The following is a 144,179-nucleotide window of genomic DNA, read 5'->3' as shown; positions in this document are numbered from 1 at the left end:
CCTTTTGGGGTGATGAAAATGTTCTGGAATAGGTGATGATGATGGCTGGTCAGCAATGCAAATGTACCAAATGTCTCTGAACTGTACATGTCAAAGTGGTTATGATGAAGAATTTTATGTTCTGTGTATTTATCTGCAATTAAAAAAATAAGTGAAAACATAGTGTCTGGGTTCATTTTAGGTCATGTTTCTCCAAATACAATTTAAAAATTTTTTTAACGTTTATTTATTTTTGAGAGAGAGAGAGAGGCAGACTGTAAGCAGGGGAGGGGCAGAGAGAGAGAGAGAGAGAGACACAGAATCAGAAGCAGGCTCCAGGCTCTGAGCTTTCAGGACAGAGCCCAACGCGGGACTCAAACCCATGAACTGTGAGATCATGACCTGAGCTGAAGTTGGACCTTTAACCGACTCCAAATACAATTTTTAAATAAACCTGTCAATATCCTTGATATCTGTACATAGTAAATCTTTCAACTGATTAACTATTAACATAGTATAGCTCTCTAAGTTGTCTTTACACCTTTTACTTACTTTAGTTTTAATTTTCTCTCTTTAAAGACGTTGCTTTCTTTGTTAGATTTTTTCCTAGACATGTTACATTTTACAATAATGTTTTTGTAAAATTTCATATATAGGAAAGAGTATAACTCATAATGCGTGGCTTGATGAATTAACACAGAATACACAGAGAATACTAACCAAATCAAGAAATAGAACATTACCAGCACACCCCTGGCAGAAGCTTCCTTTGTATTTCTCCCCAGTCACCAACTCCCACCCTCGGCCCCAAACGAGCCACACTTTTCACTTCTAATTTAATGTAGTTTGATTTTTCAATGCTTCCGTTGCAATGAGTGCTTTTTGTTTCCTATTCAAGAAATCTTCCCCCTCAAGTTTACTAAACTCTTCTTTCATGTTATTACATTTCAGATAGTTCCATTGTGACTTCTTTTTTGACTCATAATTTATGTAAATGTATTTGCTTAATCTTCAAAAATCTGGGCTATTTTCTAATTTCCTCTTTTTTTTTTATTATTGATTTCTGGTTTAATCTCACCATGATCAAAGAGCATATTCTCTGTTTTCAATCCTGTCAAATTTGTAGAGACGTGCTTTATGCCCCAGCATAAAGGTTTATTCCACACACATCCAGAAAGATGTGAATTCTTTCCCTGTTGGGCTGAGTATTCTATGTATGCTATGGACGTCATTCAGGTCAAATCTGTTAATCCTATTACTTAAATCTCTACATTTAATGAGTGTTTTAATCTTTCCTTCCTTCTTTTCCTTTTTTCTTTCTTTTTTCCTTTCTTTCTTTGTAAGAATGCTTGATGCCTACTCAGCAAATTTCAAGTATATGCTACAATATTGCTAACAATAGTCACTGTGCTATATATTAGACGTTTGGAACTCATTCACCTTATAACTGAAAGTTTGTGTTCTTCGACCTACATCTCCCCTCTTCCCCACTGCCAGTCCCTGGAAACCAGCTTCTTCTCTGTCTCTGTCTCTGTTTAATTTTTTAGATTCCACCTGTAAGTGATACCATATAGTATTTGTCTTTCTCTGGCTTATTTTACTTAGCAAAATGCCCTCCAGTTTCATCCACATTGTTGCAAATGGTAGAATTTCTTTCTTTCTCATGGCTGAATAGGATTGCATTGTATATACATATCAAATCCTCTTTATCCATTCATCTATCCATGGACCTTAGGTTGCTTTCGTATCTCGGCTATTGTGAGTAATCCTGCAGTAAATATGGGAGTACAGATATCTCTTGAGATACTGATTTCATTTCCTCTGAATATATACCCAGGAGAAGGATTGTTGGATCATATGGTAGCTCTATTTTTAATTTTTCGAGGAACTGTTTTCCATAACGGGTGTACCAATTTACATTTTCACCAACATTCTACAGGGATGAATTTTTGACTGCTTGTTTTACCACTCAGTGAAAGAAGTATGTAAATTTTCTCATTATCCTTGTGGACTTGCATATTCCTCTTTTTAGGTCTGTAAGTATTGTTTTATATATTTAAGAGACATATTGCCAAATGCAATATACAGATCTTGTTTCTACTCTGATTGAAAAAATATATTTTAAGACACCAGGGACATTGGAATACAGGCTATATGTTGGATGATATTAAGAAATCATTGTTAAATTTGTTGGATGTGGTAATATCTACTAGATATACCGACTAAAGGGTTTATGGGTTAAATTTTATAACATTTTATAGAATTTCTCATAGAGTAAATCGTGAAGACTGAGAAATATATTTCCTTTAAGATTTTTATACCAAGACCTCTACTTACAAAGGTATGATGAAGACATGATTGGCGAAGATATGATTTATCACATGATAAATAAATCAAGTTGCTTGACATGGAGAGCTGGCCTCTGACAAGAGGCCTTAGACAAACATAAACAAAACCTGCATTTTTTTAAAAAAAACACTAATAGATAGTTTTTCTTTTTATTTTTACACACACTAACAAACATTTTGGGAAAAAAATAATCCAGTATATATACTTGTGGATGGGTGGAAACATTTTCAGAGTAAACTAAAAAAATCCATGTAATGGTTAATTTTATGTGTCAACTTAACTGGCCTAAGGGTTACCCAGATAGCTGATAAAACATTATTTCTGAGTGTATCTGTGAGGGTGTTTCTGGAAGAGATGAGCATTTGATTCAGTAGACTGAGCAAAGAAGATCCACCTGCACCAACGTGGGCAAGCATCATCCGATCCATTGAAGGCCCAAATACAACAAAAAGGAGGAGGATGGATGATGTCCCTCCTCCCTTCTTGAGCGTGGACATCCGTATTTCCTGCCATCAGACATCAGAGCTCCTGGTCCTTAGACCTTCCGACTCTGGAACTCACACCAGTGGCCCTCTGGTTTTGAAGCCTTTGACTCCAAACTGGGAGTTACACCATTGGCTCCCCTCATTCTCAGGCCTCTGACTTGGGCTAAATTACACCACTGACTTCCCTCCTTCTCCAGCTTGCAGGCAGCAGACTGTGGGAGTTCTTGGCCTCTATAACTGTATGAGCCAATTCTTATAATAAATCTCTTATACATATTCATATATATTCTGCTGGTCCTATTTCTCTAGAGAACCCCGACTAATAAAACCCATAAGAAAATTTTTGTTTATTTATTTAAAAAAAAAACCCCACAAAACACACGATCTGACTGAGGTGAGATTTCTGACTAAAATAAGTTTGCTAAGATGTAAGCTGTCATCAGTGCCCAGGGATGTGAGCCAGCAGCTTCAACACAGGAATCAGCTAACAAGGCTGTGAGCCACACAATATAAGAAGAAAATGCCATTGGAAGGACATTTAACTAGATGTGGCTTTTGGAGACTGACCATGTGATGGATGAAATGTAAACTAATATTTTCCCTCTATTTCATGAGTTTGAAACCACTCCCAAGCAGTATTTAGGACATTAGGGCAGAGATACTAAAAGTATCATTTTCCAATTGCCTGAGCCCACCTCTTTATAGCCCATATAATAAGTACTAACTTTTCCTGTTTTCAGATGTGGAAACAAGAGTTGAGACTTTAAGACATTACAGCCTGGGAACAACCCTTAACTGGGGAAATACTGGCAAGCAGAATGCCAAGTATTCTATCAACATAATTGTAAGGAATGTATGATTACATCCATTAGACAGATGTAAAAACTGAGTTTGTGCAAGCTTAAGTGACCTGCCTAAAGCTAAACTCTAAGTGCTGGGTAGCTGGGATTTAGTTTGGCTTCAAACTCTACATTCTTTCTTCTATATAATAAAGTCATCAATTGCACGCGCTTCAGATTAAAATGATCTTTTAACCACATTCATATGGGATTGCTTTAGGGCACATTATCTTTAAAATGCTCTTTTTTGTTTTCTTTGCTAATTGTTTTATTTCTTTGCCGTTAAATTCGTTTTTAGAAACTAAAAAAGTAATGTTTGGGTGCCTGGGTGGCTCAGTCGGTTAAGCATCCAACTTCGGCTCAGGTCATGATCTCATGGTTCCTGAGTTCAAGCCCCATGTCGGGCTCTGTGCTGACAGCTCGGAGCCTGGGGCCCCCTTCAAATTCTCTGTATCCCTGTCTCTCTGCCCCCCCCCCCACTTGTGCACTCTCCCGCGCATGTTCTCTCTCTCCCCAAAATAAATAAATAAACATTAGTAAAGCAATGCTTGCTTGTATTGCTTTAAAAAAGATCAAATACTAAGAAAAATATAATTAAAAATAAAACTCCCCCAAACCCTTTGTAGAGGTGACCATTGTTAAATTTCTCACATAGTCCATTGCAGAAAATTTCTGCCTGTATTCAAATATACACGCATAGATTTTTTTTACTTCGATGAACCATATTTTGCATACTGTTCTGCATCTTTCTTTTTTCACTTAACATAACTTGCACATCTTTCCATACAAGTATGTACGTCTACATTTTCGTTTTAATGGTCACGTACATTGGCATTCCATTTATGGGTGTATATCATTCAGGCGACCAATCCTGATTAGAGCTGTTTCCCCCTTTTTATTGCTAACAATACTGCAATGATCAGTCCTGTACCAATATCTGTGCATACTTACATGAATTTAAACTGAATTATAATCAAGGATTACCCTATAAGTCAGTCCTAATTTTGGTTATAATAAATAATGGGACATAAATTTCAGAGACCCAAGAGACTCAACAGTGAGTTAAAAAAGAGTTACTATATGACATCTTTATTTTCCACTCAAAGCAACATATTCAACATTCAGATATTTCTACATCGGCTTCAGTCTGCTTGGGTGAGCAGAATTCTTTCAAACATCTGAGCTATCTGGACTCACCATGTTTTACCAAGATGATCACGGAAGGTTTTGTCTATAGGCGAATGGTACCTTCCAAGGGCAAGTAGGTTTTCATTCTTCTAATTACCTTCCTAAGGTCAGAATCATTGGGGTGTCCCAAGTCCCACATGATAATTTGTTAAAGTTATATTAAACAGCATGCTGGATTAGTTTCTTGAACAGAGATTTTCCATGAACTCTATAATCATTGAATGTTCAATTTGTGGCAAACATGTGAAGTTCTTTCTAAGAAGGAAGCATGGCCTCTCCTAATATGACTTACTTGCAAACAGTTCTTATCTCACAACTCGATATTTCTTTTTTCTCAAGAGACAAAAAGATCATTAAATACAGGGAGTGTGCTAAAAGGGGAATTTGGATGGACGTAGAGGACATAATGCTAAGTAAAATAAGTCAGAGAAAGACAAATACCATATGATTTTACTCACATGTGGAGTTTAAGAAACAAAGCAAATGAACAAACAAAGAAAAATAAAAATGTACTCTTAAATACAGAAGGGGAGGTGGAGGATGATGGATAAAATACATAAAGGGGATTAAGAATACACTTAATCTTGATGAGCACCGAGAAATGTATAGAATTGTTGAATCACTGGGGCACCTGGGTGGCTCTGTCCGTTAGGTCACTTCAGCTTAGGTCATGATCTCAGGGTTCACGAGTTAGAGCCCCACGTCAGGCTCTGTGCTGACAGCCCAGAGCCTGGAGCCTGGAGACTGCTTCAGATTCTGTGTCTCCCTCTCTCTGCCCCTTGCTCGCTCCCACCCCCCCCACCCCCCCCCACACTCCCTCTCTCTCTCAAAAATAAATAAACATTAAAAAATTAAAAAAAATTTGCTGAATCATTATATTGTAGACCTGAAACTGATATAACACTGTATGTTAATTATACTTAAATTAAAAAATTAAAACTAATTGGAATGAGGATAAAATTCCTCTAAGTGGAAGTGCTGACTTAAGTAATATGCCTTTCAAGTTTTGATAATATTGTCAAAATGCTGTCTAAAAAGTTGTTTAAATGTATATTCCCACAAGCTTATAGTGCCCTGAGTCCCATCCCTTTCCACACATAAATTCTCATCCTGAAAGTTACTAACTACAGACAATGTAATTCATAAAATATATTGTTTTTCAGTTGCATCCTTAAATTATGAATGGGTTTTAGCATCACATATTTCCTTTACTTATGAATTGGCCATTTTAAGAACTTCTTTTAAGCACCTCCAAGCAAAGTGGGGAAGTCATCTCATGATGTGTAAATATGAAGAGAGACAAGTCCCAATTGCCTTTGCAAGACAGCTTCTTTTCTGCAGGACTGCTCAGATTTTTTAGCACACTCATGTGCACCATGACTCTCTAGGAGACCAGGTGGAAGAGGGGTTTGAAGGAAAATCTTCATTCCATACCCCTCTTCCACAGCAGTTTATAATGGCTCCACCTCTGGGTCCTAGATGCTGTGGAAATATTATTTATGACTATATATTACTGGGTAAAATCTGTAAGGTAAAAGTTTATCTATTGTTATTCATTGTACAGTTGTGTTCTATATTTATCCTCAAGAACTTTCTTATGTGAGGACCAGAAAGGGGGTTAGATAATGTAGTAGATTGTCTGCAAAGATAACTGTCCCTCCCACCAAGCACTTAAGACTGTTTTACTTTTCCTTGCCTCCAGTTGATCTTGGGACTTCTGTAACCTACAGAATGCATTGGGAGTGTTAGGCAGGAAGCCAGGCATTAAAGGCAGGAGGATGGACCTTGGACACTCTTAAAGGGAGCCCCAACCTAGGACCACCCAGGGAGCATCCCATTCCACCCATCTACCAGTCGGTCCGGTCCGTGGTTACAGCATTCTGGCAGCGGAAGAGTTAAGTTTGTTGTGCACGTTGCACTGGTGCAGAAAGCAGCCGCTTGTCCTTACCTGACCTCTGCCTCTAGAATAGAAATAATGTTGCGGTTTCCTACCCCTGCAGGCATTTCGAATACGTCTTGGGAAAGGACATGCGTAGTTGGTTAATTATTATATAATCCAGGCCTGTCACTCAAATGTTGCAACCCAAGGACCCACCCAAAAGAAAAAAGTGACTCAAGCCCACATCCTGGACTTTCTGGGGCCTTTGTCTCTTTTGGAGACCTGCTCCTCCCTTGAAGCGTACTTTAATAACACTTTGGTCTGCTTTGTTTTCGTTTCACCGTCCTGCGATTCTTTACTGTGGCAGTGAAAAGAACCTTGGCTTTTTTTCTTTTTCCATTTCACTCCTGGTAAAGGAAGCGACGTTGGGCAAGTTCTAGTGCCAGCCCCTAAGCGCTCTGGAAGTTTCTGCCTTCCCTTGTTTATCAGATGAAATAAGAGTTGAACCACAATGTAAAAGAGAGAGAGAGAGACGACCCAGTCTGCTCCTGGCCATGCTGGCCACCTAGCTGAGGTGCCTGGCTTGTTGTAGGCAAAGCCATTTTGGACACCCCAGGTCACATACAGCTTCCAGCTGACCGCAGTCACAGGAGGGATCCTAGTTAATGCCAAGTGAAAAGAACCACCAGCTGAGCTCAGCTAACTCTCAGAATCATTAAAATTAAATAGATAATTGAAACCACAGTAGAGACTAAAAGAGAACCTGGATAGAGAAAATCGTGTGAAATACAAAATGAAAACCAATTGTCAGGACAAGGGTGCTGGGAATAGATGGATGGGGAAGGCCCCAGGCCAATAGGAGAGTACAAAACTCCTATCCTGAGTCCTATCCTGAGTTACGGTTCAATTGCTAGGACTGTATATTGCAGATGGAAACATTGATTTGTGGCTATAGGGCACCTGAAATATGGCTAGTACTGGGGTGCCTGGGTGGCTCAGTCAGTTAAGCATCTGACTTCAGCTCAAGTAACAATCTCAAGGTCTGTGAGTTCCAGCCCCACAATGGGCTCTACCCTGACAGCTCAGAGCCTGGAACATGCTTCGAATGCTGTGTCTCCCTCTCTCTCTGCTCCCTCCTACCCCACTCATGCTCGTTCTCTCTCTCCTGTCTCTCTCAAAAATAAACATAAAAAAATATGGCTAGTGGAGCTGGGTTTTAAATTCTGTGTAATTTTAATAAATTGTATTCAAATTTAAAAAGCCCTATATGGCTAGTGACTACCATACTATAGTGCAGCTACTGTATCACACGTCAAACTTTACCCTGATGAAGGGGTGAAAATCAATAACTTGCCCCCAAATTGTGCCTTTTCATCTGCTTCTTTTTCAGAATTCTGATAGGAACCTAATTACTTACACTGTGATCTGCTTGAGTCCCAGAGAACTGCTTAGAATGACCACATAATCTGTCAACATTTCCATTTGCAGAACAAGAATCAGAAGTGGGTTCCCCCTTGTAGTGGTTTCTGAGTGAGCAGAGAGGAGACTGGGAATAACAACTTTAAAAAAAATCTGTCTATGTTTATAAGTAGTCTTGAGGTGAAAGTACCTATTATGAAGGACATTTCTAAGAACTTTAAGGTATTGAAATTCAAACCCATACACACACACACACACACACACACACACACGGCTGTGTTTCCCAAACTTCTTTTAATATAGAAATATTTTGTGTGTATGCCTTCCATTAACCTTTTACAGCAGCAATAGGACACATTTTGGGAATGCTTTTTTAGAAAATGGCAGAATTTTTATTAAACTGGGCTAAATGTCATTATGAAATATTGAACCCTTCAACCATGAATACTACATGATAACTTTCCAAAATCAATTCCATTTCCTTAATTAGAAAATTAATCATTTGAGATTATTAAACAAATATGAGGCAAGATTAAAATGATGATTTTCATTTCCTTATGGGTTAATTTTTAAATATTTAACAAAAATAGGATAATATCCTTCTCAGGGAAGGCAAGATTTTAGCTGAGATTTAGTTTAATTATATGGTAACTAGACTCCAAAATTTTAAAACACTGTCTTTAACATTCCTACCTCCTGAAGGCAATATTGACATTCACATGAACAAAATCGTCTTTCTTTTATACCCACCACTTGGCAATAGGCCATGATTTTCCAAGGAGCCAAGGACAAACGATTATTTCAAGGACAGTTTTTGCTAGAGAAAAATTCTTGCTTTCTTAAAGAGAGAATAGAATTTGTTCTGCTTCACTGTCTGATTTAACACCCCTGAAATTGAAAATGTATTATTTCTACTTCTGTGAGTCCTCAAAAGACTCTCCTACCCTCTGGAGCTTGTCCTAACTGGATTGTCAAGTTAAGGTACTCCTCCCTAAATTCCTATTCATGTGAATTTTATTGTTGGTAGCAGTCCTCAAAGATCATCTTCCTTGATGGTTCTCACGTTAGCTGCATATTGGGGGGGGCGGCTTTAAAAATATGGATTTCTGTGCCCTACTTCAGACTAATCTCAGTGGGGAGTTGGGGAGGGTGTGGGGAGCCAGCATAGACATCCTTAAAGCCACTTGGGAGATTTAATGATAATTACACTATTGAGCTAGTCCATCCTGTTCACCTAACAGACGTGGGGACTGAGGACTAGCCACCTAAGTGAGATGTCGCCATTTTGTTTCTTATTTATGAGCTATTAGGACTGAAGCAGCCTGAACAAGCATTGGCTTCCAGCTTGTGCACAAGTTACCAGGGTTACAACTGGGTATCTCTAGGGCCACCTTGGGGGTAAAAGGGGACAGTGAGGGAAGGGGAGACTCTGATCTCCCACCAGAACATCTCTCTTAGCTGCTTGTTCATATTTTGTTTGAAGAGACGGTTCCACTGCTAAAGTATGCCCAGTCTGAAAAATCACCCCTCAAAAAATGTGAACATTGTGTGTTCATTTCTGAGATTTTTATCAAAATATCTTCGGAGCCAGACACCAGTTCAACTATTAATGAAATGTAAAAACACTTAACAAAACAGAGGACTGTTTATTCTTAAGTCACATTTCCCCCCAAGTGTTTGATGAGCAATAAAGGGGCTGTCTAAGCTCAAATATTTGCATCCATGAAAAATATGTGTACCAGGTAAGAATGTCAGGACACAAGTGCAAATTTTTAAAATGCATTTCATTTTTTTGCAACTAATTTAATTTCTATTTTATGTCCTATTACTTTGATACCTGATGCAGCCTGCTCCTGCCTGTGGTTGTGTCTAATCCAGGGGATGTCAGGAATTCCAAAGCCTCATGGAAGAGGTCTGGTCCCTGCTCCTCTTCTGTCCTGGATGGCATCCTCTGAAATATACTCTTTTCTATCTGGCCTCAGGTCATGGGTACATGTGGTTTCTATTTACTCCTCACCACAAAGTCACTTGCATCCGGCTCTATCAACAGCCTTTGTCCATACGTGGTCTCTCAGGAAAGCATTCTGTTGCTCCCCCAGTCCTCCTGGGTTTGGAGAACCATGTCAGCAAGTCTCAGGCTCCTCTATGCAAGACCCCTCCCCCACATCTACTCCATCGCTTCCCCCATCATGATGCTGAAAGGGAACCCATGAATCTTGCTGCGTTTCCTTGCTTCAGGAGGAGCTGTCCCAGCAGTGGGGACCAAGGCACAGGGTCAGTGTCCTGAAAACAAATGTCTAAGTGTGCTCTGATTCCTCTTTCTTATGGATACTGTGGTTGAAAGGATGGGAACATTGTCTTGAACTGAGAACACTTTCTTCTGAAACCATTATTCTGTACTAAAGCCTTCAGAATCCAGGCTCTGGCAACTCAAAACACCTTTCCTTCAAGACTGTTATTTCTGCTATCATTCCAAAGGTCTATTTTAATACTCAAGCACAGAGAATCGCCTACTTATTCTTCCTTTCTCTTGTGTCATCTCGTCCAAGAAGCCGCCCCTGTGGTGGTGAGGAGAGTCACAAGAGGCAAAGGAGGATGGTGGGGGTGGGCATGGGGGGGAGGGGCACACACACACACACACACACACACACACACACCAGTTAATACACCAATATCATATCTTTCTACATATGCGTAAGGGGGAAATATTGATCAGGTTTTGATCAATTTCTTGACCTCCCTTCAATGCTCATCACCATTTCATTCTTTTCCCCTTGTTCCCTATATTTTCTAATGCTTAGTAATAGGGATTCATAATATAAATTTCAGAATTTCCATATAATGGACAACTATGTAGTTATTTATAAACATATTAAGTTGATATTAAATTGCACGAAAAAACTGCCATGATTCTGGACATTGGAAATGTTAGTGTGCCCGCCCTGACCACACCCAGTAGTAAGGGAAACAGCCCCACCCTCTCCTCTGACAGCAGGGAGTGGGAGGGGAGCTTGTTTGACCACGTGGTCTTCCTTCCAGTGTCTCTGATTGGCTAAGGAGTGAGTAACAGATGCAAGGAGTAACCAAACAGTAAACTTACCAACAACACAGTCTCTGTGCAGACATGACGGAAAAATGAGCAGGGCAGAATTTGAAATTTGTACTAAAACCCCAGAAAATCATGAGGCAATGAGGGTGAGGGCTCAGTTAAAAGGTCATAAGGTAAAATGGACACTAGAGGAGACAATGTGAGAAGTAGGAAGCTGAAAGTATGGGGGAGCAGACATGAAGAACGAGTAGAGAGAGTGGTTGAGAGAGTGAGCGGTTGAAAGCAGAGCGAAAAAGACAGAGATGGAGGGCAGCCACTAAACTCCAGCTCCCAGGGCTGAGGTCTTGGCAGCTGCTTGGGGTACAGAACTTTACTCCAGCTCGTTCCACATGGGACGTGCCCTAACCCGACCCCAGCTCTTAGATTTCCGAGACAATGTCCTCGGCATTCTTTGTAAATCATTTCAGTAAGCCCTTTACGTGGTCTATGCTCAGTGGGTCCCTAGCTTGCAACTGTTACAAGAGTATATAAACTATGAGCCCAAGTATATATCTTTAATGTGTGCTTACAAGTATGTGTGGATATGAAGCAGAGTCACAAACTTACTAACAATATTCTTAGATGTACCAAGATATGTGGCTCCTTTATTTCTTCATTAACTAATTTGATCACCTAAAAGGTGATAATCACTGGGTGCATCTCGGCAATATTCCAGTATTCTGTGGCACAATGTCTCCATCCAGTTTACATATTCATTTAAAGTTCAATTACCTAGGTTTTTGTTAAAGATATATCTCATGCAGACAAAAATGACATATTTACAAGGTCATTCATTGCACTACTGTTTGTAATAGCAAAATTTTATCTATGTCCATCCATAAGGAAAGAGTTGAATAAGTTATGAAGCATCCTTACAATGGAAGACTTTCCAAAAAGCAGTGACTACATTATATACCATACAGATATGAAAATACCACTGATGTATTTTAAATGAGAAAAAAATAGTTATGTTCCCATTGATTTAAGAAAATGAAAAACAAGATTAAGACTATATATTCACATTTGCTAGTAATAGCATAAACTCTGGAAAGATATATCAGAAGCCAATTAAAATAATGCACTTCGGAAGGAGTGCTCTTGGGGGACTAGGAATAGGGTGGAGGGAAGCAGGTCTTTTTCCTGTAAGTCTCCATACAATTGTATCAGTTTATGGACCATGTAAATTACACTGTTATAAAAATGAGGCCTGTTTTGGGGCACCTGGGTGGCTCAGTGGGCTAAGCGTTTAACTCTTGGTTTTGGCTCAGGTCCTGATCTCATAGTTCATGGGATCAAGCCAAGCCCTGTGTTGGGCTCTGCGCTGACAGCATGGAGCCTGCTTGGGCTTCTCTGTCTCCCTCTCTCTCTCCGCCCCTCATCCCTCTCAAAAATAAATCAATAAAATTTAAAAAATAAAAATAAAAATGAAGCATATTTTAAAAAGCAATTAACATCCAACCTATGAAAGTGATTTAAATAGTATCTTTGTGTGACTCTGGGTAAGAAGACTGGTTCCCTCAGACTTACCCTAATTCTCTGATTAGGCATAAATGAAGTCATCTCCCCGGGGTGGAGTGAGGGGAACTTGGATCCCTGCGGGTGATCTCTCTTTTCTGCCTGGTCATGCTTTCCTTGCTGGCATCTGCAGCTGAAGTTGGCATTTGCTGTCCTCTACTGTCTGTACTTTCTTAATGGGTCTGGCTGAGTGGTGCTACCAGGTTGACTTGGTCTTATCTTAGCACTTGCTGGTGCTCAAGACTTCCCGGGCCTCCCCCATATCCTCCCTCTGGCTCTACTTGAGTCTGATCCCACAGCCTCTCCCATAAGACCATCCTGCCCAGGCCTGCCGACTTCTGTGGAGCAATCTTCATATTTGACCCCTATCCCCCTACCGCATTCCCCACCTTCACGTTCAGGAAACCCTGGGCCCAATCAGTGGCGCACAGGAACTGGAAGAGTTCTGGAAAGCTATACTTCTGTTCTCTCTGTATCTACCATGGAGAGAACTTCCCAATTGACATTGATGTGGCCTACTCCCAGGTTGGTATGTGGAAAACTTGCAAAACTATGTCCCCCAGGGACCCAAATGTGAACCTGGGCAAGAGCAGCTGCCTTAGTATTCCCTTCCACTTTTCTTACACAATTGGCTTTGGCCCAGAGAGGGATTTTGTTTTATAATTTTCATTTTGAAAATGTTTTTAAATGTTAATTTTCTGTTATTATTGGAGAGAACATGAGAACTTAATGTATTATCCTTTGTACTCTCCTGAATTTGTTTTCTTCTTCTTCTTCCTCTTCTTCTTCTTCTTCTTCTTCTTCTTCTTCTTTAATTTGAAGACAAAATATTCATTTGAGCCCTAGGTTTAATGATGTTTGGGAATCATGTTTAGAGCTATTTCTTGGGAGATAAGCTAGGATTTGATTTAGCATAATGACTGGTTTGTGAACTGCACAGGTGAGATGGGGAGGGATTTAGAAAATTAAAATGGAAGATAACACGCCCCCCCCCACCACAACATACACACACACAAAATACATCAGTCGTTGTTGTTGTTATTGTAGTTGCTGTTTTACTATCCAGAAAATTGTCTCAAATCACTAGTTACTTGACTAATTCAAATGCAGCCTAGGAAACAGATAAGGCAAGATCACTCACATGGCTCTTCCATAACTATCTTTTCTCAGGTCTCAAAATGTGGTGTTTGAAGTCCATCTGTTTGGTCAAGAGAATGCTGACTGTGTTCCTTAGTAATAGCAGGTTTTATTTAAGGTAAAAATGTACTCAGAAAAACACTACCTCTTTCGAAATCTTGGCAAGTCTGCCTTCAGATTTCTTTAATGTAGAAAATAACTCTTGTGTTTTTAAGCCACTGCAGTTGGGTTTCTTTTAATACCAACCCAACTTAATGCCTAACTGAAACAATCATGGGTAGGAATTTGTTCATTCCTTTATTAATTTATTCAACAGATTATAATTGAGCATCCAGATTCCAGGTACTGTGTTAAGTATTGGGTATTCTGTTACCAGATACGGGAATAATGGAGATTTAAAAAGAATAATGGTAACAATTAACAATATTATGTTGAGTCGCTTTTCTATTTGCCCCTCCAAATCCATTCTTCATGCAGCCTGCATTGTGCCCCTGGGGCAGGGGTGGCTGACCCATGTGGATGTTGTCAGTGGACTCCCTAACTCTTTGGCTCTAGTTGGATTATTTTCCCCCAGCTCCCTCCGTGTGGGATTTTCATAAACTGGCTTCATCTCTCTCCTGAAAGTCACAGCTCCTGTCAGGCAGGCCTCTCCAACTATTTCGTCTTCAGGTTCTGACGACTGTCCTTTTCTTGTTAATTTAGGCCTCAGGTGGTCATACTGTCCTGTTATACCCAGCTTGCAGTCTCACTGCATTCTTCCCACGCCTTTATAAAGAGCTCCTTTCCAAACCTCTTCTCAAATCAATCAATAGGAATGTCTGTTTCTTTTTGGGAACTTAATAACACAGCCCTCATTTATCAAGAACTCCTTGTGTGCTACACACTACTAGGTAAGCCGTTTCGTTGAATCTTGTCCACACTTTATCATGGTAGGCTGACAAATAGAGGTTCAGTTAACAATGACCAAGTTGTTGGCTAGATTCTTTTATTTTCCTAATCAGGACACTTGCAGACATAGGCTCACCCTTATATGAAACAGTATAATCAACAGTCAGCATGGGTGAACCCCTCCGTCTTGTTCCCCACCCCAGCTCCTCTTTCTGTGTCTCTTGCTCACAGTATCGTGTGCTCCCTCTTGGGATTCATTTTTGTGGTGTCTCTCTCTGGTCTGTCACATTGGCAATTCTCCTTGCTCCGACCACAGTTACCTTCCCTGCGGAAGGAGTGGCAGATAATTATTATTACCTCTCTGGGTTGGGAGGGGAGGGTAGCAAGAAGCTTAGTTGACCCATTACCTTAATTTAAACAAAGGGCTTAAACTGTACTGGTAGTTTTAGAGACCGCTGTGATGATTTAAAGACACATTTTTTAAAAAAAAATTTTTTTTTTCAACATTTATTTATTTTTGGGACAGAGAGAGACAGAGCATGAACGGGGGAGGGGCAGAGAGAGAGGGAGACACAGAATCGGAAACAGGCTCCAGGCTCTGAGCCATCAGTCCAGAGCCCGATGCGGGGCTCGAACTCCCGGACCGCGAGATCGTGACCTGGCTGAAGTCGGACGCTTAACCGACTGCGCCACCCAGGCGCCCCTAAAGACACATTTTGATGGTTATGTTCTGATTGGCTGCAGACCCAGGAGTACAAGGGGGTCTTATGAGAAGACACTAGAAAAACTCTCATATTTGGTTTTGTGAAAAAATTCTGTGGCAAATCTCCATGAAAGTAACTTGATTCCTGAAATTGTCTTCCCATATGTGTCTTCAGAAATTCTGAGTTACATATTCTACATTAGGGGAGGAATTCTCCAGGCAACATGTGGATTAACAGAGGTAAAAAAGAAAATCATTTTTGGTGGTGGAACGATACTCCCTGTTACCTTTAATTTGTGTAGAAAAAGCCCAGCCAAGTCCATTTATTGTTATCAAGGACAATAAGTAATTTCACTTCCGAAACACTTTCACATTCTCTTTCCGCAATTGTAATACAATTTTTAAAAAGAGCTTGTCCAAAAGTACATTCAATATGTTTCCCCAGACAACGTACATTCTATAGTTTCAACTTATTTCTTTCTAGTATTACTGGGAGGCAGAGGGGAAAAATCCAAATGGTTTGAATTGCATAACAAAACCTACAGGCTGAGAACTCTTTGAGTCACAATTCCAAAAGCAGCCCTCCAAATATATATGTCATGTTTCCATTATCCAAACAATTTTTGAGTGGTTTAGTGTATCCTAACTACAGAAGACTTGTTTGTAAAGAATGATAGTGATGGCAAAGAATTCTGCCAAAAACATTCTGTAGCACAGGTATGAGGCTTGCCTGGAACATAGAACTCAAGAAACCCAGTAGTCATTGGTGAAGTTTGGAACATTTAATCCCAATATAAAATTTTCAAGGATACATGGAATCCCTTGCCATATTCTCTTCTTATAACAGTGGAGAGAAATGTACTACTCACTCCTACTTTTCCTTGACGACTGCAGTAACAAGACAGATACTGAAGAGCAGAAAGGCTTCGGCAGTTTTAAGACATGGCTGCAAATTCTTTGACACTCCCATTGAGAGATGGGAGCTCAGCCCTTCCCCTTGAATTTGAAAAGCTTGTGACACTTTTGACCAAGAGAGTATGGCAGAAGGAATGTTATGTGATTTAGAAGTCTGGATCATAAAAGGCCATGCGAGGAAGCCTTCTTTGCTGGAACATTCTTCTTAGAGCCGTGAGTCACCATGTAAGAATCAGACTGCCTTGAGTCTGTCATGCTGGGAAAGTTGGAGTAGGCATTCCAGTTGACTGAGTCCAGGCTGCCAGCCTATGCATCCCTGCTAAGGACACCTGAATGAAGCTGACTTGGACCCTCCAGACCAGCCCACATTTTCTAGCCGAATACCATCAAGCAAACAGAAATTTCCCTAGACAAGTTCTGCCTGAAATCCTGAACCACAAAATTATGAGATGATATTTTGACCACCAAAATTTTGGGAAGTTTGTTTTATAGCAATAGATAACTAAATTATCTAGTCGCTGGTCAGCACACCTATATTTAGTAGAATAGTAGAATATCTACTATAGTAGTATAGTAGAATATCTCATAGGCAAAAATCTGAACCACAATGTCACAGAGTGCCGCAGGGCTGGCACATCATTTCAGTGATTCCTGAGAACTGTGTGTTCTTCCTTCACTATGGCATCTCTTCATGTTGGTTATAAAATTTTCAAAGTAGAATATTAAAAACAATTAAGTCCATTGGCTTTCAAATTGTGTTTTCTGGAGCCTTAGTGTTCCAATAAAGGTGACTCAAGGATAGAATTGCCAAGAAAGGGAGGTTCTGGCTCTATTTCAAACCAGATTTACTCTGCTTTTAGTAGCTGTATAAAACATACTCATATTCCACTTAAGAGATCTTTAAAAAATGTTTCATTGCTAAAACTATCAAACGAAAAAGTTTTCAGAGTAGTGATCTCATCTGAAATTCTCACTTTACAATTAAAAAGCCAAGTCTTGGGGCGCCTGGGTGGCTTAGTCGGTTAAGTGACCGACTTCAGCTCAGGTCATGATCTCGCAGATCGTGGGTTCGAGCCCCACATCGGGCTTTGTGCTGACAGCACAGAGCCTGGAGCTTGCTTTGGATTCTGTGTCTCCCTCTCTCTCTGCCCCTACCCCACTTGCACTCTGTCTCTCTCTCCCTCAAAAACTAAACATTAAAAAAAAAAAGCCAAGTCTTGTGATTACACTTATCGTGGTGAACACTGAGTAATGTATGGAATTGTTGAATCAATATGTTGTATGCTTGAAACTAATATAACATTGTACGTTAGTTATACTTCAATAAAATAATAAAAAGGCATATCCTGAGAAACAAATATTTTATTCAGTATTATATCTAGTTATGGGCTAGTCAAATTCTTATTCCTATCATAGTGATTTTACCATGATTATACAATTAGCCTATGTCATGAATATTAGCAAGACCAAAAATTAAGATGGGTTCATTTATCCAATTAATATTTAACTGAACACTTGTCAGGTACCAGCTCCCATACCAGGTGGAGATGAGGTGTTGAACGTGATGGGTGTGGTTATTGCTCAGAATGGGGTTACCACTTGACAGGATAGAATTATCAACCAGTAATCCATGAGCTTCTTTTCTGTAAATGGCTTTGGTTTCTGTCACCATCTTACTCATAACAAGAGACAGCAATAGGGAAATGTTAAAAGTTGTAGCATTTAGTATCTTGCTGAGGAAAAATGCCGAGTTGTGAGAGAAAGAAAAGGAAGGATGCAGGGAACTATAATAATCCAGAAAGAGTAATAATTGGGTCCCAATTAAGCAGAGAGGGCCATGTGTATAAGAGTACAAGGCAGGGGCGCCTGGGTGGCGCAGTCGGTTAAGCGTCCGACTTCAGCCAGGTCATGATCTCGTGGTCCGGGAGTTTGAGCCCCGCGTCGGGCTCTGGGCTGATGGCTCAGAGCCTGGTGCCTGTTTCCGATTCTGTGTCTCCCTCTCTCTCTGCCCCTCCCCCATTCATGCTCTGTCTCTCTCTGTCCCCCCAAAAATAAATAAACGTTGAAAAAAAAATTAAAAAAAAAAAGAGTACAAGGCAGTCTGGAATTTTTAAATCATTATAAAGTTACCAAAATGAATTTTCAAGAAGTGTTACCCACTTCATTGAGTTGTTTATTCAATTTTGTTTGAGAATATGTCCTTAATTGTTCCAAGAATTTTTTTTAAGTACTACATGATTCAGGTAGCATTTACATAGCCTGCTCTATAAAGATTAAACTAAACTTAAGTAGGAATGTGAGACGGCTTTGAAAAAGGAATAGGCCACTTGAGAGGTATGTGAACGTCGGTAACTTCTGAGCCGCTCCAGGTACAGAGATAACATATCAAAATATCTTGTTAATTGAGTGATAAAAATTCAATCTCTTTAGGCAAACCCATTATAGAACTTATGAACCAAGTAACTCTTAATGACTAAGTTAACACCATGGACTCTTCATTTTTAAAGGTGCAAAAGAGATATTTTAAACTTTGTATTTTAATTTTAATTTTAATTTTAATTTAAATAGGCAAGGGCTCTGGTTGAACTCTTGAGAAAATCTAGTTGTAGGAACAATCTTTCCAACACATTTTCTTCTTTAAAGACTCCAATTTTGGCAAAATCACCTTCACTTCATCCACAAATCTTTTACTTTGCATAACCCACAACTTAAACTGAAAGTATTTTCCCTTTATAATAGAAAAAGTTCATTTTTTTGGCATCATCAACACTTCATTTTTCTGGCATCATCAACATCATAGTGTGTTACTGCAAACTAAAATTCCAGAGAGTGATTTTTTTTAGTTTATATAAATTATTGGTTTTCATATTTATAAAATAGAAACAAAAATATCTCACGCAAATGTATTTTTTCTTTTTAAAAATTGCTATTTTATTTGTTTTTATTGGTGTATAATTGACATATAACAGTACATTAGTTTCAGGTGTACAACATAATGATTTGACATTTGTATACATTAAGAAATGATCATTACAAGAAGTCTAATTAACATCTGTCTACCGTATATAGTTACAAAAATTTTGTCTTTTTTTTCTTTATGGTGAGGACTTTTAAGATCTACTTTCTTAGCAACTTTCAACTCTGCAATACAGTCTTATTAAATATAGTCACTATGCAGTACATTACATGACCATCAACTCATTTATTTTATAGCTGAAAGTTTGTACCCTTTCACCACCATCACCCATTTTGTTCTTCCCCTCCCTCATCCTGGCAACCACCAATCTGTTTTCTGTATCTATCATCTTGTTTTTTTTTTTTAATTTGTTTGTTTTGTTTATTAGAATCCACCTATAAGCAAGGTAATACAGTATCTGCTTTTCTTTGTCTGACTTATTTCACTTAGCATAATGCCCTCAAATTCTATCCATATTGTCACAAATGGCAACATTTCATTATTTTTTATGGCTGAATAGTATTACAATACATTCCTCTGTGTATAAATATCACATCTTCTTTACTCATTCATCCATATATGGACACTTAGGTTGTTTTCATATCTTAGGTATTATAAATAATGCTTCAGTGAACAGAGGCGTGCATATATCTTTTTGAATTAGTATTTTCTTTTTCTTTAAATAAATATCCCAAAGTGGAATTGCTGGATATGGTAGTTCTATTTTTATTTTTTTAAGGAACCTCCACACTGTTTTCCATAGTGGCTACACCAGTTTGCAATCCCAGCCAGCAATACACGATGGTTCCCTTTTCTCCATACCCTTGCCAACACTTGCTATCTCTTGTCTTTTTGATAACAGCCATTTTAACAGGTGTGAGGTGATAACTCACTGTGGTTTTGATTTGCATTTCCCTGATGATTAAGGATGTTGAGCATCTTTTCATGTACCTGTTAACCACTCGTATGTCTTCTTTGGAAAAATGTCTACTCAGATCTTCTGCCCATTTTTAATTGAATTTCTTAGTTTTCTGCTAGGAGTAGTATAAATTCTTTCTATGTTTTGAATATTAACGCTTTATCATATATATGATTTGCAAATATCTTCTTCTATTCAGTAGATTGAATTTTAATTTCATTGATGATATCCTTTGCTATGAAGAAACCTTTGAGTTTAATGTAGTTCTGCTTGTTTAATTTTGCTTTTTCTGCATTTTCTTGTGCAGTCAGATCCAAAAAAATCGTCACTAAGACTCATGTCAAGGACCTTATGCCTGTGTTTTCTTCTAGGAGTTTTATATTCAAGTCTTCCAGTTTTGAGTTCATTTTTGTGTATGGTGTAAGGCAATAGTCTAGTTTCATTCTTTTGCATGTGCTGTTCATCTTTTCCAACACCATTTATTGAAGAAGCTGTCCTTTCCCCATTACACATTCTTGATTTCCTCATTGTAAATTAATTGACCATATGTGCATGGGCTTCTCACACAAATTTATTCTGATGATTATTTAATAATTGATGATTCACATGGCACAACAAAAATTAAGCCTCAGTATCACATTGCAAACATTTATTCTCACTGTTTATGATAATGTAAATGATGACCAATATCAAGCCGGGTCTCTAGTAACGCATGAGTAAAACTTTGAAAAGGCCTTTAAAATAAATCTTGTATGTGAGCTTTTTACCTCCATTTGTTTAAAAAGCATCCCTAAAAATAAAAAAATAAACGTCAAACACATACACAAACACATACATAGTTACATATATTTACCTATCTCCCTGAATCAGAGGGAGATTTTTGACTACAGCCTTTTTTCTTGAAGCTTTATATATCATGCTGTTAATACAGAAGCCCATCCCAAAGACAGTACTCAATAAATGTTTGTTGACAGAATAGATAATAAATAGTACTTTCCAGCATCTCACTTACATTGATTAATTTTGTTTTGTTTTTCGCAGCAACATTATGACAAAAGAAGGTCAACACAAAAAATGAGGCTTAGAATGTTTGTCACTTTTACAGTCATAGTATTATTATGTGGTGGAACCAGAAGTAGACTTTCCCGACAGAATCCTATCTCCTTTCCATCCCTGGATACTAGTTTCTCTTGTAGAAGGAAGAAATAAAAACTTTCCGCTTTTTAATTATTTTTTATTTTTTATTATTTTTAATTTTTATTTATTTTTGAGACAGAGCATGAATGGGGGAGGGTCAGAGAGAGGGGGAGACACAGAATCCCAAACAGGCTACAGGCTCTGAGCTGTCAGCACAGAGCCCGATGCGGGACTCGAACTCACGAACTGTAAGATCATGACCTGAGCCGACGTCGGACGCTTAACCGACTGAGCCACCCAGGCGCCCCTCAGGTTTTTAATTGTTATTGTTGTTATTCCAGAAAAATGAATGTGTTAGTTCATTCATTCATTCGTTCTCTAGCACTGTGCTTTTCTCATTTGTTTCACCGCACTTACACAATTTGTAATTCTCTATATGAGTGTGTATTTGCTTGTTTATTGCCTGTCTCTCCTACTAAACTAAGTTCCACAAGAGCAGGAAGAGGGTGGTTTTCATTACCCAGAGCCCAGCCCAATGCGTTTTGCATAGCAGGCATACAAAACACACATAGGCATTCCAAAGACACTTGCTGACTGTTCAAAGTTACAGAATTGTTTCCATTCTGTCTTGAATCCCTAACTACAACGGCGTTAGGAAGCACGTTTCGGGTAGGTGGCAGGTGGCACTGAGGAAATGACGGCACAGCCAGCACGAGAACCAAGCACTTACGATCCCATCTTTGTGAACGGGTCACACTCTCAGAGCTGAGTAACTGACATTTATTCTCAAATATTAGCTTTTTGTCTCATTAGATGTCGATTCCAATAGAATCTGACATTGTTGTCTGAGATTTATTTCCTACATAGGAAAAAAAGTTCAGAACCCTTATAACTTGGTAAGTACCTCCTGTAAATGTTGTAAGCTTTTTAAATTTTGAAAGTAAAACACACACTAGATACAAAATTCAAACAAATAATATATTAAAAATAACTCTTCCACAAAACCTGGTGCCATTTCCAGAGAATACTTCCTGTGTAGTTCCTTAGGTTTGATTAATTTACTCCTGTAAAGCATGTGGGGACATGCTTGTAAGTGTGTATGTGTGTGATTTTACAGTTTATCCACATCAGGACACTTTTTAGGGTGAAAGAAGGTGCTGTTAATAATTATGTAGGGGCAGCAAGCATAAACCAAGATTGTCCTTAGCAAACGTTGACATGTGGTCACCCGACCTTGACGTGTTACCCAAACCTTGGTAGTGTGCAACAAGGTCATGGCTGGTTCAGGGCCTGGTTTGCTGAGCTGTCCAGCTCTTCTGCCCCTTTGCTTTAGAGCTTAGCCTGTGATGAAGATTTCACTGGTCCATAGGGAAGAAAGCAGAATTAAAATCCAGTTCTTAGATTTTCTTTATAAGGCTAAAGTGATTGAATTTAAAAATTTATATCCTATTCTGAGATGATGCTCTTCCCACTCTTTTTTGGTACTTAAATGTCATTTTTTGGTACTTTTTTTTTGGTACTTTTTCGTACTTAAATGTCATTTCAAGTGTGTGTAACGGTTGTCTCTTTCTTTCTTTCTTTCTTTCTTTCTTTCTTTCTTTCTCTCCTTTATTCTTTCTTTTTTTCAATGTCAATTCCAGCTTGGAATTCAATTGCAAGAAACAATAACCCATTAAAATAGGTGTAACAAAAGTTTGGAGGTAGGTAGTCACGAGCTACTATAGAGGATCAGTGGTGTCACCAAAGACCCAGGCCCCTTCTATATCTCTGCTCCACCATCCTTACCAGGAAACCTCCTCATTCATGGTAGTAAGGCAGCCGCTGTATTTCCAGGCATCACATTCAAATTCCAGGCAGAAAAAATAAAGGGAAGGGCTTTCTGCTCATAATGCTTAGCTTATTAAAAATTTGGCAATAGATGCCTAGTAGTTGTTCCTTAACACCCTTTAGATGAGTCACTGACCATCAACACAGCTAGAGAAGGGACATCAGGGGACATCAAGACAGCTAGAGAGCTGTGTAAAAGCAAATCCCAGATCATGTGATGCCACTGCTCAAACCTCCAGTGGACTCCCCATTGTGCTCAGGGTAAAAGTCAAAGTCTACCTGACCCTATGCTGTCTGACTTTCACCGCTATATTCCCTCTCTGGTCTTTTCCCTCACCCATTCTGTTCCAAATGCCCTGGCCTTTTTGCTGTTCTTTGACATCCAGCATGTCTCCTCAGGGCTGCCACGCTTGCAGTGTCTCTGCCTCAGATGCCAGTACGACTCGCTCCCCTTTCACCGAGGCTACCATCCTCCACCTCAACCTATCACGTCTTTTCTCATCTTGCTCAATTTTTCTCCCTAGCCCACCATTTCACGTACTGTATTTGCTTATGTATTTAGTAGCTGTGTCTCCTCCCACTACAATAGAAGTTCCTTGAGGGTAGGAGCTTTGTTTTGTTCACTGCTGTATGCCTAATGCTTAGGACTGTGCCTGGTTCATAGTAGGTGTTCGACGACACATTGAATCAATGGGTGAATGAATGACCACATGGTCTACAGTCTCATTATTCACCCTTAGGCCTGAAGGTGAGGCCTACCTTTCCTAATGTCAAGAGATCTCCCTCTCTAACTGAACAGGTGTGACTTAAACAGGGAAGAAAATGCTGCTGAGAAGGTAACAGGCAGTGTCTGCTACAAGGCTCTTACTTAGGGAACTGAAACATTGAAAACCATCTTTGGTTCCACCCAATTAAAAAAAACCCCAAAATTATAGTATCTAGAAACCTTCCTGGGCACTGACACTATTGCCTCGCTGGCTCATCTTTGCACTGCCCTATCTACAGTGCTGGTGACCTTGGTCCTTCCCTTTCGGAGTTGGATGACACTTCTGGGACCCTTCTTAACTGTTGGCCTTCTCTGCCTTGAACCCTGACGGTCTCCAGTTCCCAGGGCTGCCCTGTGAGTAGCTCCTTTTCTGCACTCCGATCTGTTGAAACTGGGACCCAAACAAACAAACCACTCTTCTTTTTGTCTTAAACATAAATTCCTAAGAAGCAAACCAACAATAAACCCTAAAAACTATATTAGTTAAAACTGAAACAAAATCTATTAGATACATTGAAACGAAATATATTAGAAGGCACAGGCAATAAAACATTTAGTAGTGAAATAATTTCAAAATTATTTAAGTTGAATTTCTGAAAGATACACTCTCATGCTCTTTGTTACGGATCCAAATCAAGATTTTAGTCCTTGGTCATTGATTGACATTGGAAATGTAATTAGATTCAAAATAACACGTTCCAAATTGTTGTTTTAACCCTCACAAATTGTTTTCTGGCTCTAAACTTTACCCCTCAGCCTCCACTCCTCCCCCCTTCCCCCCCCCCCCAGGCTGTACTAACTTGTGTGAACAAATCACCTCTATTATTAGTCTAAAATTGTTTTTTAGTAAAATGATGATCAAATGTCAAGAAATTGGTGGCATTCTGCTTAATACCGTATTGCAAAATTTGGAGAGAGGATGTATCTACGATGTGGACAATAGCCAGTGGGGTTGTGGGTGGGAGATAAGAAAAAGGAGGGCAGATTTCCCCCCATCCCTAGAGTGCACAGAACATCTGTTCCTTTATGTTAAATGGAAAATCAGGCTCACCACAGCATGATAAACCAACTTCGGAGGTATAATTGGGTATTTAATATTCAAAAGAAATAGTGTGCTCTATAAAAACAATTTTCTCTTGGCAAGTAGGACTTTACTTTTGAAATTTCATGTAAGATGAAACGAGCCTTTATCACCATTTCAACACTGGATTTCAAAACAAACCTAAAAGTGTTTTGTACTCATTTGGTCTTAAGATGATAAACAGATTGATGGCCCCATTGAGGAGAAACAATGTGTATCTTCTCATAGAATAAGGTGATGGCACCATTCAGTTGAATGTCTCCAACCCCTTGCTTTGTTCCCTGGGTGCACATGTGTATGTATGGGCACTTGTGGGGGACGTACATTCCGTTTGGTTAAATATCTACATATTCGAACAATGGCAAAGAACTGATTGGAGCAAAATTTATGCACTGACCAGTCTTAACAGAGCTTCCCTTAATGGTGTGGAATTCAGAGGATGGGAGATCCCTTTTGTTCAGAGTAGGAAATTATGGTGAGTTCTTTTATCCCAATATTTATTAAATTGTAGTATTTTTTCTCTGTCTTGGGTGCTCCGCAAGCTGAATATCCAGTTAGCTCCATACAACCTAAGAACACTGTGTCTTAATTTTTTTTAAGTTTATTTATTTATTTATTTTGAGAGAGAGACAGAGAGAGAGAGAGAGAGAGAGAGAGAGAGAGAGAGAGAGAGAGAATTCCAAGCAGGTTCTGCACTCACGAAACTGTGAGATCATGACCTGCGCTGAAATCAAGAGTTGGATGCTTAACTGACTGAGCCACCCAGGTTCCCTGAGAACACTGTTTTCTAAAATAATTACTTGGGTTCATATACAAAAGGTTGAAGCTTTCCAATAAAAGCAAATATGAAGACATGGTTTAGGTAAGCTAGGTGTGCCCTCCCATAGTTTTCTATGTCAAACTCACAGAGAAAAGCCCATTATTCCTCCAAATGAGTTTTCTGATTACTTAAACAAATAGAGCATTCTGTTACTCTCATTACTTGTCATAAAGAATTTTTTCAAGCTAATGTACCACAAGGTGAATATGTATGACATTGTTGTTTTCTTACAGATTTGCTGTTAAACTTTGAAATAAACAGGTCTATAGTCACAAGATAGATCTATACGGTTTCAAATATTTTCAAGGCTCATTTCTGGTCCTTCTATTCTAATGTCAGAATAACAGAAGCATAATAAGTGCTTCCTTTCTTGAATAGAACTTCATGAATCTAGTGAGAAATATAGGACGCTAAAAATGCTAAGCCTCACGTCTGGAATCTTCCGATATTTGTTAACAGATACTAGCTTCTCTCTCATGTTCAGAAGTTGGCTTTCACAGATAGAATTTTCTATTGCTGTTGATGTGGTTTAGAGAAGTGAGATGGAGAGGGAAAAGAGTTGAGGATCTTCTTCATTTCTGTAGGAGAAGATGCTTTCTAAGATGAAGTTCAAGATGTATATAAATGTAGGTCCATTTCAAGTTAATATGGACATTAGGACACATTTTAGGATTATGTAAGTTTAAAAGGGGAAGATTTATTTTGATAGATAAAGTCAAAAGTCAAGGAGAATAAGTATGTATTTATTAAACAAAAGACCAGAAGATATTAAGAAATAAAGTGGTGCCTTTTTTTTTTTAAGAATAGGTGTCAAGTTCAGGATGATCAGTAATCTGACTCCGATTTTCTTACACTCTTATCATAGGACCTGTCCCACGAAAAATTTTCTTTTCTCAATTTTACCCTCCCTAGGTAATTTCTGTTCCCTTACTTTCTCCTTTTCATTTTCAGAACTGTACTATACTGTTCAGTGGGGTGCAATGGGGGTTTAGTAATTCAGATTTTCACAGTAATTACATGTGAAAAATGTGTGTGAATGGGTCTTTGAAGCCTCAAAGGAGGCCAAGAGAACTCCAACCTAAAAAGAAATAAGTATTGGGGCACCTGGGTGGCCCAGTTGATTGAGCCTCTGACTCTTGATTTTGCCTCAGGTCATGATCCCGGGGTTGTGGGATCGAGCCCTATGTCAGAGCCTGCTTGAGATTATCTGTCTCCCTCTGCCCCTCTCCCTAGCTTGTGCATGCACACACACTCTGTCTCTCTGTCTCTTTGTCTCTCTCTCTGTCTCTCTCTGTCTCTCTCTCTCTCTCTATATATATATATAAGAAAAAAGAAAAAAGAAAAAAGAAAAAAAAAGAAATGAATAGCGACAAAACAAAACAACTCAGGAAATGAACACCAAATGAACACCAAATACAAGAAAAAAGAAAAAAAAAAAAAAGAAAAAAGAGATGAATAGTAACAAAACAAAACAACTCAGGAAAGCACCAAATAAGCTTTTAACTTTAAAAAGAGCTTTGTTGGTGAACTCATTGAAAGAAAAAAGTTAAATGTATCCCTAGAAAGTGGGTTGTTAACTATAAGGCAGTTAATTTTAGGGGAACATTTTCCAAACATGATGACTTTGGTTATCTGTTACTCAGTATTAAACTAAAGCCTTTTTCTGCCTGTAATTAGAAAACTGGGTCAGTTGTCAATTTCATGATGGATCAAAATTAAAAACTGTTTTTAGGCTTTTTTCACATCCACAGAGATATTTGTAACAAGACAGAATAATCATATTTTATGTCTGTAAAGAATCATGGGAAAGTCCTCCCCTATCCTCTCTTTCCCTACTTCTCAACGCACTTTCTGCTTATTTACTGATGAGAAAACATAGAGGCCAGAAAACTTGTGGAAGGCCACCAGCAGAGTTGGAAATAGCCTGGAATCAACCACAGGCAGCACAGAAGTTCAGGAAGTTCCTGATTTTGCTCAGGAAGTTCTCACCATCTCAACTTTCTAAAACTCGGCTGCCGGGGCGCCTGGGTGGCGCAGTCGGTTAAGCGTCCGACTTCAGCCAGGTCACGATCTCGCGGTCCGTGAGTTCGAGCCCCGCATCAGGCTCTGGGCTGATGGCTCGGAGCCTGGAGCCTGTTTCCGATTCTGTGTCTCCCTCTCTCTCTGCCCCTCGCCCGTTCATGCTCTGTCTCTCTCTGTCCCAAAAAATAAATAAACGTTGAAAAAAAAAAAAATTAAAAAAAAAAAAAAACTCGGCTGCCATCTTATGAACTCTTGGAAAGTCTTATGGAAACCTTCACCTCACCCTTCCTCTGACATTCCTGGGCAAAACCATGACGCACAGTACACGGCATCCATCTGCTATTTTGTAATCACTGATTTCCCTCCATCTCCTTCATTAGACTGTGAGGACAGATATTGTGTGTCTGACTTTCTGTATGGTCATATATTAGGATATATTAGGAGCTTAATGATCTATGTATTTAAAAGATTCAATCAGTAGAATTATAGTCTCCTTATTTCTAAGGCTACCTTTTTCTCTATACATTCTATACTTAGGTAATGTAAACATTTATTTTTATTATTGCACCAAACATTTGGATTTTTTGTTGCTTATCTGTTTTGTCTACATAGCATCCATTTCCATTTTTCAGTTAGCAATATTGGGAAATAGCTCATTCTATGTGTGGTTGGGTAGGATGGACCTCAGCTCCAGGGGTCTCAGGAGACCTGATCACTATGTTTTATGTCTTTGGCTAGAGAAATTGTTCCATGGAAGAGTACGGAACTCAAGCCACATGGATCTCACTAAATCCTAGGATGCTTTGGGAACTCTTTTGGAGGAAATTCTCCTTAAGCTAAAACTGATTATCAGTTTTAACCACCTGGGGCCACTACCTGGAGCCTGACAATGAAGCCAACAGTGAGGAAAAAACAGTTGTGAGAAAAACAGATAAAGATTTGATAATATCCTTTAAGCTTTTGAACCTAACCGTACCAGAAATCAGTAGTAGCAGTTACAATGGCTTTAGCTGCAAATAACAAAACATTCCATTAGATGTGAGCATTTCATTTCATATAACAAAACATTTACGGGTAGATTGTTCCAGCACTGATTTGGTAGACCAAATTAGAGCTTTGGCCCCACACTTCATCTAACCACTACAGCACCACATCTCACACAACCATGACTAAAGACAGGAAAGAAAATTCTTTTATGAGGGTTCCCAGTTGACTTCTTCTTATATCTCATTGGCCAGGATTAGGTCACAGGCCAAACTCTAGCTACAAGGAAAGCTTGCAGATCTGTTTTTTCTCACTTCCACAGAGACAGGCCTTTCCGGAAAGGAAAAAAGTATGGGGTGGGGGATGGGGGAAGACAGCCACTACTAGTTGGGTCCACCATATTGATTTTCCATGGGATTTTCAAGTATCTGAGGAAAGATAGTTTATTTATTTAAGTTACTTTGAATCAGTTTCTGTCCTTTGCAACCAATCATGTTTCATTTCAATATATCATTTAAAAATTTTATCTTTTTGCTATAAATTTTAAAATATTTAAGAAAATTTCTTATAAATTAGTACAATATTACCAAAGAAATAAAAAATTATAAAGGTTATTTCTTTTTAGAATATGGGTTTGCCATCCATATTTTCAGACAGATGACCCAAACATTCATGTGTATTAAGTAGACCACTCATGCACTCACTGAGAAGATAGCTGAGTCATTATCTCACAAGTAGAGCTTTGGTAAAATTTCAACATAAAATCAGTATTTCATAGGGTTCTTCATCTTTATCTTGTTTTCAATCTCTGAGATAAAAATGTTTTCAGAGGTTAAGATTACCGTGTTCTTTTATCTACCACACATTCTGTAAATGTCTGTCATTCCATTGTTCACTGCTTACAATTTTTTTTATAGAAAAAGACCAGAGAGCATAAAAACATAAAAGCTTAACTCAGACGACTGGCAGAATTGGACCTCAAAAATTTTCTTCTCTTCACACACGCAAACAAACAAACAAACAAAACCCAAAAAACAACCAAAAGCAAAACGAGGCTACTTCCAGTGAAAATTTTATTTCTTTAGTGCATTTTTTGGTGATTAACTTTTAAAGACTTGAATCATAGTAAATTAGATATTCTTTTCAATTTTTTTTCTAAGTGATGTTGCTTTATTTTTTTCAAAAGCCAGGACCAGATGGCTTGTTTATTTTCAAATTCAATTATAGCTATACATAGGGGAAACAAAATTGTTACTGCCTTTTGTATTAATTTTCTCAAAAAATTTTGGACAATTTAGGAAATACTAAATTTCCTCAGTTTTCATAATGGGTCTGGAAAATAGATATCATGTCAGCAGGGCAGCTGGACTAATTTGGAATGACTATTGTAAGTAAAAACGAATGGGGTGTTAGAGTGGCTTGGTCAGTTAAGCGTCTGACTTTAGTTCAGGTCATGATCTCATGATTCTTGAGTTGGAACCCCAGGCTCTGTGATGATGGTGTGGAGCCTGCTTGGGATTCTCTCTCTCCCTCTTTCTCTGCCCCTCCCCAGCTCTCTCTCTCTCTTTCTCTCAAAAAGCAAATAAACTTAAAAAAATCAGCTTTGTACCCCAACTACAATTGTAGTGAGATATCAAACTCTTCTGAATATAACTATAGATTAGTGAATAAAACTATAATCTGATGAGGGAACCAAAATGAATGCTAATCCTAACTGTAGTTTAGAACTCTCTCTAAAGTCATTCTGATTTTTTTTAACTTATGGTATATTTCAACTTATGTGTTAGAAATAATTACTATTTATTTAGTGCAAACCATTAGTACCTAAAAGATGAAGATGATAAAAATAGACACACTGAGAAAAGTTGGGGATAAAAATCAAACTTGAATGTGACCTTGCCTCTAGAGTTTCTCAACCTTGGCACTATTGACAGGTGAGCCAGATAATCCTTGTTGGGGGAAAGGGGCTGTCCCATGTGCTGGAGGATGTTTAGCAGCATCCCTGGCCTCTTCCCCTTAGATTAGTACCCCCATTCACTATGACAACCAAAAATGTCTCCAGACATTGACAAATGTCCTCTGGGGTCAAAACCGCCTGGATGGAGAACTGCTACTCTAGATCCTACTACAAATTTGCAAGAATCTCAGAGGGCAGAGATACAGGACATGCAGTCAATAAAGCCTACAGTATGGGAAATTATAAAGATCAAATGACCTGGATTTTTCTACAAATAAATAGTAAGAAAGAGAAAAAAAAAAGGATTAGAAGAGACTTAAGAGGCATATCAACCAAATGCTATGTATGGATCATATTTTGACCCTGATTCATACAAAAAAAGTATAAAAATGTTAGGCAATGGTAATAGAACTATGAACACACTGGCTGGATATTTGATGACAGTAAGGAATTGTTTAAATTATGGGACTGCAGTTATGTTCCTAGAAAGAGATCTTGTCTTTTAGAGAGCCTCCTGAAATACTTTCAGAAGAAGTGAGATGCATATTGATATTTGCTTCCAGTAAATCAGGGCTGGGGCTGGAAGGAGGGGAGCAACTTAAATAAAGCAAGATTGACTATGATTTGATATTGTTGGACCCAAGTGATGGGTTCATGAGAATTCATGAAATTACTCCTCTCTCTTAGGATTATGTTTAATATGTGTCATAACAAAGAATTTAAAAACATAAGGGCGCCAGGGTGGCTCAGTCAGTTAAGCAACAGACCTTAGCTCAGGTCATGATCTCACAGTTCGTGGGTTTGAGCCCCACGGTGGGCTCTGTGCTGACAGCTCAGAGCCTGGAGCCTGCTTGGGATTCTGTGTCTCCCTCTCTCTCTGCCCCTCTCCCATTCACGCTCTGTTTCTCTCTCTTTCAAAAGTTAATAAACATTAAAAAAATTATAAATAAACCAAAACATTCATGACTAAATTAATATATATATGTGTGTATATATATATATGTGTGTATATATATATATGTGTGTGTGTGTGTATATATATATATGTATATATATATATATATATATATATATATAGACATCTTTTTAAAAGAGTTTTAGCCTCATACACTATCCTTGTACTAGAAGCTGAATTTTTTTGCTCAGTGATTTAAGTTATTAATTACTAAGTGAATTGCCAAGAGAAAAACACAGTGCATTTGCTTTAATCTAAATTTTTGGCTCAATTGATCAGCTTAAGTATTGCTAAGTCACTCTCTTATCTTAAATAGAGCAAAATCTGACACAAGGCCCAGTAGGGTAGTTTTCAGGTGGTGCCCTTCATCAGTCCTGGGTTTCTACAGAAGTACTTCCAGAAAGACTTGATTCAAATTTCACCGTTTAAACATTTCCAAGTTTGTTTGTTTGTTTGTTTGTTTGTTTATTTATTTATAATTTCTTTTTAATATATATATTTTTTATTTAGTTTTGAGAGAAGAGAGAGAGAATGTGAGCAGGGAAGGGGCAGACAGAGAAGGGGACAGAGGATATGAAGCAGGCTGTGTGCTGACAGCAGAACCCTGATGCGGGGCTCAAACTCATGAACCGTGAGATCATGACCTGAGCCAAAGTGAGATGCTTAACCAACTGAGTCATCCAGGTGCCTCTCCAATTATTTTTAAAAACTGTCATTAAAAAAATCTCAGTAGGGAGATCTATCTATCTGTTAACATGTGAGCACGTTAATTCAATTTTTCTAAGGCCAAGAGCAAAGTTACTTCTGCCATCACTGTTTTATTGAATGAAGAACACCCTAAGAGTACAAGGTGAGTGTTTGAAAAGTAGTATAATTTCCATTACTGTTTGTGTGATTCCAAGTTTTTTCAGTGTTTTGTAACCTGCCTCCAAAATGTGAATGTTTAAAATACTTTATGACTACAACTTGCAATCATAATACCCAATATTAACATTTTGTTTATTGTTATTTTTAATCAATGTACTATTATAGAAATGTTTGTATATATAATAAAACAATTTTATGCTAATCAAGTCCTGAGTTGTTTCTATGTTTGAAAAAATGGTTGTGCTACAGCAAGAAGTTTGAATATCAATGTCCATGTGGAAAGAAAGCAGGGCACCTGATGAAGCCTTGGGCATCAGCTTTGAACATTCCAGGTACACCTGAGGCAGGACCACATCTTGAGAAATGAAGCCTTATACGTTAGAAAATTCATTCCATCTAGAATCCCTGTTGGGTCAAGAATCCTATCTGGTTTATTCACAACCATATGCCCAGACTATTACTAAGGTTGTGGCATATGAAAGCTTTAGTTCCTGCCTGAATCTCTATTAGTTCTCACCAAGACACTGAACTCAAAATTTTAAATATATCAGTCAGGATACCTGGAGGGAAGAGAATTCAACTCAGAAGATTCAAGAGTTTCTGATGAAGGACTGAGTGAAGGGATGTGAGCTGAGTGAAGGGAAACAAGGCATGGTGAGGTACCTAGGGTCCAGGAACCAGGGAGGCCATTGATGCTTCTGTGCCTAAAATGGTAAACAGAGGAAGTGATACATACCCCTGAAACACAATGGCAGCTGGAGCCGTGAAGTAGAGGCAAAGCCTGGGAAGACATACAGCCACTACTCAAAGCAGGAGGGAATGAGGAAGAAACACAGACCCCTCCCTCTCTTCCCCCATCCTTCAACCACTGCCAGTGCCTCCCACTGGCTGAACCAACCAGAAACCAGTAGCAAAGGAGACTGGAGATGCGGGTCGCAGGGGTCAGGCTCCACAGCACAACCCAGGGCAAACGCAGTGTGAATGGATGATGGCCGTGGACGAACAGAGAATTATCAGAAACCATCTCCCTCCCCACAAAACTGGCAAAATGAATATTTAAAATCCTCAGGCTGATGATGTCATGTATTAAATAACAAAAGAATGAAATCAAGTAAATTCTTCCATGTAGGGTGACACTTGGGTGACCAGTGGGGATTAATGGCTGTCCTTGTTTCAGCTTCTAAAGATTTCGTTTATGTCGACAGGGTCTACGTATTTCTAATATGTTCAAAAATTTCTTTTTGTGGTGATCTGTCAATTGAGCGTTGTTCTCTCCCTGGTGTGACAATCTTGTATGGTGTGACTGCCTCTGCGAGGGGTTCCTGGAGCCAGCAACTTCTACCCTCAGTGACATCTGCTGATGCGGCGCCTGCCTTGCTTTCTCCTTAATTGGAGGTCCACTAGCTGCTGAGATGTGCCTTCACTGCAAGGTCCTTTCAGGTTCAGTTCTCTCTGCAATGTCAGTGCCCCTCTCAAAATGTTCAGGGATCTGCCTGCTGCTCCCAAGCTATGCCGGGCTCTGGGAGGGCTGTCAAAAACCTTTTCCCCTGGGTGTGGGAACACTTCTCTGTTCCAACAAAGAGGCAAGGGAAACTTTGGAGCCTCTTTCCAGGGCATCTACCTACCTAGACACCTCACAAATCTTCCTCCTTTGAGGCCTCACTGCTTCTCCAGTCTCTATCCAGGAATGAGGCCACATCCTCTTTATCTTGGACCCCCATCCTGTCTTGGGTGTCTCTTTTCCAGGGACACACAGTTTCTAAGCTCTCTTAACTTCTCATACTTTTCTTTCTTTCTTTCTTCCTCCCTTCCTTTCTTTCTCCCTTTTTCTTTCTTTCTTTCTTTCTTTCTTTCTTTCTTTCTTTCTTTCTTTCTTTCTTCTTTTAATTTTAGAGACAGAGAAAGAGGGGGAGAGAGGGAGAGGGGCAGAGAGCTAGATAATCCTAACATGGATGCGAGGCTTGATCCTACAGCCATGAGATGATGACCTGAGCTGAGACTGAGTGGGATGTTTCACCAACTAAGCCACCCAGGTGCCCCAGCTTCTCCTCATACTTTTCACCTCCCCTAACCAGTTGAATCTTACCAAGTTTGAGAGTGGTTTCTATGGTAGAAACCAGAGTCTTGACTTTTTTTTTTTTTTTTAACAGCAGAAAACATATGGTTCTAACCCTATCAGATCCAGGCTCTCCTATTATACTGTATTCTATTCTATTCTATTCTATTCTATTCTATTCTATTCTATTGCAAGTAGAAAGGTAGTGTAGTAGGCTCTAAAATCAAACAGATCTGGTTTAAGTCCCAACCAGGTGGCCACTTATTGTGTGAATTAAGCAAGTTACTTAATCTGTGACTCTTCCTCCCTTCTCCTGTGTTCACCTTCCTCAGGCAGTGAGGATTTAATAAGATAACATATAAAGCACCAAGTATCATCACTACAGAACAAAAATACCAAGTAAATATTAGCTACTGCTGCTGTTATTATCATGTGTAAAATCTCCAATTCATACTTATCATGGGGCTACTGAAAGGATTAAGTTAGTATCTAAGCAAACAGACTGCAAACCCATTTTTAAATAGGGAGAATATTTGGAAGGCACAGAAAACAGTCAGGAAAATGGAATGCTTTCCTAAGTACATCACTTAGTTAGCATACTAAAGTCCATAGAAGTAATTTAAGAGTAGGTATGTATGCTATGAAATTAAAGCCATTAGGAAAATATATACTACTATCCAGTAATGTAGGTAAGAAAGGAACTGACCCCAATTAAGTTAAATCATAAGCTTAACATTAAGAATAATTGGTTAGTAGGACTGTCAAGAATTGTGTTTTCTGGATAGTGATTCTGCTTATCTTTATTCTGCAGTTATTTTTACATTTTTTCCATTTTAATATTCATCTATAATTCAGCAATTGCTAAATGAAGTGGTAAATTCTATGGATACATAGAGGGAATGACCTTTCTCAAATATAATAATCATAGAAGAGCTTAACCTTTGTCAGAAACCCAGCATCTCTTCAACCTGCCCAAGATTCAAAGATTTAATTCCTACTCAACATTTCAGATCTGTATTCTTTACCATAACTTGCTAGGTAATTCTTGCTAATGTATCTTTTGCTAAAAGATAAGTCACAGTTAAATTCTTAACCTCTTGGGTTTTAGCTTAAATTAATAAGAGATTTGTGTAACATAGAGTCACAAAAATCCAAACCAGGGTACAAAATAATTGAAAAAACGAAAGCTGTTAATGTACCCTTTTATACCTTTAGCTAAACACCTTGAAAATAATTTTATCCTGATCAATAGTGTAAAAATGAGAGGAAGGTTTGTACTGTGAAGTCAAATATAATTAATTATAGAACAAATCAATTTTTACAAAATGTATTAGAAGTAGAACTAATAAAATTACTACAGTAGTACCACATTAATATACAATAATTAAAGAGAAAATGAGCACATTAAATTTAAGGGATGAAAACATGATTTATAATATCCATAAGGATTAATAACTTGCAAGAGAATTACTTATTTCTGTAAACAGTTTTTTTTTTTTTTTTTTTTTTTTAAATTTTTTTTTTTTTTCAACGTTTATTTATTTTTGGGACAGAGAGAGACAGAGCATGAACGGGGGAGGGGCAGAGAGAGAGGGAGACACAGAATCGGAAACAGGCTCCAGGCTCTGAGCCATCAGCCCAGAGCCTGACGTGGGGCTCGAACTCCCGGACCGCGAGATCGTGACCTGGCTGAAGTCGGACGCCTAACCGACTGCGCCACCCAGGCGCCCCTAAACAGTTTTGGTTTAGTAAAAAATAGAAGTGTGAAATGACTAAGACTCATTGCAAACTGACCTATTTTAGAAAAAAAGCAAGTTGATTATTAGGAAAGCAATTGAGAGCCAAGAGAAATAATCTATCCTAATTGATCATTAATTAATTTTGCCTGGTTATTCTTGCTAGACATTTGTATGAAATTATTAATATTGAAAGTACTTCAATAATTTAGCCAAGTATTTGACATAAGTTATTTTAATGATACATGAAAGATATCTTGTTAACATTCTGGAATGAGTAACTTTATTCATACCATCATAAATATGATGATCATAATAATAGATTCAAATTTGTAGTCTCATTTTTTTAATTAATTACTATGGCATCAGACTGACATTTTACCTAGTATTGTATAAACTTTTGATATTAATCTTGTTAATTTGAGGTTTGATATGTAGCCACAGAAATAAATAATAATGATCCTGAAGAATTATTTAATGTTACAAAGTATATGAGAATAACGAGGCTGAGGGTGGAGGTGGCAAGGCTCTTTGTTGTATTTTTCATCTGAAAAATTAAAGACTTAATATTCAACAGATGAAATCCTATGTTTGGTTATACTTCCAACTATAACTTTTATCCAATAAAAACTGTAAATAAATTTAACATTGAGGCTTACTCTGGCTTTAGAACCCTATCTTAAAAGCTAGATTTTGTTTTATATTTGAAGAGAAAAATTGCTGCTACTACAAGGAAGAAAGAAAATGAATTTCTCAGTGGACGAATGACTGTATTTATTCTGTGGCGGGTGCAGCTGTACCAGAATGCAATCAAGGAAGGATTTTATTTAAAAGACATTGCAACTGTCATGGCCATTGAGCTCTTGGATGATTAATGTCATGTCTGATATAAACTATGCCAACTGGATCTGGAAGCCAGGAAAACAAGTATCATGGCAGGCTCTTCAGTGGTGGGCATCTTTTCTTTCTCATTCTCTCTCTTTCTCTCCAGTTAACTGTCACATCCAACAGCCCTTACAGCTCTTTAGGCTCACAGCTGGAAAGACAAGCCATAGCAGGAGACTTGCACATATTACTTTAGTCCTGGGGAGGTGAACATAAGGAGATGGCCCTTGGGGAAATCATGTATCGCTACCTAGGTGAAACACTTGCAAATACTGTAAGCAGTCATTTTTAAAAGATGGAAAAAGTATTGTGGTAGTTTATCATTAACAACCAATTCATGTCCTTAAGTAAATGTTGTCACAGAAAAGACCATCTCAGAAAACCACTCTGTGAAATGTCTTTTTTAATCATATATTGAAATTGTACCTCATGCCATATAATATATATCAATGTTTATATAAATACATAATAAATTAAAGCTGGCAATTTATCATATTGCTAAGATATTTTGGAAGAGCTTGCCAAGATGCCCAGTGGTATATTAAAGGTATTTAATAAGTAGTACATTTTTTCATTATTTTTATAATGTTTTATAATGATTACATTATTTCTACTTTCTTCTGCAAAATTATAGAATAGAGCTGGATAGATACCCTCTAAAGCCCGTTCTAACTTCTAAAATTCTATAATTGAATCTTTACTCTGAAAATCCTATGATACATTTTGCCAATAGTTATAAAAATTCTGACCTGATTAAGCTATAAAGAATTGACATCAACCCAAATCTTTTTGTGCTAACATTGTTACATGATAGATTTTATTCTGTACCTTAGAAAACCATAGCATAGCATTTGCCTCATACACGTGGTGATAATTACCAAACCATTCTCATATTTAAAATACATATTTATTTAACATATCTAACCAGTCTTTCTATTAAAATGAATTTTCTGGAACAACCAAAATTTTTTTCAGGAGATAATATCTTTTTTTGAATAATAAAAGGTGGTTAATGCTTAATCAATAATTTATTTCCTCTAATAATGAATTAAGATATACAAAAATTCAATAAGATACACAAAGGACTTTTAACTATTTTTTGCTCATCTCCACAGACATTTTCAACTTACAAAACTCATGTTTGTTAATGCATTATATTAAAAAGTAATTTATGATAATCCAGATTTCCATAGTCTTTCTTTTTATTTTATTAATTTTATGAATTTGAAGCACAGTTAATAGAGGCAAATTTAGTTTGAGTAAATAAGTAATGTCCAAAGTTGAAACAAATTTCACTTTAAATAACAAAATACAAATAATTTTGTATGTAATTCCTATAATTCGCTTGAACATAAGAAACCATTAAGCAAAGAAGCAAAGTACAGTTCATCAGGGCACAACAATATTTTTATTTTAATGTTCATTTATTTTTGAAAGAGAGAGGGAAAGAGCAAGAGGGAGGAGGGCAGAGAGAGAGGGAGACATAGAACCCAAAGCAGGCTCCAGGCTCTGAGCTGTCAGCATAGAGCTCAACGCAGAGCCCAAACCCATGAACCATGAGACCATGACCTGAGCTGAAGTCAGATGATCAACAGACTAAGCCACCCCAGGCATCCCTCTGGGCACAACAGTATTTTGAAAGAATATTTTGGTTAGACACTTTTCAAATATGAATCCAGTGTTATGATTAGTATATAGAATTCTTGAAGGTATTTAGAGTTACACATTGAGGAAGACACATTACACCTACAGATAAAGTTTCAGATTTTATTTATACCATGCTAGGAATAAAAAGTGACATTGTTATAACAACATCTACAAAGCAAAGGAATGAAAATCCAAAAGATGAAGATATTATTAGGACATAAATAATTTAGATGTATATCTGATGACTGTATTCTGTAACATACACAAATGTCCTTTCAAGAAGTCAGAGCCACATTATTTGAGTCACAAGTGACAAAAAGTTTCTTATTGATACTATATACTATCTTGCACTTTATTTACTTCAACTAAAGAATTTAGTGCATGTTTTATAAATGAATGATTTCTGGGGCACCTGGGTGGCTCAGTCAGTTAAGTGTCCAACTTAGGCTCAGGTCATGATCTCATAGTTTGTGAGTTCAAGCCTCACGTTGGGCTCTGTGTTGACGGCTCAAAGTCTGGAGACTGCTTCGGATTCCTTGTCTCCCTCTGTCTCTGCCCCTTCCCTGCTTGTGCTCTGTCTCTCTCTCCATCAAAATAAATAAATATTAAAAAAATAAAATTCATAAATGAATGACTTCTGTAACTAATAAAGAAATGGTTTGAAGAAATGAAATTATTTTCATGGCAGAGTTAACAAATGGAAAAAAATTAGAGCAGTGATCAGCAAAAAGCAAGCTTTCATTTAGCATTAGCTATTATCTAACATTTAATTTGAGCACAATTAATCAGTTAAGCTTATACAGCTCGAAGTGAAACCTAAATCTTTAAGATTTCCCATTGCAAAACTAGAAAGGACAGAGATAAATAATCCAATCCAGGTGTCTTATAAAAGAGAAAGAGCTCAGATTTTCATATATAATTACTCATCACACATCATCATCATTACTGTGATAGCACCAGTCAACATAGCACTTTACAGAATTAACATGGAGCCTGCCCTACCTGCCTGGCCATTCATAACAGCAAATGTCAAGCCAAAACTAACAATCCTGGAGACCGAAAGTTCCTGCTCATGGACAGCTTTAGTGTTCAGTTTATGGTCTTTGTTAACCAGTGCAGAACTGTTAAACAGGCTGACACATTCTGGAAGGTGGTCATAGGACTTTTTCCTGTTTCCTGTGCTGCCTTTACATTTTCAGACAATGATAGAAAGGGCATTTCTTATAAGACTCTGACATTCTTTCTAGTGTGGTGATCTCAATGGAAGACAGGGGTCAACTACTGAGAACTCAGAATTTTGTGGTGAAAAAAAGGCTGATTAAATTTGAAAACAAAGCAGTTTCATAAACTTGGCTCTGGAATTCATGGTAAGCAAGCGAACTCAATGCTCACCTTGATATCACACATGCACAAAACCTCATTTTTAAGGCCAAAACAACTTTCTTCCTTCCAAAATTACCTTTGGTTTTATTTTTTTCAGTTATAACTCTTTGACTCACAATAACATTTCAAAAGTATTTAAGACTCTTTAAAGAAGTGCATGTTTACAAAAGAAGGTGTGTGTAATTATTTAGATATTTTAGATGGATGTATCGCTGCTTCATGCTGAAATTATCAAGTCATTCATTACACCATTATCTGATTTAAGTCTCAAGTTTTCATAACCTCCTTAATGCTTTCTTCTTGGGACTGGCATTATATAGATGGGAATAGACCAATTCAATGCTGTTAATGATACTACTGGTACATATTTGTGCCTCCTTGACATTTTTCAAACACCTTTACAACTGCTGGGTGCCAAAACCAAGCCAGTGAAGCAGACAGGGGAAGAATTATTAGTCCCACTTCACAGGTGAAGAAACTTGGGTTCAGAGACACCAACTGACTTGGCAGGTGGATACTAGGTGGCAGGGCTAAGACCACACTTTAAGTCCTGCCTCTCACTTTTGTACTTGCATCAGTCAGGATGGCCTACGTGATGCTGTAGCGACAAGCAATCTCCAGATCCAGAGGCTCAAAACAGCAAAGATATATTTCTTGCTCTTTTTAAAAATTTATTTATTTAAAAAAAATTTTTTTTTTCAACGTTTATTTATTTTTGGGACAGAGAGAGACAGAGCATGAACGGGGGAGGGGCAGAGAGAGAGGGAGACACAGAATCGGAAACAGGCTCCAGGCTCTGAGCCATCAGCCCAGAGCCCGACGCGGGGCTCGAACTCCCGGACCATGAGATCGTGACCTGGCTGAAGTCGGACGCTTAACCGACTGCGCCACCCAGGCGCCCCTAAAAATTTATTTATTATTTTTTAAATTTTATTTTTTAAAATTTACATCCAAATTAGTTAGCATATAGTGCAACAATGATTTCAGGAGTAGATTCCTTAGTGTCTCTTACCCATTTAGCCCATTCCCCTTCCCACAACCCCTCTAGTAACCCTCAGTTTGTTCTCCATATTTATGAGTCTCTTTTGTTTTGTCCCCCTCCCTGTTTTTATATTTTTGTTTCCCTTGCCTTATGTTCATCTGTTTTGTCTCTTAAAGTCCTCATATGAGTGAAGTCATATGATCTTTCTTTCTCTGACTAATTTCACTTAGCATAATACCCTCCAGTTCCATCCATGTAGTTGCAAATGGCAAGATTTCATTCTTTTTGATTGCCGAGTAATACTCCCTTGTATATATATACCACATCTTCTTTATCCATTCATCCATTGATGGAAATTTGGGTTCTTTCCATACTTTGGCTATCGTTGATAGTGCTGCTATAAACATGGGGGTGCATGTGTCCCTTCGAAGCACCATGCCTGTATCCCTTGGATAAATGCCTAGTAGTGCAATTGCTGGGTTGTAGGGTAGTCCTAGTTTTAATTTTTTGAGGAACCTCCATACTGTTTTCCAGAGTGCCTGCACCAGCTTGCATTCCCACCAACAATGCAAAAGATATCCTCTTTCTCCGCACCCTTGCCAACATCTGTTGTTGCTGAGTTGTTAATGTTAGCCATTTTGACAGGTGTAAGGTGGTATCTCATTGTGGTTTTGATTTGTATTTCCCTGATGATGAGTGATGTTGAGCATTTTTTCATGTGTTGCTTGGCCATCTGGATGTCTTCGTTGGAGAAGTGTCTATTCATGTCTTTTGCCCATTTCTTCACTGGATTATTTGTTTTTTGGGTGTTGAGTTTGATAAGTTCTTTATAGATTTTGGATACTAACCCTTTATCAGATATGTCATTTGCAAATACCTTCTCCCATTCTGTCGGTTGCCTTTTAGTTTTGCTGATTGTTTCCTTCACTGTGCAGAAGCTTTTTATCTTGATGAGGTCCCAGTAGTTCATTTTTACTTTTGTTTCCCTTGCCTCCAGAGATGTGTTGAGTAAGAAGTTGCTGCGGCCAAGATCAAAGAGGGTTTTGCCTGCTTTTTCCTCGAGGATTTTGATGGCTTCCTGTCTTACATTGAGATCTTTCATCCATTTTGAGTTTATTTTTGTGTATGGTGTAAGAAAGTGGTCCAGGTTCATTCTTCTGCATGTCGCTGTTCAGTTTTCCCAGCAACACTTGCTGAAGAGACTGTCTTTATTTCATCGGATATTCTTTCCTGCTTTGTCAAATATTAGCTGGCCATATGTTTGTGGGTCCATTTCTGGGTTCTCTATTCTGTTCCATTGATCTGAGTGTTTTTGTGTCAGTACCATACTGTCTTCATGATTACAGCTTTGTAATTCATCTTGAAGTCCGGGATTGTGATGCCTCCTGCTTTGGTTTTCTTTTTCAAGATTGCTTTGGCTATTTGGGGTATTTCTGTTTCCATACAAATTTTAGGATTATTTGTTCTAGCTCCGTGAAGAATGCTGATGTTATTTAGCTAGGGATTGCATTGAATATGTAGATTGCTTTGGGTAGTATCGACATTTTACCAATATTTGTTCTCCCTATCCAGGAGCATGGACTCTTTTTCCATTTTTTTGTGTCTTCTTCAATTTCTTTCATAAGCTTTCTATAGTTTTCAGCATATAGATTTTTCACCTCTTTGGTTAGATTTATTCCTAGGTATTTTATGGGTTTTGGTGCAACTGTAAATAGGATCTATTCCTTGATTTCTCTTTCTGCTGCTTCATTGTTGGTGTATAGGAATGCAACCAATTTCTGTGCATTGATTTTATATCCTGCAACTTTGCTGAATTCATGAATCAATTCTAGCAGTTTTTTGGTGGAATCTTTTGGGTTTTCCATATAGAGTATCATGTCATCTGCGAACAGTGAAAGTTTGACCTCCTCCTGGCCGATTTGGATGCCTTTTATTTCTTTGTGTTTGATTGCAGAGGCTAAGACTTCCAATACTATGTTGAATAACACTGGTGAGAGTGGACATCCCTGCCTTGTTCCTGACCTTAGGGGAAAAGCTGTCAGGTTTTCCCCATTGAGGATGATATTAGCATTGGGTCATTCATATATGGCTTTTATGATCTCGAGGTATGCTCCTTCTATCCCTACTTTCTTGAGAGTTTTTATCAAGAAAGGATGCCGTATTTTGTCAAAGGCTTTCTCTGCATCTATAGAGAGGATCATATGGTTCTTGTCCTTTCTTTAATTGATGTGATGAATCACGTTAATTGTTTTGCGGATATTGAACCCTGCATACTGAGTATAAATCCCATTTGGTCATGGTGGATAATTTTTTTTAATGTATTGTTGGATCCGTTTGGCTAATATCTTGTTGAGGGTTTTTGCATCCATGTTCATCAGGGAAATTGGTCTATAGTTCTCCTTTTTAGTGGGGTTTGTGTCTGGTTTTGGAATCAAGGTAATGCTGGCTTCATAGAAAGAGTTTGGAAGTTTTCCTTCCATTTCTATTTTTTGGAACAGCTTCAAGAGAATAGGTGTTAACTCTTACTCAAATGTTTGGTGGAATTCCCCTGGAAATCCATCTGGGTCTGGACTCTTGTTTTTTAGCAGATTTTTGATTACTAATTCGATTTCCTTACTGGTTATGGTTCTGTTCAAATTTTTTATTTCTTCCTGTTTCAGTTTTGGTAATGTATATGTTTCTAGGAATTTGTCCATTTCTTCCAGATTGCCCATTTTATTGGCATAGAATTGCTCATAATATTCTCTTATTTTTTTTTTATTTCTGCTGTGTTGGTTGTGATCTCTCCTCTTTCATTCTTGATTTTATTTATTTGGGTCCTTTCCTATTTCTTTTTGATCAAACTGGCTAGTGGTTTATCAATTGTGTTAATTCTTTCAATGAACCAGCTTCTGATTTCATTGATTTATTCTTTTTTTTTTTTTTTTTGGTTTCAATAGCATTAATTTCCGCTTTAATCTTATTTCCTGCCATCTGCTGGCTTTGGGTTTTATTTGCTGCTCTTTTTCCAGCTCTTTAAGGCGTAAGGTTAGGTTGTGTATCTGAGATCCTTTTTCCTTCTTTAGGAAGGCCTGGATTGCTATATACTTTCCTCTTATGACCGCCTTTGCTGCATCCCAGAGGTTTTGGGTTGTGGTATTATCATTTTCATTGACTTCCATATACATTTTAATTTCCTCTAACTTCTTGGTTAGCCCATTCATTCTTTAGTAGGATGTTCCTCAGTCTGTAAGTATTTATTACCTTTCCAAATTTTTTCTTGTGGTTGATTTCGAGTTTCATAGCACTGTGGTCTGAAAATATGCATGGTATGATCTCGGTCTTTTTGTACTTACTTAGGGGTGGTTTGTGTCCCACTATATGGTCTATTCTGGAGAACGTTCCATATGCACTGGAGAAGAATGTATATTCTGCTGCTTTAGGATGAAATGTTCTGAATATACCTGTTAAGTCCATCTGGTCCAGTGTGTCATTCAAAGCCATTTTTTCCTTATTGATTTTTTTATTAGATGATCTGTCCATTGCTGTGAGTGGGGTGTTGAAGTCTCCTACTATTATGGTATTACTATTGATGAGTTTCTTTATGTTTGTGATTAATCGATTTATATATTTGGGTGCTTTCATATTTGGTGCATAAATGTTTACAATTGTTAGGTCTTCTTGGTGGATAGACCCCTTGATTATGATATAATGACCTTCTGCATCTCTTGGTACAGTCTTTATTTTAAAGTCTAGATTGTCTGATATCATTATGGCTACTTTGGCTTTCTTTTGTTGATCATTAGCATGATAGATAGTTCTCCATCCCCTTATTTTCAATCTGAAGGTGTCTTTAGGTCTGAAGTGGGTCTCTTGTAAACAACATATAGATGGATCTTGTTTTCTTATCCATTCTGTTACCCTATGTGTTTTGATTGGAGTACTGAGTCCATTGACATTTAGAGTGAGTACTGAAAGATATGAATTTGTTGCCATTATGATGGTTGTAGAGTTGGGAGTTTCTGGTAGTGTTCCCTGGTTGTTTCTAATCTTTGTTGCTTTTGATTATATGTAATCAAGTCATATATATACATATATGAAAAAATATATATACATTTTTTTTTCATCTTTTCTCCCCTCCAAGCGTCCCTCTTAAAATTTCTTGCAGGGCTGGTTTAGTGGTCACAAACTCCTTTAATTTTTGTTTGTCTGGGAAACTTTTTATCTCTCCTATTTTGAATGACAGCCTTGCTGGATAAAGAATCTTGGCTGCATATTTTTCTGATTCAACACATTGAATATATCTTGCCACTCCTTTTGGCCTGCCAAGTTTCTGTGGATAGGTCTGCTGCAAACCTGATCTGTCTTCCCTTGTAGGTTAGGGACCTTTTTTCCCTTGCTGCTTTCCTGATTCCCTCCCTGCTTGAGTATTTTGTGAATTTGACTATGATATGCCTTGTTGATGGTCTGTTTTTTTTTTTAATCTAATGGGGGTCCTCTGTGCTTCCTGGACTTTGATGTCTGTGTCTTTCCCCAGGTTAGGAAAGTTTTCTGCTATGATTTGCTCACATAACCCTTCTACCCCTATTTCCCTCTCTTCCTCTTCTGGGACCCCTATGATTCTGATGTTGTTCCTTTTTAATGAATCACTGATTTCTCTAATTCTTAAATCGTGCTCTTTTGCCTTAATCTCCCTCTTTTTTTCTGCTTCATTATTCTCTGTAAGTTTGTCCTCTATATCGCTGATTCTCTGTTCTGCCTCATCCATACTTGCTGCCGCTGCATCCATCCATGATGGCTTATAACATTTTTAATTTCATTCTATTTTTTTCTTCTTTTATCTCTGCAGAAAGAGATTCTAATCCATTTTTGACTCCAGCTAGTATTCTTATTATCGTGATTCTAAATTCTGGTTCAGACATCTTGCTTGTATCTGTGTTGGTTAAATCCCTGGCTGTTGTTTCTTAGTGCTCTTTCTTTTGGGGTGAATTCCTTCGTTTTGTCATTTTGAAGGGAGAAAAGAAATTAATGAGGTAGAAAAATTAAAATTAAAAAATTAAATTAAAAAAATATTAAAATTAAAAAGGTAAACACACACACACACACACACACACACACAAAATCTAATAAATGATGCTAGATCCTAGGTTTTGATCTGGGTGTTTAAAGCGGTGTGGCAGATTAGAGAAAAAAAAAGGGGGGGGAATAAATAGTTTGAGAATTTGAAAAAATGAATACACTGAAGTAGACTAAAATGAGATGATGGGAGCAAGATAGAATTTGAAAAAAGTTACACAAAAGTAAAGAATATAGTAGAAAGAATTAAAGAAAAATATTTTTAATAAAAATTAAAAATTAAAATGAATTTTTTCTTTCTGCATTCAAACAAAAGAAAAGAAGTAAAAAAAGAAAAAAGAAAAAAGGAATCGTTTGAAAATTTGAAAAAGTGAATACACTGTAGTAGACTAAAATAAAATGATGGAAGTTAAGGAGAATTTGAAAAGAATTACATAAAAGCAAAAAAATATAGTAAAAAAATTAAAGAAAAATATTTTTAATAGAAATTGAAAGTAAATGAAGTTTTTCACTTTCTGCATTCAAGAAAAAGAGGAAAAAAAGAAAACAAGGAAATCTTTTGAAAATTTGAAAAGGTGAATACACTGAAGTAGACTAAAATAAAATGATGGAAGTAAAATAGAATTTGAAAAAATTTACACAAAAGAAAAATACAGTAATATAAATTAAAGAAAAATGTTTTTAATAAAAATTGAAAATAAAAATGAATTTTTTCTCTTTCTTCCGAATTCTGTGGTTCAGGTTGTGCAGATTGTTGTGTTAATCTTCCAATCAGTTTTCTAGGTGTGTAGGACGGGTTAATGTTGGTCTGGCTGTATTTCATGGCCATGAGACACACAAAAAACTTCCATGCTGTTCCGCCATCTTGGCTTCTCCTATTTTTTGCTCTTAATACATGTCTATCACAAGATTTCTGGGGCTGTCTTTACTTCTGTCTCTCTCTGCAACCCAGGATATTGTACCATCCACTATCTGGAAAGTTGCCTGTCACTGGGACACCGAGAGAAAATTCTAGCAAATCACATGCTTGCTCTTAAAGTTGCAGGAGAAACACTTCTGTTCATGGTTCATTGGTCAAAGCATGACTCACAGTTGTGACTAACTGCAAATGGGCAAACCTATGAGGCAGTGCACCAAACCAGAGATATTTCGTGAATGTCACTGATTACAATAGTCAGTCCTTCAAGGCTCCGAATATTCAATTCATTCTCCTTCCATAGGCAATATATACTCACCTGTCCCTGAAGGATAAAACTCACAAGTTTCATTTAGTGAAGACAACAAGCACAATGAGCAGGGTCTATGGATGACCCTAGTATAGTATCGACATCAGGGAAAAATGTTCTTCATGTCTGGGTGTGGCTCCTCTTGAGCCAAAAGACCTATGAACCAAAAAGGCAAGTCATTTGCTTGCCAAACATCTAGTACACACTGGTGAAACATGTTCAGGGTAACTTCACTAACTATTCCTATTTAGAAAAGAGGAGTATGGGAGACATAGCACTGTTGTCTCTAGCAGGTATGAAATTCCAGGGGGCAGATATTTTAAGGATCCTCTATCCCAAAGGGAGAGAAAAGTTTCTTTGATTAGACTTACAAGGGGCTTTCCAGTCCATTTATTCTCCATGGCTCTTTGTTATATTTTCTGAAAAATTCCATCTTTGTCTAAGGATGAACAATGGTGACCTTGTTGGGACACGGAACAACTTTTTCAGGTAGCTACAATTGAAGAAGAAGAAGAAAAAAGATGCTATGGCAACTTTCCCTTAAAACCAGATGTGTGCAATTTAAGACTGCTCTTTATTTTTCAGTGAAGAATATTACAGACTTCTTATATTCTTGGTGTTAAAATACCCTTTCCTGTGGGCTTCAATATCAGCAGTACGGTGGATTTCATGAACAGTGATTCCTCTCACTATTGAACAAGTTTGGGTGAAATATAAGTTTTTCATGAAATACAACTTTCGTAGCATTGCTGAGATCTCAGTAAAGAAGAAATATCTTTAAGGGGCTAAAAATAGAATAACAACAAAACCACCAACCAAACATGAATTGAAACACATTCCCAGGCACATACACAAATGGATTTGTTCTGTCAGTGGCAAGTCGAAGGACCTGCAGCTGAGATTTTTATATTAAACCTGGGAATCTTGGCTAACGGGTCTCAGGTGATGAGAGCCTTATAGCAAATGCAAATCCTCCCTGGAAGAAAGTTGAGATTAGCTACATATGAACATCCAGTTAAAGGTTACAAAACACAAGGAAACAAGTCACCATGAGTAAATGTCTGTGGAAACATCAAATTAATATCCTCAAAAGCTACAAAGAGTAGAATGACTGGATACAGAATATAGAGTAACTATGAAAAAGATTTAAATTAAAATAGAATCATAGGAATTCATAGGCAACAAAAGATTACCCAACATGACAAGGAAGATACCAAAAAATAACTGAAATGGAACTGTTACAAATGAAAAATGTGATTGTTGTAATAAAGAAACTCAGTGGTTGAATTTAAGAGAAAATTAGACACTGATAAAGAAATAGCAAGATGGAAAATATACTCAGAATTCAGCACAAAGAGGAAAGAAAATGGAGAACATAAAATAAAGGCTAGGAGATAAAGACAAAAGAATAAGATTTAACCTATGCCTAATTGTAGTTCCTAAATTACAGAATACAGAAAACAGAGGAGAGGCAATTTTTAAAGAGTTAATGCTTAAGGATGAAGGGCATAAATTCAAAGTAGCAAGATACATGGGTAGTGAAATAAAGTTGTTAAATGTTAGAAACATTTCTTTTAAAATCAGAAAGAAGACAAGCATGCCTTAGAAGCATGCTTCTATTTAACACTCTATTAGTGGCCTGCCCTAGCAACTGCAATAGGTCAGGAAAAGAATAACAAGAGTTAGAAACAAAAGAAACAACATTGTTAAAATGAACACTCAGTTGAATCCTGCCCACTGCCCTCTGCAAGCCTACCATTTAATTAGAACTAATGAGAGAATTTAATTTATGATGGATAAATTGGTATTTGGATATAATACCAACAAACAAAAAAGCACGTTATTTTTATACACTAGCCACAAACAGAAAACATATTTTTAAAGCAATTATTTAAAATAGTAAGAAGATATACAAGAAATAAAAAAAATATGGAACAAAGACATGCAGAGCCTATATGGAAAAAAGTATAAAACTCCTACTGAAAGACATTGAGGAAGATCTAAATTTGCAGAGTTTGTGATGTTCATGGATAGGAATGCTCAATACCCTAAACATATAAGTTCCTTCTAAATTCAATACAATGTTAAGGGGCACCTGGGTGGCTCAGGTGGTTGAACAACAGACTCTTAAAAATTTTTTAATGTTTGTTTACTTGAGAGAGAGAGAGAGAGAGAGAGAGAGAGAATGCATGGGGGAAGGACAGAGAGAGAGGAAGACAAAGAACTTCAAGTGGGATCCAGGCTCTGTGCTATCAGCACAGAGCCAAACCTGGGGCTCGAACCCATGAACTGGGAGATCATGACGTGAGTCAAAGTCAGATGCTCAACCGACTGAGCCACCCAGGCACCCCGAGCATTAAACTCTTGATTTTGGCTCAGGTTATGATCCCAAGGTTGTGGGATCAGGCTCCAGGGAGCATGGAGCCTGCTTGAGATTCAATCTCTCTATCTCCACAACCCCCCATCCCCTGATCATGTGCGAGCTCTCTCTCTAAATAAAAAAAATTAGTTAAATTCAGCACAATTACGATAAAAATTCCAACAGACTTCTTTTTTGTTTCTTCAGAACTTGAGAAAAATCTATGAAAACTTTTACATGAGAGATCAGAGGCCCAGTAATAGCCAAGATACTCTTGAGAAGGAGAAAACAATGGTGAACTTTTACGAAGAAAACCATTTCTAGAACCAAAGCAGGAAGAGAAAAATTTGTCCTTCATCTAATTGATGGTATTCATGCACCTAAAGAAAAAATTTCCTAGAGAAGGAGCTGAGTCTGTCTGGGAAACTTGAAGTAGGTAAGAGGGACAGTGAGGGATGGTGGGAAGCAGAGGGAGCAGCATCAGAGAAAAATTTGAGGAAGTGAATTTGCAAGGGTGCCTCTGTCAGACATAGACACATCCACGTCATGCAGTGTGATGTTATAGCATCATACTACAACAGCAGTTTGCAAAAATATTTGTGCAACACTCCTAAAAGAATTGTTAAAAACTTTTTACCCCTTAATTTTTAAGGTGGCATCTCTTATGCTTTAGCATATATTTAAATAGTTATAAAGGATGTGATTGCTGGTATATTGAAAATAATTACAGTTTAAAATTTAAATATTTATTAACTTATCTAATAGAATCCAAAATGTTAAAGATGGGATGCTCAGCCACTATCATCCATTTAGAAAATACATGACAGCTTTATCTCTAAATTGGAAATTTTACATTGTTCCTTTTCCTACTTGAACTTCTATTTGTATTCTACTTTCTTCACAGAATTTTATGCTTATATACAATATTGTTATGCTTGAGGTCTTCATTGCTCATCCTATCATGTTTCTCTTCAGCAAGCATATAAATGTAAATTGGAATTTTATACATTTTTGCATTTCATGTGACTGAAAGACTTAATGGTCAAGAGGGTTTTTTTTGGATTGCAATATTAAAATTAGTAGTAGTATAAAATTGATAACAAAATAAGCACATTACAAATGATAATGGATCAACATCGAACATCAAAAGTAACATTTTCCTGGAAATGAATCTCATAATGGGACAGATGAGCCCTTTTTTCCTTCAGTTTATGTATCCATGGGCAAATGTTAAATAATGCCAAAATGAGCCCATTTTCAACCTCAAATCCACATCTGATTTTCATTTTTATACAGGCAAGCACTGAGCTCCTCATTCATTGCTTATAGCAATGTCAACATCAATGAATTTAATTGTCCCTTTGGCCCCCAGATAGTTTTTATAGTCTGGAACAAAGCTGTAGGGTTGCTTAACAGTGACCTTTCTTTTGTCATTTGGGAAAAGGTAGTTGTGCAAGGGGAATCAATGTGAGGCCCAGACAACAGACACCTTACTTAAATCAATTTTAGGATGGGGAATGTAAGTTGAAGATCTTGACAGTGATTGCTTTAAAACTGCCCAAGCCCATTAAAACTTTGGAAAGCCTTTGTGTCCCGCAGCTTGAGGACCACTGATTCAAGTCATTAACTAATTCCTCTGATTGATTTGCTTGCTCAGTAAGGAGCCTTCTGATTTTAATGCCATTTGAATGTCCTTAGGCCTATGTGTAATTTGCAGTAACACATTGACAGTAAGAATGCCAATGGAACTTCACTTTGTCGCCATCTGCTGACAAAGCTCTCATCCTCTACAAATTTTACCTCTCCTACCTGCCACCCAAGCTCCCAAGCAGCGGCTCTTAAGTGTTCACAGATAAATCCATGTGGCCAGTTCTCATCTCTCACTGGGCATAGCCACTAACCAATGCATTACAGCTGTACTTTCAGAGTTTCACATAGTAGAATGTACTAGAAATGAATCAAATGTAAGTCCAATTTTGGAAGCCAAAAATATATTGTTATTTTGCCAAGTAAGAATCTTCTAAAATACTGTACATTATCACCATTGTTTAACCTGTACAAGAATATTTCAAATATCTTATAATGATTTCTTATTATGACATGTTTGAGGCACACGAAAGAATATATGCAATATATATGTAAGTTTTTAAGTAAACATTAAAATAAATACCTGGGAACCCATTACCCAGCTTAAGAATTAAAACATTACTAGTAGTTTTATATCTGCATGCTCTGTCTCCATCCCATCCCCTTGCCTTTCTCCCAGAGATAGTCACTAGGCTGAGTTTTGTTTTTAGCACTCTCTTCTTTTTTAAATATAAGCTTTATCACATGAACATGTTCCTAAACAATATGTTGTTTAGATTCTCTCTTATTCAGCATTATAAAAATTATATATTCTAATACTCTTCTGCAACTTTCTTTCTTCATTCAATATTTCCAAGATTCAGCCATCATGTTATGTGTATCTATGGTTTATTCATTTTTACTGACATATTTCATTGGGTACACCACCACAATTTTTTTTATTCATTGTCTTGAAATGAACATTTGGATTGTTTTCTATTTTTGCTACTACAAACAATGTTGCTGGTACATATCTGTAAGAATTTCCCTAAGGATATTTGTATATAAAAGTGGAATGGCTTGGTATATACATTTTTTTTTTTAATTTTTTTTTTCAACGTTTATTTATTTTTTTGGGACAGAGAGAGACAGAGCATGAACGGGGGAGGGGCAGAGAGAGAGGGAGACACAGAATCGGAAACAGGCTCCAGGCTCTGAGCCATCAGCCCAGAGCCTGACGCGGGGCTCGAACTCACGGACTGCGAGATCGTGACCTGGCTGAAGTCGGACGCTTAACCGACTGCGCCACCCAGGCGCCCCAGTATATACATTTTTAACTTTACAGAATAGTTCTGAATTTTTCTCCAAAGTGATTGAGCAAATTTACATCTCCTCTATCAGTGTATAATATCCTTTTGACCTATAACTTCACCAGTTCTTAGTATTATCAAGCTCCTTAATATTTACCAATCTAGTAACCACAAAATAGATTAAGAGATTAATAGATCTTATTGGGATCTTAATCTGTAAATTGGTAATTTGCAAATGTACAGACTAAAACTGATAATAAAGTTGAGCAACTTTTCACATTTTATTTGCCATTTGGGTGTAATCTCCTACAGTATGCCTACCATAACTTTTGACCATTTTCCAGTAGGATTTTTATTGATTTGTTTTTCTTTATTTTTAATATAGGTACTAATTATTTTTCAGTGGTAGGTGATATATCTTGACTATAGCCAATCCTACTCACATAAGTTTTTCTCATTCAGTTCTCAGTGTTCTGTGGGTCCTGTACAACTGCCCATAGGTGCTGATGTTTCCTTCGTATGAGTAGCAGTTCCTCATGTTTGTGTGGGAAAACCAGTTTATAAAGCACTCTCACAAATCTTATCTCATTTGAGTCTCCCAACAATTTCTAAAAAACTAGACAGAGGCCAAGATGGCAGAGCAGCATGGAAGTTTTCTGCTTCTCTTGTCCCTGAAATGGAGCTAGATCAGTACCAAATCATTTTGCACACCTATAAAATTAATCTGAGGATTAACACAACAATCTGCATAACTTGAGCCATAGAACTCAGCAGGTACGTGGCATGGAGAGGTGAAGTGGGGGAGAGAGAAGCTGCGGAGGTTAGGGGGCTGTTTTTGCTTGTGGAGAGAGGACAGAGACTGGGGAAGAGTACAGGAAAAGCACCTCCCCTGAAAGAATCTGGAAAGAAAGAGAAAGAGTGAAAACACCTATAAGGGACCGAACAAAAAAGGGAGAAAGGAGAAAGGAGAAAGGAGAGGGTTTCAATACCATTAGGACTCTACAAATGGGGACACAGAGTCAGGAGAGGGAATAAATACCATTAAGACTCCATAAGCAGGGAAGTGCAGAGTCTGAAACCCCACAGCTTGATACCTGGTGGAGCTCTGGTGGGAAGGGTGAATCCCTAGGAGCAGACAGTGAGGTCCGAGGGGTCCTCAGGCTGAATGGGGAGAGGCAGTTTCCCTACTGGGAGGACATTTGGTAGAGGCTGTGTGGCCTCCCCACAGGCAAAGGTCCCAGCTGATCCCAGAGAACAGCCACATTTGCTGGTAATAGAACAAGGACGTTAAGGGGTCACTGAAGCCTGGCACCAGATATGTGTTGTGATTTACCATAATCCCTGAAATGCTGCTGCTACACAATCGCACAAACTTTTTCTGGGGCGGTCTAGCACCCAACCACAGTCTCTGGGCATCTGCAGCAGTGTAGTTGTGCGAACATTCCCAGGGACAGGTCAGTGCCTGGCCATTGCTTGGGTGGATCCTCCCCTAGAGGGTTGGAGCAGGCTCAAGCCACAGGGCCCTAAGAAGTGAGGGGTTTAGAAACACAGCCCCATCTAAGATAAAATTCAGAAGGAAGGTTCCACTTGGCAGGCTGATGGCTTGGTGGTGGACAGTGTAGAAGTGGGGAGTGGATGGAAGCAGGAGACAAAGGAGGAGTGCTCGATTGCCATTTGGCAAAAGCACAGAATTCTCATGCTAGAGACTGGGTAGCTGGTGACGCCATTTTCACCCTTCCCATGCATGCACATACATGCGTACATGTACCACAATAATCCACTCCATTAAGCTAAGCAGTGTCTTCTAGTGGAGAATGGAGCCATTATACTAAGCCCCGTCCAACTGTGTCAACCAAGTTCTAGAGGAAGAGCACAAGTCTCTCCATCTGCTTAGTTTACAGACTATAAAGTGCTTAAGAGTTTGGCTTTTAGGGGAAACTGGATGTAATTTCATTCATAGTTCACTCTATTCACTGGTTCATCTATTCAATTTTTTTCTTTTCTTATTTTTGAATACAGACAGAGAAAACATTTTTATTTTCCATTTTTATAAAAAAGATTTTTATTTTTTCTACTATATTTTTTTGTAATTTTTAAATTCTATTTTACTTTCAGCATTTAATCTTATTCTATTTTATTGTGTTCATTTTAAAAAAAATTTTAAACATTTTCCTTTTTTCCCCCTTTTTTCTTCTTTTCTTTCCCTTTTTTCTCTATTCTATCAAGCTTCTTGCAACAGCCAGACCAAAATACACCTAGGATATAGCATCCTTTATTTAATTTTTTTGTGTTGTTTTTAATTTTTTTATTTTAATTTTTTATTTTGTTAATTCTTTTTCTTCCTCCTAAATGACAAAAAGAAGGAATTCACCCCAAAAGAAAGAACAGGAAGAAATGACAGCCAGGGAATTAATCAACACAGAATAAGCAATATGTCTGAACCAGAATTTAGAATCATGATAATAAGAATACTAGCTGGGGTTGAAATGAGCATAGAATCAATTTATGTGGTGATAAAAGAAGTAAAATCTGTCAGGATGAAATTAAAAATGCTATAACTGAGATGCAATCTCAAATGGCTGCCATGGTGGCAAGGATGGATGAAGCAGAGCAGCGAATCAGTGATATAGAGGACAAACTTATGGAGAATAATGAAGCAGATAAAAAGAGAGAAATTAAGGCAAAAGAGTACAATATAAGAATTAGAGTACTCAGTGACTCATTAAAAAGGAATAACATCTGAATCATAGGGGGCCCAGAAGATGAAGAGAGAGAAAAAGAGGTAGAAGGTATATGTGAGCAAATCACAGTGAAAAACTTTCCTAGCCTGGGGAAAGACACAGACATCAAAATCCAGGAAGCACAGAAAACTCTCATTAGATTCAACAAAAACCGACCATCAACAAGGCATATCATAGTCAAATTCACAAAATATACAGAAAGGAAAGAATTATGAAAGGAGCAAGGGAAGAAAAAGTCCTTAACCTACAAGAGAAGACAGATCAGGCTCACAGCAGAAATTTGGCATGCCAGAAAGGAGAGACAGGATAAATTCAATGTGCTGAATCAGAAAAATATGCAGGCAAGAATTCTTTATATAGCAAGGTTGTCATTCAAAATAGAAGGAGAGATACAGACTTTCCCAGACAAACAAATCTAAAGGAGTTTGTGACCACTAAACCAGTGCTGCAAGAAATTTTAAGGGGGACTCTTGGAGGGGAGAAAAGATGAAACAAAACAGAAAGACCAAAAGCAACAAAGACTAGAAAGGACCAGAGAACACCACCAGAAACTCCAACTCTACAGGCAATACAATGGCAATAAATTCATATCTTTCAGTACTCACTCTAAAACGTCAATGGACTCAATGCTCCAATCAGAAGACACAGGGTAACAGAATGGATAAGAAAACAATATCTATCTATATGCTGTTTACAAGAGACCTATTTTAGACCTAAAGACACCTTCAGATTGAAAGTAAGGGGATGGAGAACCATCTATCATGCTAGTTGTCATCAAAAGAAAGCTGGAGTAGTCATAATGATATCAGCCAATCTAGATTATAAGATAAAGATTGAAACAAGAGATGAAGAAGGGCATTATATCATAATTAAAGGTTCTAAACACCAGGAAGACCCAACAATTGTAAACGTTAATGCCCCCAATGCGAAACATCCAAATATATAAATCAATTAATCACAAACATAAAGAAACTCATTGACAATAATACCATAATAATAGGTGACTTCAACACTCCACTTATAACAATGGATAGATCATCTAAGCAGAAAATCAACAAGGAAACAATGGCTTTCAATGATACACTGGACCAGATGAACTTCACAGATAAATTCAGAACATTTCATCCTAAAGCAGCAGAATACACATTCTTCTTGAGTGCACATGGAACATTCTCCAGAACAGATCACATACTGGGACACAAATCAGCCTTCAACAAGTACAAAAAGATCGAGATCATACCATGCATATTTTCAGACCATAATGCTATGAAACTCGAAATCAACCACAAGAAAAAAATTGGAAAGACAACAAATACTTGGAGACTAAAGAACATCCTACTAAAGAATGAATGGGTTAACCAAGAAATTAAAGAGGAAATTAAAAAGTACATGGGATTCAATGAAAATTATAACATCACAGGGCAAAATTTCTGGGACACAGCAAAGGTAGTTATAAGAGGGAGTTATATAGCAATCCAGGCCTTCCTAAAGAAGGAAAAAAGATCTCAGATACACAACCTAATCTTATGCCTTAAAGAGCTGGAAAAAGAATAGCAAATAAACCCCAAACCAGCAGAAGACAGGAAATAATAAGGATTAGAGCAGAAATCAAGTCTATTGAAATTAAAACAAAAGAAAACAAAACTAAAACAGTAGAACAGATCAATGAAACCAGGAACTGGTTCTTTGAAAGAATTAACAAAATTGATAGACCCCTAGTGAGTTTTATCAAAAAGAAAAAGGAAAGGACCCAAATAAGTAAAATCAAGAATGAAAGAGGAGAGATCACAACAATGAAGGAATACAAACAATAATAAGAGAATATTATGAGCCAATATTATATGCCAATAAATTGGGCAATCTGGAAGAAATGGAAAAATTCCTAGATACATATAAACTACCAAAATTGAAACAAGAAGAAATAGAAAATTTGAACAGACTCATAACCAATAAAGAAATTGAATTAGTAATCAAAAATCTCCCAAAAAACAAGGCTGGATGGCTTTCCAGGGGAATTCTACCAAACATGTAAAGAAGAGTTAAAACCTATTGTTTTGAAGCTATTCCAAAAATTAGAAATGAAAGGAAAACTTCCAAACTCATTTTGTGAGGCCAGCATTACCTTGATTCCAAAACCAGACAAAGACCCACTAAAAAGGAGAACTATAGAGCAATTTCCCTGATGATGATGGATGCAAAAATTCTCAAGAAGATACTAGCCAAAGAGATTCAACAATAAAAGAATTATTCACCATGATCAAGTGGGATTTATACCTGGGATGCAGGGCTGGTTTAATACCCTCAAATCTGAATACTATAGAAAACACTGAAAACCATAGAAAGCTTATGAAAGAAATTGAAGAAGATACAAAAAAGTAAAAAAAGATTACATGCTCATGGATTGGAAGAACAAATATTGTTAAAATGTTAATACTACCCAAAGCAATCTACATATTCAATGCAGTCCCTATCAAAATAACACCAGCACTCTTCACAGAGCTAGAACAAATGATCTCAAAATTTGTATGGAAACAGAAAAGACCCTGAATCGCCAAAGCAGTCCTGAAAAAGAAAACCAAAGCTGGAGGTATCACAATCCCAGACTTCAAGATGTATTACAAAGCTGTAATCATCAAGACAGTATGGTACTGACACAAAAACAGACACTCAGATCAATGGAACAGAATAGAGAACCTAGAAATGGATCCACAAATGTATGGCTAACTAATCTTTGACAAAGCAGGAAAGAATATCCAATGGAATAAAGACAGTCTCTTCAGCAAGTGGTGCTAGGAAAACTGGACACAATGACAGGCAGAAAAATGAACCTGGACCACTTTCTTACACCGCACACAAAAATAGACTCAAAATGGATGAAAGACCTAACTGTAAGACAGGAAGCCATCAAAATCCTTGAGGAGAAAGCAGTAAAAAACCTCTTTGACCTTGGCTGCAGCAACTACTCAATCGACATGTCTCTGGAGGCAAGGGAAGCAAAAACAAAAATGAACTACTGGGATCTCCTCAAGATAAAAAGCTTTTGCACAGCAAAGGAAACAATCAACAAAACTAAAAGGCAACCGACAGAATGGGAGAAGATATTTGCAGATACATATCTGATAAAGGGTTATTATCCAAAATCTATAAAGAATTTATCAAGCCCAACACCCAAAAAACAAATAATCCACTGAGGAAATGGGCAAAAGACATGAATAGACACTTTTTCCAAAGAAGACATGCAGATGGCTAACCGACACATGAAAAAATGCTCAACATCACTCATAATTAGGGAAATACAAATCAAAACCACAATGAGATACCACCTCACACCAGTCAGAATGGCTAAAATTAAGAACTCAGGCAATTACAGATGTTGACGAGGATACAGAGAAAGAGGATCTCTTTTGCACTGCTGGTGGGAATGCAAACTGGTACAGTCTCTCTGGAAAACAGTATGGAGTTTCCTCGAAAAATTAAAAATAGAACTACCCTACGACCCAGCAATTGCACTACCAGGTATTTATCCAAGGGGTACAGGTGTGCTGTTTTGAAGGGGCACATGAAACCCAATGTTTATAGCAGTGTTATTCACAATAGCCAAAGTATGGAAAGAGCCCAAATGCTCATCGACCAATAAATGGCTAAAGAAGATATGGTGTATTTATACAATGGAGTACTACTCAGCAATCAAAAAGAATGAAGTCTTGCCATTTGCAACAATGTGGATGGAACTAGAGGGTATTATGTTAAATTAAATTAATCAGTCAGAGAAAGACAAATATATGACTTCACTCATATGTGGAATTTAAGATACCAAATAGATGAACATAAGGGAAGGGAATCAAAAATAATATAAAAACATGGAGGAGGACAAAACATAAGAGACTCTTACATACAGAGAACAAACTGAGGGTTGCTGGAGGCCTTATAGGTGGGGGGATGGGCTAAATGGGTAAGGGGCATTAAGGAAGACACTTGTTGGGATGAGCACTGGGTGTTACACATAGGGGATGAATCACTGGAATCTACTTCTGAAATCATTGTTGCACTATATCCTAACTAACTTGGATGTAAATAAAAAAAAAAAAAATGACAAAACAAAACAAAACAAAACAAAACTAGCTGGGTGGGGCACCTGGCTGGCTTAGTCGATTAAGGGTCCGGCTTAGTCGATTAAGGGTCCGACTCTTGATTTTAGCTCAGATCATGTTCTCACGGTGGAAACCCCTGTCTGGCTCTGTACTGACAGCATGGAGCCTGCCTCAGATTCTCTATCTCCTTCTCTCTGCCCTTCCCCTGGCTTTCTCTCCCTCTCTAAATAAATAAATAAATAAATAAATAAATAAATAAATAAATAAAACTAAAAAAAAAACAACTAGCTGGCTATTATTATACTTGTTTTATAGATAAGGACACTGAGTGGCTTGCCCAAGGTCATATAGCTAATGAGTCCTCAGATTCTGTATTCCATTTCCTTCTTATGATTATATGATGCTTCTGCTATTTGTAGATTATGCCTATTCATTTAGACAAATGCTGCACCTCTGTTTAGCATCTTTACTTCAGTTTCTTTTCTCCCTTTTTTTGTGTGTGTGTGTGTGTGTGTAATTTAAAATACAGTTCTAGTCTATGAAGTTCATTTTAAATGCATTACCTACAAGATAACAGATGAATAAAGGAAGCACCAAGAGGATTCTTTAATAGGATTTTTTAAAGAAAGTCTAGGAGGATATCAGAAACCACAATAGTTACCTCTTCTGGGGCAAATCACATTTTAAAAAATAATAGGTTTATTATGTAAGAGAGCTTATTTCAAGTTCATTATCTCCTTTCTTTGGCCTTTTAGAGAGTTAAAAAGGCGAATGTAGGGAATAATGAGAAGAAAAATATGTTTTAACATTTATTCATATTATCTAAATTGGCTGTCCTATGTCAAATACTGATTTTATATTTATTAATTATTAAATATTATCTGTTTATTATATTAGAGATAAGAGATACTTATAATTAGTCTTAAATGTTGAACTTATCATGGGAAGTAATATTGGTAGAACAGAAATGCCACCATTCAACCTTCAGCTGAAGCTTTTACACTTGGGCAATTAGGTGGGGATCCATCAACTGTGGGAGCCCAAGGAAGGTGGGATGTTAGCTCTTGAATGAGAGATACTCAAATATTATCTTTCAAACAGTTGAGGTGGCAAAGGGTAGTACTTCTTACTTTCTGGGAGTTTTAAAATTCATTCATTCATTCATTCATTCATTCTCTAACCAAACCACTGCTTGTGAAATCTTTAACCTTTTTTAGTTTCCATCTATTTTTATGTACATCACATGCATCAGAGAAAACTATGATGAAACTACCAGAAGGACCTGGGGATAAATAAGGAAACAGCATTCCTACTCTGAGGTATTTTAATCACCATATAATAGTTATATCTTAAGAACTTCCTGGGCACATCCCTTGATGAATAATAGATAGGACTACATCATATCTTCTCCAAAGAGAAAGGTCTTTAATAGCAATTGTCAATTCTACAGACAATCGCTAAATATGACTTTTCCTAGATCTTTTTCTTCAGTATTATAAATAAATGCATCTCCAGTTAGTATTTATCAAATATTCCTACATCAGTGTCCAATTTTAAATTGGCTGGCTTGCCTCTGTTCTCATGAAGTGATGGCTTCTGTAAGTATTTTGGTCTAAGAGCTGTGTGTGTTACATGAGAAATAATATACGTCTGATGATGAGCTCCCTGTGTGTATTTCTTTTATGAGTCAGGTACTCTACGAGGTTCATGCCGCTCACTGTGAGTAGGGGATAATTATACCACAAAATGGTAAAGCATTAGAGAGAGGAGTGCATTGGGGGAAGGGTACCTAATGACTTTGGAATTCAGATCTGTGTTTGGAGAGAATGAGGTGAACTCATTGTGTTGGTAATTTTCAGCTCTCCATATTTTATAGTTGTGTGTAAGGATATGGGTCATCTGTAATGACCCATACATTCCTAATTGTAAGGGGATGTCATTCCTAGCTGGGCAGCTTCTATTATCATCTAGTTCAAAGGGCCACAAAGAGGTAAATTACTTATTTGAGAGGAAGGGCACTCTTCATATTTTCAGAAGTAAATCTTCAAACTAACTGCTTAAAAAAGGGCCTTGTGGATAATGTGACCATGCAACTTAATATCCACTTTGGACAAGTGCATGATTGGTGGGACGTTGGGACAACAAACCCAAACAGGGAATGTCTCAGGCAAATAAAACACATGGTCACCCTATTTATGGAAGGAAAAGCACCCAAGGCCTTCTTCTGTGAGGTTGCGGGTGCAAGAGTTGATTTGGTTGATTTTTCCTGTAGGAGAAAAAAACGTCAGAAGCCAAAGCAGTGTCCTGTTGCCTTTTCAAGGGTAAGTCAGGACAGGCCAGGATAGTGGATTATAAGGACCTTGCAGGGTCCTGAAATCTGTAGCACTTCAACTTTGATTTTTAAAGATTCCATTCTTTCCCATTATGATTAATAATAAAACTCTTAAAAAAAGTCTTTGTATGGGTCTTTAGGGACAGCAAAAAATGGGGCTTTGGGAAAATAATACCTTATTCTGCCATCAGAATGGGAAAGAGTAATGGGAAAGAGTAATGAAGAAGTATTTTGCAAGAAAAGAATAGACTACTTTCAAGAAAGAAGTCTTTGTAAGAACAGACTACTTACGTGTTTGCGGTGGGGGTATCTGGAATTACAAAGAAACACTGGGGACAAAAGAAAAGACCTTGTGAAACGTCTGACATAGTATCTCTCCAGCTTGATCAACAGGGCCGTGGGCTTCCAGTGCCCTGAGTGACAATGCTCTGCTGTGTGGGAGCGCTTGGGAGCAGTGTCCCTTGGTTCTCTGGGACTGAGGCCACGGGCTCCTGGTGACACCGCGTGTCCTTGAGTCGTCCGCAGGAACGCAGGGACGGCAGCCTTGAGTCAGCCAGCCGCGAAGGGCCTTGGCGGGGATGCAGGCAAAATGCACTGGGGCGTGCCTCGAAAACCACCTGCCTAAACCCTGTGCCCGGCCAGGTGCGCTCAGTGGCCAATGTACTCCCCACGGCCCTGCCCACTCTTGTCCCAGGCCCGCCCACTCCTCAGTCAGTGCCTTAAACCTGCCCGCCGCGCCCCACTCACTTCGCCGCGGCACGGAGGGCTAGGGTCTCGGCGCGCTTCCCTGCGGGAGGCCCGGGCGCTGCCACTGCGCGTGCGCCCTCAGGCTGGAGGCCCCCTGCGCCCCTCCCCCTGCGGCCGGACTTGGTACGGCCGGGCCGGCGGTTGGCGTCCTCCGCGGCTCAAGCGAGCGGCGGGCTTTTCAAATCTTAGGAGGAGCGGCGGCGGGCCTGGCAGTGGTGCTGAGATGGAGGCGCAGACCGTGAGGGGTCCCGAGCTCCGCCTGGCGGGCCTTCCCGCCCAGCAGGTGAGTGAGGAAGGGCCGGACTTTCAAGTCTTCAAGCCACCGTTTTGCCTCGTCGTCGAGAAAGCCCCCACTCCGCGTCTCGTATTCAGCCGTGTCCAGAAACAAAGGGACGGACTAGGAGACCGCACTTTGCAGGCTCCAGTGGAGCTAGGAAATCTCCTCCTCCCGCTCCGGCCCCCGATTTCTTTTGGAGGAGACTAGACCCGAATGGGGAAGCGATGCCGGAGTTCCTCCGTGCGTTCCCGGGCGCACCTGCCCGCTGCTTCCTTCCACACCTCCCCGCCCCCCCCCCCCCCGACACACACACACACACACACACACACACACACACACACACACACACACACGGTTTAGATCCCAGTGTAGGTGACGCAGGAGAAATGGGGGTCCCGGGATTTCCAAGAAGCCCACCCGAGGCCAAGGGAGGACGGTTTGCTTATTACTCGATTTGACGGAAAGCGCAATTACTGGAGCGACGTCCACACACGACATAAACTCGATGGGGGCAGGGTGGAGAAGCAAACTGCAAACTTGGAACTTTAGAAAAATTTGGTTTGATAGTGGATTCTTTTCGAATCGGATAAGAGAGAAGTTTGATGTTTTGCTATTTCGCCATGTAAAGTATGTGTTTTTTTTACTGAATAGAGACCAATCAATTATTAAAGTGTTATATTTTCCCCTCAACTCTAACTTTAGAGTCTTAAAACTGATGTCTTTATGCTTGATCTTCCCTTTAATCTCCACCTTCTTTTACCTAGTTCTGAAATAGATTAAACCATGTGAAAATGCCAGTTTTGTAGGTCAAAATTAGTAGACTATCAGCACTTTTATATGGTCCAACCTATTTTTTTTATTAGAAACCTGGGTAAACCTAACCTTCTAACCTTTGCTTAGAAACCTGTTATTTTGTTTAGAAACCTCAGCAGATACAAAATTGTTAGAAATTCTTCAATAATACTGAGGGAAATAAAGCAAGACAGTAAGAACTATTATGCAAACCAAAGTCCAACTCCTTTATTAGTAATGCTGTTTTATGCCAGCATTTTCAAAAATTTCAGACATTTTGATGTAAAATGCTTTTCTGTCCTATCTGTTAAGTACTTTTTCTGTTCTGATAACAGAATCTTGATTTCTAGTGAATGGGCAGGCAATCTGTTGAGGTTCTGGTATTTATTACATAGGTGTTGGTGTAGCCGTATATTTATTTAGCTGTGTGCAGCAGTAATATTTAGGAATTTTACAAAAGAGACAAGAAGATAAGGTCATGAAAGAACTTTAGCTACATGGAATGAAAATAAATAAATATACATAAGAACTGGGTTATTTACATGTGAGACGGTACAGTAATATTTAATGATTTCATAGGCAGTAAGAAAACCAAGTAATTGAGTTGTGGAAATTGCTTGTGTTTGGATCTTGGATAAAAATTGCAAAATAGTAATAGGTTTCAATCTAACAGGAATATTGAGGCTAAGAGAATTTTATATTTGACTAACAGTGATTTCTTATTTGCTGTATTTCCTCTGATATTAGTGAAACTGCCACCTAATAGGGATAGGACCAAAGATTCTGAGGTGGTCATAACACTAGTGAAACATCTACTGAAACCTTAGAGTCAGCTGTGAGTACTCGCAGCATAAAGCATTGGCTTTGGAGTCAGATTAAGGTCAAATCCAATTCTGCTTGTTGAACAATCTCAAATAAGTTAACCTGTCTTTTCTAAGTCCTTGGTTTCCACAGTTGTAAAATGGGTAAAATGCTTATCCTAGAAAGTTGCTGGGAGTTGAGAACCTTTTTAAAGTACTTAGCATAGTACCTGACACTCAGAATGTGCTTGAGGGAAAACTTTTTCTTACTATCTTTTGTCCCATTCATCTGTTGGGGCAGCCACCTAACCTTTCTTACAAACTTTTCAAGCTTTTGAAATCTTAATAAAAAAGAAATTCAAGAAGTAATGCCATTGATGCCGGCAGGCTGGTTCAGGGATCCAGAAGGGGTCCCACAGGACCAGTTCTTGGCTTCCTGCAGGATGGAAATCACATGTGAGCCAGCAGGAGGTGAGTTTATTGAAGATACAGAGAAAGCAGTTACAGACAAAAGTTCAGGAGACTCCGAAAGGAGAGGAGCACGAGTCTTGTCTTCATTCGGGGTCTGGGGGTTTTTACTGAGGATGATGGTCTAGTGTACGTGTCCTCTCAGGCATCTAGGAACCTGTTAGAACAAAGATGAGGGCCCAGGTATTATTGCTTGGAGCCAGGGGGTCTTGGCATTGAGATGTCTAGTGCCAGTGGTCTGGAATACACATATAGTAGCTTCTTCCATCATTCTCATCTGGTTCATCCTTAGATGTTATCTATTCTAGACAAATCATTAACTCCTTGTCCCTTACAAGGAGGACATGCACTATTTTCATTATAAGACATGTGTAAAGTGGAGTGTAGGGGCAGGTAGCAAGGATAGAAGCAGGAAAAGGAGCAAAAAGCATATTTTAATGGAGTTCTTCAGTTTCCCTGTCTCACTATCTCATTGTAGTAAACATATACAGAAACATGGATTTAAGAATTCTTTCTCTAATACCATTCCACAGAATAACCACTATTAACAGTTTCCAGACTTTTTCTGTACATAAACAATTCCTTTTTTTTTAAGTTTTTTTTTTTAAGTTTATTTATTTACTTTTGAAGTGGGGGCAGAGAGAGAGAGAGAGAGGGAGCTATAGAATCCCAAGCAGACTCTGCATTGTCAGCATGGAGCCCAATGTGGGGTTTGAACTCATAAACCGTGAGATCATGACCTGAGCCGAAACCAAGAGTCAGAAGCTTAACCGACTGAACCACCCAGGCACCCCTGTACATAAACAATTCTTAAAATACACACAATTTCTTTTAGAAGGATGTATGCTATATATACTATTTTGCAGTCTTCTCTTTCACCATGGTCTCTTAACTAACACGGTTTAACTATATCCATTAGGTGGGTGATATTTTCTATCTGGGTTACTACAGTTGTCTTGCAGCAGCCCAGCTTCATTTATTTTTAAGTCAGTGCTTAATTTCAAAATTAAGTCCATTTTCAGGGGAGCGTGGGTGGCTTAGTCAGTTGAGCATTTAACTCTTGACCTCAGGAATGTGAGTTCAAGCCCTGCATTGGGCTCCATGCCCAGTGCGGAGCCTACTTAAAAAAAATATTAAGGCCATTTTTTTTGCACTTCCTTTGTCCCATTATGCTCTTAAAACCTGGTATCTTTCTGTTTTCTACATAGTCTAGATTTGCACTTCTAAGTCATTTCCCTGTTTCATTTTTAGCCTTGCCCTATCCATTTTTATCAGCCTGACTAGGTATCTACATGATCAGGACAGTACCATAGGCTTCTGTTTGACTTGATTACAAGGTAGCTCATATTTAGAAAATTGAAGGAGAAATGGCAAGAGGAAGATTTCCCCCCACCCCATTCTTCCCCACCCCATTCTTCCCCACCCCATTTGCTCTTTCTGGAGACTTGCTTTCAGACACTTCTAAGAGGGATGAATACATGCTTTTGTCATGGGTCCTAGTCAGTGTTTACTCTGCCATTATGGTTGAGGCAGCAGCAGTCATGATTTTAGCTCCCTGCCATACCGCTTTGGGGTTAGTAAGCACCATCACTGAATGCTCTATGCATGCCCTCATTACGTGATCATTGTTCTCACTGTGCATGGCACATCAGCTCTTAACCCCAGGAGCACTTTGCACCCCTTACTAACTAAAATTAAGTTTTTCCACTCTGAAAAGACTTTCTTGGCTGCAGTAGTTATCACTTGACCAGATGGGTTTCCCTGTATGTGAAGTATAGATGTGTACTAAAAGAAGTTGCATGGAGAACAAAAAACGGGTAACACATACCTCTTTTTTTTTAAACCCCAGTACATTCAAAAGCATACATATGCTTAACAATTCACCCCACTCATGTCAGCCCTCCCAGATCCACATCTGCTCACTGTAGAATAGGGGAGGTAAGGTCATAGTTTACTATGTATGTTAATTTGGCTGAATTAAGGATCAGCAAACTATTTCTGTAAAAAGGCAGATAGTAAACATTTTCAGCTTTGTGGGCCACATGGTCTTTCTCGAAATTACTCCACTTTGCCATTGTAGTTTGAAAGTAGCCTTAGATAATACAAATGGGCGTGATTGTGCCCCTGTACAACTTTATTTACAAAAACAGGCATTGGCTAGGCTATAGTTTGCTGACCCCCACGCTATTAGAATTCTAATACTAATATCTGTTAGATATATCTTATTAATTATTAATAAGAATATTAATATTGATATTAATATTAATGAATATTTAATCTTACAAATAAGGTGATTTAAAAAACAAGCCTTAACTTTGCATTTCATTTTTGCACTATTTCCCAAGCCTCTATAATTTTATAGTCTTTATCAAGTGATGAAGAGAAGACAGTCTTCATTTAGAAGATGGAAACCCTAGAACCCAAACTGATTCTTTAATGTGTTTGTGGCCACCTACTGGTTTCTTAAGGTTGTTGCAACTTTCCAGGTCACTGTGGAATTTCAAGTACTACCGCATATCTCTCCCCTGGCTCTACATTGAGTCACTGGAGGAACTTAAAAACAAAACAAAACAAAACAAAACCAAACAAAACCAAACAAAACCAAACAAAAAAACCTCAGGCTCCACCTCCAGAGAGCCTAATTGTTTTGGGGTGGGTCGTAAGTTCAGGTGCTTTTATAAAAGGCTCTTCCTCTACCAGAGGTGATTCTCATGTGTAGCCAGCTTTAAGAACCACTGTGCTGGTTCAGCTGGCTGCCTCACTGTAACATTTAAAAAGCAAAATTGAATTTAATGGCACCAGATGGTATTTGTTTATATTTGGGTTGTGGAGTAAAACTATTCATCTTGCTTCAGGTTGCCTCCTATGTGTGTGCTCCCCAATACTAACCAGCTTGACAGAGCTTAATCTTAGAGACATATGGGTCACATAGATAATTCTTAAAATTTGTTATTAATTACATTAAAGAAGAATTTACTTTGGGGCTGACAAAGTCATACAAAGATGAAATGGAGTTGTTGAGATTCAGCCATGTGTAAAGAAAGAAAACTAGCAAATGACTACATTTATGTAGTGTACCAGTTTTGAGTTCTACCACTAAAGAAGGTTTTTATGTGGTAATTACGTGATGTAATTACAGAAGGTAATTAAACAGATCTGTTTTCTGCATGTGAATAGTATATTTGATTGATTTGGATAGTCAAATCATCTACTATAGCTTCTCTTTAAAAAATTTTTTTTTTAAATGTTTATTTATTTTTGAGAGACAGAGTGTGAGCAGGGGAGGGGCAGAGAGAGAGGGAGACACAGAATCTGAAGGAGACTCCAGGCTCTGAGCTGTCAGCACAGAGCCCGACACCGGTCTCGAACCCATGAACTGTGAGATTATGACCCGAGCTGAAGTTGGGCTCTTAACCAACTGAGCCACCCAGGCACCCTTATAGCTTCTCTTTTAGTGTAATTTTCATTGACTTGCCCTCCTAACTTTTAGGTTTTCTTTTTGAAAAGATTGTCTTTTTAATACCTGGAACTTTTGTTATTAGGTTCCAGTTACATTTTTTATATAGATTTTGATTCAATTAAATGGTAAATTATAGCATTCATTTTTTTTTTTTTTACCACAGAAGCCAGGATAATGGTCACTTTACTTTTAAAAATAGACGTACTAGAGCATTATTGTGTTTGTAGTTTAGTAAAGAGTATATCTAATGATTTATAATTGTTTAAAAAGCCTCTGTGAGTTTCAGCTTCTAGAATTCTATTGTTACATGTGTAACTTGTATATAGAACGGGCCACTACAAGATCATTGTATGGAATAAAAGACTTTCAGAACTAAAATGATTTAGTAGTTTCATGGTGACTCTTTAAAATAAACAAAAATCCAAAAATATATTCTACATCTCTGTTCCATCTGATAGCTAAAGCTTTGGACATTTTTTAACACAGTGCTTTCCCTCTGTAGCTTCTGAGATTTTATTGACTTTGTTTACCATAGCTGCTAAACCTCAGTCCCTTTTCCAGCATCTGCTCCTTTCCAACATCTGTTTTTCCTTGGTTAATTCAGTGTCATCAACCACATCTTGCTATCCCACAATACAACTTAAATAATATGTACATGTGCTATAATATTCACATTAGTTACTATACATATTATTGTATTCATTTCCTGGACTGTCCCTTAACAAATTACCAAAACTAGGTGGCTTAAAACAATGGAAATTTATTCTCTCATCGTTCTGGGGTCCAGAAGTACGAAATCAAGGTATCTGCAGGCCCATACTCCTGCTGAAGGCTATAGGAAGAATCTTCCCTGCCTTTTCCAGCTTCTGGTGGTTGCTTGGTAGTCCTTGGCTTATAGACTCATTACTCTCATCTCTGTTTCAGTCTTTACATGGAGTTATCTCTGTATGTCTCTCTGTCTTCACATGGCTTTCCTATAAGGACACTAGTCATTGGGTTTAGGGCCCACACTATTCCAGTATGACCTCATCTTAACTAATTACATCTACAAAACCCTGTATCTGAATAAGGTCACATTCTGAGGTTCTGGGAGGACAGGAATATTTGGGGGACACTATTCAAACTTGCGAAGCTATGCAAAGAATATGTAATGTTTCTCACCCTTGTTTCTGTTGTGTTTCTCCGCTAGATTGTAGACTTCCTAATAAAGCAAGAAATTAAGGTTTTGCAAACAGCATTTTTGAATAGCTATATTTTTTGTACTATCATACTTCAAAACTTTGTTACTTTCCCAATATGTTATAAAATCACTAGCACATTTTTACTAATAAAAAGAAATGTTATAATTTTGGATTTTTGCTATCTTTAAAAAAATGCTTTTCTCTTTTTTTTAAGGACTGCAGCATTCAAGAAAAAATAGATTTAGAAATTCGAATGCGAGAAGGAATATGGAAACTCCTTTCTCTGAGTACTCAGAAAGACCAGATCTTGCATGCAGTTAAGAATCTCATGGTATGCAATGCTCGAATAATGGCTTACACATTGGAGCTACAGAAATTAGAAGAACAGGTTGCAAATCAAACTGGAAGATGGTTAGTAGTATAGTTTTCCTATGGATTTTAATGTACTGAAGAATTTGAATTAAGAACACAATATAAGTTAACTTTAATGGCAAATATCAAATCACCAAAGCTTTTTAAAAAATAAATACACTGAAATAGACTCTGATACTATAAACATTTTGATAGTAGAGCTCATAGTAAAGTTACTATTAAAATAGCAGTTTTCACCAGGCGATTTTGTTGTGTTCCAGATTGTAAAATGAAGTGGTTAAGAATCAAGAACTGAGGGAATATTTTAAAGAGGACCAAGACTGATAATTAGTATATAGAAATGTCAATTTTTTAAAAAACGAGTTGCTTGAAAAATGCTAACAAAGAAGTACTAGCTGAGAGTAACGGAAACAGGTATAGAAATTGAAATGCACACCCCTTTCACATGGTGAACATAAATCCTAGACAGGCAAGCAACTTAACTCAAGGACTTGTAACTGGCTAGTGACAGAAGTTAACAGGAGGTTGCTTAGGATTTGCCAAATAATGTTACTCTGTGCTGCCATTTTGGATTGGGTCTAGAATGTGTGTATGAAATTTACATCCTATCCTATTTACAATGCCCAGTCTTGTGCTCGCTTTGGCAGCACATATACAATGCCAGGTCTTACTTGAACCCAAGAATTAGCTCAAGTTAGTGGCTAGATGGGGATTTCTTTTCTAATATAAGTGGTCTTACATCACCCATCATTGATTGGTCTGAAAACTGTACTGCTAGTGAAGAGTTTCTTTTGATACGTTAGTGGCTATGTGCTGTTCATAGCACATCTGCATTAAATTCTTGAAAAGTGAGATTTTGTAAAAATAAAATGTTGATGAGATTGTGATATAATAAAGACTTGTGTACAAAGTAATATTTATTAGCTGTATTGCCTTTGGATAGCTATTTAATCTCTTTGTGTCTCAGTTCCTTAATTACTGTTGGTAAGATAATATTTACATTTTGAAAATTAAGATTATATATATTAAAAACCTAATTTAATACTTTTTACATATTTATTATTCAACACATAACAAATAATTTTCACTATTATTTATCCCTGATGTTATAAAATGAAATTATTCTTACGTCATAATTCAGGAAATATTTTTCACATGGGCATACACTGGTTTAAGTCAGTGCTTCTCAAACTGGGTCATATAAATCACTAAGAGTACATAAGTATGTGTCAGGAGATATAAAAAGCCATAGAATAAATATGACACACCTTCTTTATTAACCGTGAATTTTTAAGAAAAAATGAGAAATTTATAATTGTGGCATAATTTGGGCTGTTCTACTCATGGAGAGAGATATATGTTCTCTTATCCTTTTTAAGGATATTCGGTCAGGAGGGGGCTGTTTCAGTGGAAGAGTTTGAGAAACACTGGTTGAAGTATAGTGTGGGACTAAACACTTGCTATTATATCATCTCTCACAGTTACATGAAATGCTCCTCTGGAAATCATATCTGTCCTCCACATTTATGTTCTTTAAATACTTATAGTGAATTGTGAATTGACTATTTTCTTAATTTGGCAGTGTAACTTTTCTAAAGTTACTGATTTGTAAAAATGCTTAAATAAACCTAATCCTTATGGGATTTATATAAAAAAGATAGGAAAAAATATCTGAAACTCTCAACTGGAAATGTGCATGTTTTTCAGTTTCTTTAGAGATTATCTTCATTAGATGAAAATAGCTTTGCTGCTATACATACATTTATATTCATTATTCCTATAAAAAATTGTCTCCCTTAATTATAAAATTATTTCTTTAAAGAAACCTGAATATTCTCTATGAATTCTTTTGTTTACAATTCCATATTGTTATGTGCAGATAGAACCTGATGTTACTGATCATATAAATATAACTGGAAATTATAATACTTACCTTCTTATTACATAAAAATGACCTAAATATTTTTTTATTTCTATTTTTTAAATTTTAAAAAATATTTATTTATTTTTGAGAGAGAGAGAGAGAGAGACAGCATGAGCAGGGGAGGGGCAGTGAGAGAGGGAGACATAATCTGAAGCAGGCTCCAGGTACTGAGCTGTCAGCACAGAGCCCTACACGGGGCTTGAACTCACCAACTATGGGATCATGACCTGAGCCAAAGTCAGAAGCTTAAACAACTGAGCCACCCAGGTGCCCCCAAATGATCTAAATAGTAAGGCAAGTCTTATGATAAGTTTTTTCAATATCTTGAAGGAAGTTATGTAAATTATGCCATTTGATGAATCAATCAAATATTTACCAAATATCTACTACTTGTAGAACAATTATTAAGTACCGTGCTAGTGTGTACAAATTCAAAGAACAGAATATGTCAAAATATGAGAATATTTGTATATTCAGAAGCCAAACATTTTACCTTTAGAGATACAGTAGTCTGTTCCTTAGCTTGGTTTTGATAGTCTTTGAGGTAGAAAAATGGTTTGCTTTTACATTGCTGCCAGAGTTAAAATAGCATTTTAATGAGTCTACTGCTTACCATTAGTCTACCTTCTCTAAAATTTTACTATAAAATATAAACAAATTAATATAATTTTTAGCTTTGTTAAAGAAGAATCAAATCAGGATGAAATGATAGAATTGAAGAAGATCTAGTGGAAGAATTGGGTCTTCATGATCTTCGAGATCATGAAGGATGATCTAGTTTGGTTGGGTGAGTAGGAAGAAAGTAGCATTTCAAGAAAGAAAAATAGCAAAATAAAAGCTCAGGGTGAAAGATGACCATGAATTATTTTTTTTAATGTTTATTTATTTTTGAGAGGGAGAGACAGAGTGTGAGCAGGGGAGAAACAGAAAAAGAGAGGGAGACACAGAGTCCGAAGCAGGCTCCAGGCTCCAAGCTGTCAGCACAGAGCCAGATGTGGGCTGGAACTCACAAGGGTGAGATCATGACCTGAGCTGAAGTCCGACGCTTACCCGACTGAGCCACCCAGGCACCCCTGACCATTTATTATTTAAGAACAGTGAAGAGATGTGTTTGGTTGAGGCTGAAGATGAAGCCAAAGTTGAAAAGCAAAGGGATAGCAAGATTCAAGAAAGTTTAGAAGGCTAGCTAGCACGTTAACAGTTGTTAACTGACAGACTTCTAGGTGCCAGGTATGCTAAGGGTGCATAAATATCACATTATAAACTGAAAGAGGTATAAACCTTGGTTTTAATTTCCTAACATTCTTTTTGTCAATTTCTTTGTATATTCTTAGGTTCTGACTTTTGTTGTCCTCTATGCTTGCTATGTTATAGACTTTCATTTCTTATTCCCTACTTTGTTCAGTTTTTTAATCAACTTTTTATTATGAAATTTCATATGTAAAAAAAATAAGAATAGTATGATAAAAATTGTAAGAATAGTATATTCTCTACCTTGGCAGACCATTAATAGTTTACCATATAGTTCATCTACTCACCCTCTGTCTTTGTGCTACATGCACACACATACCTTTTTCCTTTTTTGTGTTGGTCCATTTGAAAATAAGTTGCAAACAACATGGCATATACATCTCAGTGGTTCTAAAAGGAGGAACATTCTACTACATAACCAAAATATGATTATCATGTAAATTATTAACAATAATTCCATAGTAATAACCTAACATTCAGTCTGAATTCACTTTCAACTAGTTGTTAAAAGAAAATCCTTTCTGGTTGTTTTTCTAAAACCAGAATTCAGTCAAGGTTCATATAATACATTTGGTTATGTCTCTTTAATTTCTTTTAATCATTTTACTTTTTTATAAAGACTCCTTGCCATTAATGCCTTGAAGAGTCTGCACTTCTAACAAATATCCTTTATGAATGTCCTGCATTTTGTATTTATTTAATTGTTTCTTATGGTATCATTGACCTTTTATCCTATTTCCTGTTTTAGCTGTACCTGGAATTTGCATCTAATGGCTTATTAATAAGACTCAGGTTAAACATTTTGGGGGCAAGAATTGTTTTAGGGCAGATTGAGCAAGATACATGCTGCCAGTGTAATGTGAAGAGATAATTGGTTTTACCACCCTGTGTGATGCAGTTTGATCCCTTGGTTTGGATGGAAGTTGCCTGATTTCTCCTTTGTGGTATAATGGTTTTTTCTTTGCAATTCACAAGTAATCTGTGGGACATTATATTCTGTTATCTGTTATATTCTGTTATCTAACTAGCTTTCACTTAGCGGTTTTATCCATTTATGATCCTTGCCTACATTATTACAATGAGGTTTGCAGATAGTAATTATCTAACCCTATTATTTTTCTATACTTTTTAGCTACTCTTCTGTAAGAAAGGGCATTTCTCTCCTTTCTCTCCCACTGCTTCATGGATTGTTATTTATTCAGTGTATTATATCATTTATAGTCATTAATCTTTTTGATAGATAAATTGTCCCAAATTTGTTTGATGGAAGTTCCTTCAAAATGGCTTCTTTATTCTTTTGACTTGCCTCTATTAGTCTTTAAGAACTTCCTTACTTTCTAGCACAAAAAGATGACCTAGGCTTGTCTTGCATTTTCTGTGCCATATACCTGGAATCAGCCATTTGTCTAATGAGTTCTGGTTCCCTTTAATGGTAAATGATATTTTGAAATCAAGATCTGGGCACGGGGTGTGCTCATTGCTACCGGGGATCACTGCTTTTAGATTTTTTTAGTAGACATAGCTATGGGAGAGACTTTTTAAAAAATTAGGAGTTTGTGGGGTGCCTGGATAGCTCAGTCAGTTAAACATCTGTCTTGATCTTGGCTCGGGTCATGATCTCATGGTTTGTGGGTTCAACCCCCCTGTTGGGCTCTGCACTGTGTCACAATGGAGCCTGCTTGGAATTTTCTCTCCCTCTCTCTGCCCCTCACCTCATGCATGTGTGCTCTCTCTCAAAATAAATAAACTTAAAAATTTTTTTTAAATTATGAGTGTATATTGATATTTTTAGGTTTTTGTTTTCTTTAATTATTTTATATTTGCGTCTCTTTGTTATTCTGAAAATCTTAATTCATAATAACAGTAATCCTATTTCCTTATTTAATAATGTGATTATGTAAAGTAGTTTCATAATTTTAGTATCAATATGATTACTGACCTAGGCCAGTTCAAGATTTCTTTGCAGTTTTTTTCCAGCATACAGAAATTAGAAAAAATTTCCAGTATACAAAAAGATTGAAAGACTTGTACAATGAAGACTCATATACCCACCACCTAGATTCTACAATTAATATTTTAATTATATTTTCTTTATTCTAAATTCATCTGTTTATCAATTCATCTTATTTTTTGTGATGCAATTCGAAGAAAGTTCTTTTTGTACATGTGTCTATGCGCAAACATGTATACATTCCTGTGGATAGACAGGAGACCATGATTAAAAGTTCCTTAAAGTGATCTTTTTCTTTCAGTTTCATAAACAGGGTCATCTAGTGTTTCAATTTGAGTGTCCCTTTTTACCCTTGGACTAAATTGAACTTCTTGGATATGTCATGTTTCTTTTTCCCCAACTCCCAATTAGTATTACCTACCTCTGCCCCTACTCTAAGGGGCAACCATTGTTAACTGATTTTTTTTTCCACCATAGGTTTTGCCTATTCTAGAACTTAATGTAAATGCAATTGTCCAGTATGTACTCTCTTTTTTCCTTTGTCATACATAATACTTTTGAGATTCATTATGTAACTAGCATGTATCAGTGATTTTCTCCTCTTTATTGGTAAGTAGTATTCCATTGTATGAGTATACTTCCTTCTAGTGTTGACTCTTCTCTGACTTCTTACTTTTGGTTGCTTGCCAGTCCCTTCAGGTAGTTGTTTTTTAAGTAGTTTTTCCAGACTTTATATTGTTTTCTGTGGAAAACATAAGAGGGGGAGGTAGAGTTTTTCTAATATGAGCTACTCTGACATACCAAAAGAGGAATGCATTTTTTATCTTGATCAGATTTTTATTTTTTCTATCTTAAGAAATATAATTTCTTTCTGACTTAATATAGTTAATTTTCATAACTTTCACAGCCTTTTAAAGTTCTCACATTTCTTTTTATCAGGGTACAAACTTTCATATATGTTCAAAAGATATATGCTATTGTTTTTAAAATCTTCTACAGCCTAGCTTATTTTTGGGCCACTTGAACTGTCTTGGACTGAAAGATAGGTTGAGATTTTTGTTACTAAAGTTTTTCTGTCTTACCCCTTGTATATCTCCTACTTTCCGTTTTATGAGACGTTTGGTATCTTAGTGCTTGTTACACACATGTTGTCAATTGCGGCCTTTAGCATTGTTATCAAGTGTTCTTTTGTTACTGTTGTCACATAGTGCTTGTCACATAGACTCCAATTCAGGGGTTGCCTGATAACAAGATCATAATCCCAGGCATTTTTAGTGTTTGCATTTGTTTGGTTTACCTCTGCCCATCTCTTTATTTTAGCCTTTATGAATCACTTTGTTGAAGGTGTATTTCTTGTATTCATCCAGAGTTGGGTTTTATATTGTGAACCTATCTGAAAGTCCTTTAACTAGGGGATTTAATAAGCCTATTTACATTTATATTACTGATATATTTAGCTTTGACTTTGTTATATTCTTTTATGCTATGTTAACTTATGTATGTTATAATTGCGGTTTGTCTTACAGTATGTCGCCTATCTTCTGTGCTTTTTAAAATTTTATTTAATTTAAAAAGAGTTATTGGTTATAGTAGTTACTAGAACTTTATGTTAAAAAACTATATACTGGTAATTTTATAATCACTTTAATTCTTTTTTATTCCTCCCCTTAGGCTTCTACTATTTTGTTTTTCTACTTTGAATGATATCATTTTATTTTCACTTTTCATCTATGTGGAGATCAATGAACTCATTTTATTTTTCCATTTTTTCCTTCTGTACCTTTCTATTTTATTTTAGTTTAGTATTATCTTTTTCTAGGTTGTGGTCAGTTCTCCTGTGATGGAGTAGATAATACATACTAATCTTGTACTTGTGTCTCCACTTTTGTTTTAGTCTTTGATACACTTTTAAACATGTATAATGTTTACTACCTGACCTTTTGTTGTACTTTCCAAAATCATATCTTGTTTGAGGGGAGTTTATGATCTAGTAGATTTCTCAATGTGAGTATAGCTTTCTTCATATTCTTTTATCTTTAAAGTGCTTTTCTTTAGTGTTGGTCTTTAAAAGGACAGCTTGGGTGTATACAAAAATCTTTGGCCAATGCTTTCTTTCCTGGAGTTTCTTGAAAACCTCACATCCCTGTTTTCTTATAAAAAAATCTAATGTCTAATTTTCCTTGCTTTGTAAATGACTTGGTCTTTTTGTCTAGAGGCTAAAAATAGTTTTTGCTATCCAAAGTCTGATAATTTTAGTGGAGTATGTTTAAAGGCTGACCATTTTGGCTCACTTAGAACCATTTCAGTATGTAGATTCAGTTCTTTCATTTTCAGACAGTTTTCTTGGAGTTAAAGCCTCTAGAATAAAGCACTAAGTGTCTCCTTACTTTGTTTTTCAAATCTAAGGACTTCAATTACACATAAGTTGGATCTTCTTTGCCTGTCTTCTATGTCTATCACTTTCCTTTGATATTTTTAAAATCTTTATCTAATTTTGCTCTTTTCATTCTCATCCATTATGTCCCTTAATATACTTTCAGTTTTATGTCTTCATTCTTGGGCACTGTATTTTACCCTTCATTTCAGAAATGATTTTATTTTTCTTTTTCCAGTTTGTTTCCTGTTCCTACCTCTCATTTTTTAATTTTCTTTCTTTTTCTTTTTTTGCATATTTACCTATTGTTTGTCCTTTACTAGTCTGAGGCTTTAGATTTCAGATCCCCCACTTCTTTCACATTTGCAATAGCTTATTTAACTGCACTCAGTTCATTTTGGAGTATTATATTTTTGTTATTTTATATTTTTTGGAGAGTGGTTTGTGGAATGTTGAAGCATTTTGACGACTCCTACTTTTGTTTTATTGTAGCTTTCTATGGATGTTTGGGTCCTTTTCTTTGTCCCTAGTTAAATATGTAGCATGTAGAGTTTTCTTGGGCCAAGTGATGATAGGTGCGCAGAAGGGCTTACTTGTTTTTTTGACCAAGAGTGTTTTCTATTATTTGAACTGTGAAGACAAATTTCTTTAATAAAGATGACTTAGGGATGTTGGTTAGTTGGTTTCCTGATTTTTTGGTATGATTTTGTTTCTTGGGGTTTTTAACTTCAGTTGCTTTCTTCTTCTTCTTCTTCTTCTTCTTCTTCTTCTTCTTCCTGTTTTTTTGTTTTTGTGTTTTTTTTTTTTTGACATGTCCAGACTTTCAAAGGATATCTTCCTCATTGTGTGTCTCTCTTCTCCACAAGACTAATGACTTCGGAACCAGAATTCTTTTGGAGTCCTTCCCTTTCAACTCCCCAGGAACCAGTGCTATGGTATCCACCAGGTCTTTTATCAGTTTTCTTTTCTTCTAGGGGACATCAAAAGTTGATACTGTGTTTTGCAATGGGTATCTGACTCTACTTGGGTAAGGCCTCCAGGAGCTGGCTTTGATGGTTTCAGTTGTTAATTTCTCCTATTTACATGTAAATGTAAATTTTTTATAGTCTCTGTTTTCTAGTTACACTGTAAGTATGGGCTATAGGTGATTTTATTTGCTTTCCTTGTTGATCTGAAAACTTTTATAAGATACCTGAAGAAATTCAAATTTAACTACCATTATCTTACAGGAACTGGAACTGGGACTCTGATCACTTTAACAAATGCTTTAGTGCCTCTTCCATGTAAGCTCCATGTTAAATACTGAGGCCAAAAATATAAATACACAGTAATCCTCAGTAATCTTTGTATTTGTGTAACATTTCTAAGAATGATATAGATTCATTGAAAATATTATTTCATTCAGTACCTATGAGGTAGATGGATACTTCTGTTTTACAGATGATGATACTGAGGCCAAGAGGTTAATGGCAATTCTTTCACATAACTAGTTATTTATTGATGGTAAGATTCAAACCTAAGACTTCAGTCTGAATCTACTAAATGTTCCCTGCTCCATCAAAATGGCCATATATATTTCACTTCATTTAGTATTCACTAAACATTTATTGAGTGTCTTGAAGGTACTGGTGATTCAGCAGTGAACAAAATAGGCCAAAAAAATCCATATGCTTACAGAGCTTACATTTTAGCAATAATATTCCCTCCTACCCAAACCTGCCAATATATCTCTTAAATTCTGAAATACTTTATTTGGTTTTGTAAAAACAATATTAGTCAAAGCAATTTGTAGCACCTAATTATGTATATCATTCAACATAATTGTGATTTTAATAATGCCACAATAACCAGTTTCTTATACTCCAGTTGCCTAATTTATTACTTACATACTATAACTAAAAAAAAGAAAAAGTATAGGTGGCAAATGAAAATTGTGTACTCCTGGTATTTCTATAATAAAACATGGTATATTAAAGACATTGCTGATTTTATTTTTTAAACTTTATATTGTTTGGGTGTCTGTTGAAAGAGTCTGTTATATCAAGGTTTGAAATAGAAACCTCATCTTTCCAATTTTAAGATACTTATGAAGTTATTAATTTTATACCACATAATTTTAGGATGGTTTAAAATTCCATAATAAAGCACTTCTGAATATTTTAGTTTTCACTTATTTGCATAAGAGGTGAAGGATTTTATAACCTGCTTCCAAATAATGGAATCCCAGTTAGAATTCTTTTAGTGCTTCATTAAGAAAATATAAAATACTTTCATCAATTTCTCATTATACCTTGTTAACTTTGGCAAATAAATGCTATTTTAAATTCCCATATTGAATAATATAAAATAGGATAATCTGTATTTACTCAATACAGATTTTTGAGCAACAAAGTGGTTGATTGGCACCCTCTGTTGGTCATTTTATTTACCTACAGGCAGAAATTAAGTAATAAAGCAAAGTTAAAAGTTTGTCTTTCATTTTTTTATTTCTTTTAAATTAGCTTTTACAAGTCTTACCAAAATAATGCTCTAAACTAGGTCTATAAGAATAAGGTGTGCTATTATTTAGCTGTGCTTCTGTTTAGATAATTTTGTGGTTATTTGCTTTTCCCTCAAGCTGGCTCTCTAATTGTAGCATTTAGAATTGGCATTAACATTGCAGATTTTCAAACAAGTATTTATTTAACTGTAGCAAACTATTAGCTACAGTAGCACATTATTAAACAGAGAATGTTTAACAATTTTATTGTCAATTTGGATTAATTAGAAAAACATCACATTTTAGCACCCTAAATAACAGTTTGAGGAGTTATTTGAATTGAAAATAATTCAAGCTTCAGCAAAATGAGGCTTAATTGCTTCAGTTTGTCTCATTTTTTAAAACATAGACTTAATTTTTCTATAAGAGAATATGGTTAAATGGATCTATATTATAGTTTGATAATATTTGATGTAATAACTTTGTTGGCTGGCCCTGGAAATGCCTGTGTAAGCGATTTGTAATTACAGGGAAGAAAGCTATACTCTACCAGGTGATTGAAGAGTTTGGAGGGGAAAAAAATTTTTTTTTTGATAAATATTCAGTCATTTTGCTTTTGGTGGTTCTAATATTTCAGAATTTCACTTACCTGCTAAAGCATTAAGTTTAATCAAATTTAGAAATACCTAATGGATCTCAACTTTAGTGTAATCTATGACCTACATTCTATAATACTCAAGTTACTTACCAATATTAGAGCTTTCTTGTATTTTCTCACTGAAATAAGTATTTTAGGAATTTATATTATGCATTGCTCATATAGAAGGTGTTTTAGAAATATTGCTTAAAAATGCCAGCCAACTGTATTTATATTGTACATCTTACACCAACCTGAGGAAATTGAGATTTGTGTTTGATTTGTAGTGTGCCTTATTCAATTGAACTTTTCACTTTGTGATGAACTAATAAGCAAGCTAATGTTCTCCAGTGTGACAAACTAAACTTGAGTATAAAATACTGAACTCGATTCTTTTTAAACTTATGATTCAGTGAAACATTGTCTTGAAATAATCAATGAGTACTTTTATTTTTTACTTAATGAATTCCCTATTTTAACTTAAATACTAGTGCGACCATAAAGTAATTAGATAGTATCCTGAGAGTTTATGGCTTTAAATCTACTACATTACTTTAGTTATACCTCATGTAGTTCTAAAAATAATTATATACTTGTCTTATGTAAGTTTATCAACTTAAGTACATCAGTGTATTATTTCAGTGCATTTGGAATATATTTTGCCTAAAATGCTTATGTGCTTAATTCAGTAAAAGAGTAAGAGAAGTAGACTTATATATTTTGTTTTCAAGTTTTGGCATATGATAATGAATATCTTTGCAATCTTTTTAACAAGCCTACTGAAATGCAATGAGATGGTGTCATACTCTTCTGAAAGTTAGTTATACTTCAAAATCCCACCCAATCTCCAAAAGCTCTCTTAGAACGAAACAGTAGTCAAATGGAAAGTTTTTATCTTATCACATATTTGAAGTACCTAATTAAATTAGCCAGTAGTTAATTAGCTAACCAAATTAAGTTGAGACCAAAAAAAAAAAAATGTGCAAAGAATACTCTTGGAAATATTGTCCCAGAAATGGAATGCTAATTTCTTCTTCTTTTTTTTTTTTTTTTTAGGTTTATTTATTTTGAGAGAAAGCGAGAAAGTGCTAGTGGGGGAGGGGCAGAGACAGAGAGGGAGAATCCCAAGCAGGCTCCACAATGTCAGCACGGAGCCTGATGTGGGGCTTGAGCCCAGAACCTTGAGATCATGACCTGAACCAAAGCTGGATGGTTAACTGACTGAGCCACCCAGGGGCCCCTGAATGCTAATTTCTAAGTGCAGGATATTAGGAAATAGAAAATTAGAAAATATTCAAGGGATTGATTTGATTTAGCAGGAGATAACTATTTTGAATTTTTTTTTTATCATAATAGTGTATTCTAAAGTCAGATCTGGGAGTTTCTTGTATACCTAGAGATTTTTTTACTTGAGATTTTTTACTTAAGATTTTTTTCTATTGTCATGATAATGTTTTCCTCTCCCCATTTTATTCTCTCTGCAGAGCCACTCCCTTCCTTTAGCACCTGAGTTAATTTATTGTTTTAGTATGTAGTTTTTTTGAATTTCAAGGAAATGATATATGATATTATTGCATATAAATGTATAGCGGAGAATAATTTTTTTGATATTTGTTAGGTTTTTATAAGGATAAAGTACTCCTGAGCAGCAAGTTCATGGTTGGGAAGCTCTTTAACTTTTTCAGGCAACTATAATGTAGTAAGTTAGAAATATAATTTGTGAAGTGGTGATCCAAGGTATTACACTTCCTAGGACACTTCCAAATATTGTACATCTTGCTTATAAATAAATGTTCACAGAAGACTTTCATTGTAGAGTAACCCAGTATATAATCATCAGGAAATGTAAAGCTTACAAGAAAAATCAAAGAGAATGTCTGTATGTATTTCTCTTAAAGCCAGCTAGCTGTTGACTAAACATCTTGAAGTTTGAATCAAGTAGTTTATATTAACTGGAAGTCATTATTATGCATGGATATATGTCAGGTTTTAATATTTAGGCATTTGTGAAAGGTTATTAAAACATTGCTTATTAGAAAAGATCTTTTTTTTCATTAGGTTTTTTTTCCTTTTGACAGTGATGCGAATTTTGAAAGTAAAGAACGAGCGGCATGTAAAGGGAAGATTGCCATATCAGGTATGCTGTAGATGGGTTGTTTTCGTATTGCTGAATAAATTGTATAAAGTATCTTCCTAGAACTGGTGGGATTTCAATTCGCTGGGCCCATTCTTTTCTTTCATTTTATTTTGCATACCTCTATCTATATTTGTTCTAAATTTGTTTTTATCATTTGCTGTACTTTTGTGTAAGATTTTACAGTTTGGAAAAGCTGTTCCATATGTACTACATATATTATGCGGTTTTCTGTTCAGCGTAGTTTTGTGAAATAGGTAGGATAGTTCTCTTTTCTTAGACTTGAAGATTAAATAACTTCCTGTAAGTCATTGAGCTGGACTGCAAACTCAAATCTTTGACTCTCTGTTCCTTTTCTGCTCAGAAGTTTCAATAATATTTTTAATGTTTGTCCAGGCTAGAAGCTCCTGGGTTGGAACAATGTTTGTCAGCATGGTGCTTATGCATAGTAATTGCTCATTGATGTTGATGGATGGATGACTGTTTCTTGTTTTCCATAGGATAAAAACCAAACACCCCTCTTCCCCAGAGTTTTCCCTTCTGACCCAACTCTTTTTCTAGCCATATCTTCTACTCCTGTACATAAACTGTCTGCTTTAGCCAGACATTTCTCTCCCTGTTCCGTCAATACACTGCCTGCTTCTGACAGCCAATTAGCTCTTGAAATAACTATATTATCTTCGCGATCTGTTTGCTCATCTATAAAGCCTTCCCTGTTATCATTCCAGCTGGAAATGATGTTTTCTTTCTTTGAATTCCTAACGCAGATAGAAGACCCTTTACCACTAGATGGCACTTAATGCTCTGTTGTCTCAGTTTCTCCAAAGTGTTAAGGAAACTAGACAGTGGCTTGGAGATGCCACAGATTGAAATGAACACAAGGCTGACTCGTGTACACTAGTTAGATAATGTGCCTTTTACAAATACTATCTCATCAATACATTTTGGGTACAGCAGACCTCCATCACCCCTTGAGTAATAACTAGCTTGTTTCATTGGCCCGAAGCCTTGTTCTCTTAGCTCCAGGGAACATGCTGCTGCATTTCAGGCTCTCTCACCCAAGGAACTGTTTTTAGAAATGTCTTTATGGATAAACAAAATTCTCATGCAGGAAGGATAGATTTGGATTTTACAGGATGTAATTGTCCTAAATCATAGGAATTGCCCTCAGCAAAAATTCTTCAGAAAAATAACTGTATAAAAATCTGTTGCTTGTTTTATGGTTATTTATATTCATGTTTTCATCTTTCCAATTATAAGACTGGAATAAAACATGTTTTATACCTCCTTATATGCTTTTGATGCGAAACACAGTACCTTTACATAGTTGTGCACTATGTTCAATACATTTTAATGTGAATAAATAAAGTATTATTGATCTTTAAGGGAGATTTTCTAAAAATACTTTAAACATAATCTTCTATTTCTTGCTTCTGATTTAGTGCCAGTAAGTACACAAATGAGATATGTTAAATTGCTCTTGAAGATTCAAATGACATGATAGACTTAACATCTATTGACATCTTATAATAGTTTATTGGCTACAGCAATTTGTGAAAATAGCATTTACTGTACATTTAGAAGAGTGATAAAGTAAAATCAGTTAAAATAAGAAAAAAAACTATTTTCCTGACCACAAATACTTCAGTGTAGAAATTAAACTTATTTCTGCATGTGTTCCTTCTTTCCAAAAGATAATTTTAAATTAACTTAAGGAACTGGAAGTCTCAGAAAATTACATATGTAATTTCTTTTCATCTTTGCTTAGTCTTAATTATATCTTATCTGTATATTTGTAAAAAAATTTGTAAAAAAATAAATGAAGAAAATTAAAGACGAATTCACCTTAAAACGAAACACATTTTCTTTTGACATTGGGATGAAAATGTGACTTTGGTTTTGATCAAAATGAATATTTGCTACAAAGTTTCATAATGTTCTGAGTTTTCTCTGATTACCAGGTGAAACCTGGGTTTTCCATTTTCAGCTTTACCACTCATGGCCAGATCATTACAAAATTAAAAAGAATAATTCAGGTATATCCTGATCATTCCTACTAAGCACCAAATAATTGTATTGTAGCAATTGTCTTAGCTTATTCACTGACTACTAATTCAATATCTAAAGCCAAGTCAGTTCACAAAGTTCAAAAACAAAAGTTTTTACTTTTAAAAATAATAGAAAGACTTCTAGGACTTGATAGCATCAAGTTAGCCATTGTATTACATATGTCTCTTTCATTTTATAATACAAGTGTCAATGAAGACATAAAAAGAGACAAAAGCAAGAGTACTGTAAACTAAAACTGAGTCAACCATTTGCAAGAATCTGTGTGGAATTTCTACTATTTGAAGCTGAATTAAAACACATATTGGTAGGTTACACATCCTTTGTCATCTGAACAGTAAATAGACCACCTGGTAAATAGATAAGAAATGTGTGCCTTCTCTCAAGGATTTGACTTAGCTAGGCATGGGAAAAGGCAAGACTGCTATATGCCATAGACTATTGGTGTATAGCAGAGAAAGTCAGGGTTCATGTTCCTCCCAAGATAGTGTAAATGGTTAATACCACCCTAATAGGACAAGAACAGCTGTGAACAAGAACAGTTGTGAAATGAAATGAGTCAGCAACTGTGGTCAAGCAAGAAGCAGGCTCTTTGACAGGGTAGCAGCGAAGTCATAATTATAAAACAATAAAGACAATCCCATTAAAATGAAGAACAAAGTAAAAATGTCTATTATATCAATATAATTTTAACACAGTTTTAGAAATTGCAGCTGAAATAGCAAGAATGAAAGATGAAACTACTAAAAAGAAATAGAGAAACTGAATACTATTTTAAAATAAGAAATTGCATACCTAGAAAATCTAAGGAAAGTTACTGAAACACTATTTGAACTAATAAAGAATTCAGTAAAAGTGGCTAGATTCAAGATAAATATACAAAAAAGTGGTAATCTCTCAAAACCAGCAATAACCAGTTAGAAAATATGGCAAAAGGGTCTCTTTTACAATAAAAATAGCAAAAAACCAAAAACATTAAATACCCCAAGCATAACCTTAATAAAAATGTAAGGATGACTGTATCATGCTACTGTATATATTGACAGAATATTATAAAGTTAATGGCTCTCAAATTAATTAGTAGAATTCTAATGAAACATTTTGGAGAGGGAGTTTTGACAATATATTTCTAAAATTCACATAAAGAAATTAGCAATTGGGAATAAGATGTTTTGGAAGGATATATTTCTAACCGATGACAAAGTATATTATAAAGATTCAGTAGTCATAATAGTATGGTATTGGTACTAGGATAGACAGTAATTAATAAATGATTTAATTAGATCTGTAAAGCATATAGCCAAAGAAGAGATACTTAGTCAGAATGGCATATATGATAAAGAGCCATTTAATCATTAAATCAGCAAGGAAGAGAAGTCCTATTAGATATATAAATGGAGTTGGAACAATTATTGTTATAAGAAGAATCTTTATATTTTTATTACATATACCCAATATTCTCATATAGATTAAATAATTAACTTTTAAAAGTATAAACCATAAACTATGTAAAGAAAAACGTGGGTCACGGATACAAATATTCACTGAACTGACTAATAAATGTGTTGACATTCTTGTTAATCAAGAAAATACAAATCTAAACAAATCTTATCAATTGACTATTAAATTAGTAAATATATTTTTAAAATTATAGTTGGATGAGATGTATATAAAGTATTTAGCTTGGTACATGGAGAGAGCCCAATAAGTAATATTTTTTATTAAAACTGCTAAGGCAGCAGTGGTAAGGGCACTCATACATACCTACCTGGTTGGATAGGGTAGGGATGAAGGAGTATTGTAAAGCTTTTCTAGAAAGGAAATTAGAAATAGGCATTAAGAACCTTAAAAAGAATTCTAAACAAATGAAAATGTGGACAAAGGATCATAGGATTTAAAGTGAAGTACAACAGAAATGTAGCCAAATAGCTTATGTTCATAAAGAGTTGAAGGTATTTGAAAGTGGCATAATTAATAGGTATAAAAACATGCACATAAATGTCCTAAGTGTAATTGGGAAATGTCTTAAACAGAGAAATTTTCCACAAAGGTTTGAGGTATTTATACTCTGAGTAATTAAAACAAATTTCACTTTACCATTGAGCTTTCTACTGTCCTGTGTTATGCTATAATTCATATATCTTAATCTATTTGGTAGAACTTTGATTCTCTTTGAAGGTATATAGATAACATAGGAATGTCAGGGGAAAATTGTTAATTGAGTATTAAAAGTAAAGGGAAGGATGGAGGAAGCTAAGAAGGAAACATTTTGACTGTGACAAAGGTCTAGATTAACATCTGAAATAAGGATCATTAACACAATTACTTTCAAATTTGAAGCATGTGTGAACGAGAGAAAATGTATTTCCATCACTTTTAGAATATATACCTTTTTCCTGGTCTGAAAGAAGGAATGCATTGCTCTTTTTAGTTTTCTTAAGGGAAATGCTGTAGTTTGTGTAGTTTGTAACATGAATATACAAAGATCTTGCAAATTCTTTTGTAGACAGGTTAAATCTTCTTAATGGAATGAATTTGGTCTGTATGTCACAAACAATGATCTTAGACAAGTCATGGAGTTTTCATCTTTCAAGTTTGCATAGTAGAAGCCCTGAAGTCCTTTCTATCTACTATTTTATGGTTTTGAAATGTTTTTAGCTATGTTTGTTGCTATTGCTTACCCAAAGGAGAAATTCAACTATTTCAAAAACATAAATCACAAAATGAAAATGTTGTGGCATAAGCGTATTACAGATCTTACTTAATTTCTTGAGTCATAATTGGTAGGATTTTTTAGTAAATTATTTAAATAAATAGAACAGATTTTATATTCCTAGTCTAAGCTATTTTTGAGAAAATATTGCCTGTGTTAGAATATTTAAATAATAAATTTTATATTGGCTTTAATGGTCAGAATCTATTATGGAATTCAGAGGTTTGTTTCACTCTAAGAAATGAAATTTATCAAGACTATTACTTGTCATTTCTTTTTCCCCTCCTTTGTAGATATTCGAATACCACTAATGTGGAAAGACTCTGATCACTTCAGCAACAAAGAACGTATGTATGATTTTAATTTATAATTGGAATGTATTCTTTATGGTACAGTAAATTTGTAATTATTGAGAGAAGAGCTGCTTCCATGATGAAATAAATTGATGTCATTTGACAGAATAAGCAGTATCTTGCTGAACTGTGTTTTTTCCTAGTTTTAGTAAATATGTTGTAATTGCTTGATACTAAGATAATGCCTATCTGGTGTACTTGTAGTTGTTGATTGGAACCTAGGCAAGGACAGTAACAGGTTGTGGGGAAGAGAAATGTCTAACAAAGGAAAATGTTTAAGGAGAAAAGGTAAAGGCAGCATTTCTATCTGACCAGAATCTGGGGGATCTTTTCTGCCTTGTTTTGTTACTTCAGATTATTTAATAGGATGTAAAAGGGAAAGATTTTTAGCTTGATCTGATTTTTCCCCCTTCAGCATTTTATGGCTTTATATAGTCTTCACAAATCCATGTATTGCTAAGGTCATAGAAATTAACCTCAAATGATTTCTAGCTGTTAGAAGCAAAGCGGAAAAGATATGATAATCCTTTATCTTTCTTGTCTATTGTGATAGCTTTGTTCTTCATACTTTAAAAACTGAATCATATTGAGCATAATTAGTTTTATATGAAGAATCCAAAATCAGGTTAGTATATTTGTTATTCAATTAGGAAATATAATTTACTTTAAAATGGAATGCATATGGGGATTAAGCGTATCTTTCTGATTACTATGGAGAATAAGTTTTTCTGAAGAGCTACATTTTCTCAATAATGAGGTTTTGGCCCTTTAATCACCTAATACTTTTAAAAAACATCACCAAATTAAGAGGCTCAACAGCTATGTTTTTTGGACTCACACGTCTACTTTTTATTGTTTTTGTGGTTTCCTCCCTTGCTGTCAGTTTGGTGGAAAATGTTTTGCTGTTGTTAACGTGCCTGCTTTTGGTCTCTCACAATAGAGAACTTCTTAAATAGACTTGGATGCCAAATGACAGAGGTCGTAGTAGTATATATACAATAATAAATTTGCTATTAATTAAAGCTTAAAGAGTTTTCTAGGAATAAAATTTATGAATGTCATGGTTACAGTAGGCTGCTGAGAGGCCTATATTTTCGGTTTTAATTTTTGATACTTCCTGGCTTAGTTGCTTTGTTCTGATTGGGTAAGGTATTAACGTGTACTGACAGAGCAGTCACTATAAAAAGTTAAGGTTACAGTGTACCATGTATGAAAATAAGAGTCTATTAATAAATATTTGAGATAACTTTGTCATTTTCAAGGAGCTTTTAACGTAATATAGGTATGATACATCTCATGGGGCACTGTTTTTTTCCCTAGGATCACAGCACTATGCCATTTTCTGTTTATTCAAAATGGGAGCTGAAGTTTTTGATACTGACATGGTGATTGTGGATAAAACAACCACAGATATATGTTTTGAAAATGTAACTATATTGTAAGTATATTTAAATCTTCAAAGAATGAGAATAATTTAAAATTCTAAAATTCTAAAATTTTAAAATTCTTTAAAGGAAGACAAAATTTTTGGGTCTTTGGATTATTTTTGAAGCATTAAGATGTTTAAATGTTAAATTGATTTTGAAAATTATTCAAAAGAAGTCCATTTTTGCATTTGAAACTTTTCAACATAAAATAAAGTGGAAATCATGTAGTATTAGTAAATATTTGACTCATTGGATATGGTAAATTTTTATTAATTTTTATTAATATTTATAGTGTTATTATTAACCAAGCTATGAATACAATAGAGTCTCATTATACCAGTATTTTCTAGAGAGTGAATTTGGGGCATAAAACAGGTTATTACATTTCCTACAGGATGTTTAGGTATAGCAATACTAAAATAGTTATAACAACTTTACTTATAAGATAGTCCTGAAATATGTACCATAGGAAAAGCACTTTGGTAAAATTTCAAGATGTTCTTTTTCTTATGGAGTGCTCCTTTCATGTACTTCAAAACAATAAAAGATTGGGTGATCCTCAGGGTTGTTTTTATTGCCCCTGCTCTTTTACAGGCTCATTTTATTGTGGTCATAATACAGAGCCAGAAGGAACTCCTCAGGTAGCCATAGAAATCATTTTTAACTAATATAAGTTTTTCCTGGCCCTTTCAGAGGTGCTATTGGCCTAAATCAGTGTGTGATTTGTATTTCTTTCAGGGTTTCAAAAACACCATCTTTGTATCTAGATATTAATAGCTACTTAACTAATAGTTAAGTAAAATTGAATGTCCACGTCTTTTGCCATTTTCAGCTATGGAGGTAAACAGTTGAGATTTGAGAGTAGTTTTGCCACTCACGTAACATTAGAAAAACTATTGCAAGCCATGTTTTGTGGCTTCTGTCCAGTGTCCCATAAATAACTGTGTAGCATGGAAAAATAACATGTACTGTTCTGAGTTATTAGCAGTTGTGCAGGCCTTCTTACAAACTCTTTTGAACCAAAGGAATAAGGAATTTATTTAGGATCCCCAAAATATCACCAAATGTTTACAGAATTGAGACTAAAAGGATAAATTTCCTTAGTTATCTAAATACATTTATTTCCATTATCAACTTTGCTAGTGCATTTTTTCTACCAAAATTGTCCTTTTAATGATCTCTTTACTTCACATCACTTTGTTATTATTTCTTTTTACCACAAAGGCAAAATTATGATTTTTTTTCATTGAAAGAATGATGTGAGTTACTTGGGAAGACAACACGTGATTTATAATTTAAAAAAAAAATCTGTAAATATTTTAAATTGTTCCAAAAATAACTGCTGACAAATGTTCTAAATGTTGTTTAAAAATGTGCCTTTGTTATGATTGCTTTTAATAAGTATTCAATATTTATGAGTCTCTGGTTTTTCTCTAAATATTGACATTTGTTAGTCATTACCAGGAATACTGTATGTTTAAAAGTTGCCAAGTAAACTATAAAAATATCTGGGAGTTACTCCTTGGGTGTATCCAAACTATAGATTGGCCATTTTTATTCTCTAAGACTGATGGATCTTCCATCTAAGGCAACATCTACCGCTGATGGCCCTCTCTTGCGGTTTTAAGTAAATTTTATTGTTAGTAACACCACCGCAATCTTTTATAGCAAAGGTAGTTCACTGTGTCTGGAAAAGGGTAAAGCCAGTCTTAGCATTTGCTAAAATTGCAGAATTTTTGCATATGGGTATAATCATGCATTGAGTACCTTTTATGCTAAGTTAAGAATACAGAGATTACCCAGGCAGCACTCTCCCTCAAGGAGTTCCTGCCTTGTAGTATAGCACTTTATACTGTTTCTTGCTTGCTTGTTATCCTTTTTCTTTAGTACTATGCCTGTATACATAGATTGAATTGAGTTAACTTTGTCCTATTTTAGAAGCTCTGGAAGTTGCAGTGACTCTCTCAGGTCATTTAGATACTAAATAAACACAGGGAGATTCTGCCTCATTAACATATATTAACATAAACTCATTTCAAATTGTGATTTCAAATGTTATGAAAACATCAAAGGGTGTTACGATTTTATTTTCCACCAAGTTAAATTTCTAACATTATGAATGCTCTTGATTTTAGTAATGAAGCAGGGCCAGACTTTCAGATAAAGGTAGAAGTATATAGCTGCTGTACAGAAGAATCTTCTATAACCAACACACCAAAGAAACTAGCCAAGAAGCTGAAGACATCTATAAGTAAAGCTACAGGGAAGAAAATAAATTCGGTGCTTCAAGAAGATCATGAAACATGCTTGTCCTACAGTTGTGCTATTTCGTAAGTTTTTCCGTACAGTATTTATAGTGACATAGTATTACTATATATTTGTGACATTTTGAAGTATTGTATGTGGAGTAGAAATTTACATGTTAAATGGAAATAACATCCTGAAGCAGAAACAAAACTGACACTCACCCAATTGGGGTATCCTTAATACCTTCCTTTGAAAGTAGGAAGTTGGGTAACCGTGTTTTTTAGTGATTTGGAATTCTAGTATCTACCACAAAAGCAGAGACGTTTTTCTTTCTTTCTTTTTTTAAAGTTTATTTATTTATTTTGAGAGGGAGGGAGGGAGGGAGAGAGAGAGGGAATTCCAAGCAGGCTCCATGCTGCCAGCGCAGAGTCTAACACAGGGTTCGATTTCACAAACTGAAATGGTGACCTGAGCCAAAATCAAGAGTTGGACTCTAGCCAACTGAGCCAGCCAGTCACCCCTGAAATGTTTTTCTCAAAAATGGACTATCTTTATGTCAGAGTATTTGCTGTGTGTCAGTCTAACTGGATTTCTATATATGTCATGCATCATTCTTACAGATTTTTAACAATATTTTATCTCTTGATAACAACCTCATTACCATAATCACATCTAACAAAATAAAAAATAAATCCTTAATATCATCTGATATCCAGTCTGTATTCAAATTGCCCCAATTGTGAAAATGTCCTCTTATAATTTGTGCAAATCAGGATCCAGATAAGTTCTACGATGTTCCATTTGAGTGATTAAGTTTCTTTTAGTCTTTGATTATTCCCTGTCTACTTTTTTCTTGTCATTGTTTATTGAAGAAATCAGATCTTGTAGAATTTCCCATATTTTGAATTTAGCTAATTGCATCTTTGTGGTCTTTTTAAATACTTTTTCTATCCCTGTGTTTGGTAGTTAGATCTAGAGGACTGATTTGATTCAGGTTCTTTCTGGGTAATAATACTTCATATTGATTATAGGTACTTCCTACTGTCTCCCATTAGGAGGACTTGTCCCACTTACAGTTATGTTCAGATTGACCAGTGGGTTCAGGTGTTGCCAGCTTAACCCATCCTTTATAAAGTTCCCTATCAATTTTTTATCTAGTGGTTTTAGCAGCTATTGCTGATTATTTCATTAAGGATTATAATTTGCTGACTTTCTAAATTTATCATGCCTTTTTTTTTTAAACTTGGAATTTTCTCAAGAACTTTCCTTCATGAATTCTCTGGGTATAAGTGCAAAAAATTGATGGAGGAAAGGGAGAAAAAAATACTTGATTCTTTTATTTACCCAATTTTAGAATAATAAATTGATGTCCTAGCAACCATGGAGGTAATCAGTGTTTGATTTTATTTGAACTCTTGAATTGTTGTATATATTTGTGTTTCAATCTGTTACAGTTGTTATTCTCTTTGAAGCCAAGTTGTCCCATCTTTGATAAGTGGGAAATCTTCAGCGACTCCTGCAGCTTTTGACACAACCTAGTCTCTGATAGCTTCTTTGTTTTTCTGACACAAGGTGTTCGATATTCATCTTGTATTTTTCTGCCCAGACTTGGTTTCTTCAAGGAGCCCTGGTTTGTTTCAGATATTTTCTTCAAACATTGTGTTTATTACTTCACAAACAGTTTTATGTTATGTTTCTTTTCTTTTTAAAAAATGTTTATTTTACTTTGAGAGAGAGAGAGTGAGAGTGAGTGAGCATGAGTGGGGGAGGGGCAGAGAGAGAGAGAGAGAGAGAGAGAGAGAGAGAGAGAGAGAAAGAGAGAGAATCCCAAGCAGACTCTAGGCTCAGCACCCAGCCTGAAGTGGGGCTCGATCTCATGACCGTGAGATCATGACCTGAGCCAAAATCAAGAGTCAGTATGCTTAACTGCCTGAGTCACCCAGGCTCCCCTATGTTTATGTTACTTGAGAAAACTGTTGATCAGTCTACATTCCCAGAATTTCTTTGCATGTCTCTGTAGAGTTGGCTCTTCAGCATGTCAATAATTTTACTATTATTACAAAAAGCAAAATATTTCAGGTATGGAAAATGTTTTGGGATTCTAGCATTGTAGCTTTCAGTCTATTTTGCTTGAGACCCATGCCAAGAAATACCCTCATGACTGAGTGTACAGCAGAATAAGCAGATAGATTTCGTGAGGCAGTGCTTAGCCCTACCTATTTATAACACTGTGATCAGACTTTCCTGTTCTATATTTAGTTTTTTAAAAATGCTGTTTATGAATCATAAATTGATGTCATGATTCAGTGAATGGGTCCTATCCACTGAAAAACGGTCATAGAAGATGTAAGTCTTTTCTCATAAAAATGTCATTAAAAAGTATTGTAATATTTAGTAATACTATATTGTATTAAATATTTAATATATATTAACTATATTTAATACAACATATTAAATACAAATGTATTACAGTACAAATACAAATGTGTTATAGTACAAATATTAATACAATGTTAATTAAATACAATATTAATTCAAATATTAACATAATAACAATATTAACTGTAGATACCATGCTGTAAATTATATCCTCTTGACTTATTTATAACTGGAAGCTTGTACCTCTTGACTCCCTTTCACCCATTTTGCCCATTTGCCAACACACCTGCCCTCTCACAAACACCAGTCTGTTCTCTGTATTTATTAGTTTTCTTGTATCTATTTGTTTTGTTTTTAAGTTCTACATAGAAGTGAAATCATATGGTATATATGGTGTTTGTCTTTTTCTGTCTGACGTACTAGCATAATATCCTCAAGGTTCAACCATGTTGTTGCAAAGGGCAAGATTTCATTCTTTTTTATGGCTGAGTAGTCGTCCATTATATAAATATACAACATCTTCTTTATTCATCCATTGATGGACACTTAGGTTGCTTCCATATCTTGGTTATTTTATTTTTATTATTATTTTTTCAATGTCTATTTTTCAGAGAGAGAGAGAGACAGAGACAGAGCACGAGCAGGGGAGGGGCAGAGAGAGGGGGAGACACAAAAATCTGAAGCAGGCTCCAGTCTCCAAGCTTCAGCACAGAGCGCAACGTGGGGCTTGAACTCATGAGCCATGAGATCATGACCTGAGCCAAAGTCAGTCACTTAACCGACTGAGCCACCTAGGCGCCCCACTTGTTTTAAATAACGCTACATTGAACATCTGGATGCATACACCATTTTTGAATTACTGTTTTCATTTTCTTCAGATAAATACCCAGGAGTGGAATTGTAACATTAAACTCAAAAACTTCTACACAGTGAGGGTAATCATCAACAAAGTGAACAGGCAGCCAACTAAATGAGACAAGATATTTGCAAATCATGTATCTGCTAAGGGTTAGAACTTAAGAGCCAGGGCGCCTGGGTGGCGCAGTCGGTTAAGCGTACGACTTCAGCCAGGTCACGATCTCGCGGTCCGTGAGTTCGAGCCCCGCGTCAGGCTCTGGGCTGATGGCTAAGAGCCTGGAGCCTGTTTCTGATTCTGTGTCTCCCTCTCTCTCTGCCCCTCCCCCGTTCATGCTCTGTCTCTCTCTGTCCCAAAAATAAATAAACGTTGAAAAAAAAATTAAAAAAAAAAAGAACTTAAGAGCCAAAAAAAAAAATCCAATTAAAATATGGGCAGAGGATCGAATAGACACTTTTCCAAAGAAGACATATGAATGGCCAACAGGCACATGAAAATATGCTCAACATCAAAAATCATCAGGGAAATGCTTATCAAAACCACAATGAGATGTCACCTCATACCTGTTAGAATAGCTGTTATCAAAAAAGATAAGAAATAACTATTGGTGAGAAAATGGGGACCCTGGTGCACTGTTGGTGAGAATGTAAATTGGTGCAACCATTATGGAAAACAGTATGGAGGTTCCTCTAAAATTAATGATTGAAAAAAATAAAAATATAGTAAACATTTAAGAATTGTAGCTCTTTCCATTATTATTATTTTTGCTGTTGTGAGACTAGTGCTTTTTCTGAATTATTTTCTTCAAACTTATGCTGAAGCTTTGCAGTTTAAAAACAACATAGGATTATAAAATGTAAACAGATACTTTCAAATTTAAAACCATTGTTTATAATTTCATGGAAGATAACCTAAGTGATATTAGAACTTGCATTTAACCTCTATTTTTCTTTGAAGTCTGGCAGAAGTTTTGAGAGTGATTGGTGTTAAGTTCTTTTAAAATAGTGACTGACATTATTTGTCTTGAAGTGTTCATTCTCCTACTAGATTTGTTATTGTACTTGTTTTATACCTGAATCCAAACACTGATTTTCTTTGTGAACACACTCCCATGTAACTTGCATGCCATTTGCTTATTTATACCAATTAAAGTTGGTCAAAGAAAAAGTAAAATCTTTTACATTTCACTGACTCATGTTCTGCTAATACCTGTATTCTACTGAGTTTTCTGATGTGAATCCAGAGTATACTAGTTAAAGTCATAGCCCAGGACCACTCTTAAGTGATAATTCCTTAACTGACCGCTTGAGCACCATATAGGAGTTTGAGACTAGCACTAGTGATCAGAATGTATAAAGGAATCAGTTTTGTTTCTTTAATAGTAATCTAGTTCAATGAGAAGATTCCCAATATGGCTATTAATTTTTAACCAAAATGGACATAAAAGATCAAATTTGGGCTGTATAGATCTTCTCTAGTAATATGGCATATAACCACCAAATATAGCTGTTCTTTTTGCGTTTTTAGACTACCATTTAGACTAGTCATTTATTTTTTCATAGCATTTTTGAACCAATCTCCCCCCCCCCCCATAAATGTTATAACAATTGGTCTATTTGATTAAAAAATGTAGCTGATTAAACTGTTGGGAACTCAATATTAGGGTTGGCTAAAAGGAATGAGTGTAATGTTTTAGTAAGAAAATGTTATCCTGACAGGAATGTTTTAAAAGTGAGATCATTGTTGGTTTTGGAAGCATTGGCGTTGTAATTAGTCATGGTTTAAAAATGAAGTAACTTGAAATATCATCATAAAGTATTGTTTGATCTGAAAGAAGACAGTGAACATTTTTGGTAATTTTTAGCATGCTCCCTGATGTGATTCATTTATTCATTTTATTTGTGGAATCTCACTTACTGAAATTCCTTTAGCTGGATTTTCCCAGTGTCTCTAATAGCTGAGTTCACTATTTTATGCCCCTTGAGAACTATTTCGAACATTATTCGTCACTGTATAAATATACATCATTTTAAACAATCATTTTGTGAAAACTGGTAAAATTGAGAGTGATTATTTACTTGACAAAAAGGTGTATTAACTTAAAAAAATAAGCCACTATACTACATTTTAAATTAAATTGAAGTTGTAAAACAAGTATCTTAACACTTGTCCAGAATAAATGGATTATTTATGTTTTGAGGAACAATGATGTTAATGTTTTGGTCATTTGAAAGACAATGCAGAGTTCAAACATAATTAAGGAGTACTCAGCCATTGGGTGTAATTTCTTCATTTACTCATCTTAGAAATGATTATTCAGCAGTTATATCATATGGCACATTGGATTCCAAGGTCAATGAGTCATGCTCCCTGCACTCAAAATTCTTGCAGTGGTGAAATATAGTCGCTTGTATCTGTTTTAACAGAAAAAGTACCAAAATTTTAAACCATTTCTTAATGAAGTATAAAGGTAGTAAGTGTAGTATAGTGGGGTTCTCTTTCCATTATACTACTTGCTAGGTATAGGCAAATCAGTGATAATCTCTGAGCTTCAGTTTCTTCATCTGAAAATATGGACCAAACTATCTGCCCTGCCTACCTCGAGTAGTTACTATGAATCTTTAGAAAGATATTGCTTGTCAAAATGCCTTAGGCTGTACCTATGTGCTATTATAATTCTTCGCATGTCTCTGATTTTTATGGGAGATTTCCAATGTACTACCACATTTATTATTTGATTATAAAAACAATCAAATAGAATCTAGAAGAGAAAAAAGTTATTCACACGCCACTCTAAATCAAATACTTTTTATAATTTTGAACTGATAATTTTCAGGTTTTTAAATACCTAGCTTTGGGAGATACTTAGATATTCATAATTACACATTTGGCTCTTTTTCTGCGCTCATTACAGAGTCTTCACATAATCATTTTAATGACCACATTATCTAGCAGTTGGCTCTTAGTTTATTTAACCAGTCTTAGAAGTTGTCAACAATCTTTCTCACATTGTTATTTTCAGATGCATCATTCATTGGAAATAGAGGCAGATGTGTTCTATGTTGAGGAAAAGTTGTCTTAGTTACAACTATTTTTTAAGGCCTGAGAAAAAATATAAACATATACTTGGGTGATCACATAATTTCAGCCTACTCTGCCATACAGGTTGCTTTCTGAGCTTCCTGCCTCTCCAGGGCCCTGGTGCAGGTGCGCAGCCTATAACCCAGCTGCTTCCTGTGCACACTCATAGCACTAGCATTTTGTATTATACAATGTATTGAAATGATGCTGTTCCTCAGGTGAAGAATACTCAAATGTTTTCAGTGGTTAGTAAGAATAAATTACAGTGTCACTCTGAAAAATAAACCCAAAAAGTATCTTCATCTCTTTCTCTCCCTCTCCGTGCCTCCCACCATTTCAGATGTTTCTCTTGATGGACTTAAAATGACATGTAGACTATCCATCTAATACCTTGACCTCTCAGTTCCATGACCTCCTGCCTGCAGTGATCTTGTCCTCCTTTTGCCTGTTTCAGTCGTCCACCCCATTGTTGTTACTATGTTACTTTTTACTAATAATTGTATATGCTCTGTGATCTTCATAGCAAGTATCTTGCTGCATCCACCTCCCACATTTCCAGCTTGTTCCCTTAGTGCTCTGCCTTGAACTTAGCGTAGACTCCATGATTTACCACTTTATTTTTTCTTAGCCTTTTTCTCCTTATGTCATACTTACCTTGGAAAAACTCCAGCCTTGGTTGAATCTCCTTTTAGATCCTCTGCAGCTGCGTTCATGAGAAATAGATGAGGAAGCTGGAGAAAAACAGTCCAAAGGGCTGGTCTCACTTTAGACACATGATCAGTAACTTTAGGTGAGTTCTCAGTATGACTGAGCAATCCTACTAAGTTTCCATGCCTTTCCACTTTGCCTCTCTTCAGGGGAAGTATATCCCATCACATTGCTCTCTCTTCCGAAGCCTCCGATTCCCTTCCTCTCTGCTCATTCAAAGCTGATGACTTTGTCTCACATGTCACTGACTCTGCTGAAACAATCAGGAGAGAACTTGCGTATCCTTTATCTGCCAAATCTACCAGCCTATCTGCATCTGTGTCTTTATTTGCTGCTTTCCTTCCTTGGGAATTCTTTCCCTCATCTAAGGCCGCCTTCTTGCACACTAGATCCCATCTTCTGAGCCACTCAGAAGTCAGGTCCTGCACATGTACCCCACTCCCCCACATTATCAATTTTTCTTTTACTGCATCATTGCTACAAACATATACCTACTGCCACATTGCATAGCTATCCTTTACAGAAAAGAGTTTTCTATATACCTTATCTCCACTTCTTCACCTCTTACTCTCCCTTAGACCACTGTAATCAATTTTCATCATGTTACCTCTGTTAACTTGCCTTCCAGGATACCATTTCCCTGGTTTTTCTGCCACCTGTGACTGTTCCTCACCTGTCTCCTTTGTTCATTACTCTTCAACTTAATCTGAAATTATGAACTGTGTCTCGGTATTCAGTCCTTGGACTTCACTTGACTTTCTAACTTTAATTAAATTGCATTTGTATACTGGTAACTCCCAAGTTTAATTCTTCAATACCTTTTTCCCTCCTAACTCCACATTTGTATAGCCAGCTGCCTACCTTGTAGCCCATCTAGATATCTAAAACTATTTTAACTTGACTCATCCACAACTCAACTCTTACTTGTCTAGTCTTCTCTCAGTCAGCCTCACTGCAGTTTCCAACAGTTCCAGTTTTGTTCTCGGGCCAAAAGCCTTGGAAGTGCTTTCAGCTCTTTTTTTCTTTCACATCCCATGTCCACATTGGGTCAACTTTAAGAATATATCAAGAATATTGCCACTTCTCACCAGCTCACCCGCTACCATCCTATTCCAGGCCTGCATCAGCTCTTTTGACCTCCAATCAGGCCCATTGCAGAAGCGTTCTAGTTGGCATTTCCATTTTCACTGTTGGCCCCTGTGGTGTGTTCTCCACATAGCAGCCAGAGGGACCATTTCAAAATGCAAGTCAGATCATAGCACATGCCTCTGCTCAAAACCTACCATTTGCTTCCCATCTCACTCAGAATAAAATCCAGTGTCCTTCTGACACTCTACAAAGCACTGTCATGTACAGTGTCTGCCCCCTACTTACCTTTTGGACATCACCTCTCCTCCTTCACTACTCCAGCCACTCTGGGCATGTTTGCCAGTCACACCTGGCATCTCTCTCTCTCATCACGTACCTACTTATTGACAGCTGCTCCTGAAGATAACACACTGCACTAAAATGCTACTGGGGAGTCTATTTCCCTCTATTCTAGGTGGGAGTCATTAAAATGCAGTTCTGTAAACCTTCTGTATCAGTGACAAATTATCACATTGAGATAATGCTTAATATATTGGACCCTGATCACCAGACAATTAGGGATTGTTAGTAGGCCATTTGTGCATAGTAATGTTTGCTCTTCCGTTGTAACTGCTCTTCTCAAATGCTTTCCACAGTTTTCTTTAATACTTTCTCAACTTTTTTGGGGGGGAATTCATTGTGTAACACTAGGGAAAAATAAGAGCTAACTATGGAAGGACTAGAAACCCAGGCTAAGTGGGTAATAGCAGAGAATGGCCCCACACTGAGTATGAGGCTGGTGCCATTTAGCTCTTGCAACAGTGGAGATTTTTTGGTGCTCAGTGAACTTTTCCAGGAGTTTCCATATGAGTCTGACATCATACCAATTGTATTCAGAATGTACCTTGAATTTGTAGTCCTGCGTCGTTTCGTTAAAAAAATTTTGTTGAGTTTTAGAGACAGAAACATAAATTTTCTTTTATAAACACTGACAAAAGACATTAGATATTGAGAGATATTTCTAGTCTTTGGTGGTTGTATATTAAAAATAAAGATAAATCAAGCCGCCATGCTGTACTTAGTAAAGTATTTCAATTATTTCTCAATAAAACTGGACAAAAAATAAACCAAGAGCTCTTCTCCAAGGGAGTAACGTTCTTGGGGTATGCTTTACACACCTACATATATACATACTTTTTCTCTGTAGTATAGATTCTATTAAAGATTTAGTAAGAGATGAAGAAAGTTTATGAAACATATCACCTGATACAATAAAAATTCCCATCAGAAGTTTCTCTTCTATGAAGTTTGTGTACATTTCTGTCTGTCTGTCTCATTTTAACATGCTTTCTGATGTTTTGAATGTTGAGGTTTTACTGTTTTGGAAAATAAATAATAAAATTAAGAGAAGTCTTGAAATAAGATTGCTAGCACAGAAAATATAATTATTGAATAAAAATTCACTTTTTATCACCACAAGTTACCAGGATATGAAATTTAGCATCAGAATTTTTAGATACTTTGGCAAGAGTGCTATTTTAACACAAGTAGTGTAAAGGGAACTATAATGGAAAAAAATGGAATTGGTAATGAAGTCCTCCATTTTCCCATATGATGGGTGAAAACCCCAAATCTTTGAAGTTGGTAAACTCCAGGAAGTAAATGCTAATCCAATCCCATCACTCCCTTCTTCTTAACCTTCTCCAGTGACTTCCTATTCTACTTGGAATCAAATCCACCCCTCCTCCAAGCCTCACAGGAAAGTCCCAGGGATCTAATCCTTGCCTGTACCTCTGACCTTGGGTCAAGTAGGGTGGTGTTTCCTGCAGGCTCCTTATGCTTCAGCCACACTGCTCTTCTTTCAGCCCTCTCTGTTTGGAATGTTTTCCCACATTCTTAGCCTGGATCCATCATTTTATGAGGTTATAACCATTACCCCTTAGAGAGTCCTTTCCTGCTTCTCCTTCTTAAAAGACCCCTCAGTTTTCTTACCCCTTCGTTTCATAGAAGAAGTTGCATTGTAACTTACAAATGCCATTGTCTTATTTATCCCTCTGCTTATTCTTTTTTTCCCCTCCCCCTTGCATCAGAATGTAATACTGAGTCCTGTTTGTCATTAGTGTCCCATCACCTTGCATAGGACTTGGCGCATATTAGGTATTCAGTTAATACTTTTGAATGAATGGAGATCTTCCAGAGAAACATTAGTGAGTTAAACCAAATAACTTGAAGGTTTTCATAAGATAAAATAGCGTAAAGAGATAAACATGCCAAGTTGATAATTCATTTATGTTTATACTCTATCATCTATAACATCTAAATATATTTTACATTTTTTATCGTGGTTAAATATATATAGCATAAAATTTACCATTTTAACCATTTTCAAGTGTGTAGTTTGATGGCATTAAGTGTGTTCACAATGTTGTACAACCATCCCACCATCCATCTCCAGAACTTTTTATCTTTCCAAACTGAAATTCTATACCCAATAAACAATCACACCCTGATCCCCCCTCCATCCAGCCACTGTCAACCTCCACCTCTACTTTTTGTTTCTATGAATTGGCCTGTTCTATGGGCTTTACATGTGGAATCAAGCAGTATTTGTCCTTTTGTGATTGGCTTATTTCCCTTAGCATAATGTCTTTAAGGTTAATCCATGTTGTAGAATGTGTCAGAATTTCCTTCCCCCTTTAAGGCTGAATAATATTGCATTGAATGTATGTATCACATTTTGTTTATTCTTTCATCCTTTGAATGGACAGTTGGCCTTCTTCTACTATTTGGCTATTGTGAGTAATGCTGCTATTTATACAGGTGTACATATATCCGTTTGAGTCCCTACTTTTAAGTTCTTTTGGGTATATACCCAGAAGTGTAATTCCTGAATCATATGGTAATTCTATTTCTAATTTTTTGAGGAAACACTGTACCATTTTCCATAGTGGCTACAGCATTTTTACTTTCTCATTAGGAATATACAAAGGTTCCAGTTTGTCTACATTCTACCCAACACTTAACTATTTTCTGTTTTGTTTTGTTATTTTTAATAGAACATATCCTAATGGATGTGAAGTGGAATCTCATTGTGGGTTTTAATTTGCATTTTCCTAATAATTCATGATCTTGAGCATATTTTCATGTTTTTATAGGCCATTTGTATATCTTCTTTGGAGAAATGTCTATTCAAGATCTTTGCCTGGTTTTTAGTCAGGTTGTTTATTTTCTGTTGTTGAACATCTAACTATTTTATGTAGTAGAAAATATACTAAAATACTTAAGGTATGTCTTATTTCTCTCTATTCTTAGGGGTACAAAATATAATTTGCTAGCTCATACTACTCTGACCTTGGAAAGTGTTGAGGATAGCTTCAAGACCCATAATCTGTCCATTAATGGAAATGGTGAGTACAGTCTATATTTTACTTACTATGTATGTTATGTCAATAGATAACATTGTGGCAGTAGTAATTTCTAATTTTAGTATGCCCCTCTGAAGCAGATGTTGGCTTAAATAATGTAGGCATGCATGATTCTGTAGGTTCTTTCTAATATGTCCATCTCCTCCCCCAAAAGAGAAAAAAATGTTATGTTTCCCTCATGCCATTTGCCAGAGATTTGTTTGTGAGGCTACTAGCTCAGTGAGAACAGAAAGGGTTTTGTGTATTCCTAATCCTTGTCTTGGACTTGAAATTGATTACTTCAACACCCTTCTAGTTGGCAATCAAAGACCTATCTTATTTTTATTTTTATTTTTTTATTTTATCTTATTTTTTTAATATGAAATTTATTGTCAAATTGGTTTCCATACAACACCCAGTGCTCATCCCAAAAGGTGCCTTCCTCAATACTCATCACCCACCATCCTCTCCCTCCCACCCACCTATCTTATTTTTAAAGTTGAATTTGAGGAAGCCAAACCTTATGTTGGTAGAAACAGAGGATTGGGGAAGGTAGGACCAAATTAATCTTAACTGTTTTATCTCTGGATAATATTGGTAGTTGTAGTGTGTCCCCCGCCAAAAAATAATAATAATAATAATACAGCAAGGTGAAAAAGGGACTTAAGCAGTTAGGAAGGTTCATAAAATTTAGCATAAGCATTCTCCATTCTCCCAGATTATTTTACCTATGAGGAATCATACAGAGTGGTGATGGTAAAGTAGTTTGGAAATATAACTTGGCCACTTATTCTTGTCCATTTTCTGAAGCAGAATAAAATTATGTACTACCCTACTTGTACTTATTGTTGTAAGGATGCGTGGCTCTGTACTGATGAGATAGATGTTTTTACAACAATATTTTTTAAGTTTTGTGCTAAAACTTACGTTAGAGGTGGCTGGGTGGCTCAGTCGGTTGAGTGTCCAACTTCGGCTCAGGTCATGATCTCGCAGTTCGTGAGTTCGAGCCCTGTATTGGGCTCTGTGCTGACAGCTCAGAGCCTGGAGCCTGCCTCTGCTTCTGTGTCTCCCTCTCTCTCTGCCCTTAACCCACTTGCATTCTGTCTCTGTCTCTCTCAAAAATAAATAAACATTAAAAAAAAATTAAAAAATATATAATTTACTAAAACTGATCCAAGAAACCATAAACCTAAAGAACCCTACAACTATTAAAAATAACTAAATAACTTACATACTGATATAATCATACAATGAAATACTTTAAGCAATAAGATATATACATACTGAATGAACAAAAACCAAGTCACTAAGAAAACATAATGTGATCTTTATCCATATAAAGTTCAAACCAGAAAAAAAACTAAATTGTATTATTTAGAGAAGCACACATAGGTGGTAAAACCAAAAATAAATGCAAGGAAGTGAATACCATAAAAATTGGGCCACATTTACATCTAGAATAATTAAGAAATAATGTTGGCAATGTTCTTTCTGGACATGGGAGTAGTTATGCATAAATTCATCTCATAGTTATTTGTTACATTGTACATTTACATTTTAAGAACTTTTCTCTATTTTTTAGTGTAAGTTTTATTTTTAAATTTTTTTAATATTTATTTTTGAGAGAGAGAGAGACAGAGACAGACAGAACACGAGTGGGGGAGGGGCAGAGAGAGAGAGGGAGATGCAGAAGCAGAAGCAGGCTCCAGGCTCCGAGCTGTGAGCACAGACCCCGTTGTATGGCTCGAACCCACGAGCGTGAGATCATGACCTGAGCCGAAGTTGGACACTTAATCAGCTGAGCCACCCAGGTGCCCCAGTAAGTTATATTTTTATACATATGTGTGTATTCTAAAATTTCGGGTTCATAAGCATTAACTTCTTCACAATAGCTTTATTGAATTTCTCCAGTACCTGTAGTGATGTTTCTCCTTTCCAACTGATAGTGGCTTTTTGTATGTCCTCTGTCTTTTTATTATCATTCTTGCAGTAGGTTTGTCAGTTTTTTTTATTCAGTAGTCTGTTCTATATATTCTAATTATTTGTTAGAAATAACTGTTGTAGTCTATGTATTACTATGAGAGGTCTGATAAAATCTGCTGTGATTGTGGATTTTTCTAGTTCTCATAGCCATGTCTATTTTTGTTTTATAATATTTGAGCCTTTACTGTTTGATACACACAATTTTTAAATTGTGCACTTTCTTCTACTCTTTTAGCCTCAAACTGTTCTTATTTTTATATTGTAGATATGCCTCTTCAAGCAGGATTATATACTGGATTTTAATTTTTATCCAGTTTGACAATCTTTGTGTTTTTTAATGGAGCAGTCATTTTGCATTTGATACCAAATAGTTTATAACCCATATTATATGATATTAAATATTTATGTTTAAATCTGCCATCATATCCTGTGTTTGCTGCTGGTCTTATATATTTCATGATCGTTTTTCTGTTGTTTCTTGCCTTTTTAAGGATTGATAGTTTCATCATTTCAGTTTTTCCTTGTTCCAACTTAAGTTGTAATTCTTTTTCTCATCTTTTAGAAATTACTTCTGGAAATGCCATTAATCATATATGTTAAAGTCTAAAATTAAAAGATAGTTTTACAGGGTGCCTGGGTGGCTCAGTTGATTATGTGTCCAACTGTTGATTTTGGCTCAGGTCATGATCTCACAGTTCACAGGATCAAGCCCTACATCTCTGTCTCTGTCTCTATCTCTCAAAATAAATAAAAAAACTTAAAAAAAGAGATAGTTTTACCTTTTTTTTAGGCAATGCAAGGACTTTAGAACAGAAACTCCATTTCTCTGACCTGTGTGCTATTATTATATATTATAATTCTATTTGATTTTTAATTTCACAAGATGTTTTATACATTTTATATTTATTTAAGTTTACCTAAAGTTTCTGTGCACCACTTGTATCTAATACCTTACATCTGGGATCATTTTCCTTATGCTTGAAGTATAATCCTTAAGAATTTCTTTTAGTATGTTCCACGGATATCATACACCTTTGTTCTTGTGTTTGAAGATAACTGTTTTGTTTTGTTTTTTTTTTTTAATTTTTTTTTTCAACGTTTATTTATTTTTGGGACAGAGAGAGACAGAGCATGAACGGGCAAGGGGCAGAGAGAGAGGGAGACACAGAATCGGAAACAGGCTCCAGGCTCCGAGCCATCAGCCCAGAGCCTGACGCGGGGCTCGAACTCAGGGACCGCGAGATCGTGACCTGGCTGAAGTCGGACGCTTAACCGACTGCGCCACCCAGGCGCCCCTGAAGATAACTGTTTCTTGCTTCATTCTTGAAAGATATTTTTATAGGATACAGAATTTTGGTAGTTCCCATTTTTTATTTTTGAATATTACAGATATAATTCTATCTTCTGGCTTTTTTTACCAGCTACTGAAAATCATGTCAGTGTGTCACTTCTGTGACAGTAGCTTTCTTTTCCCTTTAGCTTTGGTTTTCTGAAGTTTCATTATGATAAAGTACATAATTTAATTTTATTTATGATGCTTTTGGAACTCTAACTTCTTTAAATTATTGATTGGTGTCTTTCATTAGTTCTGGACAAAATCTCAATTTTCCATTCAGAGAGCCTCTGCTCCTCCATTCTCTTTCTTTTCCCCCAGCATGCCTGTTAAACCCGTGTCAGTTGTCCTCACTTTATCCTCTCTGTGTGTTACCCTTTATGATGTGTTTCCTGTATGCATTGTCAATGTTATTTCTTAGGTTTTTGGTGAAAGAGCATGCATTGCTGTTTTATAGCCTGTGACTAATAATTCAGATGTATAACGTCTTTCTGGGTATATTTCTATTGTTTTTTCCTACAGGTCATGATGTCTCAATTCCTTGCATATTGGGTTATCTTCATATAGTTGTCATTAAAATCGAAAGTTTATGTACAGGAATAAATTGATGCAGGCACCTGGAGGGACTATCATTAGGGGCCCACTTTATTCAAAGATCATGTCTGAGTTTTTCCGGACTCCTTGTATCCCCATCTCTAGGCACTGAGAGTCCTAGGCAGCAAGGCTGGTTTATTTCTGGTTCACTGCCTACCCTGTCGGTGGTTCCTCTGGGATGTCAGCCTAGCATGGGGAGGATCTCCCATTAACCTAGTTACATAGTTCAGGCCCTAGACTTTGATTTCTGTTCTGCTTCCTCATCTTGCAGGATCATTAAATCATAACCTCAGCCTTGCTGGGATTGGCAAATGCTCTCAGGACAAACACAGCATCTGTGCTCACTTAACTCACTGGTTCTCATCAAATTTGTACTGGTAATTTCTTATGGTCTTGTTACCTTTTTGTCGCTCTTGGAAGAAATTTTAAATATATTTGATACAGCATTTTCAATAGTTGTCAGTGGGAAGATTGGTCTGCACACTCTACCCTTCTTACCCAAGATTTGAAGTCCGCAATATTATTAGCATTATCAATTTTATCACAAAATCTAGCAGATGAAGTTTATTGTCATTTCATTTGTGTCAGTTCTCTGATTATCAATATTGCCATCATATGTTGAGTGTCTATTGTGTATCAGACACTGTTCTATGAAATATTATTCAGCCTTAAAGAAGAAGGAAATTCTGCAATATGTGACAGCATGAATGCCCCTTGACAACATCACACTAACTGGAATAGCCAGTTGCAGAAGGACAGACACTGCGTGGTTCCACTCACATGAGGTATCTACAATAGGCAAATTCAAAGAAGCACAAGAGTAGAATGGCAGTTACCAGGGGAAAGAAGGAGTTGCTAATTAACAGGTATAAAATTTCAGCTATGCAAGATGAATAGGTTCTAGAGACCCACTGTATGATGTAGAGCCTATTGTTAACAATACTGTATTGTGCATTTAAAAATCTATTAAGAGGCGGGGTGCCTGGCTTAGTTGGTTGAGTGTCTGACTCTTGATTTCGGCTCAGGTCATGATCTCACAGTTTGTGAGTTCGAGTGCCACGTTGGACTCTGTGCTGACAGTGCAGAGCCTGCTTGGGATTCTCTCTGCCTCTCCCTCTGCCCGTCCCCCCCATCCCCCTCCCCCCCCTGCTCTTGGGCACACACGCTCTCTCTCTCTCTAAATAAATAAATAAACTTAAAAAAATCTCTTAAGAGGATAAATCTTCTGTTAGGTGTTTTTACCACAATAAAATGTAAATAAATAAATAAGTAAACAAACAACCAAAGAAACAAACAAACACTTTTAAGCAATTTTCATTCCTAGTGTCTGTGGGATGTGTCTATAAAGAAGCATTACCATGAAGTGATTAATGGTGTGGACTGTGGCACCAGTCAGCCTTGGACTCATATTCTAGTTCTAGCACTGGCTAGTTCTGTGACCTTCACAAGTTCTTCATTTTATTGTCATTTACATTTTACAGATGGGTAAATTGCAGCCTAGAGAACATAACATGCTAGGTCATGTAGCTAGGAAGTGGGTGAGCCAGACTTTAAATAATCCAGGACAGGCTGTACTCTCTGTGCTATGCTTTCTGGTCAGGGATGATGACTATTAAAGCACCTAAAGACTCAAAATACTATCCATGTGTGAATAATGGAATTGATGATGAAAGGCCCCATTCTTTCAACCAAATCATCCGAAAAGTTGAGGAAAAGAATACAATTCATAAAGGAAGCATTAATTTTAGCAGTGATTCCTCAGTTGTCTTCAGTGTTCTGTAAGATATTACTAGACTCTTGTTCAGTAAAATACTCATGGGTAGATCAGCATGGGCACTGTGTGGTATGGCTCTTTTTTAGAGAAATGCAATACAGACTCACACACTGTGAGAAGTCTGAGACTGTGCTTAAACCAGTAACACCCAAAACTGTGGGCACTGGAGTTTGTGGACTCCACAGAAGAAAGTTAAAGAAACAATAACCCATATGCCTAACTCTTCGTAGGAGGTATATTCCTAGAATGTGTATGAATTAAAATCTTGTAAATCAATCCTATTTGGAAAAAGAAGAAATATTCTAATTTAAAGGAAACAGAATTTTATACTGAAAAAAAGCCACCCTCAAATTTATTCATTAATATAAATCTATGTTAATACATTGGGTTTTCCTGAATAAAGTTATGTTAGTAGTGTCTGTAAAATCAAGAGGAAATAACTATATTTTCTAAAATTTATAACTCAGTTTTATTATTCTTGATAATTGAAAGGAAAAGCTAAAATGGTATCTTCATCATCAAGAAATTTTTATTCTTTTTATGAAACAATGAAACCACATTGTGAAGATTGACTCACAGGGAACTAAGATGTTATCTGGATTCTTTCCCTTGCCTGTGTTTTGTTTTTGTTGTTGCTGTCATTTTTAAACACCATTTTGTTCTCCATTTGAAAATATAAATGAATTAGATAAAATCTTTAAGTAGTGAAAAGTTAAATTGCTTTTTCACTTCCTGTTTCATTTCATTTTGTCCTAATGTCGCCCTTGGTTAGAAAAGAAGAATTAAGCATTTGGATTAGATAATTTGTGCAGGGATGGAGGCAGCACTGAAAATGGAAAGGGCGTGGTCTGGGGAGTGAGACTGTCCTAGATATGAAATAACAGGAAGCTGCTATGTGACAGACACAATGATAGATGCCATTTCCACATTATTTGATTTTCACAACAGCCCTCCTTCTGAAGATGGGTAGTATTTTTAAACATGAAGACTTGGTCCTCAGATGGGTTAAGTGACTAGATGGATGCCATGTTTCCTGTCAGAAGTAGAGAGAAGAAGCTGTGACTCTGCACTTCATCCACGGTGGTCCTCAGCTGTGAAGAGACCCTGGTCAGAAGGGATAGGTGATTGCAGAGTATATGGCAAGGGGTCTGCAGAAAAAGGAATTCTACATCCAATATTGCTTTCCAAGGACCATGATCAGGAGGAAATTACTTTTCTCTGCATGCTATGAAATCTAAACTTCTTTTACTGGAGAAGCACATTTGTTACGAGTGGTAGTTTCCAGGATACATTAGTGATTGAACAAACTTTATGAACTCGTATGAAAAGCTAATCATCATTTATGGTTCTATTTTTCTTAACAAAGTGTATCCTAACTTAAAAATAACTAGCCTACAGATATTTAGAACATAAGCCATCCATAAATCTAGGATTGCTACATAAAGAAATTTGCTTTCAAAGTTTAAATTCATAAATCACAAAGTTGATTTCAGATGTTTTACTCAGATGCCTGCTTTTATCGAATTTTTATTTCATTTCCTGCCTATTTTAGAAAAGGAGTTTCTCCTATATCTATTTATTTATGCCTGTGTTTTGGAATCATTGCCTGTGTTCTATTTATGCATTTATTTTTCCGAGGTCAAACCCTTTATTTCTGAAAGGTAGCAGCTTTACCAAGATATTAGTAAAAAAGATTTGAATAGTCCCAGACAATTTGTTGTGCTCTATTCTTAATAATGAGCAGGCAGGTTGTTAAAAACTTTTTTGTTTTCCTTTGTGTACTTTATTTAGGCACATCTTTTTCATGTAACTGATGTACCAAACCTTGGCATGGCATCTATATATAATTGTACTTTTACCAAAAAATGTTTTATTTTCCAGAGTTATTTTCCAGAGTTTCCAGGTTATTGACTTTGGGGTCAAAAATCGTAACAACCAATGGCTAGCAATTGTAGAGGCACTACCAACAGGGATGCATTGAAAACTTTGAAAATCAGTTTTGTGTGGTCCATTGTGGGCAAAGGGCCACATATTGGGAATCAATTACACAATGCTTTCTTTCCATACAGATGTGAAGGCTGTATGTCTATCTACACACTACATTAAGGGAATATCTTAATGTTTTTTGAAAGAACTTTTTTAAACAATTGCAAACTTACAGAAAAGTTACAAGTTAAATGTCAAGATCTTTTTCCCAAAAGAATTTATGAGAGCAAGTTTACGTCATTCTCCACTGCCTCCAAATATGTTATTATATATTTCCTACTATTTAATAGGACATCGGTTACATCACTACCACTATTCCAAGTCAGTAAATGAATATTAATACATTACTACCATTTAATCATCAAACTGTATTAAATAAAGTATTGCTCCTTGTCCCAATAATGTCTTTTATGACAGAAGGATCCAGTGCAGAAGGATTCATTGCATTTAATTATCATGCTTCTTTTAGTTTCTTTCAAACTGGACCATTTCTTCTGTCTTTTCTTGGCATTCATAACATTGACATTTAAAAAAAAATTTATGTAATGTGTATTTATTTATTTTGAGAGAGATAAAAAGAGCAGAGGAGGGGCAGAGAAAGAGAGAGAGAGAATCCCAAGCAGGCTCCATGCTGTCAGTGCAGAGCCTGACATGGGGCTTGAACCCATGAACCACAACATCAGGACTTGAGCCGAAATCAAGAGTCAGATGCTTAGCCAACTGAGCCCCCAGGCAGCCCAATAACCTTGATATTTTTAAACATCATAGTCAGTTACTTTGCAGAAGGTCCCTAAATTTAGGGTTGTCTGATGTTTTCTTGGGATAAGACTTAGGATATGCATCTTTGGCAGGAATATCACAGAAATGATCCTGAGTTCTTATTGAGTTCTGTCAAGTGGCATGTAATTTTGATTCATCTCAATACTGATAATTTTTACTTTGATCACTTGATTAGTGTGGTGTCCGCCCAGCTTCTCTACTGTAAAGTTACTCTTTTGTTTCCCCTTTGAAAGAACTTTTAATATGTATTTTGTGTGGAAGAGGGCGGTGGCTTGAAACTATGTAAGTGTATGTCTTACTGGTCTTTCAATTTATTCATTTGTTTATATCAATATGGACTCATGTTTTCCTGTTTTATTCAGTGCATCATAATCTGTTAATATCATTGCTTGTTTTAAGGTTCAAGTTGTCTCCAATCTGGCCAATGGGAACACATTCAAGAAGGGTTCTGTTGTCTTTTTGACAGTGTTCTCATCATGAGTACTTCCTTGCTTTATGGCATAACAAGGTATTTCAGGTTCATCCTGTACTTTCCTTGCCCCAGTCATGGAATCGGTCATTTCTCCAAGGAATGCTGGTTCTTTGTAATGGAAATAATATTTAGAAGACATGAGCTGGGCTCTAGATTTATTAGAGTGGTACTGTTAGAGTGTGGCTTTCCATGGGTGCTCTCAGTGGACATAGCTGCACACATGCTTATGTGTTTTGTCCTGTATTTCCTAACCTCTGTATGTTGGAAATCATGAGTCCATACCAGTGCATCCAGTTCTAATCTAACAGCACAGAGTTCATTCTACACATTTGTAACTCCTTTTTCTGACAGAAAGAAACCCGTCTTTTGTACCTTTAATGCATTTTCTTCTTTGATCAGCCTTCCTGAAAGCAACCATTCTTTTATCTCCCTTGAATAGATACTCTCTTCTCCTTGTTGGAGCTCTGACTCCTCATTCTAGGCTGCCCCTTGCCCCATGTAGACTCTCCTTACCTTGCTGAGGCTCACACAAGCCTGGCCACCCCAGGCTTAATGTTCCCCTGCCTGGCTGCCCTCTCCCTTACCTCAAGTGGACACCCTCCTCAGCTGGCCTGTGCTCTGACACCCCACGCCCACTGCCTCTGTTCTCAGATGCCCCCCTCACTGGGCTCTGACACACTTTTCTGGGTCACTGAATGTGACCTTGCTGCTCTCAGACTCCGACTGCCATGGCTGAGTCACCTGCCAAATGTGCACACTCTCCTTACTCTTTGGATTCTGACACCTCACATTGGGCATCCACACCATGTAGACATCACTCTGCTTGGGCCTTGACTCCCCACACCAGGCCACCCCCTGAGGAGAAATCCCCCATGGGCTGTGTCCCATGTGGTCCATCTTCCTCAGCCCATTCAGGCTCTGACACCTGGTGCTTGACAGCTTGACAGCTCTCCTACTCACCATCCCCATCCTTCCTGGCTCCAGCACCTGGCATAGGTGCCTGTGGGGGTGGGCTCTACCTAGTGACTTACAACTGAATTGTGCAGTAAGGGAAGGGAAAGAAGAAGGGCCAAGAGGCTTATACAAGCATTATCTTGAAATTGTCCTCTGAAATGTTATGTTCAGATCACTTTGTTAGATATTACAATGAAAATCAGAACACGAAGTAGAATTTGACATATAAAAATCATTTTATTAGAATGTTTTTTATTTTAAATGAGTTTACTTATATGCCCTGAACTACCTTCATTGGTTAAATACTTTAAGATCAAACCAGAGATCAAGAGACTAAAAGCTCCACGTCTGTTGGGTAAAAGCATTATCAGTTTAACATCATCCTGTCCTATTTTCTCATATTTGATTTTTTCGTTAACAATGGCATTGCTGTTTGAGTATGATGAGCCTTTACATATGTTCTTATACACAGCAAAAAAAATTGCAAAATAGAAAAAAAAATGAAAATGTATAATGACCTTAAATACACATGTTTGTAACTTGCTTTTTTTTCTATCTTGTTTAACTAGAGGAGTCTTCATTTTGGCTTCCCTTATACGGCAACATGTGCTGCCGCCTAGTTGCCCAGCCAGCGTGCGTGGCTAAGGATGCATTTGCAGGATTTCTACATCAGCAGGTTGGAGGACTTTGAATATCCTACAGTTATAGCTACAGTCTAGATCTTAATATACTTGCAGTTTGGTCTTCTGATAATGAAAAGTATTATTTTTAAAGTGTTCCTTTAAATGGCCATTTTCCCAATGTTAGGCCTAGAATGGGGGTGAGAAGGTGGGAAGGGGAGGGGTCTCATGCAGGCCTGATGGCTAAGGAGCCACTTCCAGGTCCCTCTGCTTTATAATGGCCGTAGCAGGACAATCAGCAGCAGGGACCCCTCGTGGAAGCAGATTAGGGCTGTTCCCTACCTTTCAGAGAAGGCCTTCCTGGCAGACAGCTTTTGGCACACTTAAGGCCTCTGGGCTTCCAAAGTTGCTTCTGTGGCACCTACTCCTGATTTATTTATAACCGCAGTTATTTACATGCAGTAAATAATTAATTACGGGCTTCAGTGAATCAATACCTTTTTAAAAAAGATTCCATTAAGAGGAAAGAAAATTTGCATTCTTACAGGGTAGTCAACATTTTCCAGTATTCTGAGAACAGTAAGGGAAAATTATATTTTGAGTATTGAGTTATTTTTATAATTTTTTTGAGTTATTAGATGGATTGCTGTGGAATTTGAAGCACTAATTTTTAATAGACTAGCTTTTCTAAAACTGCATTGATTTATGATCCTATATGTGTAAAAGTTATGTGGTAATCATTACCTCCATTTGCTTAATGCTTTTGAGAATTCCAAACCTTTCTTCTGTGATATTAACTTACTCTTTCATTTTGGACTATTGACTTATTGTACATTAAATTAATGGGTAACTCTATCACATTAAAAAAAATTTTTTTAAACTAACATAACTTTGGTAATTTAAGTATTTTGTTGAATTTAATGTTAAGATGATAAATAATGATTAAGGTTGATGTCTTCTTGAATTTTTTTTCAGCAAATGGTAGAAAGCCTGATTAGTTGGAGAAGGTTGTACTGTGTTTTAAGAGGGGGTAAACTCTATTGTTTTTATACACCAGAAGAAATTGAAGCCAAAGTGGAGCCAACTTTGGTAGTGTCCATTAACAAGGTAAATAAAATGCTGTTTTAAAAATAAAGACATAACATTTTATAGTTTGTTCTTTTCCGTGCAATTCACATTATTGCCACCTTATGAAGAAAAGGGAAGGACTGCTGAAAATAGGTTAGTTCACAAAGATAAATTAATTTTCTCTTTTTCTTCTATTACAGTGCTTATCCAGTAAAGGAAATACTGTATATTTCCTAAGAAAACATAGTAATTGGAAATCTATACCAGTAAATAGATTTTAAAGCAGAGAATGTAACTCCACATTAACAGGATATTTAAATTTTTCATGAATTTATTTAAGAGATAATATAAACATAAACTGATAGCTCATGTTACAGTGATGCTTTTTCTAGAAAGTTAGTATTCAAATGAACCCATAAAAAGATATTCCCGGGTGTACTTCCTGATTTCTTAGGGGATTGATGGGCAGTTGTCCAACCTTCTGTCAGAAAAGGAAAGCCTGATTCTCTCTCTCCCCCTCCCCCCGCCCTCTCTCTCTCTCTCTCTCTCTCACACACACACACACACACACACACACACACTCTTATCGCATGATCTTAAATTTATCTTCATCTGTTACCTAAATCTAGTGTTTATTAGAGGGTTCCTCCCCTTTTGGCATTCCTACTCTAGGGCACTTCTTGGCATTTCTAGAGCAGAGTATCATGTTTTCTGTCCATAGACTATACTGACTTGTTTCTAGTTGTTTTACTTTGCTTGTTTTTGCTTTTGGAGTGGTTGAATTGAAGTATCTGGTAAAATATGAGCCATCACATCTGTTAACTGTACATGTTCTGCTTGACTTGAAATTATCTTTTGAAAAAACATAAAGTTGTATGTCTTGAAAAACATGTGGATACTGTTTTACTAATCTATAAAGACTTGAGTTAATTTCTGTGATCATTTCCAATAATGACATTTAGTCCATTTCTATCCTGCTTTTAGAAATTATACTGCTTTTTCTTAAAGGAACTTCTTCAGTGAGACCTTTTACATTAAGGTCCACTTAATTGATCTGTGTTGTGTTTTAGAAAGATTAGTGTTGCTCTTAAATAATATACCTCAATATTAAAACATGGTGAATTGATTTTAGTTTAGATAATTAGGTTGGTTTGTGAAAAGTATATTTTTTATTGGAAAATTGATATATTTTTTCATTACTTGCCAATGTTTTGTTTTGTCTTGTCTTGTTTATGCAGTGTCCACTTTTGCCTGGTCTTTTGAAAATTGCAGATGTGCAGAAAAGTTGAAAGAATAGAATAACAAACACCTATATACTTTTCACCTAGAGTCTTTGGCTGTTGTTAATATGTTGCCATATTTGCTTTCTCTTCACATAGTTTGAGAATTTTTTCAGAACCATTTGAAAGTAAGTAGCCCACAGCATAACATTTCTTCCCTGGAATTTCAGTATGTTTCAGCTAAAAACAAGGACATTTCCTTCATGACCATATTATTTACCACAGTCATGAAATTTACTGTTGATAAAATATTATCTAATATATAGAGAGCAAATTGTCCCTAAAATGTTCTAATTTTTCTTTATTGTTTGATTAAGACCCCCATCAAGGATCACAAACTGCAGCTGGTCACCAGGTCTTTTGATTGTTTCCTTTTTACCTAAATTGGACCCATCACTCATTGCCTCTTTTTTCTTTTTTTGTCTTTTACTGTATTGACATTTTGTAAAAATCCAGGCTAGTCCCTAAATCTGTTTTTGACTAATTGTTTCACTAGATTCGAGTAAATATTTTTGGCAAGAGTTCTGCATAGATGATTTTATCTAACCTGGTTTTCACTAGGTAGCTAGGTAGTGAAAAATGGAATTCTACCGATTTTTTTCTTACATGTTGTGCAATGGAATATGGATAGTCAGACAACAAATTAAAATGTAATCTAGACAGATGATATTTTAAATTCATTTATTTTATTTGAAAACAGTCTTCAAGGTATTCATTTTACCTTATCAGTCCTTTATGGTAGACAGAGCAGGTAAGTCAGCCCTGTTTTATAGGTATGTTATTTCTGTTTTACAAGTGAAGAAACAGACTCACAGATCAGATAGAACTTGTCTAGCTAGTAAGTAAAATTATATGGCTCACTGTTTTTCTGTTTCCTTACAGACATACTGCTAGACTAGATTTGGAAGGCAAAATTAGACTTTTTCCCATCTCTGTACCCACTCTGAATAAGTTATGAGAGTAAAAACAGCTCTGAAGTGACGTTTTGAGTCTGAGGCCACAGTTACTACCTACCTATAGGCAATGGCTTAGACACGTATTGAATCTTTACCATTTAAATTTAAGAGGCAGTTATAATGGAACCCCTTTGTTACTGTAACCAGTGTATTTTCTTGTCTGATGACAAGGGTGTAATTCCAAAAAAGCAGTTAACAGTGTTTACATGGTCTGGCTGAATTAATCTTTTTTCAATTGACACATTTTTTCGTGTAGTAATAAAAGCTGGTGGCCTGGTGACTGATAGGATTCTGTAGTCAATCAGCTCCATTATTAAGATGACTAAAATCACCGTACTTAGAAATCCCAGTGGTGGTTCCACAATTGACCATTACAAATTCACAGGAAAATGATTAATCTAGTAATTTGTATAACCTCAGCCTTAGACTTGGGGCAGTATGGGCTGTATTTGACCCTGACGACCGATGACATAAATTGTCATTGCACATGACTTTTGTCTAAAGTACAAAAGAGAATTTTAAGATTAAACCATGAGGTAAGGGTTAGGTCGAGAAGATTAATATAATTTAGTTGCTGATCTCAAAGATTAAACTGGTAACACAGTCTTCCATTCTCTAGCTTTGTGACATTGCTGTCTTAATTTTCTCCGGAACTGATTCCTGCCCTTTCTCTGTAGCAGCTTTTCTCTTTGCAGTTCCTACTTCTACCTCAGGCTTCTTTTGAACCCTTCCATTTACCTGAAAACTTCACTTTTAACAGTAAATGCCCTGGTCTTCTTGTTTAAATATGACTATCTCAGTCAAGAAATGTATTTGTTACTTCTGTAAACCTGGCCGTTATGTAATTACATCTCCTATTAAAGTAATTTTTACTTGTTTTTTTCTCAACTTAGAAAATTATTCAAATTTATAGAAAAGTTGTAACAATACTATAGTGACACTTTCATACCACCTAGCTTTAACAGTTACCATTGTTGTCATCTTTGCTTTATCTCTTTTTTTCTTTTGGGGGGGAGTTTAAATGTTTTTAAAAAATTTTTTTTTTTTTTAAATTTTTTTTTTTTTTCAACGTTTTTTATTTATTTTTGGTACAGAAAGAGACAGAGCATGAACGGGGGAGGGGCAGAGAGAGAGGGAGACACAGAATCGGAAACAGGCTCCAGGCTCTGAGCCATCAGCCCAGAGCCTGACGCGGGGCTCGAACTCACGGACCGTGAGATCGTGACCTGGCTGAAGTCGGACGCTTAACCGACTGCGCCACCCAGGCGCCCCGAAAATTTTTTTTAATGTTTATTTATTTTTGAGAGAGAGAGAGAGAGAGAGAGAGAGAGAGAGAGAGAGTGTGTGTGTGAGCAAGCGAGGGGCAGAGAGAGAGGGAGACACAGAATGGAAGCAGCATCCAGGCTCTGAGCTGTCAGCACAGAGCCCTACGTGGGGCTCAAACTCACAAACTGCGAGATGCTGACCTAAGCCCAAGTCAGAGGCCTAATTGACTGAGCCACCCAGGTGCCCCAAAACAAAAGTATTTAAAAAATTTTTTTTTTAATGTTTATCCACTTTTGAGAGAGAGAGAGAGAGAGAGAGAGAGAGAGAGAGAGAGAGGAGGGCCAGAGAGAGAGGGAGACACTGAATCGGAGGCAGGCTCCAGGCTCTGAGCTGTCAACACAGAGCCCAATGCAGGCTTGAACCACGAACCATGAGAACATGACCTGAGCCAAAATCAGACACTTAACTGACTGAACCACCCAGGCGCCCCATAAACTCTTTGTATTAAGTTTTAATTTGCTTTATGATGGTATAGTTGACATAAAATAAAATTCACCAATTATAAATGTACAATTTGATAATTTTTGATAATATACAGTTGTGTAATCATTACTACAATCAGTATTGGATTATAGGTTTTTTTAAGCTTTTTTGTGACAACATTTAAGTTCTACTCTCTTAGTAAATTTTAATCATACAGTAGTGTTATCAGCTATAGTCACCCTCAGATCTTATTTATCTTACAGCTATAAGTCTGTAAAGTCTCTTATCTATATTTTTTGCTGACCATTTGAACATAAGTCTCCAACATTGATACTTTATCCCTGAATACTTCAACATGCAACTCTTAAAAATAGGAGCCTCTAAAAAAAAGTGTGTTGTGTAGATGAAATTACAATACCATCGTCACAGCTAGCCAAACTGACAATAATTCTCTTATAACTTCTAATATCCAGTCCATATTCAAATTTCCCCATTTTCCCTAAAGTGTCCTGTTAGCTTTTACTTTCAATCTAGGAACATTCAAGGATTGTGCATTCTTCTCAACTGTAAATTAGGTCTAGAGGTTTGCTTAGATTCATTCTAAACATTATTTACAAGAATATTTCATGCATAATGACAAATACTTTACAGAGCATTCTGTTCAGAGGTACATGATGCTGGGTTGTCTCATTTTGGCAATGCCACATTTAATGACTTGGTTAAGGTGGTGACCACTAACTCTCTCCTGCATAACGGTAAGACATCCTCTTTACTATTAGCAAGTAATCAGTGAGGTGATAGTTTGGCACTGTTTGTATATCTTTGTTGTCCAGTAGTCTTTCACATAATGGTTTTAGCGACCGGATTGCCCTTGTCTGAATTGGTTATCACACTGGAGGTTGCATATGTTGTTCTCACAATACCCTTCATTCTACATGTATTAGCTGGCATTCTTTTATAAAGAAGGACTTTTTCTCATCAAGTAACAATGAATTCCAGTCCCTCCTGAAATGGCAGGATAAAAGCTTACTGTTTTAATTACCAATTTTCAGAGTAAGGAGTTGGTATTTTGGTCTTGTATTGATATTGGCAGTATGTATCGGAGCAGCATTACTCCCTCCAGAAGAAGCAAATGAATGTTGTGTCTATTGTGTTCCCCCCGGATTAATGGTAAACTCATAGATTTTTATTTATTCAATGCTTTAAATTACTTGATCTTAAAATATAAGGTAGGTATTTTAATTGTTTGACTTTGGAAATTTCTATGGGATACATGCTAAACAGGACCTTTGATAAATGCCAACTTGGTATTTTCTGATATGTAGAGCAGGTAAGCACCAAATAAACCTTTTTTTAAAAAAATTTTTGTTTTTAATGTTTATTTTTTATTTTGGAGAGAGAGAGACAGAGCATGAGCAGGGGGAGGGCCAGAGAGAGAGGGAGACACAGAATCTGAAGCAGGCTCCAGGCTCTGAGCTGTCAGCACAGAGCCCGACGTCAGACTCAAACCCATAAACATGTGATCATGACCTGAGCTGAAGTCAGATGCTTAACTGACTGGGTCCCCCAGGTGCCCCCAAATAAAACTTTTAAGAATGGTTTTGTTTCAGTTTTTAGTATATTTTCAATTCTGGGTCTCTAACATCTTTTTATGCTTAATACTGTTAAATATTAAGTACAAATCAGAGTTCTTTTCTCTTTGCTGTCTTTCTTCTCATCTCATGATTTAGAAAATAATAATTTTGCTTAATGCTACTATAAAAATTATGTGAAATCATAAATTTTGCAGTTGCTAAGGTGTATAAACAATAATTCTGTTATTTTGATCACAGGATCTGTTCTCTAACTGTAATTTTTTCTAAATGGCATTTCCTGTAAAGCTAAGTCAGTTTATTAATTTTCATAGGGAGCCATCTGTGGAAATAGTCACATTAAGGGAAGAAAAGCCTGAGCTATTCCCCTCCTGTTTTCAATCCAAATTTGAAAGGATGATTTACTTCAAAGTGATTGCTTCAACTTCAAAAAACTTCACTATTAATGTTGTTGAGCAAGACATTCCCAATAAGGGATACTTAACAGAGCCATTGAATCTTCTATATATTGTAGAAAACATTTTATTAGCCAGTTTTATCCATTGCCAGTGGGGTGAGTAGTGGAATGGAAAAGTGGTGTGGGTCTTTGAGATCAAAAGTTTTTTCTTGATTTAGATACTGTATATCATTTCAATAATGAATAATAAAATTTGTACTAACCAAATCAATATTACTACTTGGTCTGATAGATCTTTGTTAAATTATCTTGAAATTGCTTTAACCATTATGTTTGTCATGGACCCTAACAAGCAAAATTATTATGAAGCACATGGGATTTTTTTTCTGATTATGTTAGTCCTTTAATGTCTCAATCCTATCAACTATTTAGATTGTCGTTTATTAAATACAGCAAAAATAGTTACTTAAGCCTTTTCCTTTAGGAGTTTACATCTGATTTCATTGACATAAATTGAAAATAATTATATCACACTAATACTAATCCTTCCTAATGCTTGGTTTGATTTATGGTTATGGTTTATGTATTTCCAACATTCCTTGCCAAATATTGTGAAAGTATGCTTTCTTTGTTACTAGAGTGTGTATGAGGTCTAAAGCTTGTTTTTCGTCAGCAACATTTTGTCTTCATTCCTGATTAACAAGACTTTAGACCAAACACCTTTCAAAGAACTCATTTATTCTTAACAACATGTTCATGAGGAAGCTGTGAGTGAAGTAATATTATCTCAGCATTATAGGTAGGAAAGCAGGCACTTAGTTCTTTGTACTTGTAGCTTATTTTTAATTTGGGGAGGGGACATTTAAATATAATCTTTAAAGAGAATGATAGAAATAAACCTGTCTGTATCCTCGTACATTGTCCATCATAAAATTATTTTGAAGCAAATACTGGAGGCTATATGATTTTACTTATAATTATTACAATTATCATACTTAACGAAAATTTATAGTCATATATATAGTCAATATATCATCAAAAATTCAGTGTTCAAATTTTCCAGCCTTGTAATTTTTTAAATAGCTTTTGAATCAGGATTTTAAAATAATGGTTATATATTGCATTTAATTGATTTGATCTCTTAAATATGTAACTCTGTTGGAGTTGTCTCTTGGTCTCATGCACACACACACACTCTCTCTCTCACACACACACACACACACAATTTATTGAAGAAATTGAGTCATTTATCCTACAGCGTTTTCCATATTCTGAATTTTGCTGATTGCATCTTTGAGTTGTCTTTTTTTCTCCTATTTTTGGATCAGATTTTTGTTTGTTGGTTGATTGGTTAGTAACAATATATCTTAGGAAATATTGTGTACTTTTATTGAGAGACATTTAATTGCCTGGGTCTTCTAATCATGTTAACATCCATAGGTGAGTATTGATTGCATCCTTTATTTCATTAGGGATTGCAAATTGGTGGTATTTTAACATTCTTTCTTCATTTATTAGCTGGGATACCTCTATATTATCAGCTGTTTGGTTGAGGTACAATTCTTATAGGAAAGACAGAATGAAGACTTTAAGATTTAACTAGTTGCCAAAACAATGAGGTGGTTCCTTAGCATCCTTCAAAAGTGACAAGTGAGTCCATTTTTTTTTTAAATTTTGAGAGAGTGAGTGAGTGGGGGGAGGGACAGAGAGACAGACAGGGTGAAAGAGAATCCCAGGCAGGCTCCACACTCAGCACAGAGCCTGACACGGGGCTTGATCTCACAACCGTGAGATCCTGACCTGAGCCGAAATGAAGAGTTGGATGCTTAGTTGACTGAGCTATCCAGTTACCCCCAAATGAGTTCATTTTTAAATATCATTAAGAATTTATGGGTTTAAAGACATTTCATGCATTAATCCATTACCATTGGATTCTTATTGACATTTAGATAGTCCCATCTTTGGCTACTGGAAGCCTCTTCAGTTTGGCTCTCAAGTCCTTTTGATACAATCCTATTAGTCTTTGATTTTTGGTAGGATAAGAAGTTCAGGGATTATCCTATATATTTTCTGGCCCAAGCTAAGAATTAGCCATGTCTATAAAGAGCTCTGATTCCTTTTAGTAGGAAATAATATTTAGAACCCATAATCTGGTTACGGAGTAGACTTTTTAAAGATTGTATAGTCAAAAGTAAGGTAAGAAACAGTGCATAAATCTAATCCCAATTTAGTAATTTTCCATTACCACAGAAATAGAGAGGTTGAAGTACAGTTTTAATTTAAAATAATGAACAGCCTAAAAGAAACTTTCCTTTGATTTCAGAGTTAATTATATTTTGTTACAAAATTGACTTCTCAGATTATATCTGTTACTGACTTCAGTTGGCCTTCTCTGGGTACCCGCCATCTCATGCAGTGGAAGGTTCCAGTTCAGTATGTGTTGACTGATAAAAGGAGATCCAGCCAAGGATTAAAATTTCACAGTGAAGTCTCAAATTTATCCGCAGAGCAGTAAAAGTTGACTGTAAAACATCCCTAATCAACTAAATGGTTTGGGATTAGCAAAAAGCAAGGCAGGAAACTCTGATTTTAGATAGAAAACTTATTTTGGGACATAAGTTTCCTCATCTATAAAGTGTTGGATTAGGACTATATCTGCGATCCTCGTATGTCAACCTAAAACTGTCATTATCTGAGTTGTTCTTCTCTTATCTCATTAATTTATTCTTCATATATTTTTCAATCACTTAGTGAGTGCCAGGCAGTATTTTTGGTGGGAGAAATAGTGGGAGAAGAAATGCCCGTTTCTTGCTTTCAAACCCTGCTAAGAGGAGACACTGCCCTCATCTAAGCGTCATGTGAGCCCATAATGATAACAGTCCTAGAATTCACCTTGTATTTTCTAACCCATTCCTCATTGAAGTTTTAAGAACTCTTATTGATACTTTGCCCAGAATGAAAAACAGCTTGCATGGACTTTCTGACATTATCAGAAACTTTATTTAATGACTTTTTCTTTGACATCCAGTTTTTGGTTGAAAAAATTCCCATTAGCTAAATTATTTGGGGTGATAAAATATAGAAGTTAATTCAAATGATCTATTCTGCGTTTCATTTGCACCTTTTAAAAGCTTCTCATGTTTTAAAAATTTAGTGGTATTTATGGTCCTCAGAGCTAATGGAGTGTATAGTGTACAGTATTTATATATTATTGCATTATATTCTCTTAGAAAGATATAAATGATCCAGTTCATCAGATTTTCTACATAGCTATTTTCATTTGAAATGATATCTTGGTATTATTAAAAATGTACATATTCATCTATAAAAATCACACTTTCCATATTTAAAAGTTGAATCCATTTTAATCCTACATACAAAAGGTAGTCAGAAATTTGTATTCCGATAGATTTGAATGGAGACAAAAGCACAATTTCAACAACAAGAATAATTCATATTTTATTGTTTTTTTTTTTAATACTGAGAGAATAGAGGGTTCTCCTGCCTTCCTCCCCCACTGAATCAGCCTTCAGTAAGTCTTACTGAGAGCATATTAAAGATTCTTTCTGGAGCTTCAGTCATTCTCTGCTGGTGATAATAAGCGTTATACTTAAAGAGGTTGATTACATGCATTTTCAGCCTGCAAGGATATCAATTAGGGTACCATTTTGTTTTTATATTGTATAAATAATTGCTCAAAAGAGTTAATTCACAAAGTTTATTACCATGGCATAGGAATGTAAAAAGACCTTTATGTTAAATTACAGTGTTGACCATAAGTCCATTACAATCCTCTGAAGACACTTACACTCCTACATTTTAAAAATGACAGTGTCTCTAAGATGGTTACTAATCCTTATGTTTTGTGATACTCCAGACTTTCAAAGTTAGGTTGCTACTTCATGAAGCATACATTTTTTCTCATGTGATTTTTGAATAAGAATTCCTTCCTTCAGGAAAGAACTTCTGTCATCCACAGTAGTCCCTTCTTAACTGCAGGGCATATGTTCCAAGACCCCCAGTGGATGCCTGATACTGTGGACAGTACCTAACCCTATATATACTGTGTTTTCCTATACATACATACATACCTGTGGTAATTTGGTTTATAAATTAGGCACAGTGAGAGATAACAACAATAACTAATAGTAGAATAGAATAGTTATAACAATGTACTATAGTGAAAGTTACATGAATGTGGCCTCTCTGCCTCTCAGAATATCTTATTATGCCACACTCACCCTTCTTGTGATGGATGTGAGACCATAGGATGCCTGTGTGATGAGATGCAGTGAGGTGGGTGACATAGGCATTATGATGACGTAGAAGCATTAGGCTCTGCTGACCTGATGACATGTCAGGGGGAGCATCATCTGCTTGTGGACCACAGTTGACTGGGGCAACTGAAATTGCAGAAAACACAGACTGAGGATAAGGGGGAGCTAGTGTTTATATGGTGCTCACCTGTCTGTATTTTCCCATGCTTCAGGGAATGTATAGCTTTTCTTTGTAAGTCTTTGCTCCTGTCCATAGACATTATATGTATATGTTAGTTTTGGTATGTGAGAATACATGCAATTTCTCTTCACTCAGTACTGAAAGAAGTGAGGAATTTCTTCTCACTCCTAATCAGCTTTTGTAACTGCCAACTAAATCTTCTTCTGCACACACTACAGTAGGTTTAAACGTATTCCTCTAGAACTCTTCTACCCAGGACAGTAGACACTCGCTACCAGTGGCTATTACTTATAATGTGACTGGTCCAAATGGAGATGTGCTTTAAGTATAAAATAGACACTGGATTTGGGAGACTTAGAATGAAAAAGTGTAAAATATCTCAAAAAAAAGTTTTTCAATCACACATTAAAATAATATTTTGGATGCATTGGGTTGCAGAAGAACATTTTATTTTTTTAATTTTTTTAATGTTTATTTTTGAGAGAGAGAGAGAGGGAGACACAGAATTCAAAGCAGGCTGCACACTCTGAGCTGTCAGCATAGAGCTTGATGCAGGGCTCGAACTCACCGCGAGATCGTGACCTGAGCTGAAGTTGGACGCTCAACCTACTGAGCCATCCAGGCGCCCCTTTTATTTTATTGTTTTTAAGTTTTTAAAAAGGTGTTTATTTATTTAGAGAGAGACAGAGAGTGTGAGCGGGGGAGGGGCAGACAGAGGGGGAGAGAGAATCCCAAGCAAGCTCTGTGCTGAGGCTTGAACCCACCAACTGGAAGATCATGATGACCTGAGCTGAAATCAGGAGTTGGACACTCAGCTGCCTAAACCACCCAGGCGCCCATAAAAACGTTATTTCAAAATATTGTAATAATTATTACATAATTATTTTCACCAGTTTTCATTTTACCTTCTAATGTGATACTAGAAAATCTTCAATTACACATGTGTCTCATGTATTTATTTTTTTAATATTTACTTTTGAGAGAAAGAAACAAAGAGTGTGAGCAGGGGAGGGACAGAGAGAGACAGGGAGACATAGAATCCGAAGCAAGCCCCAGGCTCCGAGCTGTCCGCACAGAGCCCGACATGGGGCTGGAACTCACAAACCATGACGAGATCATGACCTGAGCCAAAGGCAGATGCTTAACCAACTGAGCCACCCAGGCACCCCAGATGTGGCTCACTTGTGCAGGACAACACTGCTCTAGAATAATATCACTCATTATCCAGGCAGCCAAATCCCCATTGTTTCCCCAAAACTCCTTGGAAACTACATGTAGTTGCTAGCTTGTCATGTGGCATGGTGGTGCCTGTGTCACTTGGGAACAGACTTGCTACATGTAGACACAGTAAGCACCATAATGTCGTACCTAGTACCATTCAGAAAAAAAGCTTAAGACTATCAACATGAATGAAACCATTGCCTTTGTTGTAGAGTGTTGCATTCAGCATTTAAAAAAATAATTGTTACCATCATGAAGGTTATAGTACTTCGTGGATCTTTAGCTATGAGCTTTGTAAATGAATGTTACACATGAAATAAATGTTAATGGGAAAAACCTAAATGCTTTGCTGCAGTAAACACTAAGTTATGGTTTTACTGCTTTAAGTGATAACACCGTATGTAATGCCTGAATATTAGAATAACAAACATTCTTTACTGATTCTTTTATTTTATTACTGTTGGAAATGTAGTTAATATAATTCACATTACAGTTATGACATGCCATACTTGTTTTATTGCAAATTTTAAGATGTATATAAAAGACAGCATACTCCTACTTAAAAGGATCAAAACAGGTTATGTTTTAATCTCATGTAACTTAATGTAAGTTCTATATGTAGCATGCTTTGAAACATTGTTCAGTATTTTTACTACAAAGCATTTTTTAACTCGGTGATCTGAGTCTGAATTTTGAAAATTCTCAAAGTTCCATATTTTAAATGATCAGCAGCAAGATTTATAAATGTATCTGCTCTAAGTGTGGTAGTGAGCAGTAAAATACTTATTTGTTAATTACAAAAATATTCTCTTGTAAAACATTAATTTTGTCTTAATTTTTAGGAAACCAGAATTCGTGCAATGGATAAGGATGCCAAGAAAAAAATTCATAATTTTTCTGTTATCAACCCTGTTGCTGGACAGTCTGTAACTCATATTTTTGCAGTGGACAGTAGAGAAGATCTCCAGAAATGGATGGAAGCCTTCTGGCAGCATTTTTTTGATCTTAGTAAGTTAATTTTTGGATTTGCCAGTATTATATATATGTATCATGAAAGGATGCACAAAGCAATCTAAATATTAAAATTATAATGTTATAATTTGTATCAAGAATTTTTTTATGCTCTTGAATAAAATGATAGTATATCATCAATGCATTGATCACTTTTTCTCTCAACTTTTCCCCAATGCCTGACTTTAACTATAGTTTATTATACCTTTGAATTCCTAGTATCTCTACCTGTTACTTTTTAAGTTCCTCTGGTCCCTAAAACAACTAGACCACATTTTTTCAAAATATTAGGTTTTAATTGGTTAAAGCAGTGTGTTTAATCAAAGGGATAACAATCCATTTGAGGAGTGAAACACTTCTCTAGGTTAGTGATGATTCTAAAATGTTGAAATGTTCAGAAGGAAATTCATTTTTATGTAACCTTCTGTTAACTCCAGATTCGTTATAATATCATTTTGGACATCACCCAAAAATTTTTTTTAAACCATACATGTGGTTTTTCAGCTTCAATAGTACAGCCCATGATTTTAAAAACAATGTGATAGTAATATAACAAGAGTTTTACTATGTAAAATATGTGATCTAGTATTGTCAAGTTAAGGAGGAATTTTATCAACAAGAAAATATTGAAATGATATATTGAGATAGGAGGGAGGGAGATGGGGGATGGGCTAGATGGGTGATGGGTATTAAGGAGGGCACTTGTGTAAATGTGAACTATTGATAAGGGCTATTTCTAGTCAAACTAAGCCTACTGTTAGATTCAACCAGCATTTTATATCTTTAGAATGCTTTTTTATAGAATTACAAAAGATAGCCATTTCCAAACAATCAAAGTTATTTCTTCAACCCCTAGAAATAATCCAACAGAAATTTTAGGACTTCTTAATGAGCTATTTTGGGGAACTTTATAAAAGAGTTAATACCTCCTGTCACCAGTGTGATCCATGGCCTGGTCAAGTATTATAGTGATGGTTGGGGAGGACGTAAAAAGGGACCTGAATGTATTGATTACCTTCAACATACCATATGGCTTCATTTATTTCTCACAACAGCCCAGCAGGGCAGAAATTATTTCCCTCTGCTCTAAAGTTGAGAAAATTGAGGCCTGAAGAGATGTCTGGTTTACTGCAGGAAACTAGAGGACTCCCTCTATAGCCTTCTGGAGTTCTTTAGGACTTGTTTTCCTTAAGTACTATCCCTAGGCACTCAATAGGCGTTTGAATATTTGTTCCATGCTTATCAGCATGCACTACATTTTTTTTTAACTTCAGCTGATCTTAGATGTGTAACTTAAAAGACAACAACTTCCTTTCGTTTGCTGATCACATCTGAAATTTTAACTGCTTTCCTAAATGCTCTGCTTTAGAGAGTTTGTCTTACAAAGACTATATTATTTTTAGAAGTGATTCTATAAAAATGTTTATGTGTATAAAAACAGGAACAGGGTAAGAGGAGGTAAAAATGCAGAATATTATAGTCTGGATATCAACTACTACTAGATGATCTCATGTTTTTATTGTCCAGATTACATAAAGTAATTTATCATGCTAAAATAGGAAGTTGGAGGGATATAAATCTCGTGATACAACTGTCGAAATAAGAAAGCGATGACAACTAGATTCTTAGATCTGGCTATTTCTTTAGTATTTAATGATTTGGGATAAAATCTGCCAATCTATCTAGTTTTTGAAGTATAAATTCTATTAGATTCACATTTTACAATACATTGTGTATGGGGCACCTGGATGGCTCAGTCACTTGAACATCTGACTTGATTTCAGCTCCGGTCATGATCTCACAGTTCCATGGGTGGGTTCAAGCCCCGCATCAGGCTTCAGGCTCTGCGCTGACACTATGGAGCCTGCCTGGGATTCTCTCTCTCTCTCTCTCTCTCTCTCTCTCTCTCTCTTGCTCTCTCTCTCAAAATAAATACATAAACATTTTTTAAAAAGAATTCATTGTGTATGAAGATATGAAGCAAAGATGGAAATCCTAAAGATTGACTTGTACTTTAAATGTTTTATCTTCCTCATGGTAAGTGTAGCCTGTTGTGATCTTAGGTGAAATGTGATATGTAGAACATAGTAGAGGATGGATATTCAAGGCAGAGTAAACTAAGAGTAATTTAATATTTAGAGCAAATTTCAATTATTTGACTCTGTGTAAGAGTAGAAAATTGAAAGAGTGAGATTAAAAATCACAAGAAAACATTAATGGCACTAAGCCTGCAGAAGAACAGAGACGAATGAAGAGTGGAGGTTGGAAGCCAAGGGGGATGTGATAGCTAATTTTTAATATTTGAGAGCTGAAAAACACGTAAAAGGAATGACACTGTTCTGGATAATCAAAAGGGGTAGGAGTGGTGGGTCAAAGATAAATTTGTTTCAAGTATTTAATAATATACATATTGAGTCAACATAAGCAGCTTAGCATAACAGATCATTTGACTGGGAACATTATAACAAATATTATTGTGGTAAACACCTCCAGTAGACAGATTTTATGTGAAGACAACATAGCCATTTAATATTTCATACTGGGGCCTTTTTTTTTATGTTAACATGTTGGTATCATGTATAACTTTGCATACTAATTTATTCACTGGTAAAATAAATGTTTCCATTGTAAAATTGACCGGTGAACATTCCACACTTGTACCTCTGACTTCAGTTACACATGGATAACATGGCTTTATATTCCAGTTTTCAACATGATTAATATTCTGCTACCACTTTAACAATGAACAGCTTTAATCTATCAATATAGAGAAAATACGGCACTTTGTAATTTCCCTAAGATTTGACAGAGAAATGTTTGCTAGCTTAAAGTATTTCATTATTTTTCCAGTAGATAAGACCTTAATTTTTTTCTGCCCCAAGAAGGAAAAGCTGGCTTTTATATATTTATCTAAAAAAGGAAGTGGAGGGGAGGAATAAGTTATCAGATCTCAGATCCTACTAGATTTAAATTCTGCAGAGCAACCTTTGAAGCCTCAAACTCAAGATTTTGTTCTCTCTCTGAGATGCTATGTGGGCTATTTTGAAATTTTTGCCATATTCTATACTTAGCATTGTAATAAAACACACTAAAAGGTTTTTTATGTTTCTTAACTATTTAAAGTGATGGATTTAAAATTTATGCATATTACCATATAGCCATGGCTGTATATTAGATTTAAAACAACAGAAATGAATAGATAATTTGACTAAACGTGAAATGTCTTTCATTTTTAAGCTATCGAAAATAACTAAATTGGATATTGAGAATATAATAAAAAGGAAGAGAAATATAGATCATAAATCATTCCAAAAAGACACATACGTGTATGACATTTACTTTTCTACAGATGTAAGATAGAGTATAAGCATAGCGAACCCCAGTAACCTGCTTTTATAATATGAACAGAGAGACGCATGGTTTCTAGCACAGCTGTTACCCAGCGCGTAGGTGCACAATAAATATGGAAAGGTTAAGTTGTTTATATCCACCACTCAGAAGAGATTAATCTGAGAATTTTAAGATGAAAATAATAAAACATAATTAAAAGAAAAATTAATGCTCACACTTCAAAATTTTAACTTAAAAATTGAAACAACTTATTTAAGAGTACTTTTTATTCCTAGTAACTACTGGCTTTATTTAAAGTGTCCTTCCTGAATAAATTAGATCCAGTTAGAATTTGGAATAATGTGTTTTTATTGTAATGGGCTTTTATATACCTTTTACTTGACTGAAAATGCAGCATTTTTCTAGTTATGTGATTTTTGAAAAGCATAATCATTTGAAGAAATAATTGTTAAATAAACAATTCTTATTTCTTAGAATTTTCAAAATTAAAGCCATTTTTGAGAAGCATTATTTCTAACTATATTTTGGTTGATTTTTACCTTTCAAATGTCTTAAATACTGGGTATTTTTATTTAATATTTAACAGAGGAGAACTTGTGCCAACTTTTGCCATGAATAGAAATTTTAGTTATTGATCATTACTGTGCCAGTGAAATAGTACAGTATTTAATAGCCTAGAGATCTTAGCTTCTTATATCTGTGCACAGAACTTATTCTTAAAATAGATTACTTTTGTGCTCAGACGTGGACTGTAAAATCATTGGTAGTATTAGGTTTTTGTGGCTTCCTTAAGGCAATGCTTTATAAATTCACTGTTATTTTTCACAGCAAAAAAAAATATGTTGATATCTATTGAAAATGAAGTATACGTCTTCACATTTATGTTTTAAACTAGCCTGCCTTTTTCTGTCTTTCTTAGGCCAATGGAAGCATTGTTGTGAAGAACTTATGAAAATTGAGATTATGTCACCACGGAAACCACCTTTGTTCTTGACAAAAGAGGCGACCTCAGTCTACCATGATATGAGTAAGTGGGGTTTGTCTTTTCTAAGCTTCGGGGTAACAAAAACAACATTGTCCATACTCAAGCAGCTTATTCTATTGACATTAAAATGCTAAAATTTTCAGGGTGCAGTCAAAACGAATGAAAAAAGACTATGATTATAGACTGAGGAACTCATGTTTAATAGATGAATTAATACAAAATTAATGAATACACATTTTTCATAGTTTGAATGCTTAAGATCAAACAAAAATGTTAAGGCTTCAAAATGAATAAAGGTGCACTGAAAATAAATATTAGCTGAGTAGCTGATGAAAATTCTGAAAATGTGAACTTGTAGATTCTAAAATATAATCACGTTCTATAATTTTTTCTGTATTTTATTAAATTTGTCTTAAAGTAATGTTGATAAATGAATACTAGTAAATGGAAGTGTTCTTTCATCTCAGGTCAAAAATTTGGTTAAGTTTAATGCTTTGGAAAATTTTAAATTTCTAGACTCATTAATATTCCATTTTCCCACACTTTGAAGGGTAATTATTTATCTTTGTAGGATTGCCTGAGTGAACAGTGCTGTGAACACAGGTCAACACTAAATTCTAGTCTGTTTTGCCACCAATATATACTTTACACTTACTTTAAAATGTTAGATTAAAAATGATAGATTTGGGTTTACACATTTGAAAATATCAGTGATTCATTTAATAGACATTATCTCTATTCTCTTATTTTTCCCAAGGAAAAATTCATCCAGAACCCTTATCACCAAAATGTTTCCGTGGGTTTCTGGTTTTGGAATTTTTTCTCTATGATCAGAGACTTTTGCTAGTCTACAGGAAAGGATACTAATCCAGTTACATTTGTCCCAGTTTACATATCAGGCTTTTATAAAAAGGGAATCCACTCTAACCTAGAAATCAGAATAGATTTTAAATACAAGAAAAGTTATTTAATAAGTACTTAATCTACAGAATTGAAAAAAAAATCCTGATGTAACTCTACTCCTTTGAAAGCTGAGTTTAAGTGTTTATTTAGGAACATTTACGCGTGTGCGTGCATGTGTGGCGCACAGTGAATGAGCTCCTTAGTTTTTGGTTCTGTTGGTAGGGGAAGGGTTATTTTTACAAGCAAATGCTTAAAAAAAAAGAAAAAGAAAAACAACTCCAAATCACTTGCTTATCCAGTGTGTTATGATGACCGTTATAGATGTTGGTTTAGAAAACAATAACTGACTCAAAGTGCACACAGCTTCTGAATTTTCCCATGCATTTTCTTCTCAAAATCGTTACAGGCATTGATTCACCTATAAAACTTGAAAGTTTAACTGAGACCATACAAAAAAACCTTGAAGAGACAAATGGACAGTTTCTTATTGGTCAGCATGAAGAACCCTCACCACCTCTTTGGGCCAGCCTCTTTGATGGTAATCATGAAGTGGTTATCCAGAAAAAGGTGTTATCTCCTGCAAGCAAGCAGTTACATGACGGGAAAGGGAAAAAGAGACGTGCTCCCCTTCCTCCTTCTGATAAAGCTCCATTCAGCTTAAAAACACAGAGCAACACAGATCAATTGGTTAAGGACAACTGGGAAAAAACAAGTGTATCTTGGGCCTCGCCTTTGGATACCAAATTATCAACCCTAATGCATCACTTACAGAAACCAATGGCTGCTCCTCGAAAACTTCTCCCTGCCAGGAAAAATAATTTAACTGATGGCGAACTCACAGACACTAAAACCAATTTTGAAGCCAAGCCAGTGCCAGCTCCGAGGCAGAAATCTATCAAAGACATTTTGGATCCTCGATCATGGTTGCAAGCACAAGTATAGAAAACCCTTAATGTATAAAACATTTAAGAAAATCTATAACTGTTAGGCTTAATTCAGAAGCACTGGTGATATAGTGATACATAATTATGTTGGTAAATATGATAGTGATTTACATCAATAATTAATAAGCTATTAGGTATAAAAAATGTTTTATAATGAAGAAATGGATTTCTCTTTTACTTCTGATTTTCAGAACGTAAGTGATTTCCCCAGTAGAGTGCAAGAGGCAGTTTCTAGACAATATCCTAATTGTTGGAAGGGTTAATTTATTCCTAAATTAGTACCAGCAGTGAGCAAGCACTAGGCAGAAGAAGGCATTAAAATTTCTTTGGGGAGAGACTGTCTAGTAACTTAAAATGTGTTAAATCTGAGCCATATTCTCATTGTGAGAATTTTAATACTAATGGAATGTTTCAAAAGTTTTATTCAAACCACAAATTATAGAATCCACCCAAGAAAATTTCTTCTTAGCATTCTGGAATTCTCATCTAATGGTTCACTGGCTCTCATCTATTGTTTAACTCACTAGTTAACTCACTGACCTTTCAAATTCCTGGGATAAATTTTGGAATATTAAATTCTTCATCTTTAAAGGGGATTTATAATGTGCTATTCAAAGTTGTTTCCTTGATGAGCCCTGAAATCCTGTTGACATTAACTCATAAAGTGAAGCATAACATTTATTAGTTTAGAGAAAAGGTAAATGAAATGTTCTTTATTTCCACTTTTCTATGCATGGTGCTAATTTCCATTGTGACATTGGAATTTGAGGAAGTGAGTAGCTGATTAACACCTTAAAATTCATTTAATGCTTATTTAAAAAGCAGATGGCCGATTGAAAAATATCAGAAAAGTTGGCCATGATAATAATTTTCAGAATTAATCCTTTTAAAACATTTTAATTAAATTTCCTTTTTTCTAGTAAGGGTTGATGTCTGCTATTGATATTATTCATTAAAAGTCATATTCATACAACAATGACATCGGAATCATTTCCATAGGAGGTAATTTCCATAGCAACTAATCACAGTGACCCAAACAGGATTATGAAATCAACAGCAAGAGGATGCATACCTTAAGGAACAAAAAAATCCATTTTTTAAATAATAATGATTCCTCTAAACAAGAACTGAACAGTTTTAAAAATCAAGTCAGAATTTTCAAATAAAACAGTTTCCATAAGGTGTCAGCAACAGCACCAAAAAATGTGAAATCACACTGAACCCTAAATGTCATTGCAAGAAATAAAAATTCAAGAATTAAATTACTGGCCTGCGTATAATCTCTAGAGATCTTTTTAAAGCTCATGAGAACTCTATTTGGATCAGAACTACATTATTACAAAGTAAAATGAACACTTGACAAAAAATAACATTAATTTAAATGGAGCCTTTCATTATTTTTAGATAGCAGTCTTTTTTCATTTATAGAGAATGATGTAACTGCCAGGTTACTTTTGTGTTTGCCCGGGCCTCCTAGTCAGAATTGCAACTCGAGGGAGTAATGATACAAAAGGTCTCTTGTGACCAGTATTTGATGAGAAGGAAGCCCCTTATGCATGCCTTAGAGGGTGTAGAGACAGTCACGTGTATGAAAACCTGCAAAGGTAGGATTAATTTGTTTTTTCTAACTAGGAGGCTCTCCTCAATGTCTGTTGTGGTTGCCAAATCAGTGAAGGACATATTAAAAATCTACAGGATATTATGGTTTGAATTTTTGTTTATTTTTTAAACCTCACTGCTGTTTTTGACAGCATTTGTGACTGTCATTGCCACTAAATTAATTGAGCTAGAAGATGCTGCAGGCAAAATTGTTTCTGAAACTGGCATCTAAGCATTTTTTTTTTTTTTTTAGTGGAAGCCTTCCTTATAACAACCGGTGTTAAAACTTCCAAATTATATTCTTGTCATTTCCTCATGCATATTATATCAAGAAAGATTTAAGGTGTACTGGAAAGAGAATGTACTCCTAGAGAACCTAAGTAGCAGTTGTGCCCTCCGTGGGGCACTTTGAAACAAGGCTGAAGCCCTTCCTGCTAGAACCGTCTATGTGAAGCCTGACCAAGGGCCACCTCCCTCCCGCAATTATTCAGGCCGTTTCTGGGGGCCCGTCTCACTGTACGCTGTGCAGCCTTTGCACTCAGGCTGAAGTTTCCAGCTTCACTTCCTTTAACGTCGTGCTCATTAAATGTTCATTCACTTCCCCCCAAAAGGTATAATACAGAGTTGGGGCTCCCTCCCTTCCTTCTTTCCATCTTACTCCCTTCCTTCCTTCCTTCCTTCCACAGTTAAAAAAAATCTAAAAATACTTAAACACTTTGTCAAGGAGTTCGTCAAAAGAAGTATTTGTTTTCGCATTTCCTAAACCGGAAGTTTATGACATATAAAAATATGCCGTGTAATGAAAGACATTTCAGCTTTTTATGAGCTGGCTTTTCACATTCTTTGTCCTTTTAATTTGTTTCTTGATAGATGAAGACCATAAACTTGAAAACAAAGAGTTAGCTGTCAGATCTTGATAATAATATTATAATTAGAGAAAAAAGAATAGATATTTTATGATATTATGATAATTCTGGTGATCTGAAGATAATGTCTTAGAAAATTACATTTACATTTCAAACTCTGGGATATAAATTACAACAGCATTAAGATAGTATTATTTTTACTTGCTACAAAGTGGTGAGCTTTTTATTTAAACATCTTGCCAAGGACAAAGAAGGCATCTTGTTACTGGAAACACACACCTCCTAAGGTAAACAATCTTTCAAAATATCAGGCATGCCATGCCAACTCTTGGGGAGTTTGGTTAAATCCTCCTTAACTGTCTTCAGTGCCCCCTGACTTCTTTTAAATGGATGTGCATGTATGTGGAAAACTGATTCCATTTATTATAAATGCCTTATCTTTACCCTTTAAGATCCTACTAAATACATTTTTCTAGTATTTATTAAAAATGGAAGCTGCCTTGAGTTAGAGACAATTCATCTAAGGTAGGTTAAGCAGTCAAGTATTTCCTTAGGCTTATGTTCAGCACCTTAGTCACCTACTGAGAAGTTAATTAATTCAGTCCAAAATGAAATTATAGGGCAGGTTGATGCAATTTATGTTAAATGCCAGTTGAATGTAATCACCTGTGTTACCATGAATGAGGGGCAACTGTACTAGATAAAGTGCTATACCATGAACAAGAAGAGAAATGCTTTGGCAGGAAAATATCTGTCCCTGTGGTCAGAATTTATCAAAATCCATGTCTTTTTAAAGAGTGAATTATTGAACAGTAATTAAACTTTAATTGATGACCATTTACACAGGGATCTATTAGTCTTAAACTATAAAGTAGACAGAGTTGACTTTGTGCACTTAGATTTCAAAAGCATCACTATTTTTAAATGTTTACATGTTTAATGTAACTCTGCTAATAATAGTTATGAAAAAGCAGTTTATCTGGGATCATGCATATTTTTAGTTAACACTAGAAAGGGTATTACCTTTGAAGTTTTAAAAGACTTCATTTGAAAATATGGTAGTGTGTGTTATTTTCTATGACATGCTTGTATAATTGGCATTTTTGTAATGTTTATTTTATTTTTTTAAAGTGTATTTTGAGTGAGAGCTCGTGCAAGCGGGGGAGGGGCAGAGAGAGAGAGAAAAAGAGTATCTTGAGCAGGCCCTACACTATCAGCGTAGAGCCCCACATGGCACTTGATCTCAAAACTGTGAGATCATGACCTGAGCAGAAATCAAGAGTAGGAGGTTTAACCGACTGAGCTACCCAAGCACCCCTGTAATTTTTATTTTTTATTTTTTATTAATTTTTTTAATGTTTTATTTATTTTTGAGAGAGCATGAGCTGGGGGGAGGGACAGAGGGAGAAGGGGACAGAAGATCAGAAGGGGGCTATTATACACTGAGAGCAGCAAGCCTGATGTGGGGCTCAAACTCACAAACTGCAAGATCATGACCTGAGCCGAAGTTGGGTGCTCAATGGACTGAGCCACCCAGGTGCTTCTCATTTTTACTTTTTAATTAAATGTAGGTCAAGTATCTGGATTAAGACATATTCTATTATGGTTATCTATATATATGGATATATATATAAAAGTACCAGTGATTGGTAAGGAAGCCAAGGTCATGTGATTAAAACTTCTATACATTAAAAGAACTGATTTATGAAGACATTTGCTTGATTTTTCTTTAGATACCCCTCTGTGCTACATTGATAGAAGTAAACTCTTGTGAAGTCAGTTTAATCAGAGAAAGACATACCCAGTAGCTGGTGCTTCTTATTATAAGACTAATATTTGATATCCTACATATAACTAACAATTATTAAAATGTTTGTATATAATCCTTCTTATAGGATACTCTTTTAAAAATCTACTCATATAACCTTAGCTTTAGGCTACTGATGCAGAATTTGCCCAGAGCTTTAGGGATACTGGGATACTCAGTTGCTGTAGCCACAAGGAGACTCCTTATTGTAATGTACCTCCCTCAGTGCTTAATTTATTCCCATGGAGCTCCTCAAGGGAGGGGGAGAGAAATGAACAATCCTGGCTCAATTATATTATTTCAACATTTTATTTTGAAATTGTGAAGCGTGACCAGAAATACTTAACATTTCATTTTAGGAAAAGCTTCTCTTTCTCTGAGGAGATTTATTACAGAGGTATTTTTATTAATCTGAATATCGGAAAATACCAATCCTGGCATGTTTGATCATTAGAAAATTAGGCAAGATCATTCTAAATCTTACTGAAAATTGTGTTTTAAATCACAGCAGTTTGCTTTCGGAGATATGGTAATCTCTTATTGTAACTACTAAAGGAGAGAGGGATTGAAAAGACCTTGTATGTACATAATTGTGCCATGTCATAAACGTGTTTCAAGATTATCAAAATAGAATGTCTTAAACAAAAAGCAGAATCAGACCTATAAATACAAAGGACAAACTGATGGTTGCCAGAGGGAAGGGGGCTGGGGGCATGGACTGAATGGGTGAAGGGGAGCGGAAGACACAGGCTTCCAGTTACGGGATGAGTAAGTCACGGGAGTGAAAGGCATGGCATAGAGAGGACAGTCAGTGATACTGTCATAGCCATGCATGGGGACAGGTGGTGGCTACACCTGTGGTGAGCACAGCATAGCGTATAGGCGTGTCACATCACTGTGTTGTACACCTGAAACTGACTAACGCTGTGTGTCAGCTATACTCAAAAACATTTTTAATAGATTTTTTGTTGTTGTTGAAAATGGGTACTTTCCTGAGTGTTATATTTTTAGGTTTGTTAACTCAAAACAAATTTTCTCTCTGTGTGTGGATATATTTTTGTTGAATTTAGCCATCTTAATAAATGCTTCTTAATTGGTTGTTGGCAATTTTAGTTTTATATTAAAGAGGAGAGAGTGTTAAGAGTTATCCATCCTCTTAGCTCGAGCATTAAAACATGTTCGCTTGTATAAAATGTAAAACTATATAGATACATACATATACTCTGTTAAGTCTTCAATCCAGATATTTTCCATTAGTTTTTGAAGATGCTTTTAAAAGTACGTCCAGTGCTGGCGGAATGGAAGTCCAGACCTCTCCACAGCCGACAGAAAGCGTCCCAGCCGCACTCCAACCTCCCCCACCCTGCTCAGCCCATTCCTCTGCTGCTCTCAGCATGTGGACTTGCCTCAACAAGTTTCTGCTTGCTCATCATTTTCTTGTGCTAGCCCCTCTGCCTAGAATATCTTTCCTCCCTGTCTTCTCCATGAAATCTTCCCTCAACCCACAGCCAGCAAGTTTCATTCATTCTTCAAAGTGGTAGCACCTCTAAATTCCCCAAGACTTCATGCCCTCTTCAGTCTCTCCACCTAGGTAGTTCCACTCCCTTTGTGCTTTATATCTATGTCTGCGGCCTAAGCCCTTGTTCATAGTGTTGTGTCCCCCTGCATAACAAAGTACCATGAACTTATCAATTTAAAACAACATCCGCTCATTATCTCACTTTTCCTTAGATCAGAGGTCTAAATGGGCTCCACTGGTTTCTCTGCTTGGGATCCCACAAGGCTGACATCAAGGTGTCCACTGGGCTGGGCTCTAATCTGAAGCCTCTGGGGAAGATCTGCTTCTAGCCTTATTATTCCTACTGACACCAGAATTGTGTATTGGTCAGGGGTCACTCTCAGCAACTGGAGATCACTCTTCAGTTTTTGCATCTGGCCCCCTCAATCTAACTTCAGCTCATTAAATTTGCTCACAGAGGAGTTGAATCCATTGGATTCAAGTCTGTCTTACTTTTCCATCCACTACCAGCTGGGGAGAACTGCTCTTTACAGGCTTATGTGAGTATATGCAGCCCACCGGGATAATTTCCCTTTTGATAATTCACGGCCCACTGATTAGTAACCTTAAGTACATCTGGAAAAATCTCTTTCGCATTTAATATCGCATAATCATGCGTATGCTATATTCATAGGGCAGGAAGTCTTGGAGTGCCATTTTAGAATTCTGCCTACCATAAATTAGGTTTTTCAAGGACAGGAAGCATGTCTTATTGACCTTTTAACCCTGTCATGGTGAAATGATAAGGAAGGAATAGTACTGGGTAATTATGTGTAGGGCATTGTGCTAAGTACATGAATTAACTTCCTAGCCCACTAAGCAAATGTCGAAGACTTGCCCTGGGTCACACCGCATGGTAGCTGAGAGTATAGACTCTGGAATTAGACATGGATTAACTTGAGTCTACACGACCTCGTTGTATGATTTGGGGCTTTTTTTTTTTTTTAAACCTCATCTAAGGTTTTTGTTTGTTTGTTTGTTTGTTTTTTATCCTTTAATGTAAAAATAGTATTTGCCTCATAGGATAGTCATGATTATTAAATTAGATAATACATGTAACACAAAGCCCAGGGCCTGGCATATAAATTCTTACCTTGTTTCTATAGTGTGCCATATAACATTGTAACATACATACAGAAAGGAATGAGAAGATATAGCTGATATGCACACATGCATTCATATATTCTTCTTTTTGTTTTTAATGTTTATTTTTTTATTTTCGAGAGAGAGAGACAGTGTGAGCAGGGCAGGGGCAGAGAGAGAGGGAGACACAGAATCCAAAGCAGGCTCCAGACTCTAAGCTGTCAGCACAGAGCCTGATGCGGAGCTTGAATTCACAAACTGTGAGATCATGACCTGAGCCGAAGTCGGATGCTCAACCAACTGAGCCACCCAGGTGCCCCTGGATTCATATATTCTTAAAAGAACTTTAACCCAGCCCCATGTTTCACTTCATGTGAACATGCTGGACTTACAGTACCCAAAAATGTGTTCAGATACTTGTTGTCCCTGTATTAGAACCCTATGTAAGGCACTATTGGGACTTACAAAATTAAAAAGAATACTTGTTCTAGAGAAGTTCATGGTCTAGTTTGTAGGACAAACCATAAGGTGAATTACTGTTTGAACTTGCATTCCATATATCTAACATTAATATGTCTGTAGAAAGACCTTTAAAACAATCCCTATCTATCATCAGTGAACTGGAGGAATTAGTTGAAAAGATAATTCATTAAACAAAAATAGGCGATAAAAAGAGAATTCAGTATAACACATCTAATTTTGTTATGAGAGATCAGAGAGGGGTATGAGAACTTCCACAAAGCAATTTTCAACAAGTGTAAAAGCCCTTGTATCTTTACTGCTAAACTGAGGTAAGCAGTGCAAAATTATACTCTGAATATCATGGGGCAATGTGAGAGCAAGTCATAATGGGAAGATTGTTCAAATCTAGGAGAAATAAGGAAAATAAGAGTCAGTTTACCCAGTAGGTTCCCGGAGGAGTTTAATTTAACAGCACTCAAAGTTAAGGGGGAGTGTAGTCATGGAAGTTGTGGAAAGGAATGAATCGGATAAGGCAGTGAGTCTATTTTTAAGGTAAAAATCCACAGAACGTGATAAAGAGTAAAAATGGCAATAGGGGAAAGGTAGGATATGTTGGACCACAGGCCACGAACTTGAATGTCAGTTCAAGAAAACAAGACAAACTTAAGAACAGTTGACATCAGGAATAGAGTTGGCAGAGTTAGTGGAAAGAGAATGTGGTTTATAAGTTGGGAGAATTGGATTTTAGTCTTTGGTTTACCATTAACCAGCCATGTTGCCTGGGCAAGCTATTTACTAATCTGCTCAGCTTTCCTATCAGCAAAACTACTGAACTGACTGTTGGTATTTGTCTCATACGAATCTAGAGAGCCCCAGGCTCCTGAGTTGGTACCCCTAGAGGTAGCAACCAGAGAGAGTGATGCCAAGAGAGTGAGCCTCTGGTTCTCCCTTGTCTAATTCAGCTAGAGCAGCTCCAAGTTGATCTGTCTTCTGTTTTAACCCTTCAGGGTGGTATCATAAGAGTCACCATTTTACAATTGAGCCATTTTTTTTTTAATTTTTTTTTCAACGTTTTTTATTTATTTTTGGGATAGAGAGAGACAGAGCATGAACGGGGGAGGGGCAGAGAGAGAGGGAGACCCAGAGTCGGAAACAGGCTCCAGGCTCCAAGCCATCAGCCCAGAGCCTGATGCGGGGCTCGAACTCACGGACCGCGAGATCGTGACCTGGCTGAAGTCGGACGCTTAACTGACTGCGCCACCCAGGCGCCCCTACAATTGAGCAATTTAAGGCACAGAACAATTAAGTAACTTGCCTAAGGTCTTGTGGTGAGTGAGATAGGATTTGAACGTCACCATTCATGATCCAAAGTGAGTGTTCAATATCCTCATTGTACTACCAGCCTCTAACAAATGTGAAATACAAAAAAAAAAAAAAAAAAAGCATTAGGAAGTTTTGCTAGAGTGGCCTCCAAACTTTTTCCCTAGTGATGTGGTCACTTGGTATATCCCTTTGTGTTAAAGCCCCAAATGAAAATCCATTTCATTCACAATAAGATCTGGCCTGTACTATTCTGGACATGATGCTTGGCCCTGGGAGGCCTTCAGGAGGGACCTGGTTTAGGTATATGTGAACCTTGAATCTACTACTAAGCTGTGGAACTCATTTTAATGGACATATGAAGGGTAATAAAAGATAAATTCCATCTAAGGAAATCAGGGAGAAGGAGTAGTATTTGAGCCAGACCTTGAACAACAACAACAACAACAACAACAACAAACTGGGGCAATTTATTGAAAGGCCACTGGAATCTGGAGTGAAGGAAGCCTTAGAAAGATTGGGCAGAACAAGTCAGGGTCTTCAGCAGCATGAAGACTGAAAGAAGAAAGTCATGTTCTTCTAGATTGTTAGAATAGTCTTTTAGAGTAGTGACTACACCAGCATATTAAAACTGTTTAATATTGGGGTTACAGATAAATACAAATAAAAATTCCCCTCCCCTTGAATATGGACTTAGTGATTCACTCCTAACTAACAGAATATGATAGAAGATGATGTCATGTGACTTGTGAGGCTGGGTCATAATAAGGATAGCTTACACCTGAGCACTCTCTCTTGGATAACACGCTCTGAGGGATGCCAGCAGCCACACTCACATGGTCCTGGAAGAGACCCACGTGAAGAGGAACCAAGACTTCCTCCCAACAACAAGCACTGCCTTTTGAGTGAGCCACCTCAGGAGCAGATCCTCAAACCCAGGTATGACCACAGCCTCCTGAGAAATTCCAAGCCGGAACCAGCCAGCGACTCACTTCCTAAATTCTTGACCCCACAAGCTTACAGTAAGATAATAAATGCTTCTTGTTTTAACCAGTAACTTTTTTGGGGGGGGGGTCATCTGTTTCCATAGCAATAGATGACCTTAAAAAACATGAAGCTATAGGGTATGCCAAGGGCTGGCAATGGTTTAATTGCACGTGGTTGGGGATTAGTGAGAAGGAGTCAGATGATCAATGGCCCTGAATGTCAGACAGACGTGCCTTCCATTTAGTTTCTGGAGAAATCTTCCATGTGGGCTTAATACATCCAGATCACATCTGACTTAGTCTCTGTTAGAGCAGTGAGGGCAGGAGTGGCTACAGTTGGTATTGGGGAGCATACTCACCATGTCTCTAGAAGAAAAGAAACAGTAGCCGGTAGGTGCCTCCACTACATGTTAAGTCCATGGGTAGCAGGGACTATTTTTCAGTCATGCTTTGTTAATACAAAGGTACTGAGAGGATCAAGTGTCACCTGGCTTTATAAAAAAAAAAAAAATTTCCTTTGAGAAAAAAACTTCTACCATGTATCCAGGTCACTAATGTGACACCATTGACTTGATTCTTCTTACCTACCAGCCTCCTTTCGAGGAGAAGGTGATACTTTAAATTGCTTCCACCTGTGACATCTTAGCATGACTGAGTTTATCAAATTCTCTTTTCAGTAGGCAAGAGGGAAAGAGAAACCTGAAGGGTGTGAAGAGTGACACAGAGAGGTGAACAGATTAAAGGGGGGAAACATTCAGGGGCCCAGGGCAAACCTCATTTACATGTGTCCACACCAAGGGTTCTGAATGGAATCCATGATTCCTACTCCTCTCAGTGGGAAATTCAACTGTACTTTTTTTTTTTTTTTTTTTTTTGGGTTTGGGTGGGTTTTT

The 144,179-nt window shown here is 36.4% G+C and overlaps 1 protein-coding gene across 2 annotated transcripts; it reads left to right on the top strand.

The window, feature by feature from the left end:
- The first annotated feature begins 62,795 nt into the window (after positions 1-62,795).
- Positions 62,796-138,975, top strand: RTKN2 (rhotekin 2). 2 transcript variants are annotated; one of them, XM_043596435.1, is made up of 12 exons: positions 62,796-63,074; positions 69,984-70,180; positions 82,836-82,894; positions 87,965-88,018; positions 89,345-89,462; positions 91,587-91,781; positions 103,103-103,197; positions 113,640-113,746; positions 114,666-114,797; positions 127,254-127,419; positions 131,693-131,800; positions 133,068-138,975. In XM_043596435.1, exons 1-12 carry the CDS (start codon positions 63,015-63,017, stop codon positions 133,601-133,603), a joined length of 1,827 nt encoding a protein of 608 aa, XP_043452370.1. In that variant the 5' UTR covers positions 62,796-63,014; the 3' UTR covers positions 133,604-138,975. The 2 variants fall into 2 exon arrangements, with proteins under 2 accessions (XP_043452370.1, XP_043452371.1); XM_043596436.1 differs by having other exon boundaries at positions 62,829-63,074; positions 69,984-70,100.
- The last annotated feature ends 5,204 nt before the right edge of the window (positions 138,976-144,179 follow it).

This window comes from Prionailurus bengalensis, chromosome D2, assembly GCF_016509475.1.
Source record: "Prionailurus bengalensis isolate Pbe53 chromosome D2, Fcat_Pben_1.1_paternal_pri, whole genome shotgun sequence".
NCBI lineage: Eukaryota > Metazoa > Chordata > Mammalia > Carnivora > Felidae > Prionailurus > Prionailurus bengalensis.
The sequence above is the reverse complement of the archived record's forward strand: the minus strand, read 5'-3'. Positions and strand labels throughout refer to the sequence as shown.

What these genes read in the sequence shown, in the direction of transcription:
- RTKN2 (XM_043596435.1), top strand. Translation starts at nt 63,015, where the DNA reads ATGGAGGCGCAGACCGTGAGGGGTCCCGAGCTCCGCCTGGCGGGCCTT. An exon ending in TTTGAAAATGTAACTATATT is followed by an intron (nt 89,463 to 91,586) that starts GTAAGTATATTT and finishes TCTTGATTTTAG; the next exon opens with TAATGAAGCAGGGCCAGACT. An exon ending in TCTGTCCATTAATGGAAATG is followed by an intron (nt 103,198 to 113,639) that starts GTGAGTACAGTC and finishes TTGTTTAACTAG; the next exon opens with AGGAGTCTTCATTTTGGCTT.